Below are 138,531 nucleotides of genomic sequence, written 5' to 3'. Positions count from 1 at the left end.
TTCCCGAGGGGCAGGCAGGAGTCCCATTTCCGGAAAGCGTCCTTGTGGCCCCGCTGGCCCCAGCCAGGGTGGAGGGAAGGGTCGGCTGAGGCCTGTCTCGGGCAGCCCAACCTCATGCTAGGCAACCTCAGATAAGTTCTCCTGAGCTAGACCTGGTCTCTGGACCTTCTCAGACCCCCACCCAGCAGGCCAGGAGTCAGCGGGTGGACACGGAGCTTGCATAACCGGGCAGAAGTCCAATACCTTTCACTCAGTGATCAGGGCCATGTTTACCGAGAAGAGGTGTTCCCAGGTCACCTCCCTGTCCTCTTAGGTACCTCTTAGGAACACACACAGCCCTTTAACCCTTGCTGAACTCTACTTGTTTTCTGAATTCTTTTATTTATTTTTTTTTGGGGGGAGCTGAGGAAGATTGGCCCTGAGCTAACGTCTGTGCCAATCTTCCTGTATTTTGTATGTGGGACGCCACCACAGCATGGCTTGATGAGTGGTGCATAGGTCTGCATCCGGGATCTGAACCTGTGAACCCTGGGCTGCCGAAGTGGAGTGCACGAACTTAACCACTACACCACTGGCCAGCCCCTACTCTCTGGATTCTTGGTCGTAGTCCCTGGTGTTACTGTCAGCAACAGCTATTATTTTTAAATGTGACAATCATCAGTGGTGCCATTTAGTGGTGAGGCATGTGGGGGACATGGGCTGCAGCAGGGACTGGTGATCAGACTAGGGTATGAGACCCCGACTCCTCTGCCTGTTAGCTCTATGACCTGGAGCCAGTCGCTTGGAGTCTGAGCCTCAGTTTTTACAGCTGTAAAATGGGTTTAGCGGCCATACTTACCTCATGAGATTCTTTTGAGGATTTAACGAGGTAGTAATGTATATAAAGGGCTTTGCTTTGTAAATTACCTGGCACATGGGAAGCACCCGTCAAATGATAGCTGTTAACATCACACTGTGTTTTGTAACCTGTCCTTCCCACTCACCTGGTTATGAACCTCTTTCCAGTGACAGTAGGGAATTTAACACTTGGGGTTTTCGGACGCTTCCCAAACTCCTGACTGCCCGGGATCACAGGGCTGCGAGCTGGGAACCCTGAATTTTAATCTCCTGGGACCTTGGGGTCCCACCCTCCCAGTCCTTAGTCCCCACTTTGCACTTGTGGAACCCCAGGGGAGTAAGGGTAGAGTTGATGCTCGCTAAGGGCCCTGCTCTCTGATTCTCGTTTCAGACCTAGAGACCCCAGACCCTGCCCCTCACCGTTTCCTTCCTTCATTCCTTCCACAAACATCACCCAGGGTGCACATTCCAACTTGGCCACTTCTTGGCTGTGTGACCTTGGACAAGTCATGTAACACCTCTATGCCTCAGTTTCCTGATGTGTAAAATGGGAATATCTTACCTATTTCCCAGGGTTGTTATGAGTAGCGAATGAGTAGATATTTGTAAGTATCTGTGCCTGTTTGACTAAAGCAAAAACTGAGTGCCCACCGTGAGCCAGGTAGTGTCGTAAGCACGGGGATACACGTGTGAACAATCACTCGTGAACATCAGGCCTGAACTCAGTGAGGTTTAGAAATCCCCACCAGTGACGCAGCCCCAAGGCAGGGGAGTCAAGAAGGCCTTGATGCTGTCACTTCTCTATCTCTAAGCACCAACAGCTTCTGTGGACTGACCCTGCCCTGGGCCAGGCACTAGGCTGAGCACTGTGCCCCTAAGTTCTCCTCAAGTGCCGGCAGCGTGCAAGGGGTTCCATCATTGCTACAGACTGAATGTTTGTGTGCCCCCAAAATTCATATGTTGAAACCCTAACCCCCAATGTGATGGTCTTTAGAGGTAAGGCCTTTGGGAGGTGATTAGGTCATGAGGGTGCAGCCCCGATGAACGGGGTCAGTGCCCTGATAAAAGACGCCCCAGAGAGCTCCCTCCTCCCTTCCGCCATGTGAGGACGCAGCGAGAAGACAGCCGTCTGTGAACTGGGCAGCGGGCCCTCACCAGACACTGAATCCGCCGGCACCTTGGTCTTGGACTACCAGCCTCCAGAACCGTGAAAGATAAATTTCTGTTGTTTATAAACCACCCAGTGTGTGGTATTTTGTTATAGCAGCCCGAATGGACCAAGATAATCATTATCTTCATTTCATGGAAGAGTGTAAGTCTGTCCCCCTTGCACCGCCCCAGGGCCTAGCACATAACGGGGCCAGTGGGTGTGTTGAAGGAAGGAAGGAACAAATGAACAACAGACCACTACTAACACTAACCCTTCCACGAGGTAAGGGTCACACCAGGAGGCTGGAGCCCTTTTGCTCCTGGAGGGCAGGGAGCTCATTCGTACGTGCTTGTGGCTGCCACACTGGGCTCAGCGGAGACCTCCCCCAGACTGGGCATTTGCCGCTGTCCCATCCTTCTCCTCCTCCTCCTCCTCCTCCTCCTCCTCACCAGCACCACACCTGACACTTCACTGATGCTCACTGTGTGCCCCAGGCACTGATCTAAGGTTTTCTGAGTATGAACTCTTAATGCTCACGACAGTCCCACAAGGCGTGTCCCATTTTGCCGCTGAGGAAACAGGCACAGAGAGGTGATGTCGCGCCCAGGGTCACAGGGGCAGTCAGTGATGGAGCCGCCTTCAAATCTTAACCACCATGCTGTGGAGACAGCTCTGCTTTGGATCACTTCTTTTCTGATTTCAAATGTAGCACGTGCTCCACAATGGAATGAAACTGGAAATCAATAGCAGAAGGAAAACTGGAAAATTCACAAATATGTGGAATGTAAACAACTCATTCTTAAGTGACCAGTGGGTCAAAGAAGAAATCATAAGGGAGATTAGAAAATATCTTGAGAGGCTGGCCCAATGGTGTAGTGGTTAAGTTCACACACTCCGCTTTGGCAGCCCAAGGTTCGCGGGTTCAGATCCCGGGTGCAGACCTGCGCACCGCTTATCAGGCCATGCTGTGGCAGGCGTCCCACATATAAAGTAGAGGAAGATGGGCACGGATGTTAGCCCAGGGCCAATCTTCCTTAGGTAAAAGGGGAGGATTGGCAACAGATGTTAGCTCGAGGCTAATCTTCCTCACAAAAAAAAAAAAAAAATTTTGAGAACAAATGAAAACAAAAACACAGCATACCAAAACTTATGGGATGCAGTGACAGCAAGATAAGAGGGAAGTTTATGGTGGTAAATGCTTACATTTAAAAAGAAGAAAGATCTGGGGACCAGCCCAGTGGCATTGTGGTTAAGTTCACATGCTCTACTTCAGTGGCCTGGGGTTTGCGGGTTCAGATCCTGGGCACAGATGTATGCACCACTTATCAAGCCATGCTGTGGCAGGCGTCCCACATATAAAATAGAGGAACATGGGCACAGATGTTAGGTCAGGACCAATCTTCCTCAGCAAAAAGAGGAGAATTGGCAACAGATGTTAGCCCAGGACTAACCTTCCTCACCACCCCCCCAAAAAAAGAAAGAAAGATCTGGGACTCGCCCTAGTAGTTAAGTTCAGCACATTCTGCTTTGGTGGCTTGGGTTCGGTTCCCAGGCACAGACCTGCACCACATGTCAGTGGCCATGCTATGGCGGCAACTCATACAAAAAGGAGGAAGATTGGCACAGATGTTACCTCAAGGCAAATCTTCCTCAGAAAAAAAAAAGAAGAAAGATCTGAAAGCAAAAATAACACATGCTCAAGTTTAAAAATTCAAGCATTGCACAATTTTACGCTATAGAAAGTGAAAGTTTAAAAAGTGAAGGTCCCTCGTGATGCCCCTCCCCAGAGAGAACCTCCATTAACACTGTGGTATAGATGTTTTAGACGGTTTTGTCAAAGCTTGCAGTAATAGTATCTTTTTTAAGAAAAACAAAAATGGAATAATACAATACACATTGTGTTGTCACTTTATGTTGTTTTGTTTTGTTTTACTTCACAGTGACTCTTAGAGGCTGCTCCTTGCTGGAACATTCTCTTTGAGGGCTGCACAGTTGTCCATGGGGAGGGCATCCACACTGGATTTAGCCAGTTCCATTAGGATATGTTTGGGATATTTGCAGTTTTTAACTATTTCAAGCCACTCTGCAGTGAGCACCCTTGTATATGTGCCCCCTGTGTGCTGGTGGGAGGATCTCTGGGGGGTAATTTCCAGAAGTAGAATCTCTGGGCAAAAGGTCAAGAACATTTTTAACATTCCGCCCAGGAAGGCGAAACCACCTTTGCTAGAGAGTAGGCAAGTGTCGGTTCCCCTCTCCTCACCATCCTTGCTGTCATCTGTGCCCAGCTGGTCAGTATGAGGCCAAACTGTTGTCTTGTCCCGCTGAGCAGTGCCTGACCCTCGAGAGTGACCCAGCCTCCTGTGGTGACGTCCCTGCTACTGCCGTTGGGATCCAGAAATTGACCGTTCTTCTCAAGAATATCCGTCAGAGGGCTGAGGCCAAAGCACTTCTCAAAAACCCCAGCGTTTGCTTTTTAACTCATTTAGGAAAGCCAGCAGTGTCCAAAATAAGCCCTTGGAGAGAGGCCAGGGCTGCTCGGCATCAACCGCCAGGGCCCCACTTTCGAGGTGAGCCCTGCCCAGGCGGGCCTCTGATTAGCATCTCCACGCTTGGGTAGCTGGGCCGGCTGAATTCCCTTCCAGAATCCAGCGAGCAGCTTTTTCCCTGAATCATCATGACTCCCGCAAACCGGGCACTAAAGTGATTAGCGTCCTTCTGGGCCTCTTGGTAAGCAAACATCTCCCCGAACACATCCCAGGGTTTGTCCTGCTGCCACCTCGGAGAGTTCATACACAGACATTCAACTGTTATTGCCAGTGGGGAGGTGGGGCAGGGTCACAGAGAGAGCGGCCAGTCACCTGCAGACCGGGGTGAGGTCCTTATCATGCCCGGTCACCTTTGCCCAGAGTGACCTTTAGCAAAGCGCTTATCTGGGGCGAGCTGTACATGCTATTCCCTCCCACCTGGGCCTCTTCCTGCCACACACTCTGCCCTCACTGCTTTGCCTGGCTGACTCCTTGTCACTCTTCAGACCTCAGCATCAGTGCCACTTCTGCAGAGAAGCCCTCTCTGACTCCTCCAACAAGGACGGTCCCTTTCCAGACACTCTTGCAGTACCAAGATTGCAGCACCTAAAACAACAGTGACAGCGCATGATGTGGGTCATCGCTGTTTACATCTATCTCCCCCCAGGTGGCGAGGCCAATGAAGTAGGATGTGTGTCTTGGTCTGTATCGCAGTGCTTGGAACAGTGTCAGGCACATGCCCGTTCCCAGGGGGCAGTGGTTACGTGCATGACGTCAGAGCCAGGCTGCCCAGGTTTGAATTCTGCCTCTGTGAATGAGGGCAAGTTACTGAATCTCTTTGTGCCTTAGTTTTCCCATCTGTAAAATGGGATAATAGTACCTACCTCTCAGAGTTGTTAGGAGGGTTACATGAGTGGATATATATGAGGTGTTTGGAATGGGTGCCTGGCCTGTAGAAGGTGCTGGATCAGTGCTAATGTGAGCATGAAATGGTAGTGGTTAGACAAGGTTCTCCAAGGTTGCATCTGAAGCAGGCGCTGGTGTCTGCCTCCCCAGCATCCCGCTGCATGGAAATTGCGTAGCGTGTTGCAAACATGCTTTATTGGGGCTGGTTGTGGTTGTGGTTGTGTCAGTGTTGCAACCATGGCACTGTAGCTCAGGTAACGGTGATGAAAAGCCCCTCGGAATCACCATTATTCTGACTCCTCTGCTCGCTCTGTGTCTTTCCACCCCTGATCCTACTGACAAAGCCTGACCTTCCCCTCCATAACCTAGTTCACGTTCCTCAGAGGAATTTTGCTGTGGCCCTGTTGGCGCAGAGCTTTGCTGCCCTGGGGCAGGTGTCTGAGCAGCTGTCACCAGGGCCGTGCTATAGGGCAGACCTGGGCGGGGCGGGTGGGGGCCACTCCATGGGAGGGGCTTGGACCAAGGGCTTTCCAATGCTTGGGCCCCTCAGGACAGCTGCCACAGAGGGAGACAGCACACTGTCTGGGGGCTAAACCACCCAGTCAGATTTTTCCTGCTTGCAGACTGTAGCGGACAGGAGCAGCCCAGTCCAGCCTACCCCTCTCTGGGAACCCCCTGAGAACTCCTCAGAAGGCATCTTAGTATACTTGACCCCACCCCATTGGTTGACTGGGTGCCACATGACCCAAGATGGGCCAATCAGATTCTATCTTAGGAAAGTGGCTCAGAGCTAGTCTTCACCGGCACGTGAGCTACCCGCCAGGGGCAGTTACACGCACAGAGAAGTAGAAAATGAAGCAGGAAGTCCTGGGCACTGAGAACTCAGGAGGGTTCCGCTGGTTTTCCAGCTCCCTGTTCCGTCCCATGGGAGCTAGGCTGCACCGCCTCCTTTTTCTAAATTCCCCACCCCCTTAAAGCCAAGTGTGAGTGGGCGCCCCTTAGTTCATCCACCCATCATCCATTTCCCCCTCGCTGGCCCTGCCTCTGCAGAGGAAACCCTCCGGCGCCTTCCGCGGGTGAGTTACTGGTCTAGCCCAGCTGACCCCAGGCCTTCCGGGAAGCATCTGCACGGCTGCTCTCGTCACTGCCCTGGGGGCCGCTGTGCGTGGGGACCAGCTCGCAGGAAGCCCTTGAGTCGGGGTCAACTCCCACCTCCGCTGGAGAGGACGAGGCAGGGGGAGGAGCTGGGCCCTGCTTAGGGCATTTGTTTGGTTTTCCTATTGCAAAATGGAAATTGTTTTACGCAAATACAGAAAAATTTAAAGAAGAAAATCCACTTAACCTCTGATCTCATCACTCAGAATGTACACACACACACACGCAAACGCTTTTTTTCCCCTGAAAGGAAATCAGACTGTATATACTGTTGGAACTTGCCTTTTTTGGTTGTTGTTGAGCAATGTATCAAGAAGGCATCTTTTCAAAAAAAAACAAAAAAGCTTTATTGAGATATAATTGACATGCAACAAACTGCACATATTGAAAGTGTATAAGTTTCAACACGTGTACGCACCCATGAGTCCATCACCATATTCAAGGTGACGAAGGTATCCATCACCCCCAAAAGTTTCCTTATGCCACTTTGTAATCCCTCCTGCCAACCCCCCCCCACCCCCCCACCCTGCACACGCAGCAACCACTCATCCTACTTTTTGTTACTATAGATTAGTTTGCATTTCCTAGTATTTTATATAAGTGGAATCATACAGTATGTACTCTTTTATGTCTGGCTTCTTTAACTTAGCATAATTATTTTGAGATTCATCCATGTTGCGTGAATCGATAGTGCATTTCTTTGTATTGCTAAGTAGTATTCCGTTGTGTGGGTAGACCACACTTTGTTTATCCATTCACCTGTTGATGGACATTTGAGGTGTTGTCCGTTTATTTATTACAAATAAATCTGCTGTAAACATTTATATACAAGTTTTTGTATGGATCTATGCTATTATTTCTCTTGGGTAAATACCTCAGAGTGTAATGGCTGAATCATATGGTAAGTGTATGTTTAACTTTTAAGAAACTACCAAGGGCCGGCTCCGTGGCCTAGTGGTTAAGTTTGGCATACTCTGCTTCAGCGGCCTGGGTTCGGTTCCCAGGCACAGACCTATGCCACTTGTCAGCGGCCATGCTTTGGCGGGATCCCACATACAAACTAGAGGAAGATTGGCACAAATGTTAGCTCAGGGTGGATCTTCCTCAGCAAAAAAAATAAAATAAACCAAACTCAAAAAATAAAAATAAAAAAAGAAACTACCAACCTGTTTTCTAAAATGGTTATACCATTTTACACCCCCACCAGCAGTATATGCAATTGCCAGTGACTGTGTATCATTGCCAATGTTTGATAATCGTATCAAATTAAAATCATAGTTTTAATGTTAGCTTTTCTAATAGATGTGTAGTGGTATCTCACTGCGGCTTTATTTTGTGTTTCCCTGGTGACTACGGAGCAGAGCGTCCTTTCCTGTGCTTATTTGAAGCCATCTTTGTACATCACGAAATGGAGATCTATGTTATCATTTTTAATGACTACGTAGTACCACAACATTGGATCCATCCTTTCATTTCATCAAGACCCTATTGATGGACTTCTTCGTTGGCTGTGATATTTGCTGTGCTACATAATGCTGTGGTCCACAACCTTGTAGGTGCGTTTCTGCATATTTGTCTAACTATTTCCTTCATGTGGTATCAACGGGTAAAAGGGATGCACTTTTTTTTTTTTGAGGAAGATCAGCCCTGAGCTAACATCCATGCCAATCCTCCTCTTTTTGCTGAGGAAGACTGGCCCTGGGCTAACATCTGTGCCTATCTTCCTCCACTTTATATGGGACGGGGCCTCAGCATGGCCTGACAAGCAGTGCATCAGCGCGCACCCGGGATCCGAACCCAGACCTCCAGCAGCGGAGCGCGAGCACTTAACCGCTATGCCACTGGGCCAGCTCCAGGGGTGCACATTTTTAAGGCTTTCAAAACACACTGACAAATAGCTCCCCTGAAAACCTGCCCCTGTTACAGCCCCATTGGTAGAGTGTAGGAAACAGTCACTGCTGCTAATTCAGGCAGAAACCTCCAGAGTGATGATTGCAGGGTTTGAGGAAGTCTTTCAAGTGTGACCCCATGACTTTTGGCCACAAGCCAGAAATAAGGGCAAATTGGCCCCAGGACTCCCTTGGAGTGGCCTTGGAAAATCATTGTGATGGTCTGGGGGAGGGGAGGCCATAAAGGGAGGGCTGGGGAAAGAGAGGAGGAGCTGGGGTCAGGCCTGGGGGTGAGCCCAGCCAGACTCACTCGTGGCCTGTGACCTTGGGCCGGGCACTTGACCTTTCTAACCACAGTTTTCTCAGATGTGGAGTTGAACAAACAATACTGACCCCCAAGTATGTGGAAGCCCTTTACGAACTTGAAAACATTCCACAGAGGTGTGTTGTGAGGAGCCTCTGTCTCCTCTCCAGAATGTAAGCAGTACACATTTCCTCCCGGATTCCTACCTGGGGGCAGCTGCCTGAGGATGGGGAGGAGAGGCAGGACCTGGTGAGGGAGGGAGGGGAGGTGTGGTTGGCGGAAGGTGTCCACATCCGAATCCTGTGACTAGTATGAATATGTTAGGTTACATGGCGAAGGGGAATTAAGGTAGCAGGTGGAAATAAGGTTGCTAATCAGCTGACCTTACTAGGGAGAGATTGTCCTGGATTATCTGAGTGGCCCAGTGTCATCACAAGGGCTCTTCAATGTGAAAGGAAAAAACAGAGATGGCAGCGTGAGAAGGACTAAGCTGTTGGCTTTGAAGATGGACGAAGGGGCCACAAACCAAGAAATGCAGGAAGCTTCTAGAAGCTGGAAAAGACAAGGAAATGGATTCTCTCCTAGAGCCTCCAGAAGGAATGCAGCTCTGCCGACACCTTGATTTTAGCTCAGTGAGACTCATTTTGGATTTCTAACCTTTCTATCTTGGAACTGTAAGATAATAAATGTGTGTGGTTTGAAGTTACTAAGTTTGTGGTAATTTGTTACGGCAGCCATAGGAGACTCACACAGTAGGACGGGGGACCCCTGGGCTTCAGGAATGGCTGGGGAAGGGATGGGAGTGCCTCCACTCCCCAAACTCCTGGTGGGGGTAGCAGCACCAGCAAACGTGTAGCAGCAGACTTCCTGTGCCCTCTGGGCAACCTTGAACAGGTGTGGGTTCATGCCAGGGACAGAGAGAAATAACCCCAAGCAGGGGGTCTTGAATGCCAGGCTGTGGGCATTCTGGAGGCAGTGGGGACCCACTGAGGAGTTTAAGCTTTCAGCAGCAGGGATGGGGTGAAAGAGCACTGGGCTTGGAGTCAGAGAACTGAGTTCAAATCTCAGCATTGTCTTCCTGGGTGAACTTGGGGCAAGTTACCGACACTGTCTGGATTTGGACTCCATTTCCTGAAAACACTGGGGCTATTTCTGGGGTCCTTCCTGGTCAGAGAACACAGCTGACCCAGATTGGTCAGGGCCTTTTGGGATCAAAGGGAATTCTCTGGCTGGACACCCAGAGGGTAGAGAAAATAAAAAATAAATTAATTAGGGCCGGCCCCGTGGCTTAGTGGTTGGGTGCACGCGCTCCGCTACTGGCGGCCCGGGTTCGGATCCCGGGCGTGCACCGACGCAACGCTTCTCCGGCCATGCTGTGGCCGCGTCCCACATACAGCAACTAGAAGGATGTGCAACTATGACGTACAACTATCTACTGGGCTTTGGGGAAAAAAGAGGAGGATTGGCAATAGATGTTAGCTCAGAGCCAGTCTTCCTCAGCAAAGAAGAGGAGGATTAGCATGGATGTTAGCTCAGGGCTGATCTTCCTCACAAAATAAATAAATAAATAAATAAATAAATAATAAATTAAGTAATAATAATAGCAACATTTATTGAGCATTAATCGTGGGTTAAGAACTTTACATGATGTTCATTTAATCTTCTCACCATCCCGTCAATAGCTCCCCAGTGCTCTTAGTTTAAAGGTCAACAGTGTGGCCCGCAAGGCCTTGCATGGTGTGGTCCTGCTGACCCCTCAGGCCTCATCGCAGACCTCTCTCCCCTTTGCTTTCTCCACTCGGTTTCTTTCAGTCTCAGAAACGAATGTGACGTACTCCTCCCACCTCAGGGCCTTTGCACAAGCCATTCCACCCGCCAGGAATGCAGTTACCTTGCTCTCTACCCTTTCAGCATCTCCGTCCTCAAATCTCAACTCGATGGCTGTCTAGTTGCCCCACCCTCCAGCCAAATCAGATTCCTGGGTACTTGCACTCGATTTCAGATGACATATATAAGTACATAAAAATACGTTATCTGTGTAGTTACCTGATCTGTCTCTGCCTCCCACTAGACTGTAGGGGCCAAGATGCCAGGATGGTAAATGTTTGCAGAAGGAAGGAAGAAACAAAGAAAGGGAAAGAAGGAATAAATAACTGTTTGCTGAAGGAATGAACAACAGAGCCCCAAGTTTGGTATTGTTATCATCTACATTTTTTTCAAAAGCAGCTTTCGGCTTAGAGAAGAGCAGAGGTTTGTCCAAAGTCACAAGGCGAACCTGGAAGGCTCCTCACCTTGTAGGAGGCGGGGACTAAGCTGGGGCCCATGTGAGCCAGAGGGTCACTGACTGGGCAGTCAAGGCTGGAGGAACTTGGGCCTATCCATGAGGCAGGTCTGCTGGGGAAGTGCCTTCAAGGGCAGCACTGAAAGAGGATGTGCTGAGCACAGCTGCCCAGGCAGAAGAGGAAGGAACTGAGGGGGGGTGGGCTGGGGCCCCAGAACCTGCTCCCTGCAGCTGCAGCAAATCTTCCCTGCTGTCCGGGCTCTCACCCCACCCTTAGCCACTCTCTCTAACACTTTCACATGCTCACTCAGGCTTTTCTTTCTTTCTTTTTTTTTTTTTGTGAGAAAGATTGGCTCTGAGCTAACATCTGTGCCCATCTTCCCCTATTTTGTATGTGGGAGGCTGCTGCACGTGGCTCAATGAGCGATACGTAGGTCCGTGCCCGGGATTCGAACCTGCGAACCCGGGCTGTTGAAGCGGAGTGTGAGAACTTAACCACTATGCCACTGGACCGGCCCCTCATTCTGGCTTTTCAAGCTGCGTCACACAAGGTGTGGACAAGGGTTGGGGGCCTGGCTACTTACCTACTGCAGATAGGAACACAAATTAACATGACCATTTGAGGGTGATTTGGCAATATCTGTGAAAACTTTTAAAGTGCATACCCTTTGATCCAGCAATTCTGCTTCTGGGAATTTATCCAAAAGATACTCTAATGTCAGTTGGCAATGACATTCACACAAGGAGGCAGCACTGTTTGTCATGGCAAAGATTCGGAAGCCACCTAATGTCCATCAGTAGGAGACAAATAAGTAAATTACTTCCTTGATCCCGTGGAAAACTATGCAGTCATTAAAAAGAATGAGCTAATCTATTTGAACTGACATAGGAGGATGGTCATGATATGTGTATGTATTGTTAAGATTTTTTAAAAGTTGCAGAACAATCTACGTTTCTATTATCTATTGCTAAGCAACAAACCACCCTGAAACTGGCGAGTTCTTCAGCTCCGTGGGGCATCAGCAGGGCTCAGTCACGTGGTTGCATTCAACTGGGAGCTTGGCTGGAACTTCCAAGATGGCCTTTCATCCTCCATGGCCTCTCTCCCCGGGGCCTCTAATCATTCTGCAATCCAGCCTGAGTTTCTGTACAGCATGGCAGCCGGATTCCAAGAGTGCAGATTTTAAGAGGACGAGCCTCAAAGTACAAGCCCTTCTGGAGCCTCTGCTTGCATGGAGCTTGCCAGAGTCCCCTTGGCCAAGGCAAGTCACGTGGCCAGGCCCAACTTTAGCATGAGAGGGGCCTAGACCAGGGCATGGATGCTGAGTCAAGATGCATCAGGGACCATTACAGTAACAATCTGGGAGAATATATGTGATAAGATAATATTTTATTAAGAAATTATGCATGTTCTTAGTAAAATATCATATTACATACATGTATAATACATGTATGTATGTATTATATGTTTATATGTTTGAATATGCATTGATTTAAGTCTGAAAGATTATTTAATAAACTGCTAATGGTAGTTAACTTTCAAGAGTAGAAATAAAGGGGCCGGCCCGGTGGCGTAGTGGTTAAGTTCAGTGCACTCCTCTTTGGTGGCCCGGGTTCGCTAGGTTAGGATTCCAGGCGCGGACCTACACTACTCATCAGCCATGCTGTGGCAGCAACCCACGTACAGAAAAAAAAAAATAGAGGAAAATTGGCACAGATGTTAGCTCAGGGCTAATCTTCATCAAGCAAAAAAAAAAAAAGAGTGGACATAAGTAGGTAAAAGGGAACTTTCGGTTTTGACTTTATACTTTTCTTTAGGGTTGGAATATTTTAAAAGTAAGATGTACAGTCATGCGTAGCTTAACAACAGGGATGCATTCTAAGAAATGCATCGTTAGGTGATTTCGTCACTGTGTGAACATCATAGAGTGACTTAGACAAACCTAGATGGTACAGCCTACTACACACCTAGGCTATACGGTACTAATCTTATGGGACCACCGTCACATACGTGGACCATGTTTGACTGAAATGTCGTCATGCAGCACATGACTGTATTAAATTCGCAATAAACAATTTTTAATGTACTGTGAAAACCTCTGCATGTCATTAGGTAAAAATTTTCAGCACAACTTTTGGTAGTGCAGCCTTCATTCCCATAATGCTGGACATTCTGGATGTTTCCGACTCTTTCCATTGCAGGCCACATTCTGATGAGCCAGCTCTGAGACAAATCTTCTTGCAAATCCTAAATTACTGTCTCAGGATACGTGCTAAGCAAAGGAACTGCTGGGTTGAAGGTTAGGTAATTCATTCGGCCAGATTGTCCTGCCAAGCGGCAAACAGAGTCTCCCAGCCCACCGGCAGGCTAGGGGAGTGCACGCTGTGGTCCAGTCTGGTGTCCACTCTTGTAAGAACCCCGTGCCCACTTCACAGATGAAAAAACTGAGACCCGGAAAGAGGAAGCAACTTGCTCAAGGCCAACAGAGTAATATGCGGCCTGGGGGGCACCAGATTAGCGAGGGTTCCTTTGCTCCTGTCCAGCCTCTGATGCCCTGTCCCAGGCCCTGTCTCCTCTCCTGCTCAGGGCAAAGTCCGACCTCCTTCTGACAGTGAGTGATCTGGGCCCTGCTCACCTCCCGACCTCACCTTCCAGCTTCCACCCAGATTAGCCTGCTTTCAGTTCCCCGGAGGAATACAATGCTGTTTGGTCTCCAAACCTTTGTACACGATGCCCCCTGTGCCTAGAACACCGCCCTTGCCACAACCTCCTCTCACTTCCTCCTGAAAGCCCTCCCTGATCACCCGAGGGGAGGTTGAGTACCATGGTCACGTGTACACTGCTGGATTTTCCATTCATTCATGCTGGCTTGCATTCATTTATTCACCAAACGCTTACTGAACTCTCGTTTGTGCCAGGAACCAGGCTGGACAACAGGGATACCAGGGTGAACAGACCCTCCCTGCCCTGCAGAGCTCACATCTGGGTCTGGGTCAGGGGAGGGGAGGGAAGTGGGGGCAGGGGCAGGGGCAGGGCGGACAATGCCAGTCCTCTTATGAACAGTGCTGGGCTGGGCCTGGGCCATAAGCACATGGGAGACCAATGTTCCTCCAGCTTGAATAACATAAACACCCATTTAAAAGGAAAACATCTCTCAGAGCCCCAGAAGTGACATAGATTATTTCAGTTATTCTGTCCCCTAAAATTGTATAAACTTGATAACCATACTAGCTCACATTTATTGAGCGCCTGCTCTGTGCACCTGACATGTATTAACTCGCCAAATCCTTTCCATTACCTATGAGCTAGGGACGATTATTGTCCCCATTTTACAGAAGAGGAAACTGAGGCTCAGAGAGGTGAGTCGTTTGCCCATGGTACCCAGCTGGGAAGGCAGAGCTGGGATTTGGATACACATAGTCGGGCTCCTGAGTCCTGTATTCTTGGCCGTTACACCACATAGCTACAAATTAAGCACAAACTGAACTACAGGAACAGCATTCAAACTACCACACAAACTGAATGTGATGGACGATGATGTTTTTTGGGAATGAGGTTGTTCCCCCACCATGTTGAGTTCAGCCCATGAGTTCCTTGGGGTCCCTGGTCTGCCTACTACATTTCTTTTTCCAAACCACAGGGAGATTGTCAACTTTTGTCCTTTACCGGGCATAATGGCACCTTTTAAATTTTTTAATTTAGTTTTTGGAACAGATAATACTTTCACATTGTTCTAAAATTTTTAAAATTTTCTATGCATAGATAGACATAGATAGATAGACAGATGATAGATACAGTTCCCACCCTCTCCCAGAGAAGTCAGTCTTATTAGCGTCTTGTGTGTCTTTCCAGAGGTAGTTTATGCGAATACAAATATATATTCTGTTTTTTCTCTCATTAAAAAAAGAAAAGTCTTATACTACATCCGTGGCTCTGCTCCACGCTATTTCCACTTAACAGAGGATCTTGGAGATCGCTGCATACCAGGAGGGAAAGGGCTTCCTCATTCCTGTTTACTGTTGTGTCATGTTCCTGCCTATCCCCTGCCGATGCACGTGAGGGCCGTTCCTGACAACTGCCCTGTTTTGGTTTAAGTCACTGTGGTAAGCAGCCTTTAAGATGACCCCCAATGATCCCCACCTCCTGGTATTCGTGCCTCTGTGTGATCCCCTCTCCCTGAGAGTGGGGTGGGTCTAGGGACTGGCTTTTAATGAATAGACACAGAGAACGTCATGGGTGGCGGAGAGGGCCCAAGTGATACCCTAGTAGCAACGGGCTACTAAGACCCAGCACCCAGATCTTGGTTTCTAAATCCCATTCTCCAATAAAAGCAATGAGGGCTCCTTCGAGAAATGGCAGATTCTAAGGCTAAGGCAGGGAAAACATAAGATGAGCCTGGAGCAGCTTGTAGTGCCAGAAAGCAAGGAAATGCTCAAAAAACAAAAGGATGAGGCCGGCCCTGTGGCCTAGTGGTTAAGTTTGGCGTGCTCTGCTTCGGTGGCCTGGGTTCAGTTCCCAGGCGCGGACCTATACTGCTCGTCTGTTAGTGGCCATGCTGCGGCAGCGGCTCACGTACAAAATAGAGGAAGATTGGCACACATGTTAGCTTAGGGCGAATCTTCCTCAGCAAAAAAATTAAAAAAAAATAAAGCACACAAAAGGACAAGTGCCTATCAAAGGGACACAGGAGCCAACCTGAAAGAGCCCCCATCGCCACAGCCGGAACAATTGTAGGTAATGTAGCATTGGATAAAAACTCAAAGCATAAAATAAATATATGTGAGTCCATACCAATACAAGTGTATGATTGAATAAATAAGTAGTTGAGAGATTAGGGACAAATTGTCCTTACAGAAGAATTCCAAATAATTTACAACACTCCTCACAGGAGGTGGAGTTTAATCCCCTACTCCTTGAGTATGGGCTGGACTTGACTAGCTTCCAAATAATAGAGTGTGGAAAAGGGAAAAATCGTAACCTTACAGTGAGGAAACCTATCAGATACCACCTTAACCAAGAGATGAAGGTTAATCTCATAGGTGATGTCACATGGGTATCATGCGCCCCCTAAAATAACGTAATGAGGAAGGCAATTCTTCCACTTCTGTGGGGTCTGTGGAAATTAATGAAAGAAACCTTAACTAAATTGGAGTAGGTAAGGTCTGTGGGGGGAGCTCTCATGCCATATCACACATCGTTAACTACACCAAACAGGAAGAGATGGAGGCTCTCATCTCGGACAGGAAATAAAACTACTTTATTACTGAAGGAAGATTTCTCTCCCCACTTAGCAACAGCCCGGCCAATGAGAAATGCCACAGGTCAGCCAATGAGAAGCCATTGCCCCCCTGAACTGCTGCTTTCCCCCAACGGACTTTCCTTTAAAACAGCCCTCCCTACTCCCCCTTTTTCTCTATAAAGGGAGATCCCTTTCTTTGTTTTCTGGATTTGCCTATGGTTCCCATAGCATGCACATCCTGAATTGCAATTCTTTTGGCTATCCCGAATAAACTCATTTTGAGGTTTTTCAAGTTAACATGTCCTACCCCCAAATTCATAACCCCAATATAATCGTGAGGAAAACCAAGACAAACCCAAATCGAGGGAGATTCTACAAAATACGTGGCCAGTACTCCTCAAAACTCAAGGTCATGAAAAGCAAGAAAAAACTGAGAAGCTGTCAGAGACCAGAAGAAATCAAGGAGACATGACAAATGCAATGTGGTAGCCTTGATTGGATCCTGGAACAGATAAAGGACATTAGTGTAGCAACTGGAGGAATCCGAATAAAGATTGGAGTTTAGTTTGTGTATCCAAGTTTCTCTTGACATGTGTTCCATGGTAAATTAAGATGATACCATTAGGGGAAGCTGCGTGAGGGGTATACAGAAACTCTCTGTATTATCCTTGCAGTTTTTTGGTAAATCTAGCATTATTCCAAAATTTTAAAATTTCTTAAGGAGAAAAGTGATGAGATGTCACTTCTGAGATTAGGTTACAAAAAGACGCTGGCTTCCATCTTGCGTGCCCTTTCCTGCTCACTTGCTGGCTCTGATGAAGCCACCTGCCATGTTGTGAGCTTCCCTATGGAGAGGTCCACGCGGCAAGAGACTGAGGGAAGCCTGTGGCTGACAGCCACGGAGGAAGTGAGATCCTCCATCCAACGGGCCACGAGGAACTGAATGCTGCCAACAATCAGGTAAGTGAGCTTGGAAGCAAATCCTCCCCCATTTGAGCCTTGAGACGGGGCCCCTGCCAATACCTTGATTACAGTTTTGTGAGAGACCTTGAGCCAAAGACTCCTGAAAGTAAATGTCTGTTGTTTTAAGGAGCTGAGTTTTGGGGGGTATATGTTATGCAGCAATAGATAACTAATACAGTTCCTCACTCTTTTCTGTTAGTTTCTCATTGGCCGGGGCCCTTGACCTAGCCCTGCTTGGCTCAGACGCAAGCAGAAATGCTAACACAGGCCGGGCTCCAGCCTCCACATGGTCCAGTATGGAGGCTGGCAATTTTACTAGATTATTGAAATAAAAATTCAAAACTTGAAAATCCTCAGGGACCACAGTTTGAAAAATATCTCTTCCCTGCTTCAATCCTCCAATAGTTCTCACCATTCTTTAAGTAGAATCCAAAAATCCTTACTGAGGCCTGCAAGGCCCTCAGGGTGCCCCCCACCCACTCTCTGAGTTCACTTTCCCTGTTTCCCTTCCCTCTTGTTTTCTAGACCCCTGATCAAAACAGCCTCCCTGTCCCTGCCCATGCCTGCCTCAGGACATTTGCTTATGCTGTGTTCTCTGCCTGGTATGTCTTTCTTCACATCTTCCCATGGCTGCCAGCTCCTTATCATTCAGGCCTCAGTTCAAAGGTCACCCACTGGGAGAGACTGACCCTGATCGTCCATCCCCCTACCGCCTGCGTCCCCTGGTGCTCTCCACCACATCTCCCTACTTTTTTTTCCTCATAGCATTGATCACTACCTGAAATTATCTTATTTATATGCGTGCTTCTTTTGTTTTGTTTTGTTGGGTGGGGTGGTTAAGAGCCCTGGACTCTGGTTCGAATCTTGCCTTTACCATTTCCTAGCTCTGCCCTTGAACAGATTATCTAGCCTCTCTGGTCTCAGCCTCCTCCTCTGTGAGGAAGGCATAATAATGATATGCTGTGTCATAGGATTCTGGGGGAGATTTAAAGAATATATCAAGTACCTGGCCTATGCCTGGCATGATGTGAGTGCTCTGCATATATGTTTGCTGTTATTAGTATTATTATTATTCTCTGTCTCCCCCCACCCCTGAACATAAGCTCTAGGAGGGAAAGCACTTGGTCACTTTGGGGTTTTGCTCACTACTCTATCCTCAGCACAGAGCCTGGCACACAGTAGGGGGTCAATCAACACTTGCTGAACGAATGAATGAATGAATGAATGACGTGGAGTAAGGATTAGGAACACTGGCTTTGGAGTCAGGCAGACCTGCTTGCACTCTCTTCCCAGCCTTACCCCTTAGGAGCTGTGTGACTGTGGGTGAACCGTGTCACCTCTCTGAGCCTCAGTTTCCCCATCTGGGGCCTCCTCAGAGAGTAGCTGGGAGGGTCCACACATTCCTGCAGGGCAGGCCCTCAGCACGGTGCCTGGTGTGCGGCAGTGCACAGGGAGCAGCAGCCAGCACGCTCCTTGACCTTGGGGAGTCTGGCGTGCTGCCAGCCCGCAGATACACGTGGATGCTCGTGGCAGTGTGCAAACAATTCCTGGGGCTCCATGACCCGGGGTTCATCCTCAAACAGCCCCACCCTAGGTGATGGGCCCTGCCCCTGGGAGGAGAAGGGGGGAGGGAAGGCTATGTTCGTGACTGACAGACCACAGGGAGTAGGCTGGGCCTCCCTCCTCCGAGAATTAAGGCCTCTAGAATGTGCTGCATCAGGACTTCCTTCCTCTGGGTGGCCAGCAGCATCTGGGGACCACAAGAGGGCCTTCCCCTAATATTCCTGTGGCTGAGGTTCTGGGAGAGGAGAGCAGCAATGAAAGGGGACAATCAACCAGGGGGACCAAGGTCATTGAGCAAGAGCCGTGGCCAGAGGGTGACTGAGTTCTGGCCAAATAAAATATGGACAGAAGTGACTGGGCATCATTTCCAGACCTGACCCATGAAAATCTCCCGCTTCAGCCTCTGCGCCTCCGCTCCCCCCATCTGCCAGCTGGATGTCTATGCCTGGGAAGCCGCATGTGAAAAAGCAGAGTCCCCACCAGCCAGACCCCCGGACGGTCAGCTCCGTGGAGCAAAACTCTTCCCACCCCCGCTCCCTGCTGCTGATTGAACTTGACAAGACTGAGAAACTAACTCCTGATCTGTTACACACAAGATTTCAAGGCTTAGCAGTTGTTGAAGCCAATTTGTTATGTTTTTTCTAGCAGGCAAATCTTTTAAAAATTGTTGTATTTTGGGGCCGGCCCGGTGGCTTAGCAGTTGAGTGCGTGCACTCCGCTACTGGCGGCCCGGGTTCGGATCCCGGGCGCGCACCGACGCACCACTTCTCCGGCCATGCTGAGGCCGCGTCCCACATACAGCCACTAGAAGGATGTGCGACTATGACATATAACTATCTACTGGGGCTTTGGGGGAAAAAAAAAAAGGAGGAGGATTGGCAATGGATGTTAGCTCAGGGCTGATCTTCCTCACAAAAAAAAAAAATGTTGTATTTTTCTACCAGTTTACCAAATTAAGACACATACATCATAACAAGTTCAAACATCACAGAAATGAATGAAGGTCCCCTGTGCTCCTTCCTTGCTTCAGCAATGAGATAACCACTATTAATAGCTTATATTCTTATGTATTTTTTTCTATGCAATGACAGCATATTTTTATACAAAAAGCATCAGACAATACATATTGTCCTGCAACATTTCCTTTCACTGAGCAGCACTCCTTGGCTATCTTTCCATGTTTGGACACAGGGATCTACCTCATTCTTTTTAACATTGGTCTGGCATTCCAGCACACAGGTATGCTAATTGTATTTCACACGACCCTGTATTAGTCATTTACTGCTGTGTAATAAATTACTCCAAAACTTAGCAGCTAAGAATAACACACATTTATTCTTTTAGAGATTCTGAAGGTCAGGAACCTGGGAGTGGCTCAGCTGGGTGGTTCTGGCTCCGGGTCTCTCATGAGGTTGCCATCAAGGTGTTGGCTGGGGCTGCCGTCTTCTGAAGGGCTGGACAATGGGTTTCCAGCCTCACTCCTGTGATTGTCACAGGCCCCGGTTCCTTGCCGGCTGTGGCTGGAGACTCCAGTTCCATGGGCCTCTCCACAGGCTCTGAGCATCCCCATGACATGACAGCTGCTTCCTCCAGAGTGAGTAAGAGAGCCCAAGATGGAAGCTGCAGTCTTTTATAACCTAATCTCAGAAGTGACATACCACCACGGCAGGCCACTCTGCCACTGGTCACTCAGCCCAGCTCTGGTACTCGTGTGAGGGGCTCCCCAGGGCTGAATACCAGGCATCGAGGACCATCTGGGCTCTCTCGGAGGCTGCCACCACAGGTGCCTTTCTCTATTTCTCCATTCCAAATTCCGCTGCAGTGAACATCCTTGCTCGCCCCCCTTTGCACACCTGTGGAAAGCAGGCTTTCTGTCAGATAAATCCCCCCAGGGAAAGAACTCTCTGTGTTCTCACCACACTGCAGGGAGGCAGACATCATCATGGTGCCCACTTTGCAGATGATGGACTCAGTGATCACGGGGGCCCTCGGCTAGTCCCATCAGGATTCTTAGCACCCTCAGGAACAGGAGAGTTGGTATGAGTTTTCTAGATGGGCTCTTTCGATGGGAGAAGAGGGCCAATGAAGCTGAGCAGTGAAGCTGACCCAGAACCACAGTAACGTCAGACTGACCCCTGGACCTACTATAGGTAAATGAAAGGTGGGGCAGGGCCACCACCCCATCATACAGAGGAGGAAACTGAGGCTCAGAGAGGCAGAGATTTGCCTCAGGCTGCACAGCTAGTCAGTGACAGGACCAGGGGTCACACCCATGTTCCCTGACTCCTAGACCCTCCTCCCAGATTCCCACCTGTGCAGTGCCAGGCATGGAGCACGCATCGGCTCATTCAGTCTCTTAAGAACGCTATGAGGTCAGCTTTATTTTTCCTCCCATTTGACAGAAGAGGAAAGTGAGGCTCCAAGACACGAGGTGTGAAATGCTGCAAAAGCCCCAGGCAGCCATGGCCGTGTTCAGGTCAGGGCTGCGGGGGCTCTGCAACAGGACCAGAGGAGAGAGGAAGGCGAGAGGAGGCAGAGCCTCGTGTGAGAGATTAACTCCTGATGCCTTGTTACCGAGAATTCATATCTTTGAGGCAGAATCAGAAACAGGATGTGGGTTTCCCCCAACGGGGCTGGTGCCCCTGAGGGACGTGTACGATCAGATGCATATACACATCATGGGAGAGGCATGGTGCTAAGCGTCAGAGCCCGGGCTCTGGAGTCAGACAGGCTCCTGGCTGTGTGACTGCAGATGCACGGCTTGACCTCTCTGGGCTTCTGTTGGAGGGCTGGTGAAATGACCACTCAGTGAATGGTGACAAGGGCTCTTTGCAGGGTTGGGAGGTGGGAGCAATTCTTTTCCAGAAGAAGAGGCAAAGCCTATGGACCGGCTTGGCGAGATTGATCCCCCTCCCCACCATAATAACCACCTACAGCCCTGAGCCCCAGCCACCCCAAACAAACACACCATTACTTAAAAAAGTGAGCTTGCGGGCCGGCCCCGTGGCTTAGCGGTTAAGTGCGAGCGCTCCACTGCTGGTGGCCTGGGTTCGGATCCCGGGCGCGCACCGACGCACCGCTTCTCCGGCCATGGTGAGCCCGCGTCCCACATACAGCAACTAGAAGGATGTGCAGCTACGACATACAACTATCTACTGGGGCTTTGGGAAAAAAAAAAGGAGGAAGATTGGCAATAGATGTTAGCTCAGGGCCAGTCTTCCTCAGCAAAAAGAGGAGGATTAGCATGGATGTTAGCTCAGGGCTGATCTTTCTCAAAAAAAAAAAAAAGAAAAAGTGAACTTGCTGTGCAAGCACAGCTTCCAGACAAGCCCCTGATCTCCCCACAATTTCCCTCCACATTCGTGCCCCAGGCTCCTCCTGTGGGCCTGCCCTGTCCTGAGACCGGCCTGGCCTGGCTGCTGATCCAGGCACACGCAGCTGTGGTCGCATGACATGGGTTTGCTGATCCCCTCCCAGGTACTAGGCCCTGCCCTGCCCTCCCAGGGCTCTGCCTGGGCCCCCTAAGTGTCGCCTGCATTTAGGAGCTGCAATCCAAGCTCTCAGTGGTGTCCTGAGCATGGCAGTGACAGTAAGGAAGGGAGACACCAGGTTCAAGGGAAGGAAACTGGACTGCGTGTTAAAGGCTCAGGTCTAGGCCCACCTCAGCCTTAGTCTTGCTGTGTGATTTTGAGCAAACCCCTGTCTCTCTCTGGGCCTTACAACAGAAGGAACCATAGATGGAGCTCTTTCAAACTAGTTAAAACAGAGGTAACATACTCAGGAGTCAGACAGCCCCTAGTTTTTGACTCATGTCTATCACTTACTGGCTGGGTGACGCTAAGGACGTCACTTAACCTCTCTGAGCCCCGATTTCCTCAGCTCAAAAATTTAAATAATAATCCAAGTTTGTTTAGAATACTAAATAAGGACATAGGCAGGAAAGCCCAGTGCTTGACCCACAGTATGAGTTCAATAAACAGCAGCTGTTCCAATTAGCTCATTTTTTTCTTTAAAATAATTGTTATTTTATCAAAATAATGCCATACTTCAATGAAGCTAAGCCATCACCAACTGTAACATGCAACATTACTTGTGCACCATCAAGAAAAAACACTGCCAATCATAGTTGTCAGGTGCACCGCTGATTGTAAAAAGATGCATCTTGATTTTAAAGATGTTCAAATATGAATAAATGGGCATCTTCGAATTGATGAAACACGGTACGTGCATGGAGAGTAAAATCCATTTGTACTAAAAGGAAGATAACAACACACCGTGGTTTCCTGTCTGTCCCTCCCTAGTCTCCGCAAGCCACCTTCACAGAAGCAATCACTTGTGACTCTTTGAGCTGTTTTTTTTCTGGCTCTTAGACAACTCGTATTTCTAGGTAATAAGCACATACTGCTATCTTTTGATACATTAGTCTTAGCCATTATCTCCTACTTACCCTATCTGCCGTCTACCCTACGCTATCTACCCACCACCTGTTGTGATGGAGGAGGATTTGCTCTCTTGGATCACGCCCCGCCCTGCCCCCATTTCCTCTCCTCCATCATCCATGGTGGAAGCCATGTTGCAATTTGGGGTGAAATCGCTAATCACACTCAGCTTTACACACTTCTTTATGCAACTCCCTGAATATATTTAATACCTCAATTAAAAAAATCACTTCAGTGTCGACAGATTTTTCTTACGTAAATATCATTCATGGCTGAGTATTTCGTTTCCTTTCTTACTGTTGCTCCTAAAGTTAATAATTACTTTTTATTACAGCTTTATTGAGATGTAATTCATGAACAACAAAGGGCACGTATTTAAAATGTACACTTTGGTGAGTTTTGATGTATGTGAACATCCGTGAAACCATCGCGACAACCTAGATGGTGACAAGGTCCATTGCCCTCACGGTTCCTCATGTCCCTTTGTCATCCTGTCCTTCTGACCCTCCCCAACGCCGCACCCCATTAGGCAACCACCGATCTACTTTCTGTCACTATAGACTAGTTTGCATTTTCTGGGGTTTTAGATAAATAGAATCACACAGTATGAACTCTTTTTTGTCTGGCTTCTTTCACTCAGCGTCATTATTTTGAGATTCATCCATGTTGTTGCATGTGTCAATAATTCGTTCCTTTCTATTGCCGAGTAGTGTTCCATTGTGGTATGGACTCACCACAATTTGTTCAACAATTCTCTTCTTGATGGACAACTGAACTGTTTTTGCCCGTTATGAATAAAGCTGCTATGAACATTCCCGAACAAGTCTTTGGGCTGACATATGTTTTCATTCTTTTTGCATAAATACCCAAGAGTTGATTTGCTGCGTGTATGGTAAGTGTAGTTTTAACTTTATTAGAACTGCAAAATTGTTTTCTAAAGTCATCGTTCCACTTTACATTCCTACCAGCAGTGTATGAGAGTTCCAGTTGCTCTGCATCCTCACCAACACTTGGGGTTATCTGTGTTTTTAATCTTAGCCATTCCAGTGGGCATGTAATGATATCTCAATGTGGTTTTTATTTGTACTTCCCTTATCACTAACGATGTTGAGCATCTTTTTATGTGCTCATCGGCTATTCATAGATCTCCTTTTGTGAAGTAATTGTTCAAATATTTTGCCCATTTTTATTTTTTATTATTTTTTTAAATTTTATTTTATTTATTATTATTATTATTATTTTTTTGGTGAGGAAGATTAGCCCTGAGCTAACATCTGTTGCCTATCCTCCTCTGTTTGCTGACGAAGACTGGCCCTGGGCTAACAGCCGTGCCCATCTTCCTCCACTTTATATGTGGGATGCCTGCCACAGCATGGCTTGACAAGTGGTGTGTAGGTCCGTGCTCAGGATCTGAACCTGTGAACCCTGGGCCACCGAAGCAGAGTGCATGAACCTAACCACTAGGTCACCAGGCAAGCCCATGCCCATTTTTAAATTGAACTGTTTGTCTCATTATTGAATTGTAGACGTTGTTTGTATTTTCTGGATATAAGTCATTTGTCAGAGCTATGTATTGCAAATATTTGTCGCCCAGTCTGAGGCTTGCCTGTTCATTTTCTTAACAATGACTTTTGATGGCGCCAGCTCCATGGCGTAGTGGTTAAGTTCAGCACGTTCCACTTTGGTGGCCCAAGTTCATGAGTTCAGATCCCAGGCATGGACCTACACCACTCATCAGCCATGCTGTGGCAGCGACCCACATATAAAGTAGAGGAAGATTGGCACAGATGTTAGCTGAGGGCTGATCTTCCTCAGCAAAAGAAATAAATAAAATAAAATACAAAAACAACAATGGCTTTTGAAGAGCAAAAGTTTTAAGTTCTAGTAGAGTATAATTTATCAAGTTTTTCTTTCATGGTTTGTGCTTTTGGTGTCCTTTCTAAGAAATCAGTGGCTTAAAAAGAAAAACCTCTTTACTGTAGTTTTAGTAGGGAGACAAATTAGGCTTGTATGATGAATCCATCACCTTACCAAGGAACGTCTCTTAGCTCATTTTCTTGCGTGGGAAATTCTCTCCCACCCTGCTTTGCACCCCCTTCCATCACAGGAGGTCAGACGGACATGGTAGAAGGAGCAAGCAGATGTGGTTTTCACTCCCAGCTCCAACCACTCACAGTCCTGTAGCCTTGGGAGAGTCATTTAATCTTTTTGGGCCTCAGTTTCCCCATCCAGGGAGTAAGGGAAATGTCATGACCTCAGGGGAGGTGGCGGGGTCAGACAAGGAGAGGGCCATCCCAGGGCTTTGGGCTCCACAGGTAAAGCCAGTAGATGGGCCGCTGGTGGAGGCCTTTCAGCCACCTCAGATCTTTACTGTCAGGGCTCAGGTGTGGCAGGCTCTCACACTGCCTGGGAGGGAGACAGGCCAGAAAGGGAAGGGAGCCCAGAAGCACACAGCTTGCCCAGGCAGGGCAGGGCCCTCGACTTCTGTTCTTAAGCTCTCTCCACACCCGGAGCTGCCTCTGGGCTAGACAGGCTGGTAGAACTGGTCATGTCCTCTCCCTGGGACAGGACACCCCTGAGGCGTCCCTCCAGCCTCACCCCTCCCCACCCTGCAGCCTGCAAGTCTCTGGGCTGTGCCTAGGGCCGGGCCTGACTGCGGTTGTCTAGCGCCACCTACAGGACACATAGAGAACGACATGCCGCACAGCTTCGAGCCCAGATTCCTGAAACTCCGGGCTGGGAACTAGCCCGTGGACAGAGCGCCCCCTGTGGCCGTCCAGAGCTCTGTGCCCTATGCGGGCCTCTCACTGGAGCGGCCCCAGCTAAGGCAGCAACTTCTTACAATATTGAATCAAATCTAAGACACCTTCAGTTGAAAGATGCATCATTCCTCTTTGTGCCACTAAAAAAGAAAAAAAGCGCTACCAAGTAAAACATGACACAGCACTTCCTTATCACTTAGAAATTTTATTTTGTACTTATTGAAGGCACTCTCTAAACTGAGACAATTTTTGTCATATATCACTATTGGCCATACACAAAAATGAAACTATGATCAAAATAACCTAATGAAGATATTCCTTAACATTTTGCACATGCAGAGTCTGACTTTTTTGCATCACTTTTTCATTCAGAGTCCTTGAGTTCTGTGTTGTTCCTGAAAATATAGTCCTGTGTCATCCAAAGCGTGGATGATGCAGCTTTTCTTCAGAGTACTCCACTCTTGTCTCAGGGATGTCCTTCCGAGCTGCAAGTTTTGATGAATACATGCAGGTATCAACAAATATGTCACAGTTGCTGCCTGGTCACAAATTGATACCAAACCTCTTAATCTCAAGTTCGTATGCCGATGCACAGTAAGCCAATCATTGAGACATGGGGGTGCTTGGAGGTGGAGAAAGGTTTATTTGAATTAGCCACAAGAAGAAGTCAGGAGGATAGGTTCTCTCAAATAACCTTAACAAGAGAAGAAAGCAAGAGGTTTTATAGAGCTAAGGAGTGTGGCAGGAGGAGTTTCTGAGAAACAAAGGGGTAATCCACGTTTCTTTCATTCCTGATAAGCCCTTGGGCAATCTGACTTCTGGGTGTCAACGGCAGCTGGGGGCTGGTTATCCAGTGATCCTTGCAGGCATTCTCTTTCTTCTGTAAAACAAGCTCTTAAATCCTTGTGACCCTTGACTCACCCCTCAGGTTAAACAAGAAAAGAGCAAATTGACAAGATTGACTTCTTTTCATAACAAAGTTGAAAGGTGACCTTACTGAATATCTACAGTAACCCTCAGGTACCCCGCTTCACGGCAACTGAAAAATGCGTCCTGACTTCAGAGATGTTAAAATGTGGGCTGGAAACACATCACAGAATGGATGAAACATGGTGTTAGTGCTACTTGTTCAACAGAATTACTGGAGTGCCCAAGCCTGTGCAAGGGGCAGGAGACACAGCCTCAAGCAAGACTGTCTTGTCTCTGCTCTCAGAAAGCTCACAGTGCCACAGGGAGACAGACATCAAACAAATAATCACATAGACATAATTGTTTAATGACCATGGTTGTGCTATGAGAGGGGTCAGCAGCACCAGTGACTGTCTAGCGTCAGGGAGGGCTTCCCTGAGGAGGTGGCATCTGAGCTCTGATGAATGAACAGGAGCTCGCCAGGGAGAGAGGCTGAAGATAGGCAAGGCAGAGGCAAAAGCACATGTAAAGGCTCTGGGGCAGGGGGAAGAGCTTAGAGGCTCCACCAGTGGCTGGAGTATGACAAATGAGAGAGTGGCAGGCACTGGAACTGGAGAGGTGGGAAGGGGCAGATCATGAGGGCCTTTTTCCAAAGCACAATTGGAAGCCATTGCACAGCTTTAAGTTAAAATAGAAACTGAGGTACATAGGGGCTAAATAACACACCAAGTCACAGAAAGTGGTAGAGACAGAAATGGAACTCAGATCTGGCTGGTGCCGACACCCATACTTTCAGTCCTCGCTGGAGAGGCCAGAGGGCCCTGACTATCTGATCCACCTCCTCGATGTCCAGCTGAGGAGACTGGGGCCTAGGAATGGGAACAGGCTGGCCCTAAGTGGCACAGCAGGATAGAGGCTAATCTAGAACCCAGGTCTCCAGGCTTCCAGCTCTCCTCTCACACCCAGCTCCAGCAGTCCTGGCCCAGCCTCGGCCAAGGTCCCACCTCCCTGAGTCCCTGGGAAACTATTAGTGCTTGGAGAGCAAAGGGCTGTCCCTGCTTAGGTCCCAGGTAGCTAGGTCAGCCAAGCGCCCCTGTTTCCCAGTTTGCACTGGTTGTGGCTGGTTAGAACCTGAATCCTGCAGCCTTCCGAGGCCAGGCCAGGCTGAGAGTGGACCTAGACTCCTGATGCAATCGGATGAGACCTGCACTGCACTTTCTTCCTGCCACTCTGCCGAGGACGGGTCAAATTCCAGACCCACTGACCTCCTAGTCCCTCTGAGCCTTCCACCCAGGCTTGACGAGAAAAGGGCTCCAAGCACATAAGGACACAGTACTGAGATCCTGGGTTGGCCAGCCAGGCATGTCTGCAGCCCCCTTCTGTCAGCACGACCCCAGGACCAAAGATCCTGGGACAGACAACTTACTGCTCTTGGTTGTTTGTTTTTTCAGGAAAAATTTCCAGAACTGAACTTGCTGAGTCAAAGGAACCCTTATTTACAGATTTTTATGAACTATCAGCAAATAGTCCTAGGATTTTGCACCAATTTCCGCTCCTTCTAGCAGAGTATGAGGAGTGTCTCCCCCACTCTCCATCACCAATAACCTGGCCTGAGGGCCCTCTTTGTGTGTGTGTGTGTGATGGAGATCAGCCCTGAGCTAACACCCGATGCCAATCCTCCTCTTTTTGCAGAGGAAGACTGGCCCTGGGCTAACATCCCTGCCCACCTTCCTCTACTTTATATGGGACGCCACCACAGCATGGCTTCACAAGCGGTGCGTCGGTGCGCGCCCAGGATCCGAACCTGCCAACCTCGGGCCACTGAAGCAGAGCACGCGCACTTAACTGCTACGCCACCGGGCAGGCCCCAGGGCCCTCTTTTTTATTTGTGCCAGTCGGATAGGCCAGCACCTCTCGCTGCTGTTTGAATTTGCACTGTCCGTCATCAAAGAGAGGTTCTTACATTCAATGTGTATCAAAGTAATCCATGGTGTTTGTTACGAAAATGAAAAGGCATGCACAGGGCGGGCCCTGTGTCTTGGCAGTTGAGTGCACGCGCTCCGCTACTGGCGGCCCGGGTTCGGATCCCGGGCGCGCACCGACGCACCGCTTCTTCGGCCATGCTGAGGCCGCGTCCCACATACAGCAGCTGGAAGGATGTGCAACTATGACATACAACTATCTACTGGGGCTTTGGGGCAAACAAAAAAGGAGGAGGATTGGCAATAGATGTTAGCTCAGAGCCGGTCTTCCTCAGCAAAAAGAGGAGGATTAGCACGGATGTTAGCTCAGGGCTGATCTTCCTCACAAAAAAAAAAAGAAAGAAAGAAAAGAAAAGGCATGCACAGACTGGGAGAAAATATTTGCAAAAATATAGCTGGCAAAGGACTTGTCTCTAGATATATAAAGAACTCTAAACACTTATCAATAAAAAGACAATCTAAATAGAATAGACACCTTATCAAAGAAGATCTACAGATGGCAAATAACCACACCATTAGTCTTAGGAAAGTGCAAATTAAAACCAAATGAAATACCACTTCATACCTACTGGAATGGTTAAAATTAAAACCCCACCAAGTGTTGGCAAGAATGTGGAGCCACCAGAATTCTCATACACTGTTGGCGGAATGTAAAATGGTACAACCACTTTGAAAAACAGTTTGGCAGTTTCTCAAAACATTAAACATACACCAGCCATATGATCCAGCTATTCCGCTCCTAGGTATTTATCTAAGGGATTGAAAGCCTTTGTACCCACAAAGACTTGTACCCGAGGGTTCGCAGCAGCTTTTTTCATGATAGCTAAATGCTGGGAACAACTAAAATATCCATCAATACGTGACTGAATAGATAAACAAATTCTGGTTTGTTTATCTGTTCAAACCAGCGATACAAAATTGAACCATTGATAAACACATCAACGTGGATGCATCTCAGAATAATTAGGCTGAGGGAAAAAAGCCGGACAAAGGAAGAGAACAGGCTGCATGATTTCATTTAGGTAAAATTCTGGAAAATGCAAGCTAATCTGTAGTGACAGAAAGCAGACCAGCGGTGGCTTGGGGAGGAGCTGTGTCCAATGATCACAGCTTCCATTTGTAGGGCCCAGGAATCTGCATCTTAAACAGATTCTGGGTAATTTCAATGCACACCAAAGCTTGAGAAGCACTGTTTTAGCGAAATCCTTCTGCCACCTAACCCCCACGTCACCAAGTCCTCTCCTGATGGATGGAGAGGTTTAAGCGGGGGCTGCATATAGGGGAGGGTGTTGTGAATTACTATGCTGGTCATTTTACAGATAAGGAAACTGAGACCTTGAGAAATAGTAGAGGTCTCTTGGTTACAAGTAACAGAAATCACCCCGGTTAGTTACTGCAAAAAGGGGAAGGGGTTATAAAAATACGGGGGTCCCACAGGCAGTAGGGAAGGGGGACTCACGGAGTGGGGGTCAGGGCTGGGAAGCATATGGGACCATAGCCACTTAATTTCGGATTCTCTCAGCCCTGCCTTTCCCTCTGCTGAGCAACTTTTTCTACTTCTTGGTGTGTAAAGTGGGAGAAAGTTCCAACAGCCACTAAGACTGAGTGGTTCTCTGCATCCCAATTCTGAATTTGGGGGAAAAAACCGACTGGCCCAGTTTGGACCAGGTATCCCCTCCTGTCTAATGAGCTGTAGCCAGACAGGCAGAATCATGTGGTTCAAACATGAACAGAGGAGAGTGGAAGGGGAAGGGGCAGAAGTCAGCCAGCATTCTCAAACTTGAGATTTAGTCAGAATCACATGGGAGCTTGTTAAAAATCCACCACCCTCCCCGACACCACCAGTATCTGTTTCAGTTGGTCTGAGAGGAAGCTCAGAAACGTGCATTAATGACCCACATGATCCTAAAGCTAACACTCCTCAGGTTATAACTTGAGAAGCAGCTAGTCTAGGCAAACACTCTGAAGATATTTGGATCTGGAATCTGAATCGCAGAACTTTAGGGCGGAAAAAAGCATTAGGACTCTTTCAGCTGCTAATGACAAACATCTGCTTAAAATGACATAAGCAAAACCGGAGATTTGCAGGTTCTATAACTGGTAAACCTGGGAGGGTAGCACTAGCTTCAGGAACTGCTGGATTCGGGTACACCAACCCCAGCTGAAATCTTTCTCCATCCTCTGCTTAGGCTTTCCTGGATTGGCTTCATTATTAGGTGGGCTTCCTCCATGTGGTGGCCTCCCCAGAGCCTCAGGTTTTCATCCCACCAGCTTGGAAACGTCAATAGAATGAGTAAAAGTCCCAGGGCAGACTCTCATTGGTCTGATTGGGTCATGTGCTCACCCTTAACCAATCACTGTGGACAGAGAGATGCATTCCTCTCACGAACCAGTCCTGGACCACATCCTTACCACCGAAGCCGGAATTAATCCCTCCCTCAAACTGCATGGACTGAGTGGAGGAGGGATGGGTCCTCAAAACAAACCCAGTGCCACAGCCAAGAGGAGCCCTGGGTGCTGAGCAGCCACAATAAACAGCCAGAAAAGATCATGGACGCCTTTTGGCCCAAACTCCCACCTGGACAGGACTGTGTTGGAGGCCTGTCTGGAAACAGTGCTTCTGCCAGCCTCAGCCTTGGTGGGGTCCCCTGTGGTATCCAGTCCTGTTTGTGCTTGGTTCCAGATAGGCAGGTGGCATGTGAGTATCATTGCCATGTGTGTTCAGACTGACTCAGTTTCAAGCAAAGCAAAGAGCCCAGCCCAGGTCCTCCCAGTGAGTCAGGCCCAGCCTGGGCAAAGGAGGGGCATCCAGGAGAGGTGTGCTTACTAGGGACCATTCCAGCTAGGTTGACTAACCCACATCATGTGGATGGGGAGACTGAGGTGCAAGAGAAAGAGGGACCCAGCACTCAGGCCTCCTGCCTACCAAGCTCTGCCTCCAGCCACCTTCCTCTGGCTTCCTCCAAGGGGTACAAACTGGCCCCCAAAGGGTTAAGTACAGAACTTGCAAAATGACTTCCATGGGTTGATTCTAGGCCACAAGTATGTTTTGTTTGGCTTGCACAGGGTTTACAAATATTTGATAGTCAATATGTTTAAACTGGGAGATTTCACATGAAAGCCCTGATTTCCGGCTGCTTTCGTAAAAAGGGACTATCTGGCAGGATTGACCCATATTCCTGACTGTCAGGATTGCCTGAAGCCAAGTTCAGCCTCCATCTAGCCAACCTTGTGCAGATGCAAGTGGGGGACCTGTTATCAGAGCCAGGGGACTCTTAATCTGAGCAGCCGTAGGCATTTGAGTTTGTGACCTCGGGATCGGCAGAATCCTTGGAGAATGTGCTGTGAGGGGTCCTCAGATGGGCCCCTTCCTGCCTCTTCATTTCTTCATATCTATTACCTTCGACAGGCCAGGCCCTATGCGGAGCTCTGGGTCACCTCATCATCTGTGCACGGCCCCTCACATGGCTCATCCACTTAATTTATCTCATTTCATCCTCTCATCAGCCCTCAGAAGCAGGGGCTGCATGGGAGGGGACATCCCACAGCCCAGTGGGAGAGATGTGACCTGCCCAAGGTGACAGCGTTCAAGTGGGGCAGGGCCTCTCAGGGTGGGGATCCTGATGCACCTGTCACAGGTCCAGGGTCCAAGCTGCAGCTCTGGAAGGCTGATTTGTGCTCACACTCTCACGCGACATTGACTCATAAAGAGGAGTAGCCAGGCGCACCTGGGGAAGACTCCCAGCTCTGCCACTTACACATGATGTGCCATCAGGTGAGTCTCAGCTTTAGTCTCTTCAGCTATCAAATGGGGGAAATGCAAAACATCTTACAGGAATGCCGTCAGCGTTCAAGTCTATCAACACCGCAATAAAAAGTGTATTAAATATCTGGTCAGGGACTGTGCTATGCACTTGAAAAGTAACTATGAATAAGAGTGAAACCGGGGGCCAACTTGCTTTAACTATGCTCAGTTAGTTGTCTGTTTGCAAAAGTAGTTAGATAATGCATTATTAATACCCACCCTATAAGGCCAGCCCCAGTGGCCTAGTGGTTAAGTTCTGTGTGCCCCGCTTCAGCGGCCCAGGTTCAGTTCCCGGGCCCGGACCTATACCACTAGTCTGTCAGTGGCCACGCTGTGGTGGCAGCTCACATACAAAAAGAGGACGGCTGGCAATGGATGTTAGCTCAGGGCAAATCTTCCTCAGCAAAACAAAAAAACAAAAAACCGCCCTGTAGGTAACATCTCTGATGCCTGGGTCACCATGGTAACAGTGCTTGAGTTTTTCAGGAACTGACTGTTGGACTCCTTCTCCAGATCAGGCCAGTTAAGACCACTGACTCATCAACTGGGCCTGCACAGATGACCCGTAGGTGACCGTTTGACATCAAGGAGCTGGAAACTCCACCCTCAGATCATGGTAACACCGCCATTTTGTGAACATGCGTCCTGTGAAGAGCCATGAAGCCTCACTTCACTTTCAAAGATCATCAGTTCCTCTCTTCTCCCTATGTCCCGTCATTTATTCCCGCTTCAGACCACCCCGCCCCTTTGTCCCATAAATATCCCTAATTCCCATTTTCCATGCCAGTGGATTTGAGATTGGTTCTCCCATCTCCTCGCTTGGCTGCCTTGTGATTAAACCCTTTCTCTTTGCAAACTCGTCATGTCAGCGATTGGCATAATCATGTGACGGGCAAAACGAACCTGGCTCAGTAACAACAGATGTCATTGATCTAGGACAGTTGTTCTTAACTGGGGGCGATTTTGCCCCCTGGGGGACATTTGGCAATGTCTGGATACATTTCTGATTGTCACACTGGAGGGGGAAGTGCTACTGGCCTCTAGTGTGTGGAGGTCAGGATGCCACTAAACAGCCTATGGCACATAGGACAGCCCCCCACAACAAGGAATGATCTAGCCCCAAATGATAATTTTGCTGAGGCTGAGAAACCCTCCTATAGCAGGACTCAGATATTTAAATGTGCAATTACAGTACAGTGTGATAAAGGTATGAGAGAGGAAACACAGGGTGCAATCCAAGAAGGCTCCCTGGAGGAGATGGCGCCCAAGCTGGATGTGAATGTTGAATAGGAGTTAGGAAACTGACGAGGAAGAAAGTTGTTCTGAGCAAGAGGAACAGCAAGGGCAAAGGTTTGGAGGGTAGAAAGAGCCTGGCATTTTTAAGGAAGTAAACTGTTTTTTCCAGTTTTACTGAGATATAATTGACAAGGAAGTAAACTTTCAGTGTGGCTGGAATGGAGTACAAGGTGGGAAGCAGCAATAGGCTATGAAAGTCCTCTATAGATCACATTCAGGAGCTTGTACTTCACCTTGAGAGTTAAGGGGAGTCATTGAAGGGATGGAACAGGGGGCGGTCTGGTTAGGTTTGCTTCTGAAGACCCTCCTCAGAAGCTCCTGGAGGCAGGGAGGCCAGTGAGGGGGCTGCTATGGGTAACCCAGTTGAGAGAAGGCAGGATTGGACTAGGGGAAGGAGAGCGTGAGTGGACTTGAGGGCCGTCAGAAGGAGTCTTAACAACTAACGGATGGGAGGGGTGAGGCAGTGGGAGGAATCAAGGATGTCACCTCGGCTTCCAGCTTGAGTGACTAGGGAGGGGAGGTGCCACTCACAGAGCTGGCCTCTTGAGGAAGTGACATCCAAGCTGAGCCCTGAGCATTTCCCAGAAGTTGGCCAGGGAAGAGGTGGGACAGAGAAAGTGATGGCCCTGAGCTGGCAGAGAACCAGCACATTCTAGCACAGCCTCTAGGCCTCCGTCACTGAACAGGCCAATTTGAGAACCACATCCCCCTTTGCAAATATCCAGACCAAGTTTAGCTCATCAGCTCTAACCAAAAGAGTGGATTTGTCCCTGCCTGTGCCTCTCAGCAACCACCTTGCCATCCTCTACGGCCCCAACCAATGGTCTAGAATTTCTCCAGGGGTCGGGAAGTCTTTTCAGGGAGATTTCCAAGGAGGTCGGCACAGATGGGCCCCTCACAGGCTCTGGGTCCCTTTCTTTCTTTCTTTCTTTTTTTTTTTGTGAGGAAGATCAGCCCTGAGCTAACATCCATGACGATCCTCCTCTTTTTGCTGAGGAAGACTGGCCCTGAGCTAACATCCATGCCCATCTTCCTCTACTTTAGGTGGAACACCGCCAGAGCATGGCCTGACAAGCAGTGTGTCGGTGCGCTCCCAGGAACTGAACCCGGGCCACCAGCAGCGGAGCATGCGCACTTAACCACTACGCCACGGGGCTGGCCCCTGGGGTCCCTTTCTAATGTGAAAAGATTCTTGGAGTAAAAGGAGTCAAAATGGCCCCCATCCTGCGAAGGGTTTTCTCCTTCTAATCTCTTGACTCAAAGCTACAGGAAATGGAAAGTAGCTTCCATAGGTTCTCTGTCAAAATTTGGGGAGCTCCCTTGCCTCCTGATTGGTGGATGGCAGGGAGTCCTCAGCTCCCCCAGGAACATGGAGGAGAGGCTGTCTTTCATGGGACTGAAGTCCTGACTCCAATTTGTAATAAAGGCAGCATGTTAGCTTGTTTTCAAAGATGGCCACCATTAGTTCCTCCTCTCCCTGTATGCATGAGCCATGCCTCCATCAAGAGGTGGAATCTGTTCCTCCGTCCCCTCGAATCTAGGCTGGCCTGCAATTGCATGACCAAGAGAATATGACAGAGTGATGCTGTGCCAGATGGAAACCTAACCTTTAAGAGGAATGGCAGGGGCCAGCCCCATGGCTTAGCGGTTAAGTGCGCGCGCTCCGCTGCTGGCAGCCCGGGTTCGGATCCCGGGCATGCACCGACGCACCACTTCTCTGGCCATGCTGAGGCCGTGTCCCACATACAGCAACTAGAAGGATGTGCAGCTATGACATACAACTATCTACTGGGGCTTTGGGGGGAAAATAAATAAATAAATAAAATCTTAAAAAAAAAAGAGGACTGGCAGTTTCCACTTCCTCATTCCTGGAACCCGAGCCACCATGCTGTGAGGGAGCCCAAGCAGCTGCATGGAGAGGCTCCTGGAAAGGAGAACTGGGGTGCCCGCCCCAACTCCCAGCCCCAGATGACCGTCCCAGCAGAGTTCCCAGCCCAGATCCAGTGTCAACTTGCAAGACATATGAGTGAGCCGTCTTGGAAGTGGATCCCCCTGGCCTGGTAGAGCTGCTCCAGCTGACAAGGAGAAATAGAGACAAGCTATTCCCTCCAAGCCTTGTTCATATTGCAAAATCATGAGCAATGAATGATTGCTGTGTCAAGCCTCTAAGTTTGGGGTGGTTTGTTATACAGCCATAGCTCACTGAAACCAGCAGCTACTGTTATTGACCAGCTCTTCTGTGTCTTATTGAGGACACTGTGCTCGATAATGCTCTAAGCATTAACTTGTTAACTTCTCACGTCAACCTCGTTAGAGAAGGATTTTTAGACGAGGAAGCCAAGGCTTGGAGAAATTAAATGACCCCATGCCAGGGCATATGGCCAGTAAGTAAGAAGCAGGCTGACTCCAAAGATCTGGCACTTCTTTGCAAGGAGCCCAGCTCCCGGCCACAACCAACGTGTGATCTTTCAGGCCTGGCCACCAGCCATTATGAATGCTTTATGTGGCCAACTTCATGGGGGATGCTGCCCTCCCCACGGCAGACTCGGGGAACAGCCGGTGCACTGTAATCTCTGGAGGGAGTTGCAGTCAAGGAGGCAGGCCCCCTAGGCTGGCTATAGCCCAGCTGCCTCCGTTTGGAGGCCTCTTTATTGGGGTCTGTCAACCAAATCCTTCTCCAGGTGCCTTTGCCAAGACCTCCTCATGGATCGAGAGGAGTGGAGACTCAGTACTCAGTACTCTGACTCAGTACTCAGTACTTTTCCACTCCTTGCCCTTCCCCGTCTCGTTCTCCCAACACACACGCAAAAGTCTATAAAACGGCAGGAGCCTTTTGCTGGGGTTCCCTCAGCAGCAAAATGATCCCCATCTGCCACACATCTGACCCTGAGCTGGCCCTGTCCCGTGGGGAAAATGGAACCCTGGGGGAGATGACACTGTCTCCTCTTGCTTATACCATTGCAGTAAGTGATTAAAGGCTTGACTGCTGCTCTCATTTTGGCTTGTTGTCTTAATGGACTACCGTGACACGTGGCAGCTCAGCTGGTGACCACTTGCTCAAGCTGCCTCTTTCAGAGCACGTGTAACAAGAGCCTCCCGGCCTCCAGCTCTTCCCCGGACTGGCCTTGGTTCCCATGGCCCAGTCTACCTCAAATCCTTCCTACTCTCTGCTCCCTGTGCCCTGCAACCCTCTCTTCTGGGGTCACATCTTTTGTAATCTGGCTCAAACCACTTTTGACAAAGCTCCCATTGTGACCTCAAGAAAAGACGCACTCGTCACCCCTCGAGTAAGAGATGCTGTGATAGTGATGACAGCAGCCAGTATTTACTGAGCATATGCTATATCCTGGGCACATGCTAAGAGTGTACATACATGATCTCATGAACTGAGTTAACATACAGTCCTTAGAACAGTGTCTGCACATAGCGAGTCCTCAATAAATGGTAGCTATTTCTATCGAATAGCACTTCATCACACCCCTGTTAAGGAGGGACTATTGGGGCCGGCACCATGGCCTAGGGGTTAAGTTCAGCATGCTCCACTTCAGCGGCCCAGGTTCAGTTCCCAGGTGTGGACCTATACCACTTGTCAGTACCCATGCTGTGGCGGCGTCCCACATACAAAATAGAGGAAGACTGGCACAGTTGTTAGCTCAGGGTGAATCTTCCTCAGCAAAAAAAAAAGGAGGACTATTATTCATCAACTCCATTTTAGAACTGAGAAAACTAAGGCCTAGAAAAGCTAAGGACTCAGTGAATAAGTGGTCCAATCTCAAGCCCACACCTTCCCGAGCCTGGGGCTTTCTACGAGGCAGCACTGCCTCTTGGACGTGCTGTGCAACTCGATTGAATAGGAAACAGCTGGGTAAAATACAGTTAGCAAAGCATATGTTTTTGAAAGACTTCCACCAAAATGGTTTAAAATGTAAAAGGTTTCAATACTTGAAGTAGTAAGCTTCGGTAGCTTGGAGGATTTCCGTTATTTCAAACTCCACATTTCAGGAAAGACTCGGAAAAATCACCCCAATCTATGTGACAGTTCTCCACCGGCACTGTCAAGGTGCGGTGCATTTAATTCTGTTAAGGCACCCTTTTCCCTCTTACTATGAATGAGTCCAGAGCCCATAGCAAGTAGGAGAGGTCACTGTGTTCTCTTTCAAATGCCAAGAACAGTAACAAAAGTTGAGACCTAAGCCTCCTCCTTTGACTTAGAAATTCCTCAAGGTCAGGCACAAGTTATCTCTAGGCAAATTCACATCTCACTGGCAGCAAGGTCAGAGTAGTTAAGAGTTAAGAACAGTAATTAAGAGCATGGGCCACCCCAGGGAGTAAGGTAGATATATGACTTTAGGCAAATGGTTTAACCTCTCTGATCCTCAGTGTCCTCGTCTGCAAACTGAGAACAATATTAGTACCTAATTCATAGGGCTGTTGCAGGGAGTCAATGAGGTAATGCTTATAAGGCCTGGACAGAGCAGGGACTCATTACCTGTCAGTTTTCTTTTTTTTTTTTTTTTGTGAGGAAGATCAGCCCTGAGCTAACATCTGTCACCAATCCTCCTCTTTTCTCTGAGGAAGACTGGCCCTGGGCTAACATCCGTGCCCATCTTCCTCCACTTTATATGGGACGCCGCCACAGCATGGCTTGACAAGTGGTGCATCGGTGTGCCACCGGGATCCGAGCCCCGGGCCACTGCAGCGGAGTGCACACACTTAACCCCTATGCCACTGGGCCAGCCCCCTGTCAGTTTTTATTACTACTAAATACTGGCGAGTGATAACCATGTCCAGGAAGGCTGGGATCCGCCCAGAAGGCAGGCCAATCTTAAGTGAGAATCTCTGCTTGGCTGGACTTCTCAACTGTACAGCAGAAACTCCTGAGAACCAGTCCTCCCTGGGGCTTGATCCTGAATCTAGCTGAGTTTAAGTCTCCCAGTTTCTGAGCCAAAGTTCTTGACCTTCAAGAAATACCAGAATCACCCAGAGAGCTTGCTTACAACGCATATTCTTAGAGCTCTCCCTCCAAGAGTCTCCTCTAGGTTTCGGGTCAGGCCAGCGAATGAGTATGTTTAATAAACACTCCAGGTAATTCTCATTCTGAGTCTAAAATATTGCCCTAAACCTAGGCAGACTTTTTCTGTCAAGGGCCAGAAAGCAAATACTTTTGGCTTTGTGGGCCAAAAGTCTCTGTCACATCTACTCAACTCTGCTATTGTAGCACAAAAACAGCCAAAGACATTAAGTAAATGAAGGCGTGTGGCTGTGTTCCAATAAAACTTTATTTACAAAGACAGGTGGTGGGCCAGATTTGAGCTGGGGGCCATAGTGTGCCAGCCCCTGCTCTCTGCCAACCCAGAACTCTTCTATATGTAACCAAGAAAGACACAGACGTGTATAAAAAAGTGATATTTCTTTAATTTAAAATTATGACCTGGAAAGAATCAGTCAGTTTAAGTGACTCAGGCTTCCTCTTTATACCCCATGGGAACAGACACAATATTGGCTCAGTTTGCCAACCCCAGAGAAAAACCAAACCAAGTCACAAATCCTCAGGAAGCCCCTGCAGCAACCCTCTGGAGCCATCAGGCTCCATGGAACGGGGGTGTCCAGGCTGCCAGGGGCTGCTGCTTTCCAGCCGCCTTGAGACAGGCTTTCCTCCCACCACCCGACGCCCTCACCGGCCTGATTCCTCTCCATTGCTCCGTAGCTGGTACTGCACGCATCCCCCACAGAGAGGCTGGTGGTCCAGCAGTCACCTCCCAACCATCTTTGGGGGCATCTTCCCATGATTGCAACAGTGAAGCTGAGCAATTCTAAACATACGTGCCCAGAAAGGCAGCACCTTCATGTTTAGCCGAGATCCAGAGCCTCGAGTTGTAACCATCGGTCACGTGTGGCCAAGGCACCAGCAGCAAATGGCTAACGTGGGAAATGATCTGGGAAGATGCAATGATCTTGGTAATCGACGGCGATTCTGAAAATGAAACAGACACATGCCATCTGGGGTAAGCTCCCTGCAAACAAGGAGAGATAGTCCAAACGGAACAGGGAACACCACCTCCTTCAGCACTCCGAGGTGTGTCTACTCTTCCCAGAGCACAGAAGTCCAAGGTCCCACTTCTTAGGGCGGCTTCAACTCTCCACCTCAGATATTCAGGGCCAATCAGGCCTTCAGATTCCCCCAGCCAGTCAGTAGGGTCTCTCGAGAACACAAGGCGCTGAGGAACGTGTGAAGGGAGTCCAGGTGCGATGCTGAGCAAGAGTTTTTTGCACTGATTTTGGAAATGTGCAGTCGGTAGAGAGGAAAGGAGGAAGGGTGTGGCCAGAGCTGCCCTCGGATCTCCTGGAGGCCTTCCCAGGAGAGGTTCACTACCGAATAAATACAACTGGCTTGAAGCAAGCCTTCTGGAAGGAGCCAACAGGTCACCTCAGACCCACTGCAGTGGGCCAACAAGTCTCCACACTGGTTTGCTTTCTCAAAAATTGACAGCACCCAAAGCCTGATGCTTGACCTGAGTCAAAAGCTGTCGGGACAAACTGCCAAAAGGCTGCCCGGGGATGCAGTGGAAGACCAGATGGCGGCCGAGCTGTCCCCACCACACACAGCATTCCTGGGCCCGGTGGGCTGTGTCCTGGGTATATTGCAGGGGCAGCCCGGGGCACTAACAAGGGACCCTGCTGTGCCTGGGGCGTGGTGGGGTAGGGAGAGAGCTCGGCATAGTCCCCTGAGAACTGAGGCACAGTGAGAAGGAGAAGAAGGTGGGGTTCCTCCTCAGGCCCAGTCACTCTGCCTCCCAAGGGAGGAAGAAGATATTATTGTGCTACTGCCAGCACCGCTGACATTATCTTACTCAAGAGGATGGCACCTGCCAGGGGGGCACTGCAGCACACACTCCTGGCTGTGACACGACCCCAGTGAGAGCCTTCCTTACAGTTGTTCTAGACCGAGCCTGGGTCACGTCACAAGCCCTGGCTCATGACACCACATATCCCATCACGAGCACCTGACCCTCCACCCAACCAATCTTCGGGTTCTTAGCAAGGCAGCTCAAGCGGTGGGGGTAAGAGAGTGGGGTCCCAGGAGCTCCACAAGCTCTTCCCAGTCTTCTTCACTTCTCAGAAACAGTGGATCCCTAAATGTCTACCAAAGAGGGAGCTGTCCACATGGGTGGCCCTAGCCTAAGGCCAATCACAGAACCCACTTACAAGACCACTGCGGTGTCATCCAATCACAGGAGAAGGCTGGCCTGACCCCTGCCCTCACTGGATGATGCTGTCCGGCTGCCCATTCTGGGCCACCTGTCCAGGGTCAGAGGCAGGGGCGGGGCTGGGCGTGTTGCTCTGCAGGTAGCGGCGGAAATCTTTGATCATGGGCCGGAGGACCTGGATGAGGACGCTCAGGGCCGCCTGGGTGCCCTCCATGGCCTGAGCCTGGCGCTCCTGGGCGCAGGCCTGCACTTCCTGGGAGCGGCGGATCATCTGCAGCAGGTCGTTCTGCTGCTCCAGGTGCTGGGCGATCTCCTTCACATGCAGGTTGGTGACCCGCTGCTCCTGGATCAGCTTGGCCGAGTTGAGGGCGATGCGGCTCTTGAGTGCCTGTGGCTTGACGGAGGTGTCAGCGTGCTGGGCCATCATCTCCACGGGGGCCTCGGCCGGCAGGGGCGGGGGCGCCTCCGCCGTACAGTACTCTACCACCCCCTCCTCCAGCGTGTGATAGGTGGTCTCTGTGGGGACTGTGGGGAAGAAAGAGCAAAGGCAGCAACAGGTCACTTTCTAGAAAGAGTGAAGCTGGCCATGTGGGGTGAGGAGGAGGCCATTAAGCCCTATTCTGGGGAATTCAGGCCTCCCTTGGCTTTATAGCTACTCATGTATAAATCTAGAATCTGAGGGGTTTAGAATCTTAATCTACTTCGTAACCAAAGAGCCAGCCTAGATCTGCCAAAAGCAAAGATGCCAATAATAAGACCAGCAAAAAACTTAAGAGACCTACTATGTGCCAGGCACTGTGCTAAGCCCTCTGTACTCATTAGCTCCACAAATTTTTTTTTTTTTTAAGATTTTATTTATTATTTTATTTTTTCCCCCCAAAGCCCCAGTAGATAGTTGTATGTCATAGCTCCACATCCTTCTAGTTGCTGTATGTGGGACTCAGCCTCAGGATGGATGGAGAAGTGGTGCCTCGATGCGCACCCGGGATCCGAACCCGGGCCACCAGCATTGCAGCGCGCGCACTTAACCACCAAGCCACAGGGCCGGCCTCCACAAATTCTTAAAATGACCACAAGAGGTAGGTATTGTCATGTTCACTTTCAGAGACAAGGAAACAGATGCAGAAACACGGTCATGTTCACTTTCAGAGACAAGGAAACAGATGCAGAAACACGGAGTGACTTGCCTAAGGTCACATAGCTTCTTCAGCAGGTCTAGGAAGCAAACCCAGGTCTCCCTAACACCAAAGTCCGATGTGCTGGTAACCAGCCCCCTGGGCTGCTTCTGCCTAATAAAGGCAGGGTCACACGCTCCCTGTAATGCCAGCACACAGCAGGCCTCTTGGGTGTGACTCTACATGAGCTGTTCGCAGCCACACTAGTCCTACCTCCTCTGGTGCTTTCCTGACTTTCATGTCTGTTATGGCCAAGCAGGTGGGAGTGGCAGAGCTCAAGTGCCCAATAAATGCCTATCTCCTTGATCACCTGGGTCAATGGAATACCTAAAGGTCCTCCCTGTTCCAGAACAGTAACTGATATAGACTAGTGCTTGATCCCCTTTCCCACCTCAATACCCTTGAGAACTATGACACTGTGGGGAGATGGCCCTCACATACACCCAGTCCTCTCAAGCCCCATTGAGAATCACTGATTGATACAGTTCATAGCCTGTCCCAAGAGGCAGTTAACAGTCACTGGTGCAAACCCTTATCTGAACTAACAGTCCAACCAAAGCAAGTTCTGTTGTTATTCACAGCTGAGAACCTTTGAAGGGATTCTAGGTGGGCTGTTGGGGGCTCCACGCACGTGGGAAAGGTCAGTCTTCTCCACCCTTCAATGCCAACATCACTTGTGTGTCCCCACCCCCACCAGGAAGCCTCCCTTCCTCTTCTGAGCCCTTATGTTCTCCCAACTGACAGAGCAGTTATCCATATATGTGTCTTATCTGTCCTACTAGAATATAACTGGCCTATATTTTAGACACTTTGGTAATCCCAGGGCCAAGCACAGAGTTTGGCACAGAATAACTGCTATAATGTTTGAGGAATGAATGAATGAGTAGATTTAACACCAGGAACCCTGAGGTTCCTGAGCAGTGCCTGACGAATGTTCACTGCACTGAAAACTCAGAATGTTTTTGTTCAGAATCAATGTCTTACTTGGGCATTATTATTCCCATCTATCTATTCATTCAATAAGTATGTCCTGACTGCCTATGTGCCAGGCCCTGTGATAAGTCCTGTGGGGATACAGACACGGTCTCTATCTTCAAGGACCACACAGTTCAGTCATGGACATGAATGGTGGCAAATCTCAGTCGAGAGCAATCCAGTCTCAAGAAGTCCAGACTGTGTGCTGAGGAAGTCCCAGAGAGAACAAGATCACTTCTGACTGGGGAGCTCTTGGAAGGCCTGACGGTCTTCTAAGACTCCCATCTGACCTTTGACCCTTGGCAGCCAACCTTCCCCAGGCTGCCCCAGCTCCTGCTGGCCCTTCCCATTTATGCACGCCGAACTGGGCAGGAGAGGTCACTCACTCTGTGTCAGGGTGACCGTGGCTGCGGCTGCAGTGGCCGTGGGTCCGAGGGCCACAGGATGGATCTCTGTGGTACTGGGCAGGCTGATGATGGTGGCCTCGCCCAGCAGGTTGCAGATGCGCTGTTGCATGGGGGTGAGCAGTACAGGGGCTACAGCTGGGCCACCGCCACCACTGCCACCACCTGTCCCAGGCCCACCAGCTCCGTCCTCCTCAGTGGACCCTGGGGCCTCGCCACCCTCCACGGCCGCCCGGACCTGGGCAACCTTTCGGCGGACCTCTGTCTTGAGGTCAGACCACTTCTTCTTGACTTCAGGCAGCTCCCTGCGGCAGGTGGCCACAGCGTTGACCCTTCTCAGAATGCCGTGCCAGGCCGCGCTCTTGGCAGCTAGAGGGACCCCGGCGTTGAAGTGGTTCACCAGTAGGTGCTTCTTCAGTTCCAGCTCCTCCACGATGATCTCTACCTCTCGCTCAGAGAAGTTCATCTTCCTCTTCTTGGCTGGGACGGCCATGGCCTCTCCTGACCCCTCCTTGTAAAGAAATTATAATCCCCTCAACCGCCCCAATTCCCCTTCTCTTCTTCCTCAGCCTCACCCCTCACCCACCCCCCCTACAGGGGATAAGCCGGGCTTGCCGGAGGCCAAGCACCGGACCTTCGGTAACCCCCCTAGCTACGCAAAGTGCGTAGGGCCCATTCCCGACCGGCCCAGGCGCTGCCAGCCAGCTGCGTAATGGCTTCCTGAATCTGCCTCTTCCGCCGGGGTGTGCGGAGATCCGCCCACTTCCCCTCGTCCCGCCTCCCAGCGCTTCTCCAGGCGAGTCCGCCCTCCCAATTGGGCGCCGCTCAAATATCACGTCGATCACTGGTTCTTTTGATCTGTCGCTCAGCTAAAGATCTCGCCTGCTTGCTGGAATTGACCTGATCATTGGTCTAAAAGTGTGTCTATCGCTACAGAACGCTCCGCCCATCTAACCTTGATTCACTTTAATTGGAAAATCGTTCTGTCTTTCAATCATCAGTATTACGACTATTACGCTGTTAAATTCAGCTATTTTATTGGTGGTTTAGGGAGTTAGATTATCAAAATCCGGCCTCTTATGGATACCTGGTGCTTTCGACCTTGAGCTGTTGGCCAATTTTTAATTCCACGGGCGCAAACTCTGCTTTGCAGCCGCAGTTCACAACTGCTCCTCACACAAATCCTATTTCCCACCGGAGACTACGATCTCTCCGTAGGCGACCGCTCCTCCCATCCTTATGATTTCGGAGTCCAAACCGCGTTGCTGTATGGAAACAGGACACGGGGCCTTCTGCCTGCCAATCACATGACCTCTGCCTATCGCGGAGTGATTTCCTCTCCCCGACCGGCTCAGCCAATCCCCGCCTCCCTCAGTTTAAATCGGCCCCAGGCTGAGCCGGGATCGCCCCGCCCTCTCCATTGATCCGGGTAGTCCTGGGCGGTGTGGGCAGTCCTTGGGGAGGCTCCGCCCCTCCCGTGTCGCCGTCCGGACTTATGATTGGCTGGTGGCGCGCCTGAAGGCGTGGCCAGGGAGGCGGTGCGCGGCGGGGCGGGGCTCCCGGAAGCGGCCCCTCCTGCCAGCTTGCCGGCACCTCGGAGCCCGCGCTCGCTGTCTCGGGACACCGGCGTGTCTTCGCGCTCTCCCCGCCGGCCCGCAGCCCCCGTCCGCGCCCGGCGCCCCTGCTTCGCGCCCGATGGTGAGCAGTGTGTTGTGCCGCTGCGTGGCTTCCCCGCCGCCAGACGCCGCCGCCGCCGCCTCGTCGTCCGCCTCGTCGCCGGCGTCAGTGGACCCGTGCGGCGGTGCCGTCTGCGGGGGCCCGGACCACCGGCTGCGCTTGTGGAGCCTCTTCCAGACGCTCGACGTCAACCGCGACGGCGGCCTGTGTGTCAACGACCTCGCCGTGGGGCTGCGGCGCCTGGGACTGCATCGCACCGAGGGCGAGCTCCAGGTAGGGGACGCGCACCGTCCGCAGCTGCGGGGAGGGAGCCCCTTCACGCCCCGGCACCTCCGGGAAGTCCGGGTGACAGGTCTGAGCGGCCCGGCCTCTTGGGCAGCCCCTTGGAGCTTGGCAGGCCTGGTGGACGGCTTCTTGGGCTGGGTGGAACCCGCTGAGTGAGAGGTGGACACCCCATTTATGCCGTGGTGGGAGTGGAGCTCCTCCTTGATCTCCATGGGCGCTTGGGCCAGGGGGAAAGGCTCTTCCTTGGGCACCTACTGGGCTTTCTGATGGGCAGAAAAGCCCCTTCCTGCTCGGTCTTGCACCGGAGTAGAGGCCAGGTCTCAGGAGTCCGCTTTTCCTCACTGCCTGACCTCAAGGCTAAGCTTGATGCCCCCTGGCCCCCTACCCAGCATTGATGGGTTCATCCATCCTCCTCCAGCGGCACCCCTCCCTTCCTCTCTCATTTCCATGCCAACCGTGGGCCCCGATCTGGTTCCTGTCAGAAGCATGTGGGAGTTGAAAAAAATGGGAGAATGGCCATCTATGGGCCTGCCAGAAGGAGAAGCGCTGTCCTTTCAGTCTGAGAACCTCCAGCAGAGGCCGTTTCTTCCCATTCTGTCTCTCATGGTAGGTTTTTCCGTCTGACTTTGTGGCCATAGCTAGCCTTTCCCAGGTATTTCATTTATTGTGGCTTAGCCTGATTTACAACCTGGAGGAGGTCTCCCAGGTACTTTACCCAGTAACCTGTTTCTCTTCTAAGTTAGTTCCTTTGGTCCATTGGTGCGCACCACAATTAGAGAATCTCTCAGAGCCAAGTATGAAAAAAATCTGGTAAAACGCCAGTGAATTAAACCAATTTGTGGGTCAGGTGGGTGTACATAAGGTGTTTTTAACTCATGTCCAAGATATCTTGGACCAACATCCAAGGTATTTTTACCTACTTAGGATCAGCCTAGGAAGACCAAGGGTAACACCATACAAGATAGAATCATTGCATTAAGTCCAAGAGGTTTAGAGACAAGTTTGAAAAAAAGTTTTTAAGTGAGTTTTATATGAAATGGCATTGTGAGCTGGATATTTTCTCAAACGTATCTGATGAATAAGTCACTTGGAAAGATAGGGTGGCTGAACTCAGAGAGTCTGTGCCTTATGGGCTCAGGGAGGTGTGGGCCCAGGTGACCCTTTCTGCTTTCATAAACCTGCCCACTTGGCATATGCTGCCAGGCGCATCGAGGGCATCTGGCTGCAGGAGTGTATTTGATATTTGCACCTTGCTTTGTGCCTCAACTAGAGTCACAATGTTTTTACGATTCATGAACATCTGATATTGATCCTAATCCATTGTTTTGGCAGTAAATTTCTAAGGGCAAATAAGGAGAAAGTGATTTTTCTTTCTAGTGTTGAAAGAAAACCTTTTTTATTAACTAAAGGGACACTAGCCTCTTGGGGTCACATTGGCTCTAAAATCTTTGACTCTGTGACTGATCTAAGTCCTATGATATGGAACAATTATTTTTTATTCTTTTAATGTGTAGATTTAGTATGGACTCTTTCAGCTTTTGAATAAGTGAAATTGTTATACAGCTTTCCGAAAGATGGGAATGATTCATTTTATTCACTTATCACCTGTAGAGGAGCACAGTTAGTCCTGTGGTGAATGGTTTAAGCATTAGAGAGAGAATCTTCCTTTTTTTAAATAACTGGGCAACAGGAAGACACCCTGCCTCATAAGCCCCCATACCACATCCTGTTGAAATACTATCAGTATTAGCGGCACACAGAAAAAGTAGTGCTGCCGTTTTGTTTTGTAGAAGTAGCAAAGCCAAAAGAGAATGTGAGGGCCCTTCGGTTCCAAATGGGTTCTCTGCCATGGGGATAGGCATTGAAAAACACAACATCCAACTTCGACAGCTGCTTTGTATGACCTGTAGGACCAATCTGAGACACTAGGGTTTGCGCAGGAATCAGCTTTGGGTGTTTATCAGTGGGTGTTGGGTGAACTCAGGCCTTGTGACTCCACAAAGCCTCTTGCTAGCTTACAACAGCTCGGGTCAAGTTTTTTTAAGAAATGAACCAGCAATTTTCGGCATGTGCCTTGGTTTCGGAAGAAATTGGGACAGTCGAGGAAAAGTTACTTAAAATGGAAGTGGGCAGAGAAACCGATGGCAGCCAGCCAGGGAAATTTTCTTTGTAAGGGGCGTGTGAGCAAGAAGCCTGTCATGGAACAGAAAAAGGGAAGGGTGTTTAAAGAAAGCAAAAAGATGACGGCAACGGTAGTGACTTCGGGAGATGAGACTTCAGCTGGAGCTAATTATAGCACTGCCTATTTAAGGCATTTTCATGTGACCAAACAAAATCTTTGTCTTAAAACATAGGTTAGAACTCAGGCAGCCAGTTAGAGGAAGAACTCAAGCTGTGTTACATATAAACAGTTGTCGCTTTAGCAGAGCCTTGTGAGGCTCTCCTAAGGGGCTGGTGTTTAATGCAGGCGAGGATTCTAGAAGATGGTGTGGTTGAGTTTGCTGACTTAGAGACTTGCATACGCACCATCTAGTTTGAGCTTCACAGTAACTTGGTGAAGTAGGCAAGACAGTGATTTCACCCCATTTTACAGAGCAAGGAACAGAGGTTCAAAAAGACTGTAAAACAACCTCAAAACTCATTTGACCACTGAGGAATTAGACCAGAGAAGGAACCGGAACCATCTGCTGATTCCTGCTCCACTCCCCTTGAACTATACTGGTTGTTTCTGAGGGACATGAAGAGAGTTCCCACCTGGGCTTTTGGGAGAACTTGAGAAAGATGAGAGATCCATTTAAAACCACATCTGTTATTCCCAAAATAGGTTTCAAGATTATCCAGAGATTATCCTGTCCAAGATTGCAAGTCTGCCCTGCCCTAATTCTCTCCTTGACCTGAGCAGTGTACATGAGGCAATCTCTTTTGACTTGAAATAATTGAATGAAAGATCATTAATGTCAAGTTGGTATTGCTTAATCAGACAGTACTGTTGAACTCTATACCTTTCAATGTTTGGCCATTTGTGGGGAAGGTTTACCAAAATAGCTGGACTTAGATAAGATAATCTACAGAAAAAAGAGCCTTTTTCATAGAAAAGGGGTAGACATCATTGGGTATAATATAATAACCATTAGAAAAAGAAAAATGCTATATGCAGATTTGAGTTCGTATATTAAACTGATTGTGTTACATTGTTGCAAAATTGGTTCCTGGCTCGAAGTAATTATCATCAAGTCAACTAGAATATTTAAAAAAAAATTAATTGATATTTAGAAAGGTGAAGTCAGGTACCCTAATCTAAGACCAAGTAATAAATAAGAATATACCAGAGGGGGCCTGATCTAGAGCTTCAGTTGGGTGAATTCGTTTGATGTTCAAAGAGTCATCAATGGGCCGGCCCTGTGGCTTGGTGGTTAAGTGCGCGCGCTGCGATGCTGGCGGCCCGGGTTCGGATCCCGGGTGCGCATCGAGGCACCACTTCTCCATCCATCCTGAGGCCGAGTCCCACATACAGCAACTAGAAGGGTGTGCAGCTATGACATGCAACTATCTACTGGGGCTTTGGGGGGAAAAAATAAAATAAATAAAATCTTAAAAAAAAAAAAAAAAAAAAAAAACAAAGAGTCATCAATTGTTGAAGTCTTCGGAAACCACAGGGCAATGGAGAAACAAATATTTTGCTGGTATTCATTTCTAGTCCAGCTGAGTACAGCTACTAGATGAATCCAGTGAACAAAACTGTACTTACAAAGGACTAGTCTCATTACACTAAATCTGAGCAGACTTTTCGTTTTTAACCATTTCTTCTTATATTAATGTGAATTTGGAACCAAAGAATTTAGTCTTAGAAGGATCACCAGCCATCATAGGCCAGCCTCCCACCCGTGTGGGGAGTATTCCTCCTAGGGCATCCTTCATGGATGGCCATCCAGCCCATTCCATTGTGCACCTACTCAGGGTCATTGTGAGTTCTTTCTTATGTCAGACTGAAGTCCGTTTGCTTGTGTCTGCTACCCATTTGCCCCAAGTTTACCTTCAGGAGCAACACAGAGAAGAGATCCAAGGGCCCTTTAAGTATGTGAAAACAGCAGTCTTATCTTCCCATAATCTCTGCTGCTGCTGGAAACTGTAGGTTTCATCATGCACTTCTCACGTGATATGCTGTCCGAACCTTTCACGTACCCTCATCTGGGGCAGTGTACCATGAGAGTAAGAGTACAGCGTTTCCTTGGAAACATTACACTACATGAAAGAAGCCAGTCACAATAGGCCATATGTTATATGATCCATTTATATGAATCTCCAGAATAGGGAAAACTGTAGAGACAGAAAGTAGTTTAGTGGTTGCCTAGGCCTGGGAGGGAAGGGGAACAGAAAGATGGGAGGGTGATAACTAAGGGGTTTCTTTTTGAGGTGATGAAAATGTTCTAAAATTGACCATGGAGATGGTTGCACATATCTGTGAATATACTAAAAACCAGTGAATTGTACACTTCAATGGGTGATTTGTATGGTATGTAGATTTTATCTCAATACAACCGTTTTGTAAAACCCAGTCTAGGCTTTGTGGTATAAACCTGGGTTCAGGTATTATTTCTGCTGCTTGCTAGCTGTGTGACCTTAAGCAAGATATGCAATATCTCCAGGTCTTGGTTTCCTCGTCAGAAACATGGGGGGTGAATGCCTACTTCCTGAGGCTGTGCTAGGATTACATTAGATGTATATAAAGAGCCTAGTACAGTGTCTGTCACATCGGTGCTCAACACAAAGCAACTTTTACCCCCATTAAGTTTTTGGAAATAAGATGCCCAGAAGTGGTCATAATCATCTCCAGTTTTTCCCAGGCTGCTTAGGTGAACAGTGGAGTAGAAGGAAGGAGCAAGTCTGAGGACATCGGTAATAAAGGGTGTGCAGCACCCAGGGAAAGCACAGCCTCTGTCAGCTGAGAGGGCCTTCAACAGGCTGGGGAGGAGGAATATGGGTGCAGAAGGCCTGGGCCCTATAGACTTTAGGAAGATTAAAACAAACAAAGAAACCCTGGAGGCAGGAGATTTCTAAAAAGTTACTGAAGTGGTAGTCACTCTGCACATAACGATGTCTTTGGCCCAAATGTTTCGCTGGACGGAAACGGGCCCTTAGGAACACTGCCCACGCAAGCCCATTTCAGCAGCCATGGATGGTCTTTTCTCAAATGCGGAGTTCACTTTGAAGTTGTGAAAATGGAGCTTCAAGTAGAGCTTAGTTCAAACCTTTGGAGATTATCTCACTAACCACGTTATTTTGCAGAAGTGGGACAGGCTCAAGAGGCCGGGTTGGTTGAAGGCAAAGCCCGTAACAGAACCCAGGATTTTGCCTCTGCCCAATTTAGCTCGACATTCACTGCCTCCTTCTCTGGCTGTGGAGACTTAACTAGCCCCTAAAACTTTGCAGGCTTTGTATTCACAGTTCATGACATTGACATATCTGTGCACAACACCAGCTCAGCCTTCTGAGACCCCCCGATGGTGCTCAGGAAGCAGCGCCAGAAATGAGAGGTACACTCTTCCTAAACATGGGCTATAAAAGACTCAACATAGTATCTCAAAAAAAGAAGTTGTTGTCTTAGAGATGCACCTTTCTTTAAAGTAAATAAACGAATAACAAAGGTAGCTTCATGGGGAGCTTCATATCTGCTTTCAACTCTTGGCGGGGCTTTCCAGGAAGCTTGGAAAGGAGATGAATCATGCTCATTTTCCCAGGGTCAAAGGGAAAACTGGAGATGGTGGCTGTTCCTGTTCCTGCTGTTGCTTTGTGAAGCTTTACACATTGTTCCATCCCCCTCTGGCCTCATGCTTTCTTTCCTCCACTCCTCCCTCCCTTCATCTGGTGTCTGATGTGGCTCCAAAACACAAAGAAAACCATCTACATTGTGTGAGAAAATTCTCAAAAACCATTGAAATGCCAGTGGTGGGGAAAAAAAAAAAAAGTGGGCAGAGAGACTAGTTTAGATCCCCCGAGAATAAGCACAAACTGTGACATCTTTGTCTGGAGGTCTACACAGTTGAATAGTCCTGTTGGTTAAAACCAGCCACGGTGCCCACCTTCATCATCCTGGTCTTTTCCCCATCCCACATGTAAAATGCTGCTGTCACCTTTGGTTAGTCCCTTTAGATTGAGTTTGAATCCACAGGACATTAGAACTGGAAGGGCTTTCAAGGTTTTTCTAGTTCTGCTAGACTCTCTTCTTTAACCTATTATGAAAGGTAAAGATAGCATCAGTAAATAGTTCCATAGCTAAACAATGCCTTTTCTGAATTGTTTCTAAGAGCTGGCTTGGTATAAACCAGTTACTCTTACACGGAATTCTCCCAGCTGCCCTTCTCTCCTGAGCAGCTCTGATGTGTATTTGCTGCAGACAGCTGTTGGGTGGGTTTCACACTTCTGTCCAGCTCTCCTGGGCAATCCTCCCTGAGTACAGAGCAAGCAGCTGATGAGAGCTCATGCAGATGATCTCAGTTTCAGAGTGCAATCTGAAATCACTTTCCAGAAACTGAAAACAGTTAGTGTTGCTTTAATAATAAATCTGCTGGTTTGCCTTTTCATGTGGGAGAAGGGAAGGCATGAATAAGGATAAAGTGGCTTCAGCAAGCAGGGTGAACATGTGCCAATGGTTTGGCTCCCACTGATCAATTTTGAGTTGGTTGAGAAATTTTCAGTCATTTTAGGTGATTGTGTCTTTACACGCTGGCCTCAATACCATATTCTCCCCCTCCCCCTTACACTTGGCATATGTCTAATCTGAAGGAGAATCATGCTCTCATAAGAGCAGAAATAGAAGAGAAATTATGCTGTTCTGTGCAGTCTCTTGCTTCTGCAAAACTTTTTTTCTTTTTTTTTTTTTTTTTTACCATTTTTGTGTGTATGTGTGTGAGAAAGATTAGCCCTGAGCTGACGTCCGATGCCAATCCTCCTCTTTTTGCTGAGGAAGATTGGCCCTGGGCTAACATCCATGCCCTTCTTCCTCTACTTTATATGGGACGCCGCCACAGCATGGCCTGACAAGTGGTGTGCGGGTCTGTGTCCAAGATCCGAACCTGTGAACCCCGGGCCCCTGAAGAGGAGCACGCGAACTTAACTGGTACGCCACCAGGCAGGTCCCTGCTGAACTTTAATTTACATGTTACGACTCAAAATCCTACCCTTAAAATCGGATTAATTGTATACACTCCTCACTTTGTTTTAGGGAAAAGAAAGAGACATCTTTGTTAGTTGGCATTGACCTTAACTTGGGACCTCGATGGGGACTGGCTTTCACCAGGAGTAAACAGAAGCCATCCAAGAGACTGTTTTCTCTGTAGTGCACTTCTCTTTTTTTTCCACAGTCACAGGCATTTCCTTCAGGGAGTTTTTGCTAAAGCTAGATTTTCTGGTTTTACTTCCTAAAATGGAAATAAATTAATAATTAGGGGATTTCACCTTTCCATCTCTGCAGTTTGTTGTCTTCAGTGCCTTGGTTTCATTTGTGCCAAGTGAGGCGAGTGCCTGGCTCATCTTCACTGTGTAGTTGAGGGCTGAGTCACCAGCAAGAAGGTGTTTAATAGTCCTACCTTACGTCCTGAAACCCCGGCTGCCGTGGGGCGGCGCTGGGCACCACACAGGATCCAAGCATTTCATTTAAGTTCCCCAGTTGGTTCATTTCAGAGGAGACTGATAGTCACCTGCTACAGTTGTGCCTCTTAAATTGCAAATCGCTACCATATATCAATGTGTAAATGAGATCCTTCAAACTCTTTTGCTCCTGTACTATCCTAAAAGAATTTAAAAGACAGTGTACTCCCTTGCACATTTTTAAGTTGACATAAATATGTTTTTCATAAGTTTAATAGCTGCAGAGGATATAATTTCTGACATACTGTATATCTGCTTTATATGTTTTTGTTGGTTTGGGTTTTGTTCAAAACCTTAGTGTTTTGCAGTTTTGACTCATTCAGTTTATGGAAAATTCCCTCCATATAACTTAATTGGCCCAGCCAGTCTTCATTATTAAATCTGATCAGTCCGGCTTTCTGTCAGATAAATCTATCTTCATTTTTCAGTTAAAAAAATGTGTAAATAATATTGCCTCTGATAACATCTCTTCTGAATGTTAATAATTCTAAGATAGATAGGTAGTAGGTAGTTAAACTGGTAGACATGTGACATGGAGCATTGCCCTAGAGTCAGTTGTGGGAGCTCAAGTTTCTATTTTCTAGATTCTTGGAAGACTGGGTTAGTTCTGCAGATGATTAGCCTCATCTTAACTAGGTTCTGTTGTTGTTTATAAGCTACACTTGCAGGAGGGTTATACTTGCCAGCCCTGTCTCTGGATATGAGTGGTACCTCATACCCAAGAAAGCTACACACACACACACACACAAAAAAAAAAGCAGGGCCAGCCGCGTGTCACAAGCGGTTAGGTGCGCACGCTCTGCTGCAGCGGCCCGGGGTTCGCCGGTTCGGATCCCGGGCACGCACTGACGCACTGCTTGTTAAGCCATGCTGTGGTGGCGTCCCATATAAAGTAGAGGAAGATGGGCACGGATGTTAGCCCAGGGCCAGTCTTCCTCAGCAAAAAAGGGGAGGATTAGCGTTGGATGTTAGCTCAGGGCTGGTCCTCCTCACAAAAAAAAAAAAAAAGAAAGCTAAGTGTGGGGGCTGGCCCGGTGGCACAGCGGTTAAATGCTCACGCTCTGCTTCAGCGGCCAGGGGGTTCGCAGATTCGGATCCCAGGGATCCCAGGCGCACACCGATGCACCAGTTGTCATGCTGGGGCTACATCCCATATAAAGTCGAGTAAGATGGGCAGTTGTTAGCCCAGGGCCAGTCTTCCTCGGCAAAAAAAGAGGAGGATTGGCAGCAGATGGTAGCTCAGGGCTGATCTGCCTCACAAAAAAAAAAAAGAAAGACAGCTAAGTGTGGTAGAGTCGTATTATAGTAATTGCATGTAACCCAAAAGAAACTAATGGTCTACCAGATACTGCTGATTTAGATGATGCTGTGGTGTAAGGAAAGAGATGTACTGTATTAACCCACAAGGAAATCAAAGATACGAGAAAAAGTGCTTTACAATATGAATATTGGCAAAGTATGCAATTGAACAAATTTTCATTGATCTCTGTCTTAGGTGCTGGTTAAGGGAGATTTTAGGATAAATAAAGCATGGTCTCTTCCTCACCTAGTTTATTATTTCCTTTCTTCTGCTTACTTTGGGTTTAATTTGTTCTTTTCTGATTTCTGAGGTCGTTGATTTGAGATCTTTCTTTTCTATTATAGGCATACCCATCTATGTACTGCCCTGGTTGCAGTTCACAACTTTTGGTATGTTGTACTTTCATACCATTTAAAATACTTTCTAATTTCTCCTTTGACATGTGGATTATTTAGAATTGTGTTACTTAGTTTCCAAATATTTAGGTATTTTCCAGCTACCTTTCTGTTGTTCATTTCTAATTTAATTCCACTGCGGTCAAAAACCATATTTTATACAAGTTGAATCCTTTTAAATTTAGTGAGATTTGTTTTATGGGCCAGAATATGTTCTGTGTGTACTTGAAAAGAATGTATATTCTACCCTTGTTGGGTGGGGTGTTTTGTAAATGTCAATTAGGTCATGTTGGTTGATAGTGTTGTTCAGGTCTTGTGTCCTTACTGATTTTCTGTCTCTTTACTCTACCAGTTGAGAGAAGGGTGTTAAGATCTCTGACTATACTTGTGGATTGATCTCGTTTTCCCTGCAGTTCTTTTTTTTTTTTTTTTTATAAAGTATTTTTTTTTTTTTAAAGATTTTATTTTATTTATTTATTTTTTCCCCCCAAAGCCCCAGTAGATAGTTGTGTGTCATAGCTGCACATCCTTCTAGTTGCTGTATGTGGGACGCGGCCTCAGCATGGCCAGAGAAGCAGCGCGTCGGTGCGAGCCCGGGATCCAAACCCGGGTCGCCAGCAGTGGAGCGCGCTCACTTAACCACCAAGCCACGGGGCCGGCCCTTCCCTGCAGTTCTGTTGGGTTTTGTTTCATGTATTTTGAACCTCTGTGATTGGTGCAAAAATATTTAGGATTAGTATGCCCTCTTGATGAACTGACCCCTTTATCATTATGAAATGACCATGATAATATTCTTTGCTCTGAAATCTACTTTGTCTGATTAATATATACACTCCAGTTTTCTTTTGATTAATATGAACATGGTATATCTTTTTCCATCCTTTTACTTTTAACCTATTTGTATCTTTATATTTAAAGTGTTTCTTATAGGCAACACATAGCTAGATCTTGCTTTTTTATATACAATCTGACAACGTCTCCCTTTTAATTGGGGTGTTTAGACCATTTACATCTACTGTTGTTATTGATATGGTTAGGTTTAAATCTATCTTGTTATTTTATTTTATTTATTTATTTGGTGAGGAAGATTGGCCCTGAGCTAACATCTGTTGCCAATCTTCCTCTTTATGCTGAGGAAGACTGGCTCTGAGCTGACATCCGTGCCCATCTTCCTCTATTTCGTATGTGAGACGCTGCCACAGCATGGCTTGATGAGCGGTGTGTAGGTCCGTGCCTGGGATGCAAACCTGTGAACCCTGGGCTGCCGAAGTGGAGCACGTGAACTTAACCACTATGCCACTGGGCTGGCCCCTTTATTTTATTTTCTCCTGAGGAAGATTAGCCCTGAGCTAACATCTGTGCCAGTCTTCCTCCACTTTATATGTGGGTCGCTGCCACAGTGTGGCTGACGAGTGCTGTAGGTCTGTGCCCGTGATCCAAACCCACAAACCCAGGCTGCGAAAGCGGAGCGTGCCGAACTTAACCACTACACTGTGGGGCTGGCCCCAGTAGAGCAAATTTTTTGTGTTTTTTTTGCTGAGGGAGATTCGCCTGAGCTAACATCCACTGCCAATCTCCCTCTTTTTGTGTGTGAGCTGCCACCACAGCATGGCCACTGACAGACAAGTGGTATAGGTCTGTGCCCAGGAACTGAACCCAGGCTGCTGGAGCAGATTGAGCCAAACAACCACTAGGCCACCGGGGCTGGCCCTTGTTATTTGTTTTTTATGTGTCCCATCTGTTCTTTGTTCCCATTTTCTCAGAGTGTCCAAGAATCCTACTCAATTCTGACACTATCTACCTGGAGATCGAATCAGATTCCACAGGTAAAGGGCTCAGTCCCACAAGACCGCCCTCCACTTCAGGCACCAGTCGCAAGCCCGGGTTGTTGCCTGTGCTTCTGACCAACTGGCTACAAACTGGAGGTTCCAATGGCCCCTCCAGCTCTGGATGCCAATCCTAAGTCCCAGTCATTACCCATACTTCGGACCAACTGGCTCTAAATCAGAGGTTCCCACAACCCCGTCCTTGGGTCTGATTAATTTGCTAGAACAGCTAACACAACTCAAGAAAACCTATTTACTTGCTAGATTATTGATTTATTACGAGGGATATTAAAGGGTTTGAATCAGCCAGATGAAGAGACACACAGGGCGAGGTCCCAAACAAAGGAGCTTCCGTCTCTGTGGAGCTTGGTGCCCCGCACGGTGGCACGTGGAGCCATTCTGGTTCCCCAACGTGGAAGCGCTCCCAAAGGAAGGTCCAATGAGCTGTCTTTTGGGGATTCTATGGATGCTTCATTACTTAGCCATGAGTGATTAAGTCATTGGCCATTGGCAATTGATTCAACCTCAAGCCTCCATCTCCGGAAATCAGTGGGTGGGATTGAAGTTCCAATCTGATCACATGGCTGGTTCTCCTGGCAGCCAGCCTCCACCCTTGGGTGGGGTCCAAAAGTCATCTTCATTAACACAGACAAGTCACCCATTTCACCTTTATGGCCCTGAAGCGTTTTCAGGAATTGAGGACAAGAGACCAAATATAACAAAAGATGCTCCCATTTCTCTTTTTTTATTTTTTTATTTTTTTTTTTTTAAAGATTTTTTTTTTATTTATTTTATTTTTTCCCCCCAAAGCCCCAGTAGATAGTTGTATGTCATAGCTGCACTTCTTTCTAGTTGCTGTATGTGGGACTCGGCCTCAGGATGGACGGAGAAGTGGTGCCTCGATGCCTACCCGGGATCCGAACCCGGGCCACCAGCATCGCAGCGCGCGCACTTAACCACCAAGCCACAGGGCCGGCCCGCCATTTCTCTTATCACTCAGAAAATTCCAAGGGTTTTGGGAGCTGTAAATGAAGACCAGTATATCTGAGAAATATATTTCAGTCATCTAAACGACCAAATATATATTTCTTTTTTTTTTTTCTTTTTTTTTTTTTTTAAAGATTTTATTTATTTTATTTTTTTCCCCCCAAAGCCCCAGTGGAAAGTTGTATGTCGTAGCTGCACATCCTTCTAGTTGCTGTATGCGGGACTCGGCCTCAGGATGAACGGAGAAGTGGTGCCTGGATGCGCACCCGGGATCCGAACCCAGGCCACCAGCATCACAGCGCGCGCACTTAACCACCAAGCCACAGGGCCGGCCCCAAATATATATTTCTTATAAATCACAATATCACAACTTTCTTTTCTCTCCTCCCAGCCTTTGTGCTGTGGTTCTCATATATTTTTACTTCTATGTATGTTATAAACCTGATACCAAACCTCTTAATCTCAAATTCATGTGCCCGCTCACAATAAGCCAATCACTGAGACATCAGTACTTAGAGATGGAGAAAGGCTTATTTGTTTTTGTGTGTGTGTGTGAGGAAGACTAGCCCTGAGCTAACATCTGATGCCAATCCTCCTCCTTTTTGCTGAGGAAGATTGGCCCTGGGATAACATCCATGCCCACCTTCCTCTACTTTATATGGGACGCCGCCCCAGTATGACTTGACAAGCAGTGCGTCGGTGCGCACCCAGGATCCGAACCTGCAAACCCCGGGCCGCTGCAGCGGAGCACGAGCACTTAACCACTGCACCACTGGGGCAGCCCTGAGAAAGGTTTATTTGAATGGGCCAAAATGAGAAGGTAGGAGCATGGGCTCTCAAATCTACCTTAACAGGAGAAGAAAGCAGGGGGTCTTATAGAGCTAAGGAGTGTGGCAGGAGGAGTTTCGGAGAAACAAAGGGGTAAGCCTTGTTTCTCTCACTCCTGATAAGCCCCCAGGGAATCTGACTTCTGGGCATCAGTGGCAACTGGGGGCTGGTTATCTGGTGATCCTTGAAGGCTTTCTCTTTTTTCTATAAAACAAGCTCATAAATCCTTGTTACCCCTCAGGTTATACAGGAAAACAGCAAAGATCACTCCTGAGCTAACATCTGTGCCAATCTTCCTCTTTTTGCTGAGGAAGACTGGCCCTGGGCTAACATCTATGCCCATCTTCCTCCACTTTATATGGGACGCCGCCACAGCATGGCTTGACAAGCGGTGCGTAGGTGTGCACCCAGGATCCGAGCCGGGGCCACCAGCAGCGGAACGCACACACTTAACCGCTATGCCATGGGGCTAGCCCAAAGGTAATCTTATTGTATATTTACAGTAACCCTCAGGTACCTGGCTTCAAACTCACAATTTATCATTTTATTTTTGCTTTAAATAGTCACTTATCTTTTAAAGATGTTACCAAGGAATGGGCTTACTCTGCTTACAGTGATCCGAGCCAGTTAATCACAATGAGTTACGGATCGAGAAAGGAAGTTTTAATACAATTTAGCCAGCATAATCTGGAAGATGGCAGATTAATGTCTCAAAAACCCATCTTCAAAGATTACAGAATCTTGAGGCAGTTATATAGGGAAAATGGGCAGTGAGGAGGGCGTCCAGGGATGTTGGTCTCCAGGCATGACAGGCTCCAGGCATCACAGTGTTCCATTCTTCTGTCAGCTGTGATGGATACCTTGTAGGTGTGTTTCCCACCTGTGGTCAGCCTGTTCCTGGAGAGAAACTCATAGAACAAAGTTGTTAATTTATCAGGCTCTAGGGGAGTACTTATGTAAGCGGAGGCCATAAGTCAGGAGAGCATGTGAATTTTTTAGAGTACGTGCAGAGCAGCGAATAGTCACACAGAGGAGGGGCTGGGGCCATTTAGTGTAACAAGATGGCCTCACTTATGCTCACTTACAAAGAGACCTAAATAATAAGAAAAAAGTCCTTTATATTTACCCACACAGTTAGCATTTCTGGTGTTCTTCATTCCTTTGTTTAGATTCAGATCTTCCTCTGGTACCATTTTCCTTCTCCCTGAAGGATTCCTTTAACATTTCTTATAATGCAGATCTGCTGGTGATAAATTCTTTCAGCTCTTCTATGTCTGAAAAGTCTTTATTTTGCCTTCCTTTTGGAAGGTGTTTTTCTGGGTGTAGAATTCTGGGTTAGCAGTTTCTGACCAGAAATCCCCTGTCATTCTTATCTTTGTTCCTCTGTGTGTAATGGGTCTTTTTTTTCTATAGTTACTTTTAAGATTTTCCTCTTTATCGCTGGTTTTCAGAAATTTAATGTGATGTGCTTGAGTGTAGGGTTTTTTTTTTTTTTTTTTAATGTTTCTTATGCTTGGGGTTAGTTGAGCTTCTTGGATCTGTGGATTTGTAGTTTTCAATAAATTTGGGGAAAAATCTGCCATTATTTCTTTAAATATTTTTTCTGTCCCCACCTTCATGGACTCCAGTTATGTATATATTAGCCTATTAGCAGTTCTCTCACAGCTCTCTGATGCTCTGCTCATTTATTTGTTTTGTTTTTTCTCTGTGTTTCATTTTAGAAAGTTTCTATTGCTGTCTTCAAGTTCATTAATCTTTTCTTCTACATTGTCTAAACTGCTGTTAAAACCATCCAGTATATTTTTCATTCAGACATTGTAGTTTTCATCTAGAGGGTCTGTACTCTCTCTATTTAACATACTTGATCTTTCCGTTAGCTTCTTGAGCATCTGGAATACAATTATGACTTTTAATATCCTTGTATACTAATTCTATCATATATGTCTTTTCTGAGTCTGTTTCAATTGATTGATTTCTATCCTCATTATAGGTCTTTTCCTGCTTCTTTGCATTTCTGTTAATTTTTTATTGGATCTTATCTTGTTGGTTCCTGGATATTTTTGTTTTCCTATAAATGTTCTTGAGCTTTATTCTGGGATGCAGTTAAATTATTTGGAAACAGTTTGACCTTTTCAGGGCTTGCTTTTTAAAGCTTTGTTAAGCAGGGCGAGAACAGCATTTAGTCAAAGGCTAGTTTTGCCCCACTATTGAGGCAAAACCCTCTGAGTACCCTTCCTGAACCTCCCTCTATTATGAGGTTTTCCACTCTGGCTGGTGGAAACAGGAACTGGTCTTAGGGCTGTGGTGCCTCTGGATGGTTCTTTCCCCCCCTCAGGCCGTCTCCTCACACGCCTGTGCTGTGACTCTGTGCTGTGCAGCTCCCTCCTCTCTGGTGCTCTGTCCTGCAAACTCTAGCTGCCCGGACTTTCCTGGACTCCAAGCTCCATGTCTTCAACATGGGGAGACTGCTGGGCTCTGCCTGAGTACCCACCCTCTGCACCGTACCCTGGAAGCTCTAGCCGGGAAGCTGGGGCAGTCGTGGGGCTCGCGTCACTTGTCTAGCTCTCTCAAGAGTCACTCTCCTTTGTTGCCTGATGTCCAGTATCTTGAAAACCATCATTTCACATATTTTACCCGGATGTTTAATTGTTCTTGGCAGGAAGGTGAATTGGTCCCTGCTACTCCCATCTTGGCCGGAACCCCTGAGTTCATAACTCAGTTCTGTTGTATGTAGGAGTCCATTAAATTAAAAGCCAGTAACCAATTACATAAGAGATTTCTCTTATGTTTGTAGATGGGGGCCCAAAACATCACCATCTTCCCCATTTCACCAGACTTTCAGGGCCTAAAAGCCAGATTCATTTTCATGAAAGGATTACGTATTTACTTAGGGCTTACGGCTCTGGACTGGCTTTTCTGTAGTATTAAAACTACTTAGTTGCAGGGCCGGCCCGGTGGCGTAGTGGTTAAGTTCACTTCGGCACCTCGGGGTTTGCAGGTTCGGATCCAGGGTGTGGACCTACACACTGCTCATCAAGCCATGCTGTGGTGGCATCCCATATACAAAATAGAGAAAGATTGCCACAGAGGTTAGCTCAGGGACAATCTTCCTCACCAAAAAAAAAAAAGAGAGAGAGAGATTTTCAAGTCATTCCGTAATAGTATGTATAGAGCTGCCTTATTCTTTTTAACAACTGCACAGGGTCCATTGCATGGGTATGCCATACTTTATGAACCCACTCCCCTTTTAAAGGACTTTAAGTTGTTTCCAAACTTGTGCTATTTAAACAAGGCTGCAAGAAATATCCTTATATTTTATCACATATCGTATCACATACATATCGTAAGTATGTATCTGTGATCTCCCACGTGTGCAAATATATCTGCAGGATAAATTGCTGGAAGTGGCAGTGCCATGTCCAAGGGCTTGTGCTTTGGAAATGTCGGTGGCTGTGACTAAATTGCTCCTCAGAGAGGCTGTACTGATTTACACTTTCATGGCAGTGCATGAGGGTGTGTGTCTCCCCACACTCTCCCCAACACAGTTCATTAAACTTTTTTCATGCTTGTGTTTTTAAAATAACAGTATGAACACTGTATCAAAGAGTCACCTTTGGGGGAGATGACAGTAGTTGGTGACTACATTTGTCTGCTAGTAAATTGAGAAATAGAGGACCAAAGCGTAAGCCCCATTTGTTCATCATCATTACTCAGTTGAGTCTGCAGACTTCATCTGTGCTTCTCCTGGGTCCTAGGGCTGGAAAGACCTGTGACTTGGTCCCTGTCCTCAGGCAGCTCATCGTGTAGAGGGAGACACGAGAGGAGAAGCTATGATATGGCGTGCCTTGTGTTATGCACCGTTGGAGAGAATGGCATAATGGAACAAGGAAAAGTGTTGCTAGGTGTCTTAGGAAGTGTTTCCAGGGTCTCTTAATCATGTTAAACTTGATAGTGAATGTCAGCCCGGACACAAGACAAGTGGAGAGGAGGAAGTTGGGCTCCTGTGGACAAGCCAGCTCAGGGTGGGTTCTGTGAGACTGAAAGCTCATCTGGAGGCTGCGCCTCCCTGCAGAACTGCCGGGCTGCATGCAGGGAATCGGCCGCCTGTGATTGGAGGGATGTTGCCGGTTGGGATAATGAACTTGGTAGTGTCGGCAGAGGTGATTGGCCGCGCCCTGCTGCAGTGAGATTGCAGCCTGGATGCTCGGGTCCTCGCTGCTGTGATGACCATTAGTTGAGCGAGGACAGCTGAATAATTGGGAGCTCGAAGTTGCTTCTGCTTTCAGGAGAGGTCTGTCGGGCTATTGCTTTTTCGTTTTTTAAAAAAGCCAAGCATTTGGTCACCGTCCACCTGCAGAAGTGAGTTTGTGTTGAAGAAGCTCCAGCCTCTGTCTCATTGCCAGCAACGCGGTGGGGCTCTCTTAGCGTGAGCTACTTCTCAGGCCAGGCACGACAGCAGTGCTAGCCAATTTGAAAAAGCAAGAGACAGCCACTGCATGCAGAGTTCCAGCCTTACAACCCCCAGGCTAGTCTTCCAAGCAGCTGTGTAGCCAGCGACCCTTGGTATTGTGGTCACATCCCTCCTCCAAAGTCCCCGTCGCGACGTTCGGAGGAAGCCGTGATGTTGCAGATGCTGTGGCATTTTCTGCCTAGCTTTCTCCCCAGTGCTGGGTGCCAAGGCTCCAGAGAGGGCACCGATAAGGAAGTCAGAGGCACCCCAGCTCCTGCTCGGGGAGACCAGATGTCAAGCTTTTTGGGGAAACAGGACGGAAGGGCTGAGGCCACGGAAAAGAGACCCACCATTTTGCTGGTGGTCGGACCTGCAGAGCAGTTTCCTAAGGTAATGGCAACCTCAAGAGGAACACCTGGTTTAGGGGCTGGTCTGGGATCATTTTCCTGGAAAAAACTGGAGTGTGGGGAGGAAGAGAGGACTTATAAATCAATCATTTTGGTCTTGGGGGCCAAGGAGAAATGTTAGACAATGAAGAAGCCCAAATCTTCAGTCCACAATCTTTCTGTGGCCACTGTAAAAAGCTTTATTACCCTATTAGGACCACTTCAGTGTGGCCATTTGGGGCGGAAAGGTTGATGCAATAGAAGGTTTACCCTAGGATTTGTCAATTTGGCCCCAGAAAGCCATTTGAAAGGAGGGGATAAACGATTACAGTGTGTCTTATGTCTTAGTGTATCTGAACAATGCAGGGAGGACCAAGCTAAGTGGGCAACAGAGTGACCTTCCAGAGTTGAACCCAACTGCCTGGAGCTGGGAGGGCCAGCCTGTCCGGCAGCCCGAAGGTCAGGCCCCTTGCCCAGCTGCAGAGGACCCGCCTTGCCTTTGGGTCTGGGGGGAAGGGGGGGTGGTGAGAGGAGAGGTTGGAGCCCCTCTCAGGTCTGTGGGTCTGCTGAGTGCCAGGGCCTTCTGTCCATGTAATACCCCCATTTCGTAGATGAGGAAACTGAGGTACAGGAAGGCTAAGTGATTTGCCCAGCATTAAATCGTTGAGGGGTAGAGCTGAGGTGTCACCCCTAATCTGTCTGGAACTTTGCCCTGATTGCCTCGCTTTCCATTAAGAAGGCAGCTCTTAACAGGACCAGCTGAGTTCTCGGGATTAGAACAGAAAGTGCCGTGTGGCAGCGATTTCTGCTGCCTGCGTAGGAGTGACCTTGTTCACCTCCTGAGCTTCGGTTATTTTGAATCTTCTTTCTCAGGAGAAAAATCAACTGGAGAAGGGAAGGAGATTCTGCCCTGTGTCTGGCACATTGTAGAGTCCCAAAAAATGTTCGCTGAATTGAATTGCTACAGTTAAGAAATAAATGTTCATTATTCGTTTGCTAAATGGGGGGGACTTCTGATGCAACAACTTTTGCAGTCTTGTAAGTTGAAACGTTGAGGAGTTGAGAATCCTTAGTCTGTGCTGGGCTCCTCCCGGTCGGCAGGGGTCTCAGAGTCTGTATTATGCCTGAGATATGCCTCAAGAGGGGTCACTTTCTACTTTTAGATCATTTTAGACGAGCTCAGAAATGGTGGTTGTGCTATCTTTTGTGAGGAACTTTTATCTACAGACCTGCTTGCCTTATAGCCAAGGGATTAAGGGATTGGCTGGCTCCCTTTTAAATTCACCTACTTTTTGACTTTAATAATTAACTGCTCCATTTCCCAGACTCACAGCGACACCTCTCACCAGCCCTCCTCCCAGGATGGCCACGCAGCAGTTCCAAACGGCTTAGTTCTTGGCCTGCAGAATCAGGAGCGAGCGGTGGGGGCTGATCCTGAGACCCACCCTTCCAGGGGCACTTTTCCCCAAAAGAGAGACAGATCAGCTGGCTCAGGGAGAGGGGAGCCCCCAGAGGGAGCTGGATCAGCCGATTTGGTTTGAAACAAGAAAGAAAGCACATCTGGGCAGTGTGGACTCTTCAGAAGCAGATAAACTGAGAATTGGGATCGTTAGTGTCCTTTTCCAGGGCAGCTACTTTGAAGGTAGGGTTTGGGTTTGTGATCACTGGCCGATGGGGCCTGGCCTCTCCAGTTCTCTCAGGAAGAAGCTTCCAAAACGTTCTGGAAACCTAGAGAAGTTCACTTTGGTTCTCAGGCTTCTTGGTTTCCAATCAGCACGACTTTATTTTCTCTCACTTCCCCTGTTTAAATATGTCTGCTGGTGAGTCAGGTTCCTACAGCCTTTTATTCTAGAAACTGCTCCAGTTTTTCCCTTTATCTTTGTCTTAGAGTTGACCCGCAGTTGGAGAAGAAAGCCATTCCTCTGGAGTGGGAGGTGCCCTCAGCGGCATTCAAGCCTCAAATCCTGAGAGGCTGTCTCAGAAGCTCAGCGAATTTTGCTCATTGTGTGTCTAATTGCCAAGTGTAGGCAGGTTTCACTGGAAACCGGCTACACTGGGCTGTCATGGCAACCTGATCATCAAATGACACTGTGGCGACGGCAGCAAATGAGGTTCGAGAGCCTTACGGGTGGGTGGGGCTAGAACAGCCGGATGCTGGCGGGGCTCCTTCGCATATTAATCTTTTTGGCTTGATCTGAGTCACTGCAGAGGTGGGGGAAAATACTTTATGACCTAATGCTCTACTCCCAAAGGCACTGTACCTGCCCTGTTCTTACTCATGGTATTCCAGCACTTACAGGAGGCATCTGCTTTTTTGGCATGAAACAGAGCATAGAACAAGGAAAACTTGGAATGGCATTGGCAGATTTGAGGGTGAGAAGAACTTTACAGATGAAATGAACTCTGAAACCACTGAATTCCTCAGAATCTAGAGTTGCCGTCATTGTTCCTGAGTAGTAGTTGTTACAGGAATGGACATCAGAAGAGAGGAAACAAAAGTAGATCTGGGTCACAAAAGGAGAATAAGTAAAGAGAGCAGAGAAGAACCGGAGATAGGAGGAGGGGAGAGAGAGCATGTGACACTGGGATCTTGAAGAACTGGGCGCTGGTGCCAAACACTATCAATGGACTCCAGCCCTGCTTTAGTCTGCTTCCTTATTTGTATTTCTCATCTGTGGGTTCAGAAGCTGTAACAGATCGTGGTTTTTCTTGTTTTTTTTAGCTAAGGCTAAGCCTAAACTTGCTCAGGCTGCACCTTTCCAGTACACCTGCCGCCATCCAATATGAGGTATTGCTCACTGTAATTCTCAGTGTCAGGGCATAGGCATTCTTTGGAAACTGAGTTCTAAAATCTCTTTTTGGCAGTGTGGAGTCTGGGTGTTATTTTAAGTGGTTTGTAACAAGATCGGGGCCCTGAGTGAGGCTCAGCCCCGCCGCCACCAGGCTCTGGGGCCTGGGCACACCAGGTAACCTCTCCTGGCCTGTTTGACCATCTCGGAGATGAAGGGACCAGCCCAGAGCCCCGCTGGGCCCCGCTGCGGTAATTCCAGGGAGAGAGTATTTACCTTGGGCACTGGGTGCCTCGAGATTGGCTCAGCTGGGAAGAATTCCCGGTTTTTGTGTGAAAATGCAGTTCTGCGTGACCGTGAAACCAGGAGGACAATGGTTTAAATAAATAAGCAAACGTCAATTTAAGTTTGTCCAATGAAGACATTCTGTTGGACTCCGTCACAGTTGCAAAATAAAAATAAGTTAGAACCCTTTTTAAAATTAAGGTTGGAATAGAATTAACGTTGTTTTAAAATAACATTGTACCAAGCACATGCAGACCTTTTCAGAGAACATTTCCTGACCCCATGGTAACCTTGATCTGGAGAGTAGTGAGATTTGTTATAATCGAGGAGATTCCATTCTATCCTAGAATACAGTTGCTGTTATTGGATAATGCTTTAATAATCGTTCCTTAAAATACAGAATATAGGGGGGCCGGCCCGGTGGCGCAAGCGGTTAAGTCTGCGTGCTCCCCTGCGGCGGCCCGGGGTTCGCCAATTCAGATCCTGGGTGCGCACTGACACACTGCTTGTCAAGCCATGCTGTGGCGGCGTCCCATATAAAGTAGAGGAAGATGGGCACGGATGTTAGCCCAGGGCCAGTCTTCCTCAGCAAAAAGAGGAGGCTTGGCATTGGATGTTAGCTCAGGGCTGGTCCTCCTCACAAAAAAAAATACAGAATATAGGTTTCACTTTTATTTGGTCTTGTTTTCATATCTCTTCTCAGATTTGTTTTGTAAATACATCATAAAACTCAATAGTACAAAAAGAAAAAATTTCAATGGTGTAGTTATATTTACCAAAATTATTTGAAAAATGTAGTTTATTAGGAAATGAACATCTCTAGTCGAACAACTTATTTATTCAGTCAAGATATTTGCCATTTGGTATTGGACTGACTACAGTCGTCACTGAAATGAGATACTTCAACAGGTCTGTGTAGCTTATTTTCATTTCAGAAGCAAACGTGAACAATTTAACAAAGGAAGATCAGCATTTTAAAATTCAGCTCTTTATATATGTGAACCTCCTTTAAAATAGAAATAACAAAGGGCCGACCCGGTAGCGCAAGCGGTTAAGTGCTCGCGCTCTGCTGCGGCGGCCCGGGGTTCGCCGGTTCAGATCCCGGGCGCGAACCAACGCATGGCTTGGCAAGCCATACTATGGCGGCGTCCCATATAAAGTGGAGGAAGATGGGCACGGATGTTAGCCCAGGGCCAGTCTTCCTCAGCAAAAAAAAAGAGGAGGATTGGCAGATGTTAGTACAGGGCTGATCTCCTCACAAAAAAAAAAAAAAAGAAAAAAAAATAGAAATAACAATACATTATCTTGTTGAGGTGGGTAAATGCCCTGAAGACTGTTTGCAGACACTCAAAGAAACAAACCTGAGGTCTTCATCAGGAGGGGTCCTGTTTGCTTCTTGGGGTCTCAGAGGCCTGCCAAGCCGGATCCATGCATTCAGAAACTGCTTGTATCAGGCACCTTCCGTGATTAAGGCATCGGCTCCTTCCCGGCAAGGAGGTACAAAGGTTCAAAACAACAGCCTCCTGCTTTCAAGGACCCCAACAGTAGAGATAAGATATGTGTATAAAAATAGCCCCAAAGTGGAACATTCTGGATTGGGCAGTTTAAGAGACAGCTGACTATCATGGGTTTAGGTGGAGGCTGAGCAGGAATCTGCCTGGATAATCCTGAGCTGCCTCTGGACACCTCATTGGATCCACCCTAGTGAAGCCAAGACCCGTTTTTACAGACTCAGATAGATCTCTTTGAGAAGGGCCAAAATGTCATATAAGTTATTAAAATCTCTTTCATAGTGTTGTACATAACCATTAGCATCTTACTTTAAAATCCTTTTTTTGGGGCGGCCGGGTGGCGCAGCTTAAGTGTGTGCTCTCTGCTTTGGCGGCCTGGGGTTCGCCAGTTTGGATCCCTGGCACGCACCGACACATCACATGTCAGGCCGTGCTGTGGCGGCGTCCCATATAAAGTAGAGGAAGATGGGCACGGATGTTAGCCCAGGGCCAGTCTTCCCCAGCAAAAAGAGGAGTATTGGCAGATGTTAGCTCAGGGCCGATCTTCCTCACAAAAAAATAAATAAAGTTTTGAAAAAAAAATAATAAAATCCTTTTTTCAAGTTTTTAACAAAAGCTTTTTAGTGAATTAAGAAATTGCTTTTATTTTTGTGGCTCTCCAAATGATAACCATCCATTTTTATCCGTGCTGGTGGTGAGATTTTGTCTATATTAGGAAGTGGCGCACTGTAGAAGGAACAGGCGAGGCCGAATCCTTTTTCAGCTCTGTGACGTGGTCTCTTCCTCCGTAGCACGAATCTCTGACACTTTCCGTGGGGAAGGAATGAGGTGGAGATTGCAGGCTGGCTGGAGAGGGTCACCCTTAAACCAAGATCAGATCTGGACTTTGCAGCACCTGAGATTTCTCTCATCCTCACCTAAAAGGGACCTTCTAGAACAGTGTTGCCCAGTAGAGCTTTCTGTGGTGATGGAAATGCTCAGTGACAACGAGTGGCTATCAGGCACTTGAAGTGTGGTCATCTGGCTAAGGAACTGAATTTTTAATTTCATTTAATTTTAATTAATTTAAAATTTTAAAACTTCCATATTAAACAGTACAGTTCTCAGCCAAAAAGCTACAATTATACTGAACTTAAGTGTTCTGAGTGAGTGTGGGCTCTGAAGACCACGTCTGTGGGTATAAGTGAGGCCCTGGCTGACCCCAGATTGGCGCTGCAGGGGAGTCCCCCAGCACGACGACCTTTAGCCTCGAGTGTCCTCTTCCTGCCCCCAACACGTCAGCTCCTCAGTGCTGTGGGACCCCCAGGGGAAGGCTGCAGGGTCTTGGGTTGGTTCTGAGGTGCTCACATTGCACCTCAGGAGTGTCCTGGAAAAGGTCCCTGGAGCCAGCCAGAACTGTGCCTGGAAGGCCGTGTGGCCAGGGCTCAGCCAGCTTGGCGGGCCACTCTCCTGTGGATGAATGAGCCCACAGTGGGGCCACTTTCCAGGATGGCCGGGGACCGGCTCTCAGCCACCCCGGCCGACTTCCACCCTCTCAGCTAAACTGGGCCTGTTTTCAGGGAGCATTGATTCCATCTCTACGTCCACTTACTTTCTGTTGGGAATGATTTACGAAGGAGACAAAACGATTGTATCGTGTGACGCATTTGGGGACCTTGTGGGAAAACAGGCTGAAGGCTGTTTGCTCACTTGGAGGGGTTGGCAGTGGAGGGAGAGGATTTGTTTGGGCCCCATGCCAAGGCCAGGCAGAGTGCTCTGCTGTCTCCAAAGAGTTGACTCTGGGGAGCAGGTGACTTCAGGCCTAATTTTCACTCCTCTCCTCTAGAGAGATCCGCGGCCTCCAGGGCCCTGCGCTCATTGGCTGCTGGGGGACTCACGGTGGGCGGACTTTCTCAATTAAGTAAGAGGGCAGGGCTTCGGGAGCCAATGACAGCCGCGCCCCAGCAGGGCTTGTGCAAGTTTGCCGGGCCAGGCAGCATTCCCATCCTCGCCGCCGGAACTTGCTGAGCGCCTGGCTCCCCGTCACCATGCTCTGCCTGTGCCTGTATGTGCCGCTCATCGGGGAGGCCCAGACCGAGTTCCAGTACTTTGAGTCCAAGGGGCTTCCCGCCGAGCTGAAGTCCATCTTCAAACTCAGTGTCTTGATCCCCTCGCAGGAGTTCTCCACCTACCGCCAGTGGAAGCAGGTCTGTGCGGGGCCGCGTCAGGCTGTGAAGGGCAGGGCGCGCTGCAGCGGTGTGGCTGAGTGAATGGATGAGTGGTGGCAGAGGGTATGCTTGCATGGAATGTCCCCACCGTGCCACCCACCGAGGGGAAAGAATGTCTGAAATGTGCGAGTGCTTTCCCCATTGTCATGAGGCTACAGCCCATGAAAGGGTGACGTCACGGGAATGCTTGGCTTTCATGTGACTCCCAAGGAAGGCTAGAATTATAGGGAAGGCACTTGTGGGAGATGGAAAGGAATTCTCTTGCGGGGGTGGATTCCTCAGAAGTACAGGGCCGGGAAAGGAGGACAGTCCAGCTGCTGTGAGGCTGTTTCTCTGAGCTGGGGGCCAGAGGCCAGGAGGGCACGGGAAGGGAGATGCAGAGAGGCCCCATGCTGGGGGCCCAGGAGTGGGACCCTTAGCTGCAGAGGCTGGTGCAGAGGCTGGAGCTGGCAGCGCTGTGCCCTGGGTGAAACAAGCCAACATGCAGAGGTGGGGGGAGCCTTCCCCGACATCCCTTTGGAGCAGGGAGGCAGCAGAAACTGTTCCGGTTTTAAAGATGAGGAAACAGCTCCAGAGTCTGGGAGGGCCGTTTGCCTCCTAAAGGGGCCTCCCAACTTCTCTGTTAATCAGATCCCATGCTGTCCCCCAGCGCCCCTGGTGTCAGTGGTGGTCAGATGGTGATTTGCATAGCCTGTGAAGGAGACGAAGTGGGCCTGCTCATTCTGAGGTAGAAGCAAAGACTTGGAGAATATTTTGAAATCAGCCTCAATGAGCCCATCCTTGGGTGTCTGTAACACAGGGCACCCACCCCACTAAGGCGCATGGACTGTGTTGGTGGCAGAGCAGCCCAGATATCAAAGAGCTTCGTGCCTAACGTTTGCCTCCACCCTAAATGGCATGTAGATTCTATTTCCGCTCCTGCCATAAATCAGTGATAACCCTATACGTAATGTGCATCATTCTTGGCTGAAAGCACAAATGTCTGCAGGAAGTTAACATAACTCCAGACAGCAGATAAAATACGGACCAGCACCTGTCTCATGTTCCAGCCACACACCCCACATTGTTCTTTGGATCATGTTGGGTGACACAGTATCTGCCCAGGCCTCCTCCTACCACCCTTAGTGGCTGAGCAATCACAAAGAGCCATCAGGAGGTTCAGAGTGACCGTGATTGTAATCGTTGGAGAGTGCCAGCTGGCCAACGGTCCGTCCATTTCCAAACCCGCTGGCTCAGAAGACTTTGAAACCCATATTGGTGTGTGGATAGTGAATGTATTTCTTACTGAGAGAATTGGGCAACACAGGAAGACTATAATCATTTTCCTTAGGAAATTCTCGGTCCTAGTTTTGGGGTGTTGCTGGGTTGGAATGACTCATGTGTGTCCCTTACCTTCTTGAGATTATCCTTTCGGGTGGCAGCAGGATCTCTAGGGAGGTGGCTCTGGGGTCCAAGGCCTAGCTTGAATCCTGCCTACCACTTCCCTAGCTGTGTGACCTTAGGTAAATTACTTAACCTCTCTGAGCTTCTGTTTCCTTCTCTATAAAACTGGTGGGAGTGATGGTACCTACCCTCTAGAGCTGTTTGAGAAGATTCACCAGGTCATTAGAGGTAAAGCCTTTAGCAGGACCTGCGGCACAGGCCAAGTACTTGCCCTTTTGTGGAAAACTTCCAGTTGCTGAGCATCCAAAACTGACTGCAGCTACTGAACGAAGCTCACCTCTAAGGGCAGGCGTGGTTTTGGAACCTCACTGCCGAGGAGCAACATGGCTTCAAGTCGTCTGGAGTCACTAAACTGTTACTAAGCAGAGCTGTCCTGCTTGTCAGTGCGTGGTTGCAGGAGCTGAGGCTGGTTTTATCATCCTGCTCCCCGGAGAGCCGAGACTGGCAGTGCCGTCGAGCCCACGTCCTGTAGTTCCCGTGGCTCTTGCTGCTCCTCCAGCCTCCAGAGTTCTCTCTGGCAGTGTTTTGGCCAAGTAGGCATTGACAGAGGCCAGCGCTGCCCCATACCTTCACCCTGGCCACCCAGTTGTTCTTGGGCCAACGCCGCTTTTAGGGATAACAAGAGCAGGCTGCAGAGTTCCCGGTGGAATCTGGAGCTCCAAGGCCGTCCCCGCATTTGAGCAGAGGGCGTGTGAGGCTGAGGCCTGGTGCCGGGGCCAGCGCGCAGGGGAGCCAGGCGGCTGACCCTGGCGCTATAACAAGCTGGCTTCAGAACGCTTGAGATGAGAAAGCGCCAGGCCCCGCACTGTTGGCCTCCATCTGACGGGCTTCTCCTGGGGGATCCTTTGTCCTCTGCTGTGAGGGAAGCACAGTGGGCTCCTACTTGGGCTCCGGCCTGCCCTTGTGGGGGATCCAAGTGGTGCTTTGGGAGTAGAGCAGGGGAAGCATCTCGGGTCGTTGGGGCCACCTCGGCTCACGGGTTAGCACAGTTGTTTCCTGGGGACAAGGAGAAGCTGATGCCTGACCAACAGGACAAACCTTACTTGTTTTTTACAGAAAATCGTACAAGCTGGCGATAAAGACCTCGATGGGCAGCTAGACTTTGAAGAGTTTGTCCATTATCTCCAAGATCACGAGAAGAAACTGAGGCTGGTGTTCAAGAGTTTGGACAAAAAGAATGATGGTGAGTGTCGCCTCCAGAGCCAAGGCTGACGGGGTCTCGGTCCTCTCCAGGGGTCTGGCTCCTGGCTCACAGCCGTCGTCGTTGCAGGACGAATCGACGCTCAAGAGATCATGCAGTCGCTGCGGGACCTGGGAGTCAAGATATCTGAACAGCAGGCAGAAAAAATTCTCAAAAGGTGAGTGCTTAGCCAGCTTCTGTATTTGATTTAATGAACATGTGATGAAAGAAAAGTTCTTGGAGCAATTCTGCGGCGTCATTCACTGTATTGACCCCGTTTCTCCGAACTTTGGCCTCTGGTGGTTTGAAGGGATGAATAAGTAACTCCTCCCCGAGAGCAGCCGCTGCCCGGGTTCCAGGTCAGCTCTCATCTGAAGAATCACCCGGAAGTGTGCCCACTCCCGGTGACCCTTGAAGAGAATCACTAGCTGGGGGGTTTCCAGTAGGTGAAAGAGGAGCGAGGGGCACCCTTCTCTGCCTGGTCGTGAAGGGGAAGGGCTCACAGGGCGTAGCTCCACCCCGAGGATGGTAACTTGCTCTTAACCACGAGAGACAGCCCGTGGGCGAGCTGTGGTCCTGGGGGTAGCGTAGTTGTTGCTGTGCTGGGAAATCGCACAGGAGAGCCCTGGGAGCAGCTTCCTCTCCTGGCTTAGCCTTTCCGAATCCCTGGGGCCTGAAGCCGGCTGGTCAGGGCCAGCGGCTCTGACACTGCTGCCCGGGCGCTGTGGCGTGCGCATCCTCGTGCTGCGCTGTGCTGTGCTGTGCTGTGCTGTGCGCTCACCTCACTAACATCCGCTCAGAGCACTTACTGGTGTTGTTTCTCCTCTCTCCTCTGCGTCCTCCTTTGTCTGTCTGTCAGAATACGAACGGGCCACTTCTGGGGCCCTGTCACCTAGTAAGTATCCGTGTCACCCCGGTGACTGCATCCCTCCCTCCTTGACCTCTGTGCCTGATTAGAATGGGGTTCTTGTGGGCCATTATATCCCTTTTTTTGTGCAAAGTGGGGTGTGGAGCCACCTTGCCCTCTCTCCTCGGGCAGACGCACCTTCTGTGGTTTCCTTCATGGCCACGCACCTGCCCTTGGCTCTCCTGGAGGTGGGAAGTGTGGCTGACAGATGGGGCCTGTTTACATGTGGGCGACGGTGCATGTGTCTTGCAGCATGGATAAAAACGGCACGATGACCATTGACTGGAACGAGTGGAGAGACTATCACCTTCTGCATCCTGTGGAGAATATCCCCGAGATCATCCTGTACTGGAAGCATTCCACGGTGAGTCCCACACTCCCGGGGCCTGAAGGCAGTTTCACCCGGTCCGTTCACGGGTACCCTTTACCCAGCATCAGTCCCCATCCCGGGGTGGGGGTGGGGGTTCCCGGCGGGCCTCCTCTTCAACAGTGAGACTGTCCACTCCTCTGCCAACCCCACAGAGCCCTCCACATGCTCCCTGCATTTCCCACACGCCGGCCAACCTGAAGGGCCTGGCCATTCCCCAAACACAAGGTGGCCCTGCCGGAAATGATGCCCTCCTGTCCCCAGGTGCAGCCTGTTCCAGGTCCACCTCAAACACCCTCCTCCTGACCCTGCTTGTTCTCCCAAGGCCAGCGGGAGCCTTCGTCCTGGGAGCGGGGCAGCAGCCACTGTCTAGAGAGCAGATGGTGGAGCTGTTAGGATTCCCCCACCGCCCATTTTCTGGGTCGTTTCTCTTGGCACACATCCTGCTTTTTCACCCCTGTCAGAGCTGTCATTCAGAAATACAGAGCTGCGCCCTCACTGGTCGTGGCCACATTGGCCGCCGCCTACGAGCCCCCTTCATGTGGGGTGTGGCCCTCTCTGCTGGTCCTTGCTGAGTTCCCCCTTGGTTTGCAGTACTATCCACCCCAGACTTTCAGCTGAGGGAGGGAGGCCAGGGCTGTCCCCCTCATCTGTCTCCTGCAGTGCCCAGGCCAGGGCCTCACCCTCAGGGGACACCTGGTGTCTTTGCTGGGTGAAACTAAGTGGACCGCTTCAGGAGTAGGAGCAAGGTGACCCGTGGGTCTGGCCTGCAGCCCCGGGTCGGAGCAGAGCTAGCTCTGTCTGAGCAGTCAGGATGCTGCCCAGGAGAGAGGGTGTAGGCATCGCAATCTCTTGTATTTGCCGAGGCCTTGCACGATGTTCTGCCAGCCTGATCTGGTTACACATCAGATTTTAGAAGAATTTTTACCCCTGACTTGACCCTTTCAGTACAGCCAGCCTGGTGATCCTCAGCTGAGATGCCTCCGTAAGCTGTTGCAGGAGCTCCCTGGCAGTCACGGGAAGGGCTTCCTGGATGGTTTCTTCCGGCTGTGCTCTCCGATCCTGTATCTGGGCCTCGCCAAGGCCACCCACAGGATCAGAGCTTTGCCACCTTCACATAGGGAAGGGGAGGGGGCGCATCACTTCCCCACCCAGAGTCCTTGGCATTCTCCCGATCTGTGTGGTCCCCCGGGGTGTGGGCCGTTCTGGGTGGTGGAAGGCTGTGGCCCCGGCTGTCTGCCGGCAGCTTCACCATGTTGTCAGGGCCTGCTTGTTTTATCTCTGCTGATCTTCCTCACAGATCTTTGATGTGGGCGAGAATCTGACGGTCCCCGATGAGTTCACCGTGGAGGAGAGGCAGACGGGGATGTGGTGGAGACACCTCGTGGCCGGAGGCGGGGCAGGGGCTGTCTCCAGAACATGCACGGCCCCTCTGGACAGACTCAAGGTGCTCATGCAGGTAGGCAGGAAAATGGGCCCGGTGCCACCTGGTGTCCACCCTGGGGTTCCTTGGAGGGTTGCTTTCCCCTCCTTGTCTGGGGCTTGCTTTGGGCCCATACTTTCCTAGTCTAATAAATGAGACTGAAATTATTGCACAGATAAGGGTAACATTAGATCCAGGCCTAAGTGACCTTTTGCACACAGCTGATCTAATTTTATCCGAGGCCCTTACACCAAGGGTCACATTCCTGGGCCATAATGTGGACAGGTGAAGCCAGTGAGAAGTGGGGTGTGGCAGGAGCCTGTTCCCTTAGGAGCATCTTGTGTAGGGTGTCACACTGGGCAGTGTGAGCGGATCCTCATGGGGCCCCAGCACCATTACCTTGGCCAGGTGCCCGACTCCACATCTAGAGGACAGAGGTAAGCTAGACTGATGTCAGGGGCAGGGTTGTGAAATCAGCCTGCACGAGGACACACCACTGGACTTCAGTGTCGTCCGAACAGTGGCCAGTCACCCCCTTGTCCCCTTGCTTGTGTTCTGGCGTTTTTTGTGCCGGAGCCCTGCTCAGAAAGAAGTCATCCTTTCCCTTCCCCTTTACCCTCCTGGGCCTGCCTTGGTTTGAAGCTGTTGGTGGATAAGTGTGAGCCCCCTTCTTGTGCTGAAACAGGGGAGTGAGTGCTTCAGGGTGAAGAGCTCTCAGCATGGAATCTGACCCAGGTCCCTCCCTCACGGTCCTGTGACCTGGGGCAAGTCGCTTCACCCCCAGGACTTCATTCCTCTGAACCTAGGGGACTTGAACACATTGCCCCATCAGTTTGTTTTTCTTAACCCAATTCCCAGGAATGCTGTAGAGGTTAAAAGCAGTCTTTAGGTGAAATGACACACCTGGGATGTGATTCAAAGTATTCCAGCAGAGGTGGGGGCAGCACGGGGACTCATGGTTTGATGATTGTTGGAGCTGATTGTGCGTTCACGGAAGCTCATTTTATAATTCTCTGTACTTTTGTACCCGTTTGAAATTTTTCTGTAATAAAAAGCTCTTAATTTTTTATTTTAAAAAATAATTCTTGTGGAGGTGTTCAGCACGATATTGGCACACAGTAGGTGCACAGAGAAATCGAGTTGGACCTAGAGTAGCCATGTTTGAGTCTCAGGGCTGAGTTGAGTTCTCTCTGACCCTTGTCCTTCCCTCCTCAGGTCCATGCCTCCCGCAGCAACAACATGTGCATCGTGGGTGGGTTCACCCAGATGATTCGAGAGGGAGGGGCCAAATCCCTCTGGCGGGGCAACGGCATCAACGTCCTCAAAATTGCCCCCGAGTCGGCCATCAAATTCATGGCCTATGAGCAGGTGAGGACCCGGCTCCCCAGGGAGAGTCGCCAATTGGCAGCTGCTAACTGAGCTCCCCCTGGAAAGAGGTCCCTGCCCTGCTGATGCCCCGGAACCTGGAGCCAGTCATTGTACCCAAGGGAGAGCAGGGCGAGGCGGGAGGTGGGAGGCCTGGGTCAGACTCCAGCTCCACTGCTGGTTCCACTGTGGGCTGGTTCTTTCCATTTTTGGGCAGCGTCAGATGTGCCAGGACCACCAGGTCTCGGCTCACCCTGATTGGCTCCATGAGGGTGGGGGGCAGGAGCGGGCACACTGGTTTCCGGGGTCTATCAGTTCGTTTGCTCTCTGTTCTAGATCAAACGTCTTATTGGGAGTGACCAGGAGACTCTGAGGATTCACGAGAGGCTTGTGGCAGGGTCCCTGGCGGGGGCCATCGCCCAAAGCAGCATCTACCCAATGGAGGTGAGGGCCACGTTGGTCCTGGGGCGGGCAGTGCGCACACGTGTGAGGGTGGGGGGTGGGCTGTGCTCATGCTTCCCTCGTTCCTGTTGGGTTCTGCAGGTTCTGAAGACTCGGATGGCCCTACGCAAGACAGGCCAGTACTCGGGCATGCTGGACTGTGCCAGGAAGATCCTAGCCAGAGAGGGGGTGGCCGCCTTCTACAAAGGCTATGTTCCCAACATGCTGGGCATCATCCCCTACGCCGGCATAGACCTGGCCGTCTACGAGGTGAGGTCTTAGGGGGCTCAGGCCCCTTGAACAGCAAGAGAGGTTCAGAGAAAACCCCTGCTGGCCACGCCCGTGCATGTCGTCTCCCTGCCTGACAGACCATTGGGCATGATTGGGACAAGGAACATACCAAAGTGTCTCCTTCCAGGCTCATCTGTTTATTGCGAGGATCTCCTGTCACACTGCCTGCCCCTGGCAGCCCACAGGTTCTGCACCCCCAGGGGCTCGGCAGGCAGATCACTGGAGTCCAGTGCCATGGGGGATCCCTTAGCCCCCAGCAGACTGGAGACTGCAGAAGTCAGGCTCTTTGTTGGGAGAAGGGGGTGCCACCCCTGCCTCATCCTGTCCTATCCAGGAATCCCCGTTGACAGCAGAAAGAAAGGGCAGGCAGGCCACGAGCTCAGCAAGCCCCAGGTCAGCCGAGGCCCAGCGAGTCAGGTTACAGTGGCCTTGCGGATCCCATGTGATGATGAGGAAAGGCCTCCTGTGTGGATCCGATAACTGCCCCCCCCAGCCCCCCAGTCTCTCACTGCCTCACAAGCTCTTCCTGGGGCTCACAGGCCCTTTGGCTCATCCCAACCCCCCTTTCCCGTTCCAGACGCTGAAGAATGCCTGGCTGCAGCGCTATGCAGTGAACAGCGCGGACCCCGGTGTGTTTGTGCTCCTGGCCTGTGGCACCATGTCCAGCACCTGTGGCCAGCTGGCCAGCTACCCACTGGCCCTGGTCAGGACCCGGATGCAGGCCCAAGGTAAGGCTGGTCCCAGGCCAGTTCCCAGGGCCCCGTCTCCCCGGGTGGGTTGGGAATGAAGGAGGAGCTGGGGAAAGGCCTCTGATGGGCGGCCTTTCTCCCTGCAGCCTCCGTTGAGGGCGCTCCAGAGGTGACCATGAGCAGCCTCTTCAAACAGATCCTGCGGACTGAGGGGGCCTTTGGTCTGTACCGGGGGCTGGCCCCCAACTTCATGAAGGTGATCCCAGCCGTGAGCATCAGCTATGTGGTATACGAGAACCTGAAGATCACGCTGGGCGTGCAGTCGCGGTGACGGGGGCGAGGGCAGCCCCGCCCACGGACTTGCTGATCCTGGGCCTGCGGCCCCGGGATGTGTAGCCATCTCATTCTGTGAATGTGTCAACACTACGCTGACTGAAGCCAAGCTGTGAAACCCTGGATGCGGCTGCAAGGGAGGGGGAAGAGCTGGCAGGCCTGCCGGGTTTGTCCTGCTGACCCTGGTGTTCGTCCCAGGGAAGACCCATGGCTATTCCTCCAGGTCCGGGGGTCAGCAGGACACAGGCTGTCGTGCATGGGGACAGGACGTTTCCTGCAGTGCCTGCCGAATAGCAGGGCTCAGATGCCGGCTTAGTTCTTCCATCCCCTCTCAAAGCCAGGCCACCGGCCGCAGGCCTTGCCCCTTGGCCTGCTGGGGGTCTTCCCCAGGCCCTCTTTGCTTCCATCCTCGCTGCTGTTTTAACATGGTAGGAGGGGGGCTCCCAGCCCACTCCCACGCCCCTCCTCACTCCTCTCCCCTCTGTCCGTGGGGACAGGTCGTTCCACCCGACTTTACCAGCCCGACTTCCTGACCTACAGCGTTGCTGCTGGCTATGTGGTGCAGGGAGGAGGGAGGAGTCTGGCTTTTGTGCTCATCCTGGTCTGAGCCCACTGTTGGCTTCTGAGCTCACCAACAGAGGGGCCCTGGATGTGCGTGTGCATGCAGAGGGGCAAGGCCAGCCCCGCCCTTGGCTGCCTGGCGTCCTGGCGCATGGCTTCCCGGAAGGCGGGTGCTGGGTCCTGGGGCCCAGAGGGCCTGTGCTCCCTGCTGCTGGGAGCCTCGTGGTGCTCTGAGCTGGCCCCGGACTCTGTCAGGACTGGCACCAGCTCAGAACCAACTCCCTGCACCCCTCGGGCATGAGGGCAGTAGGGCATCGTGTTGTAGCGGGAGGGCAGTTCCTGCCCCTGTCTGCGAGCCCTGGTGAGGGAAGGAAAAGGTGTTAAAGGCCTTAATTATGTATTTTTGGGAAAAGGGTTTTGTTCAGAAAGACAAGCTGGGCACATGTGCAAGTTCTCTGCTTCCAGAGAGAAGACAAAGGAGTAGGCGGCTTGGCTGACCGACCGCATTCAAGTCTGTTTCTGACGCCCCTGGGGTTGTGTCCGATCCCGATGGGGTAGAGTGGGACCAGCCTCACATTCCACTGGTGCCGCGTATCACAGTGCTTGGAGCTTATTTATTTTGTATTTATTTGAACAGAGTTATGTCCTAACTATTTTTATAGATTTGTTTAATTAATAGCCTGTCATTTTCAAGTTCATTTTTTATTCATATTTATGTTCGTGGTTGACCGTACCTTCTCAGCACCGCGGTGTGGGGTGGGGAGAGGAAGGAGGCGCCGTGGGAGGGACCCTCTCACCACTGCCCACACCGACGTCACGTCTGTCCAAAGAAATTCCCCTTGGAACTGGCGACAGAGAAGAAGGGCAAGAAAGGGGCCCTGATCCTGGAGAGAGAGATGTCCTTTGGCAGGTCGGGGCAGGGCTGGCACCCCTGAAGCCTGAGGATCTGATGGGGGCGAGGAGAGGGGGAGAAACCTCCATTCCATTGAAAATGGAAATCCAAATCCTTTCTTGGACTGGAGGATTTCTTTATTTTACCCTTTTTGAATGACTAGGCAGTGAGGGGCCTATCACTGTGAGTTTGGGGTGGGGGCCTAGAGGAGAGGGCGGCCAGCCCCCCGCCCGCCCCTATGAAGTGGGCTCCGCCCCGTCGCAGGCCCCCGCTGCCCCTGCTCAATCATGCTGGTCACCTCGAAGCCCCACAGCTGCACTTCATTCTGCCAGAAGGGCTGATGAGGACAAGTGAAATAGGACGCAAAGATCAATGCAAACGTTACTGTTATATAGAAATAGAGTTATAACTGGAATTTGTGAAAAAGCAAATTACAAAAGAATTGGAAGTTGTCGTAAAAAACAGCCTTCTAATAAAGTTGTTTCAAAGCTGATGACAGAGCCATCACTTTTCTGACCTGGGCTGGGGTGGCATGGGGGCGTTTCATGTTAGAAAGTGAATCCAGTTTTCTGGTTAGAGAAGATGAGAAACCTACCTCTTCTCGGAGCGGCTGCCCCGTGGGCTTCCAGGGGGTACTCCCTCTTTAGAATGGATGTTGGTTGGATTTGGGGTGCTCTGACCAGGTCACCAGGGCCCTCTGAGTTGCTGAGCCTGGTGGTCCTGCCTCAGCCCTCATCCAGTCCAGCCCATCGTGGGCAGAGCTGGTCACTGCCTCCTGCCTGAAGCACCACCCTCCCGTGGCCTCCAGACACCCCTGTACTTCTCTCCACCTCACTGGCTGCTCCTGCCAGCCTCAGGTTTGTTCCTGCCCATCTTTCTGACGTGGAGATGTTGGGGGCCCCTCCTGACATTCCTTATGTGCTTTCTGCCTGTCTCCCCAGGAAAGTGTGAGGCCTCTGGGGACAGGGAAGGTGTTTGAAGTTGTTATGTCCAGAGCCTAAGACAGTGCCTGGTGCACAAAGTGCTCGATATAATGTTCGTTAGATAACTGTCCACACTTCAGTCCCCTGATGGCCCTGGCGCCACAGGTCCGGGCTGGCAGGCAATAGTATGAAGCAACTGGGGAGCCCTCTGCGGCTCTGCCATTCAGAGGCTGTACAGAGGCACGGAAGAGTGCCATGTGTGACACTGGCATATACCACTTGTACTGGGTTAACTAGTGTCCCCCCAAATTCGTGTCCACCCAGAACTTTAGAATGTCACCTGATTTGGAAATACAGTTTTTGCGGATGTAATCCAGTTAAGATGTCACACTGGATTAGGGTAGGCCCTAAGTCCAATGATGGGTGTGCTTATAGAAGAGGGAAATTTGGACACAGGGAGAATGCCATGTGACCACAGACGCAAAGGCTGGAGTGAGGCAGCTGCGAGTCAAGGACCACAGGCGGCCACCTGAAGCTAGGAGAGAGGCACAGAACAGTTTCTCCCTCATACCCTCCAGATTTCAGACTTCCTGGATTTCAGACTTGCAGCCTCCTGAACTGCTAGAGAATCAATTTCTGCTGCTTTAGGACATCCCACTTTGTGGTGACAGCAGCCCCAGGAAGCTAATATGCCACTCGCCTCAGTTGTTCATTACCGGGGTGACGGGCATAGACCCAACCATTGGGTCCTGGCAAATTGGCCCCCCCATCCCTAACCTGCCATCCCACCTTGTCCAGGCTTCCCCTTGGGGTGGTGGCCTGCGGACCCTTCCAGGTCCTCAGTTCCATCCGGCGGGAGAGGGGCTTCTCCAGCATGAAAGTTGACGGGGGCAGGTGCTCTGAGCAGGGTGGAGCGCGGAGCCTCACCTTACTACGCTTGTCTCCTTTGTTCCTTCACCCCTCCTTCTGGTCTTTGCTCACGTATCACCTTCACACGAGACCTTCTCTGACCACCCCATTAAAATGGCAGCCCGCTCTCCCCACCCAACCTAGCTGATTCCCCATCCCGTTTTTTGTCCCTAGTATTGTCGCCATCCACTATACTGCTTGCTGTCAGTCCTGGTTAACCGTCTATTTCCTCCCATGTGATTGTCAACTCCGGGAGGTTAGGGGGTACTTGGCTTTCTTCACTGCTGTTCCCAGTAAGTGCACGGCACCCACCAGGTGCCTAATGAATTGTTACTAGTTGCTTGAAACCCATCCACATCTTCCACGGTGTGGTTGGTGGAATTATGCCCTCTCAAAGATCGCCAGAACCTGTGAATTAGGTTACAGGGTAAAGGGGAATTAAGATTGCAGATGGAATTAAGGTTGCTAATCAGCTGACCTTAAAATAGGGAGGTCGTCCTGGATTATCCAGGTGAGCCCAGTGTAACCACAGATCCTTCAATGTGAGAGAGGGAGGCAGGCAGAGAGCCAGGGAGATGGCACGAGAAGTACTCAGCCCAGGTTGCTGGCTTTGAAGATGGAGGACAGGGCCACAAGCCAAGGAATGCGGGCGGCCTCCAGGAGCTGGAAAAGGCAAGGAACAGATTGTCCCCAGAGCCTCCCGAAGGACACCTTGATTTTCACCCCATAAACCGCGTTTCAGACTTCTGACCTCCAGACTGGCCTGGGAGGGCTGTTGGAAAGTTGAAACAGACAGGAAATGGTCCTTAATAAACAGCATTATCTCCCAGCTCCCCTCCCCTAACCAGGATTCCAAACATGCAGAGTAATTTCCCCCTGAAATGCTTCTCATTCCGGCCTCCCGGGCGAGGAGGTCATGTGGGCCTGGGATCGCTGGCATCTGAGACGAAATCTGAAGCCAACCCCTGGGGGCTGGGGAGCCACCAGTGCTGTGGGATCTGGCCAGGTCTCTGCGCCTCTTTCCTGAAGCTAGACCCTTTCGTCTCTTAATGCTGAGAGCGCCATTTATGGAGCGCCAGCTGTATACACATGACCTCACTTAGCCCTCAGCGGGTCTGTGAGGTGCTGCTGCCCCATGACCCCCTTTTACTGATGAGAAAACAAAGGCTCTGGGAGGGGAAGGGACTTGCCCAGGACCTCACCGTGCATAAGTGACAGGGCCTCGAATGTAGGCCAACAGCCCCCTGCAGTGCTGCAAGCACAGGGGTGAAGATAGGGCAGGCTCCACTGGAGGCCCAGCGGACGGGGAGCCCCTGCCCACGCCAGGCCCAGCAGGCTGGAACCAGGCCACGGTCCACCCATGGGGACCTTCATCAAGGGGCAGGCACTCCTCGCCTCACCTCAGGCGGGTGGCACCTGGTCCCTGGCTGCTCTCCAGGAGGTCACAGAGAACCTGGGGGACGTGGGGCAGGCCTGTGATTGACAGCTTCCTGCGGTGTGATCCTGGGCAAATCTCGTGCTTCTCTGAGCCACAGTTTCCTCACGAGCAGGAAGAGCACTATGCCTTCCTTAGAGCTCAGAGGGGAAGGACTCGCTGGGTCCTACAAAGGGTCAATGTCGAGCTGAGATTCATCCAGCTTTGCTGCCCCTGAAGCCATGTGCTCAACTGCCCACCTGGCCACCCCCGGTCCTGATCTCACTGGTCTGAGCGGGTTGGAATGCAGGGGAAGGGTGAGAGGAGGAGTGGACGAGGTGTGGGCCCCACTGCCCAGGGATGGACCTTGGTCCTTGCCCTCCAGGGCCGACGACGAGGGAGCTGGAGCAGACCAGCGAGGCCCGGTCATGGCGGCTGGAGAGGGTGGTCAGGGCTGGCTGGGAAGGGCCAGCAGGCGGGGAGTGAGCCAGCAGGGCAGAGGGGAACCAAGAATGAGGAGACTGACCAGAGAGGGCCAGAGGCATGCCCTAGGCCCCCAGGCGGCCCAACAAGCCTGCTCTGGGCTTCCCGTAACACAGGCCGCTGGAGAGTGGCCACAAAGAGGTGATCTCCTCTGGCCACTTGCTATCACCCATCAGCACAGCCCCTGAGGCCCAGGGGGAAGCACTATCTCCCCGGGGCAGTTATGGAGGCTGATGAGAAAGGGAGCTGGCTCCACCCACTCCCATCAGGGTGGGGCGCCCCTGGCTGCACCAACCCCCACCCCCTCATTTTACCAAGGAGGAAACTGACAGACGGGCCAGGGACTGGCCCAACATCACTGGACTCCTTGGAGCCGTTTCTCTCCCCTGACTGCACTGGCTTATACCATTTGTACTAGTGTCCTATGGCTGCTGCCACAAACTGCCACCAACGTGGTGTCTTAAAACAACACAGATTTATTCTCTCACAGTTCTAGAGGCCAGAAGTCCAAAATCAATTTCACTGGGCTGAAATCAATGTGTCCACAGGGCTGGTTCCTTCCGGAGCCCCGAGGAGAATCTGTTTCCTTGGCTTCTTGAGCCTGTCCGTCCACGTTCCTTGGTTTGAGACCTCTTCCTCGCATTCCTCCAGCCTCGTGCTTATGTAGTCACATCTTTTCTTTAGTCAAATCTCCCTCTACCTCCCTCTTATAAGGACACTAGTGATTAATTACATTTAGGGCCCACCCAGATGATCCAGGAAAATCTCTCCATCTCAAAAGCATTAATTTAATCACATCTACAAATTCCCTTTACCAGTCAGCTAACATTCACAGGTTCCAAGGATTAGGACCTGGATATATTTAGGGGCCATTATTCAGCATGCCACACCTTCCCCCACTACAAGCCCTGTTCCCTATTACACACTTTTGCCCATCAAAACCCTTCCCATCCAACCGGATAAAAAATTAGGGAACAGTCTTCCGTGGACCACGGCATACTGTGGAATACTACACAGTCATTAGCAACGGGGAGGGAGAACAGTTACTGATCTGGAATACGTTCACCATAGAGGAGCTACTGTGTGATCTGAATTTTTATTTAAAGAAAAGAAAAACATATCTAGAGAGAGAGGAGCAATATGACACTGTGATCAAGATCACAGACTGTGGGGCCGGCCCCGTGGCGTAGCGGTTAAGTGCGCGCACTCCACTGCCGGCAGCCAGGGTACGGATCCCGGGCGCGCACCGACGCACTGCTTGTCAGGCCATGCTGTGGCGGCGTCCCATATAAAGTAGAAGAAGATGGGCATGGATGTTAGCTCAGGGCCAGTCTTCTTCAGCAAAAAGAGGAGGATTGGCATGGATGTTAGCTCAGGGCTGATCTTCCTCACACACACACAAAAAATTAAAATAAATAAAATAAAGATCACAGACTGTGGAGTCCTCAGGAGATCTGGGTTCAAATCCTGCCTCTGCCACTTACTAGCTGTGTGACACAAGGGAGTTCACTTAACTTTCCTGATGCCTGTTTCTTTGTCTGTAAAATGAGAATATTTGTACCCACCTCATAGGGATATGGTAAGGATTAAATAAGGTAATATATGTAAAGAGCTTGAAACAGTGCTTGCCATGAAATAGGCCCTTTTTAACTGTTAGATATGTATATTTATTATACAAAAATATAAATTTTATATATATACACTATATGTAGGCTACATAAAAATAAACTAGAAGGCTGTACTCCAAAAAACTGTCACGTGGTTACACCTCTGGTTGGTGGGACTGTGAATAACTGGTATCATCTTTTTGCTTACCTGCAAGTTCTATTTATGCACAATAAACATTAATTATTTCCATAATCAAAGTGAAATTTTAAAATTTAACACTTTGACAACAGAAAAAAGCAAACCATAATCCCTGAAGCCCTAGCTGTGGCCGCCCCCCCTCCCAGAGGACCCCCCTGCCTCGCAGGGAGGAAGGATCTGGAGTTCTCATGACTCGCTTCCCTTCTTACTTCCTGGCACTCTTGACCGTGAGCTCTGGAAGCCCGGCTGGGAACAGAGGGAGTGTGTTCGGAGAACAGACAGCAGGCCCCCACCGGCTGCATGTAACGCCCTTCACATGTCAACTCAGCACATCGACTCTGTGCAACCTTCTCATTCTTTTTTTTTTTTTTAAGATTTTATTTATTTATTTTTCCCCCAAAGCCCCAGTACATAGTTGTCTGTCATAGCTGCACATCCTTCTAGTTGCTGTATGTGGGATGCGGCCTCAGCATGGCTGGAGGAGTGGTGCCTCGGTGCGCACCCGGGATCCGAACCCAGGCCGCCGGCAGCAGAGAGCACGCACTTAACCGCTAAGCCACGGGGCCGGCCCAACCTTCTCATTCTTGACGGCACCAACCCCATGGAGGGTAACTGACCCCCAAGGGTTTGCCCAAGGTCACCGCAGGCAGTGGCGGGGTTCCCACCTCAGGCCCTCTGCCACCATCAAAGCCACAGGGGGCATGCTGTGACCTGAGCATGACCAAGATGGGGCAGGGGTTCCTGGCTTGGGGCCCTTTCCCCTGAGAGGCGTGGCTTTTCCTACCTGCCCATCTTCAGACCCTTATGTGAATCCATTTTACAGATGGGCAAAGAGATCTTAGATAACGAAGACTGCCCAGAGAAGATGCAATCCCAGAACTGGCCACAAGGTGGCAGCACCAGGCCTTGTTTGGCCTTGTCACGAGCTTCCCGCACCAGCTCCTACAGGGCCTCGCATCCTCTACCGCCCTCTGGTGGTTATGGGAACACACGCCCAGGGCCCAGCCACCAACATTTGGGAAAACTGAGGCAGGGTTGTCATCTCTTGGCTGGGGATACTCAGTGAAAGAAGCAGGGATCAGTCAGTGCCCCATGGTAGCCTTGGGTTCACTGGCCATTCTCCAGTCCCAGTCCCAGGGAACCGGTCTAGCTAGCACAGTCCTTGGACTTTTCATCAAGGTGACCATTCAGCAGAGGAGCTCGAGGATGGTGCAGGTGGGCTCCTCTCTGCCTGTAGCAGCCCCAGGGAAAAAACCCTAGTCAGAAGTCAGGCCCCCTGGGCCGGCCCAGTGGCTTGGTGGTTAAGTGCGTGCGCACCGATGCTGGTGGCCCAGGTTCGGATCCCGGGCGCGCACCGAGGCACCACTTCTCTGTCCATCCTAAGGCCGAGTCCCACATACAGCAACTAGAAGGATATGCAGCTATGACATACAACTATCTACTGGGGCTTTGGGAGGAAAAAATAAATAAATAAAATCTTTAAAAAAAAAAAAAGAAGTCAGGCCCCTTTCCCCTGCATGGCTCAGCCACCAACCATATCCTCCTCTGCAAAATGTGGAGACAGAAGAAAACATCTCTGAGTCTGTGAAAACAGGGAGAGGGGAGATGGCTGATAGCTGGGGGCCTGGCCTGAACCCGGGGCCTCCTTAGTGGGACTGGGCCTCAAGGGGAAGCCAAGGCTGGGAGACAGACTCTCTGGGCTGAGCAGGAGCAGAGAGGGCAGGGAGCACAGAGTGGGTTGTGGGTGGTGAGACTCTCCCCCGGACCCGATGTCATGGACAGAAGGTGGACACCTTGTCCCAAGCCGGGCACATCAGATGCTCCCTTTGGGGAATTTGGGACTGAGACAGAGAGGCGAGTCAGCCTCCTTGTGCAGCTGGAAAGGTACCAAGTGACCCGGGCAGGTGGCAGGAAGACTGTGAAGGAAAGGAAATTGGGGTGCAGGCAGGGATGTGGGGAAGGCCCTTCCTCAGCACCCCATGGCGCTTCCGGCCTAGTTCCTGACCTGAAGGGGACTCTGGGGTCCACAGGCCACCCCAGGCCCCTGGAGCAAAGGCCCCTCGGGACTTATGACCTGACCAATGAAGCGAGAACAGCATTCTGGACACAGCGGTGGCTCTGGGGACCCTGACACCTGTGGGCCCCCCCAAGGCAGCCTCCACAGCTCCTCATACTGGACTGGCATGGCCTCAGGCCTCGGCTTCTCTCCTTCCTCCCACAGCCCCACACACTCAACACCCACAGGCGGACAGGAAGGGGGAGCCCCCTGGTGCCCCACAGCACAGGCCTGGCCAATGGGTGTGGTGCATCCATGCAGTGGGGCACTCTGCAGCCGTGAAGAACGAGCCAGCGTGACATGCCGACAAGGACAGATGTCCACAAGGGCCCAGGGGCTAGAGCTGGGCTCACTGGCCACCTCAGCAGGTCACTGTGCCCCTCAGCTGCTGAACCGGGGGAACGGGGACCCCCGACCCGGGCTGCTCTGCTCAGAAGGGGGCTCCACCCACAGTCCCCCCGTGCTCCCAGGGCCGGCTTCTCCCTATAGACCCCCATCCCCACGTCCACCCCCTGTGAAGTCCCAGGCCTGAGAGTGAAGCCCGGGGCTGGCCACCTGCTGCCAGGGGGGCCCTGGAAGGCACTGTGCTCTCTGAACCCGGGTCTCCTGTCTGTAGAGTGGGGCTGGAACAACTCCGGCCCCTGCTGAGCCGGCATCTTGCTACGCACTTGACCTCCGTCTTGTCATCGAACTCTCACAACTTCCCCTCGAGGTGGGGGCTATTGTTATGACCATTTGACAGATGAGGAAATGAAGGCACAGAGAGGGGTGTCACCACCCAGACCCACACCCTGGGCCGTCTTCGAGCCTCTCCACTGTGCATCCCATGTTGGGGTCCCAGGGATGACGTGACACAAGCCTGCGAAGCCTGTCACTCCAGTCCTGACATTTAGTAAACAGAGGACAAAATGTAGTTACCCCAGGGCTGGCCGTGGCCTCATCCTGAAGCCTTGCCTGACCGGCACCCCGCACTGCAGCAGGCCACAGACCCCCATTACAGCGCCCCCCAAGGGGAGCCACAAACCCTCTTTATTGCGAACATGACACAGCCCCAGGGCCACCGGTGAAGAGCAGGAACCAGGGGGAGCCAGGAATGAGCCCTCCCTAAACTGGACTGTCCCTGTTTCCCTTGTCCAGGGTGGGAGCCTGACCCAATTCCACCCAGGGTATAGACAAGGCGGCCACTGAGAGCCCTGGAGAACTGCTGAAGAGCAGGGAGGCCCAGGGCAGGGGGTAGTGTGTGTGACCCCTTTGTGCCCTCAGAGGGGCTGTGAACGGAAATCCTGGGCTTTGTCCCCCAACGTCCCAGGGCCCCAGCAGGCGTCCAGTGTCAGAAGGGAGAGGGCTGGGGGGGTGAGGGTGGGCAAGAGGCAGAAGGATCCTGTGCCCACTGCACAGGATTGCCAGGTGCTGGTCCAGCGGCCCTGGTCCCAGGCAGCCTGCGTCTTCCGCTGCCTCCCCATCCTCCCCGCCCTGGGACGCTCCGTTCACCGCGGGGCCTCAGCGATGGCCTTCTCCACCCGCAGGTACCAGGGCTGGATGCGGGTGTGACGCATGAGGTCGTCGAAGGCCTCCAGGCCCTCCATCACACGCAGCACGCCGTACACTGCCTGGGGGTGGAAACAGCACTGTCACCACGGCCTGGCCCAGAGCAGGCGTCTAGACATGCCCCATCCTCTGCCAGCTGTGTGTCCTGGGGCCGTCTCCTCCCTCTCTGAGAGCTCCGTGACCCAACGAAGGGCCAGATTTGCACACAGGGCTTTGAATGAAGTGGGTGGGATGACTGCAGGTCTCACCTTCCAGCACCCACACCTCCTTTCTAGGCAATAACCCACCAGGCGTTTCCTCTGGGAAAATGCCTTCCCCATGCTCAGGTCCTGAGATCTGGGGAGAAGGGACCCCACCAGCCAGCTCCAAGACCCAGACCTGGCAATCAACAAATTCCATCCCCGCTGTAGGACTGCTTCAAGGATTGGCACTGAAGCCAGGCCAATGAGACACTGTCCCAAGACTTCTGCTGGATGGAAGGCTGGAGCAGTGACCCAGGCCTGCCTCAGGCTAAAGCCAACTCCAAGGAGATGCTCATGGAGAGTCTGAGCCCTGGTAACACCACTCAGGCCCTGGATCCAGCTGGGCCTGAAGCCAAGCCCTCCCCTGAACTCGTCAGTTATGTGAACCAAAACAGTTCCTTGTAGTTGGTTTTCCTTAAGATGGGGCCAGGTGCCTCCGAGGGGTGGGAGAGCTGGGAGATGTAGGTATTGCCTACAACTGGGCATTCCTGCCTAGGCCCCGCTGACCCCAAGGGCAGGCCCCTCAGTCTGTACACACACCCCCACTACCACACTCACCAGATCAGCCAGGTTCGGCTTCTGGCCCCCCATGAAGGGCCGGTCTTTGCCCACAGCTGCCACCCACTTGTTGGCGGCCTCATAGAGGTCCTCACGCACATCGTCCTGGAGGTGGTGCCTGGGCGGGAACGGGGGAAGTCCATCAGGGGAACTCTGTCCCCGGGGTCCGGGGGGCGAAGCGGGAAGGTCTGGGGGCCAGGGCTGCTCTCGGGGTGGGGGTGGGGGGACACTGTACCTGCAGAGCCCTCAGTTCCCATCCGCCCCAGATGGGGAGGGCATGGACCAGGGAGGATGAGAGAGAGAAACAGAGGAAGGCACAGGCAGGGACCAGCTCTGGACGCCAAGGCCAGCCCTGCTTCCCGGGGGTGGGGAAGGTGATCAGGAGTTCTGGGTTCAAGTCCCGACTTGGCTAATGCCAGGGAGTTGGGGACAGCAGCCCCCCAGGCGCCTGCACACACACACACGTGAACACAGACATGCACACATACACACACGTGTGCCATCACCTCCTCTTGAGCCGCTTGCTGATGACGTACATGGCAGCTGCGCCCATGTACTTGGCCAGGGCGCCCTCCACGACCCCGAACTTGCCCTCCCTGACGATGTAGTCGAAGGAGGCCAGCGCCTCGGCGGGTGTGCGGTACACGTTGGGGGAGATCAGGTGCACCAGCCAGTCATCCGCCCACTGCCGCCACTTCATCTCCTCCCTGCGGGCCGGGGGGGACAGAGCGCTGGCCGGTGGGCTTCCTGAGCCGGGGCCTGGGAGGTGCTGGAGCAGACGCACTGTCTAGACCGCCCAGCGTATGGACGGGGGCCGAGGCCCCAGCAGCAGGTCCATACAGAGACTCAGCCCCGACGCTCATGGTCGCCCACACTGCTCCCTTTCACACCTTCCTGCTCAGCCTGGTCCCCCCTGGAAGACCCCGCCCTCGCCACGGCCCGGAGCCAGCCCCAGCCCCACTCACGTCCTCGCCTCCTTCCCTCCATACATCCGCTGCGCCTCCTTCTCATCCAGCATGAGCCAGTACTTGTTGCAGAACTCAGTCACCTCCTTGCCCTGGTCATTCATGGCCTTCATGGGCGGATAGTAGGTGATGATGTCTTCCAGGGACTGCCTTTGGGAGACAGCCAGAGTCTCATCCAACTCCTTCCTCCTCCGGGATACTGAGCCCTCATCTCCTTAGGGGGAGTGACTAACCCAGCCTGTCCCAGCCCCAGGTGGAGCCAGGACGGGTCCACAAAAGCTTTCCATCCTCTTGCGCGTGACACAGCAGGTCCTGCAGCAAGAGGGATTTGGGGCAGACACCAGGAGCACTTCCCTGACAAAGGGAGATGTGTGGAGAAGAGACGGGGGAGGCTCAGAGTAGCACGCCCACGGCCCATTCTGGAAATCTAAGCAGCAGCCCCATCCTGCTCTCATGGAGGAACTCAGGGGAGGCCCCCCTGGAGACAGGAGAAGGGATGAATGCAATGCCCGCCTGGGCCTCCGGGGGTGCTCTTACCCTGACACCAGGTGGGTCTTGAGGGCACTAATGATGACCGAGGAGTCATTCAGTTGTTGCTGGAGAAGAGTTGGTTTAGGTCAGGGGAGCTGCCTAGCCACCGGCAGGTCACTGGGGGCTCGAAACAACACCGACCCCAGGCACCCGTGAACACTGGGCAGGTGGACCATCGCTGGGGGCTCACCCCTAAAACTGATGCCCTCCTCCTAAGACCCAGTCCCTGCCCTCAGGACGGCCCATCACAAGGGAGACCCGAGTGTGGCTAACGGGGAGGAGGGTGTGGGGAGGACCCAGAGGCTGGGCCCTGGCCCACTCACCCGCTGGGCCTCCCGAGCACTGAGGGGCAGGATGGACTTCAGAAGCTACATAATAGGTGCCAAGCACTGTGCCAGGCATTTCATATCTGTTGTCCCTACAACCAGGAGAGTATAGTCCTCGATTAATGAAGAAGGAAGCCCAGAGAGGCTAAGTGACTGGCCCCAAGTCACACAGCCAGTGAGTGGCAGAGCCACACCTCGAACCCAGATCACCCAGATTTCAGAGCCCACCTTGTTAGGCTCTGTGGTGCTCTGCCTCCCTAAACCCGACTGGGGTTTGGTGTTGGTGGAGAAGAAGGGAGCCTACATTTATTGAGCATCTATTGTAATCCAGCTACTTTGCCCTCAGAATCCTCAGCTGAGGCCCAGGGAGCCCAAGTTCCTTCCAGGGCTGTAGAGCAGGGCCCCCTCTGGAGGATTCCGAGACAACCCAGGACAGGGCTCCCGGAGCTCACCAAGTTGTCTCCCTCCTGTGCCAGCAGGATGGGCACCTTCCTGTAGGAGGAGAACTTGATCTCGGCCTTGCGCACGGGGTTCACCTCCACCACCTGGTAGGGCAGGGCATGGAAGTCGAGGAAGGCGCGGACCTTGCTGCAGAAGGGACACGTTTTGTACTGGTACAGGGTCAGCTGCAAGCGGCCGGACAGGGAGAGCTGGGTGGTGAGCAGAGAGGGGGGGCTTCTGAGGCCTGGTGCCCAGGCCTGCTTCCAGACCCAGGCCCCGCCCCCAAGCCAACAGATTTCCCAGGGCGGTTTCCTAGGATGACCCTGAGAACATTGGGAGGAATGGGGGGTTGGTGGCAGGGAGAAAGGGAGACGCAGGGAGGTGGGGAGCAGGCTCGTGCAGTGGACAGACAGCCCAGGCTCAAGCACCCATCCAGCTACGGGGAATCTTCCAGTCTCTGGCCGACACTGGACAGACACTTCTCCTCTCCCTCCTGTCCCAAGGGAACACCAGACACCAACAGGTGTGCTCCCCCAGACGCAGAATTATTTCAACTGGGAGTGCCCATCCCCACTCCCTCAACCCCAGGGAGCTCTCGGTGAGGCGGCAGAGCCCAGTGTCAGCCAGAGTGGGGTCTACCTCAAATCTCCAGGAGGGAGGGCTGTAACCAGGCCAGGGCCCTGGACCCCGCACATTCAGCAGGAAAGCCCCAGGTGAGCCTGCAGTGTACCCGCGTTGGAAAGCCACAGCTCAGTCCACCTCCCTCCATGTTCAGACGGGAAACAGGCTGGCCCAAGGGGTGGGTAGGGAGATACAGAGAACACCACTCCCCTTCCACCCACCCCTATACCTCCTGCATCAGGAGAGGGACCGCTGTGGGTGGGTGGTGGGGTGGGGTGGGAGCAGAGAAAGGCTGTGTTGCGGCTGTGTGTAAAGCATCTCAAGGGCAGCTGGGCCACCATCGGCTGAGGGACACCTCCCTGTTCCTCCCTGTCTGGCGCCTGGAGTCTAAGAGTCATCGGTTCCATAAAGATACTAATAACAATACTAATAAATAAATACACAATCTTAGGATTTGGGGACAGTGGCAGGGGGACGACAAAATGTTTGGAAAGCGATTAAACTGTGAAAGAGGCTTTCTTTCCCTTTTCTACCATCACCAAATCTTTCCGTTAAAACACGTTAGAAAAACGACTTTAAGGCAAAGACAACAATTCGAGTTAGCAAGCATCAGCAGAGCCCCCATTTCACAGATGAGGACGCCGAGGGCTCGGAGGCTTAAAACCGAGTTACTCGCCCAAGGTCACAAGCGGACGGAGGAAGCGATTCCTGTCCCCGCCGGTTCCCAGAAGTCCCGAAGTGCAGCACTGACACCAAGGCCCCTACCCGCGGCTCGGCCCGGCCCGGGCTTACCTGCACGGCCGAGAGTTCGGCGCGGAGGTCCTGGGCGCGCAGGTGCCACCGCGCCGTGTGGTACAGCCCCAGGGCGCCCCCCAGGGCCAGCGCCGCCGCCCCCAGAAGCCGCGGGCTCCCCTTGCGGGCGGTGGCGGCGGGGCCCGGGCCTCCCGCCGCCCCAGCGAAGCTGGCCTGGCCCTGCACAAGAAGTCCGGGCGGGGGGCGACGGCCCAGCCCCCAGGCCAGAGCGCGCCCGCCGGGCCACAGCGCCCGCGCAGCCAGGGCCATGTTTTCTCACCGGCGCCGCGGGCGGGCGCGCGAAACCAAGACGGTCCGGGCTCAGACTCGTCTTAAAGGACCGGGTCTCCGACTCCCGGCGAGTTGTCAGGGCGACAGGGACGCCGACCGGGGAGGACAGGCCTCCCGGGACTAGGTGTGCATGCCGGACGCCCAGCTTCCACATACCGGTCAGAGCCACAGAAACACACCGGGGATGTCTGGGAGTCGCTAAATGCCCCGGTTTCTGAACATGTAGATGGTGGTGACCCGGGCCGAATGCAGGGAACTCGGCCATGTAGCTTGCTATGTGGCCTCTGAGTGTCAGCGTCGTCTGTAATATGTGGCTAGTAATTTCTATTTCATGCACCCAATCGAAAGAGACCGAACCCTTCAGAGTGTCAGGGAAAGGGTCACGGCTTTGGGACCATAAGGGTCACGGAAACGGCCCGCCCCGCCCCATTAGTGGCCGGGCGCCGGCGACTAGGGCTTTGTGCCCTCCCGCACTGCTGCGCTGTTTCTTCTGTGACTCGAACCATAAAAGTTTCCTTACACAGAGGGGGCCTTAGAAACCACGTGCTTCAGATTTCACCCACGCGGAGGCGCCGGCTCTCAGACCCGCAGGTCCCCAGCCGTAGGACGAGGCGGGGAGAGGGAGTCCTAGGTTGCCCGTCTCCCCACGCCGGGCTCGCTCGCCCTAGCTGAGGGTCGGAGCCTCAACCACGTAGGCTTCTCCGTGGGCAGCCCCTGGATAGCCCCGCCGGGCCGCTGGGGGAGGGGCGGTGCACAGGGAGTGGGCGGAGATCTGAAGGCAGGCCGGGCTGGGGGCGAGGCGGGGCGGGGGGCGGAGTCTGACGGCCGGCGGGGGCGGGGCTCTGGGAGTGGGGCGGGGACAGAGCTCTGCTCGCCCGGGTAGGCCGGAGAGCTGGGCGGGGCGGGGGCGGGGCTGTGGGTAGGGGCGGAGTCTGGCGGCGGACGGGGTGGGGGCGGAGTCTGGCGGCGGACGGGGTGGGGGCGGAGCTCGGGCTTCAGGGCTCCCGCCTTGAACGGGGGCGGGGCCCGCGTTCAGCCGCGCCCTTCCACTCTTGCAGCGCCAAGTTCAACCCACCGCCTCCCCTTTCCGCCGGGCCCGGTTCCATTGTCGCGCGGCCCTTGCGGCGCCCGAGCCCGCAATGTCGGGCTGCAACGGGGACCTGGGCGTGCCGGTGGAGGCGGGCGCGAAAGGTGAGGACGACGGCTTCGGGGAAGCCGGTGACCCGGGGGGGCTGCTGAAGCGACATTTGCTTTCTCAGGAGTGCCTTCTTGGAAAGGGGGATCAGAGCTGGTATGGGGGCTTGGAAGGGACCTCAGAGCCTTCCCCACCCTTGGGCGAGTCGCGAGCTGCAGGTGCCGTCTCGGGGTTCAGGGCGAGCACTTCGAGCGGGTACCCGGAAACCGCAGCGTTCGAGAATTGTGAGCAACTGGCCCCGTTTTACAGATGGGGAGACTGAGGCCGCTTCAGGGACACTCGCCCTTTTGGAATTTGCTCCAGTCACTTCCTTCAGCCCCTGTGGAGACGGAGGCTCCTGAGGGGGCGGGGCCAGTGGCCTGTCTTGGCTGAGCAGAAGGGGCTGTCTGGGTGGGCGCGCCTGCCCTGCTGAGTCAGCATCCGCAGCCCCTTTTGCTGGTGAGGCCTGGAGCCTTTGCGACTGTGACTTGCTTACAAAGCAGCCTGTTGCCTGCACAGCACTCGAGGGTTGGGGGGTGGAGAGAGAACCATCAGCTCCCTTCTCATCTTCTCAAGCCTCGGTTTCCCCATCTGTAAAATGAGAATAATGATCAGTGTGTCCTGTTGAGATGTGTCAGGATTAAATGGGAAAACGAATGGAAGAGGCTGGAGGCTGGAGAGGCTGGTTCCTTAGAGACCCCTGTTTTTTTACCCACCTGGCAGTTGCTCTGCCCTAACATGGGTGTTTCAGCCTTTGCCAAATATAACAAGGAAACCCAATGGGCAGCCCCTCCGCCAAAATACTCGGCACAGTTCTCCCTTTGTCCTCCTGGCCAAAATTGGGCGGAGCATTAGGGCAGGCCCACACCTCTTGGCTTGCCATTCAGTGCTCACTGCCCGTCGTCCCTACACTGCTTCTTCCTTACTTCATTCCAGCCAGGGGCCTCCTGTCTGTGGCCAGCATTGAGCACAGCCCTGCCTCATGCCCAGGGGACCTCAGGGCTGTGGCTGAGCTGGGCGGAGCCCTAGGCCCAAAATGAGCAAATCCCAGAGATGGCTGTGCTCTTCCCTGTTCCTGTGGGACATCTGGGGACAAGTGGCTGAGATCCAGGTTTCTCATACAGAGGGGAGGACGGAGCCTCTGTCCAAGTGTAGCCCAGATCCTATCTGCCCTAGAGCCCTGTTCTGGACTATCACTTCTATGACCTCCTGTTGGTATCTGACCCTGGTAGCCCGTCTCCTCCTGGACACATGCCCTTCCATGTGACCCTGCCTCTCTTTGTTTTCCTTCAGCCTTTCTGGAAACACTTCCCTGGATACCAAGGAAAGTCTGAGAAACTGTCACAGCCAATAGGAGCCTAGAGGCATGACAACTAAATGTAATGTGGTGTCCTGATGGGATCCTGGAACAGAAAAAGGACATTATGTGAAAACTAAAGAAATCTGAATAAAGTATGGACTTTAGTTTATAATAATAATTGATCAATAGTGGTTCATTAATGTAACAAATGTACCACACTAATGTAGGATGCTAATAATAGAAGAAACCGGGTTCAGGGCATATGGGGACTGTGTATACTATTTTCACAATTTTTCTGTAAATCTAAAACTATTTTAAAATTAAAAGTTTATTTTTAAAAACTTGTCATATTGTGCGCCTTGAATATGCGTACTTTATTGCATTGTCTGGTGTTCTCTTTCTGGCAAGATTTGTCCCTGATTTAATTTCTGTGATGGTTATGGAGCAACTTCCTTTTCCTTCTGGCATCCGTTTTGGTAAATTACAACTTGCTGCGACATTTCCCGTTTTATTACTTATAGCATTCTCTTATCCTTTAATGTCTATAGAATCTATAGGTATATCTCTTTTTTATTTATACTTCTTCTGTTATTTGTGCCTTATATCTTTCTGTCTTGAGAAATTTTTCCAAATTTCTATCTATGTTATTAGTCTTTTCCAAGAGTCGACTTTTGGCTTCGATATTCCTATGGTAGCTTTCTATTTTATTAGTTTCTGCTCTTAATTTCATTTTCTCCTTCTATTGTCTTTGGGTTTCTTCTGTGGTTTTCTTTCTAAATTCTTACTTTGGACACTTCCTTCATGACTTTGCAGTCTTTCTTACTCTGAAACACACACTTGAGGTTGTGCATGCCCCTTGTTTACTGTGAGCCCGGCAGTAAGAGTCAGTTTCATCCTAGATCCTGTGGTCTGGCTGGCGGGGCCTTCAACGGGTCCAGATTGCTGTTCAGCCAGGATTGCTTTCACAGGGCTCCTCCCCAAGGTCCACTGGGGCCCCAGGAAGACCAGGCCCCCGGCCTGCCCTTGCCAAGTAGCAGCCTTCCCGGCAGCCTACCACTCCGCTGTCCAGCAGGGGCTGATGCAGCCATCTCTTGCCTTTTGACTTTTCTTGGCAATAGTCTGACTGCAATCCACAAGCTCCAAGGTCAGAAGTCAGCTCCTCACCTTCCCAGTGATTCTCTAAAATGGCCCTGACTGGGCAGGAGGCGGGGGAAGCAGCTCCCTCCCTCCCCTGCTCCTCGTGGGGATAATTAGTAGATAGAAGGGGAGGCCTCTGGTCAGCAAAGAGAAGGATGCTGAGGCCCATGAATACCAGGCAAGCCCCTCTGGGGGTCTTCCTCTTCCCTCCGCTCCTAATACAGCACACACTTGGAGAGAGCACTTGGTGAGCACTTGGGAGCCTGTAGGAGCCCTTAGCCACACAGGTGGCAGGAAGAGGAGGAGACAGTGGCAGAAGGGCAGGGCTCCCATGCTTCAGCCACAGGACCTGCCAGGGCACCCAGGAACCCTGCCTGGGACAACTGAGCCCTGAAGCTCCTCAGCCCCGGGAGGCTAGGAGTTCTCTGAGCAGCCCGGCTGCAGCTGCTTGCATAGGCCGGCCCACGCAGGACCTGGGGCCGCTCCTGAGACGAACCCAAGTCCCTTTGTGAGCAGGCCTGGGGTGTGGGGAGAAGATCTGTGTGTCAAGTGGACTATGGTAGGCTAAAAAATGGCCCCCCAAAAGATATTCATGTCCTAATTCCTAGAACCTGTAAATATAACTTTATTTGAAAAAAGAGTCTTTGCATCTATGATTAAGTTCAGATTTTTTTCTTTATTACTACTCTTTTTTGTTTCATAACAGTTAATGTCCTAATGCCTGATTTTTAAGGTGGACAAATTAAATGTGTGCATTACTCTCTTCAAAAGCAAACAAAACAAGCTATTCTTTTTCTTGGTATGGCCCAGATTTTTTCTTTTCTTGAAGATTGACAATGTTCTCGTTCCTGATTTGTAATATGATACAGAGTGCATGCTGTTTTCAAATTTCTAAGAGAAGAATAAAATTATTTTCACAACTCACCAATATTTTAATAGTAGAAGACGGGTGTTCTAAACCAATGATGGGCCTTTCCCTTCTTTTCCTTCTCCTGTCTGTCTTTCCTTCCTTCTTTGCCTCCTTATTATTCCACCTTTTAAATAAGTTGGGATTTTGCCATGAGGAGATCATCCCGGGTTATCTGGGTGGGCGGGAAATGTCAACACAAGTGTGCTGGTAAGGGAGAGGCAGAGGGAGATCACACACAGAGGAGACATCATGTGAAGACAGGCAGAGACTGGAGTGGTGGGGCCACAAGCCAACAAACGCCAGAAGCTGGAAGAGGCAGGAAACAGTCCTCTAGGGCCTCCGGAGGAGTGTGGCCCTGCCCACACCTTGACTTCGGCACAGTGAATTTCTGATTTTGGACTTCTGGCCTGTGACATGTGTTGTCTTAAGCCAATAAATTTGTGGTAATTTGTTATAGTAATTTGAAGATTTGGGAAATTCTCAGCCTATCCAGATTGCAGAAGATGCCAAAAGTAAGAAATTCACTGTTAGGAAAGCATGCTCTGGAGAGAAGGCCCAGGTGTGGCTGGGTAGGGGACCTGTGATGTGGAGAAGAGGTGGCTCAGGACAGAGAGACTCAGAATACCGTAGACTAGGTGGCTTATAAACAACAGAAATTTAATTCTCATGGTTCTAGAGTCTGGGAAGTCCAAGATCAAGGTGCTGGCAGATTTGGTGTCTGGTGAGACCCATTTCCTGCTTCACAGATGGCTGTCTTCTCGCTGTGTCTGCACATGGCAGAAGGGGCTAGGGAGCTCTCTGGGGTGTCTTTGATAAGGGCACTAATCCCATTCATGAGGGCTGCACTCTCACAACCTAATCACCCGCAAAGGCCCCACCTAATGCCATTGCATTGGGGGTTAAGATCTCAACATAAGAATTTGGGGGGGACACAAACATTCAGCTCATAACAGTGTCCCAGGACGGGGACCCAGGGGTGTGGATAGAGACCAAGGAGCCACGGGTCACTCCAATCCTGGCAGATCCAGGCTGGCTCCTAGAGATGGGCACTTGTGGCTGCACTGACCCTGGGGGAGGCCAGTGCCCACCTGAGGGACTCTGCCTGAGGGACTGTGGGCCCAGAGGAAGCACCCAGACCTGTGCCCTGTGTCCTCTGCCTGTCCATCATGCCTCTGCAGAGGCTTCCCACCCGTAAGAGGTGATTCTGACAGTCATGAGAAGGGGTAAGGGGGTGGTCCTCCCTCCAACCCATGGTCTCCTAGGCCCCCAACCCAGTCCCCCTGAGAACTGGGCTACAGGGGGACAGTGGCCAGGCGAAGGCCTCAGTGGGTGTTCTCTGATCCCTGCACCACACTCCCTGGCCCCTCACCCCACTCTCCACTGGCCCAGGTCAGCCCCTTCTCCTTATGCAGGTGGATATGCTCTCTCCTTGGAGTCTGACCTCATCCTCACTGCCTGTCACAGTCTTGCTCATGACTCCCCCCACCCAGAGGCCAGGCTCAGCCACAGACCCGTCCCATCTGAAATAAACACTTGGTGAGGAGTTGAGCTGGCAGCCCATCCACTGGGATAAGTGGGGTGGGGCGGAAAGGCCATAGCTCGGTCAGTCCCCAGCCCCCCGCCCCCCACCCCCGCCCCGAGCACCCAGAGAGGACCCAGGAGGAGCCTGAGCACCTCTCAGACATTTGTTCTCATTTAACCCTTCCAGCACCCACTACCCTGCCCCTGGGCTGGGCATTCCCCTGGCATGTCCTGGGTCCTTAGGGTACAAAGGAGAACCAGCCTTTCCAGAGAGCCAGACCCATCTTCCTACACAAGCCACCTTTGACGTGTCCAGCAGAGGCCCAGCCCAGGGCCTGGGAGCAGGGCGTATGAGGGTGACCCAGGAGTGGTGGGGATGGAACAGCTCCTTTCCTGGGGTGCTGGAAGCTGCCACCCAGGCAGGAGGGGTGCAGAGCCTGGAGGAGCATGTCTTGTCCAGTGCCAAGGCCATGCCAGGCAGAGGCTTCTGGCAAAAGCACCCCTGCCCAACTCCATGGGATCCCAGCATCCACTGCAGACCCTGCTCAGAGCCGTGGCCTCCAGTCCCCTGCCCCCCTGTGGCCATCATGGGCCCTCTCAGCTGCATGGGAGTCCAGGCCCCAGAGTGGAAGGCAGGAGCACCCAGCTAAGGGGCATGCTCGGGCAACGCATCCGAGGACCAGAACCAGAAGGCAGCCCTGGGCCCAGACCTCATGCTGCCCCCTGCCTGGTGGACCCCATGGGAAGCTGCTTCTGGAAACTGGACACTCAAGCCAAGGCCCTGGGGGAACAGGAACCTCACGCCAAACAGTCCTTCTGTGACCAAGCAATGGGCTTGCTCTGCTTGCCGTGATCTGAGCCAATTAATCACAACGAGAGACCGAGAAAGGAAGGTTTTATTCAATCAGCCGGCAGAATTGGAAGATGGCAGACTAATGTCTCAAAAAACCATCTTCAAGAATTACAGAATCTTGAGGCGGTTATATAGGGAAAATGGGCAGTAAGGGGGGCGGTTTAGAAATGTCGGCCTTCAGGCATGATGGACTCCAGGGTCTCTCATTGTTTTTTTCTTCTGTCAGTGGTGATGAATATCCTACAGGTGTTCCTTCTTTGTGATGGCCTTCTTCTTCCTTGGGAAAATTCGTTAGGATTTGTTAGGAACAAAGCTACAACAGTACCTCAGCAGGGGTACGTGCACAGGAGCAGGGCCAGAAAATCATGAGTGTGTAGTAATTTATGATGATTACATTTTAACTAGGGAAAGGTCCTTTAGCGTAACAAGATGGCCTCACTTATGTTCACTTACACTCCCTCCTCCTGGGTGTTGGGACCCGCGGTGGTCAAGGAAGGCCCATCTGTGGACACCAAGAGTTCCTGCTGCTGTGATCGGCCTCCTGGGGGCATCATGCCTGTAGGCTCTTCCCAGGCGTGGCCCCTGGCTCTGAGGGGCCTAGTCACCCCCTCAGGGGGAGCTCCTGCCCAGCTCTTCAAGCAGGTGAGAGAGGATTGCTTTTGCCCTGGTCATCTGAGGCTGGGCTGAACACTGCTCACAGGCTTCCAGAAACCAGTCCAGGGTGTTAGACTGGATTCCTGAGGTGCAGGAACTGTCAGAGAACATTTTGCTGCCTTCTTGAGTGGATTAGACCAGGGGTGGAGCCTGGGCCCCTCTGTGGGACGACAGGCCACTGCAGTTCCTGGGAGCCTCTGCTCCTAGGCACACGGAGGGGCAAGTACCACCTGCCAGAGACACTGTTGGGGGTCTGGAGCAGCCAGAGTTCTCGTGGCTTCTTGCCACAGAGAAACCCAGGTGTGGATGGTTTTTAAGTTCCTGTCACTGCTAAAGAGACCCAGGACAGGGCTTGGAAGGCCCTGCTCTGGCTTCTCCCAAGAGGGGCTTGGCCTCAAGGCTTCTGTGTGGTTTATTGTGGCCTCACTCAGGACATCTGAGCTCCTGGAGAGAGAGCAGGGAGAGTTAGTAGGGGTGGCCTTGCGGAACCAGCCTAGAGGCCACAGTAGAAGCCAAGAGAGGGGCCAAGAAGAGGCGATCGAGTGCCTGGTGTGCCCCCACACGGTGCCACGTGTGTGATTCAGACCATTCTGAGAGCCCTGGGGCCCAAGGACTGCCCCCTGCTCTAGGCAGCATGAACCCGGGAGTCCCCTCCTTGGCCAGGGGCCCAGGCCCAGTGGGAAGGGGGTGGGCAACGAGTGGGGCCTCCAGGGTCCTGTCTACCCCGGAGCTATTGGAGTCGGCCTGAGTCTAAACAGGAGGTCTACACCACGGTCCTCACCCAACCCTCCCAGTGCTGAGTCTCACAGCTTGTGAGAGGTGGGTGTGCACGTTGAGCTGACCCTCCCCCAGAAGGCCTGCTGGGCTCTGAAGAGGGTGGGCAGAGCTTTTCACCTTTACCCCCAGCCCAGCCTGCAGGACCCTCCCTTCCAAAGGCAGAATACAGCGAGCACCGCCGGCTGGTCCCCTGCCCTCCAGCTCCAGCCAGCCCAACACCCACCTCTTGTTGGCTGGGATCGGCCACAGCGTGGCCTGACCTCTGCTCCAGCCATGCCGTGACCATCCTTGGCTGGGTGGGGCAGGAGAGAAGGCAGAAGGCAGCCAGGTGAGGAAGGGGTGATGAGATGGCTGTCACCAGGTGTTAGCTGAGGCCAAGATCACACAGAGATGAGGACAGAGAGAGAGACAAGGCCAGCAGGTCTGAGGCCTAGAGCCAGCACAGGGAGAAGAATGGGTCCCGCAGGGCTTTGGTCAGAAACTCAGCGGTGACTGCATGTAGAGACACCCCACGTGTGTGCACCGGGCGCTGTCTGTGCACCAGGCACTGTGTGTGCATGGCCTCAAAGAATCTGCAGCACAGCTCTCTTTGCAGAGGGGGAAGCTGACGGGAATGCGGGTGGGCAGGGATTCACAAGCACCTGGAGGGGCCAGGATTCCAAGTAGGGTCCCTGGGCCAAGCTGTCATCCCTCCAGCACCCAGCCCTGGTTTTCATTTGCTACAGACTCAGCCCTAATTCCCCACCCCAATTCATACCAGGGGAGCATTGGCTACTCTACCCCCTGACATTCAGAGTCTAGAATATTCCATCCAGCAGCTCTTTGGTGAACCAGAACACTGGCCATTCCCTACTTAAAATTCTTTGGGGCCCCATCCATCAGTCTCCCCACATCCAATAGTCACTGCAGACTTGAGGATACCTTTTTTTTTCCTTTTTTTTTTTGTGAGGAAGATCAGCCCCGAGCTAACATCCATGCCAATCCTCCTCTTTTTGCTGAGGAAGACCAGCCCTGAGCCAACATCTATTGCCAATCCTTCTCCTTTTTTTCCCTTTTTCTCCCCAAAGCCCCAGTATGTCATAGTTGCTCATCCTTCTAGTTGCTGTATGTGGGACGCCACCTCAGCATGGCCAGACAAGCAGTGTGTCGGTACGCGTCCAGGATCCGAACCCGGGCCACCAGTAGTGGAGCGCACGCACTTAAACACTAAGCCATGGGGCCGGCCCCTTGAGGATACCTTTTAAGGTCACAGAGAAGAGCAGGGGTGGAGCCCCTGGGGCTGCCAGTGGTGATGAGAGGCGTGGGATGTGGCCACTGGCACCTCCGGAGGGTGTGTGGGCTTTGGTGGCAGCATCGTTCCCCCAAAGAAGCTTTGCTCAACTCTACTTCCTGCCCTTTCATCACTCAGATGGGCAGGTAGGGCAGGGCCTGAGGGGACTGGGGTCCTGTGGGGGCCTCTCTGGCCTCAGGGATGCCGAGGCCGCGCCCTACCCATGAGCTCGGGACCCCCTCCAAAGCCCCTTCCCTCAGGGCCCGCTACCCTAGAGCCCAGGCTAGGGGAGCTGATCTCCCCACAGCAGGTGAGCAGAGCCACTGAGGTCCTGTCAGTCTCCTCCAAGGCCAGCGAACCCTCAGTTAAGCCTCAGGTCAGGTGTCCAGACTGCCGCTGCCCCCGTGGTGACATCTTGGAGACACTGCACAGGAGTGGGGACCCATTACTGCCTCCCAAGGATGACCAGGCCCCCAGTTAGGAAACTGCTTCCTTCCAGGACAAAGCTGGGACCAGCTGTGGCAGGAACACTTCTAGGTGCCCAGGCCTGAGTCACTGGGCTCTGCGGCCCAAGGCTGTGGCCGGCGACGGGGATGGTCTCAATGACCTCTCAAGGCCGAGGCCAAGTTCTTGTGTTCCCTGTGACCCAAAGCACCTGGTGTCCAGAGCAGGCTGGTGGAGAGCCCACCTTTGGGCCCCAGCCCGCCTTACCCAGCACAGGTGCACGCCCCTCTTTGTCCCCACTCAGGACAGAGCTGGGACTACAGCCTTGGCATTTTGCTTTGCAAAGCAGCCATGTGTGCTGCTCAAGTGTCCAGCTTGGGGTCTCTGTCCCAGACCCAGGCCCAGGACTGGGCCCACAGGACAGGCCAAGTCCCCTAGGGGTCAGCTGTAGTCTGTTCTTACAAATGGGGCGTGGAGGAGGGGAGGGGCTGACTCAAGGCAGGGAGCACTCCCAGGTCAGCCTCTCGGAGGGTCTCACCCTGTGCCAGGGCCAGGATCCGGGCTCCAAAAGCTCGGGGCACATACTCTGTCCTTCCCTCTTGGGCATGCCACTCTTAGCTGCCCCACTCTCCCCTATCCCTTCCGAGAACTGGGAAACAACACACGGTCTGTTGTGGTGAGGCATTCCCTGCTTACATCAGGTGCTGGAAGGGGGGGCCTCACTGCACAGACCCTACCCCGGGCTTGGGCTGAGCAGGGGCTCCTGGAGGTCAGAGGACAGCTAGTCCAGATCAAGGACCACTGACCCACATACAAGGCCAACCAGAGCGAAGGGAAGGGCTACAGAGCGTGTGCAGAGGGAGCCCTTGTCCCTGCCAAAGGCGCAGAGCTTGGGGAACGCCCCTCCCAACCCCCTTGGTGTTCCTGCCCACCCATCTTGCACAATCCTGACCAGCGGTGAAAGGGGCAGAAATCTTGCCAAGTGTTTCAGCAGGAGTTGCTGGCAATTGCCTCCCCTTCCTGGATGTGGCAAAGGATGAATCACTCCACCCTGGGGTGGGCCGACCATAAATAAGAAGCCCCAGGCCAGGCTCCTCACCCTCCTCCTCCTGCAGCAGCTCCTGGAGCGCCAGCTTCCTCAGCCCTGAAATCATGGCCCTAGGGCTCCTGTGGCTGGGCCTCACCCTGCTGGGGGTCCTGCAGACCCAGGCCCAGGACTCTGCCCAAAACCTGATCCGGTCCCCACCTTTGCTCAGAATCCCGCTGCAGCCCGACTTCCAGGATGACCAGGTGAGGGGCCTGGAAGGGTAGCTGGAAGGAGGGCCCGGCGGAGAGTGCAAGCAGAGTGGAAGAGAGGCAAAGAGTCTTAGGAAGCGTGTTAGGGCAGGACAGCCCCAAGCTTCAGCTCAGCCTGCCCTCAGATCACCTTCTGGAGGCCACGCCCCATGCCCCCATCTCACCCGGGACCCTGCTGACAAGAGGGTCACCTGAGCAGACCCTGCTGGGTCCACGCTCTCTCCCATAATCCCCATAGTCTTTGCAAGGCGGGAACATCTTCAGTCCCTCTGCATGACGAGGAACCTGCAGCTCAGGGAGGCCAGCTGGCCACTTGCCCAGGGTCCCCTCATACCTGCCAGACTCAGGGCCCCCACCTGGCCTGGCGGCCTCCAGCTCTGGCTTCATCAGTGCAGGCCCAGCCCAGGCCTGAGTGCCTCGTCCCGGGCCCTGCCGCCTAGTTAGAGGGGCTCCTGGTTCCGGTCTGGGCTGCTCAGAGGTGCCTGCAGGGGCGGAGCAGTGAGGGACCCTGGGGCCCGTTGCTGGGCTCTGCCTGTCATCACGCCCCTGCAGTTCCAGGGGAAGTGGTACGTTGTGGGCCTGGCTGGGAATGCAATCAGGAAAGAAAAGCAAGGCCAGGTTAAGATGTACGCCACCACCTACGAGCTGAAAAACGACGGCAGCTACAACGTCACCTCCACCCTGCTCCGGTGAGAGCTGCCGCCTCCTCGGGGAACCTGGGGGACCTGGCGGGCTGCCCAGGGGGCTGCGAGGCAGACTGATGTCACAGCCAAGGGGTGACCGAAGCTGAGAGAGAGTCATTCACCCTGCTGCTGAGTGCTGGATTCATATATTTGTTCATTCCTTCCTTCCTTGATTAGATCAGCATTTATTGGTCACTTCAGCACAGACACACAGTAATGGCGATGGACAGTCATTAGGAAACAAGATGGAGAGAGCAGGGGTGTCCTGGCATGGGAGGAGGGTCACTGCAGCCCCACCCAGGCTTCACTGAGGGCTTCCAGGGAGGTGGCCTCTGGGCTGGGCCTTGAAGGAGCCAACCTGCCTCAGGAGGGATGAAGGCGTTCACGCCTGGGCTGGTGGACTCCGAGTCAGAGAGCCGCTCCTTCAGGAAGCAGCAAGCCATCGCGGGGCTGCCCCAAGCGGGAGCCGCTGAGCAGCCTGGAGTGGGGTGGGCAGCCCTGGCAGGGGCCTCAGGCACCAGCCCAGAAGGGATTTGGTGAGGAGTGGGTCTGAGCAGGGCCCCTCTGGCTACAGTGGGGAGATGAATGGGGGAGTGCCAGGGATCACCCAGTGCCTATGGGATTCTGGCTCTGGCTCCTGGGGACATGGGCACTGGAGCATTTATGGAACAAGGGGCAGAAGGAGGGTGGGTTTGGGAGATCAGGGGACAGGGTGGGACTCAGGTGAGAGGTCAGCATTGGCCCAAGAGCTAGAGGTGTCCTTGGCATGGAATAGACTGGAACCTCACAGGATGAATCCTCCAGGGGAGGTTACAGAGAGGGAAGCAGCAGAGAGAAGAGAAGAGTAGCAGATAAATGCCTGGGGGACATGGGGGGGACAGTATGTAGGGAAGGCCACTAAGGGGAGACAGCCCTGAAGAGGAAAGGACAGTGGGTGCTGAAGGGCGGGTCTGAGCAGGGTCAGGTAGCCCAGGGCCAACCAGGCAGGGACAGCCAGGGATAGGCTCAGAGGGCAGGACCCAGGACCTCTGAGCTGGGTGGGGTGGGGCCTCCTGCTGTGGTGGGGGATGGGCTGTCCTGGGCTAGCTGGACCAGGGGCATCAGAATCTTAGCCCCTTCAGCTGCAGCCCTGGCCCCACCTCGTCCAGCCCAGGTGGTGCAAGCCTGTGTCCTCTCCCTCTCACCCGCCCATCTCTCACTCTCACAGGGACGAAGGCTGTGACCACTGGATCAGAACTTTTGTCCCAAGTTCCCTGCCTGGCCAGTTCAACCTGCGCGGCATTAAACGTGAGTCCCGAGTGAGGTGGGCCCTGAACTGGGGGTTCCAGGGGGTGGAGGCCTCCCACAAGGGGAACAGACACCCCTGCCCCTCCACACAGGTGCTGTCCTATGGGGGGAAGCCCATGCAGACAGGCTGTGGAGAAGGGATTGGCTCCCTCCTCCCGGCCAGGGCAGGCTGACCACTCGCCATCCACCCCACAGGTTATCCTGGAGTGCAGAGCTACACCGTGCGAGTGGTGGCCACCAACTACAACCAGTATGCCATAATGTTCTTCAAGAAGTTTTACAAAAACCAGGGTTACTTCAAGACCACCCTCTATGGTGGGTCGTCACCCATCTCCTTGGGGACCCGGCTCCTGGTCACTCGGGGGGAGAAGAGGCTCATCCCCACCCAGCCCCCAAGGTCCTCTCCAGTGCCAGCTCTGCTCTGAGCCCCTGGGAGGCCAGGGAGAGAGGTCCTTCTGCAGACCCCTCAGTGAGGAAGGCGTCTGAGGCCTCATTCACACATTCTACAATACTTATGGAATGTTTGCTGGCCACTCATCGGCCGTCTTGGCCACAGGGAGGACCAAGGAGCTGCCCCCTGAACGGAGGGAGGAATTCATCCACTTTGCGAAATCCATTGGCCTCACCGATGACCACATCATCTTCCCTATCCCTATCGGTAAGGCCCAGTTGGGGAGAGGAGAAGGGGACAAGCAGCTGTCTAGGCCTGATGCTGCCCCACCAAGGAAAGGGGGAGAGAAGAGACTCGGTCCCCTGGTCCACTCACTGGAGCCCCCTGGGAGCCACTTTGGGCTCAGGGAGACCCTTTCCCACCCAGGGGTCTGTGGGGCCCGCAGGGATCTGGGCTCCAAGTGTTCCTCCCTGACAGGCAGCTTGGGCCTGCCCAGATGAGAATTTCAGGCCCAGGTTCAAGTTTCCCCAGTCTCATTGCCACGGCCACCTCCCCCTATATCCCAGGTCCTGCTGTCCTGGGCCACGTCCTCCCTTGCCCTGGGGCTTGCCCACCACTGACTTGGGAGGTACCCTTGTCTGAAGGTGGTCTGGCCTGGGCAGAGGGCTCCAGCCAGGCCACTCAGAGAGCCACTGACCTCCCCAAGGCTAAGTGGCTGCCAGGGCTCAGCAGGTAAATGGGCAGGAGGCCTAGGTGCCCGAGCAAGTGGCTGGGCCTCACTTGCCTCCTCTGGAGGGTGTCCCCCAGGTCCGCTCATCCTCAGGCCTTTCTCCCAATCCCCCAGCCCCATCACTTGCCCCTCTGCTGCCGCATCCCTGAAGGGAACCCCTAGATCTGCTGCTGCTGGGCCAGGCTGGGGCCTGGGGCAGCCCAGGGGCAGTACAGGGCCTTGGTGGTCAGGGATCACACACACAAACACGCACACACGCACACACACACACACACACACACCTGCTCATTCTGATGGACTCTCTCCCCCACAGACCAGTGCATCGATGAACAGTGAGCGTGCAGTGAGTATGGCTGGGGAGGGGCTGATGGGAGCCAGGGTGCAGTGGGGTGGGGTCTCAGGCCTGCCCTTGCTCCCCCACCCAGCATGCTGCCATCTTTACTCCCTTGTCTCCCTCTCAGGTGCCTCCTGTCTCTCTCTGCCCCCAACGCCCTCAGGTCGGCCCCTGCCCAGGATGCTGCCCAGCTGCCCCCACCAACCCAGACACCAGTGAGAGACCCAGGAGACACTTTCCATGGCGCGCAGCCCACCAGTTGCTCCCCAGGCCACCCTACTGATGGCCCCTCCTTGTTTGCTAAATAAACACATGCCCACAGACCCCCAGTCTGTGCTCCTTGACTCCTGGGCCCTCTGGGAGGAGGATGGGCAAAGGGTGGGCTCACATTAGGGTCACTCCTAGGGACTGTGGTCCCAGCAAGGAATGGAGGCCACAGAACCAGAGTCCAGCATTTTTTTTTTAAGTTTTTTGTTTTGTTTTGTTTGTTTGTTTTTTGTTTTTGTGAGGAAGATCAGCCCTGAGCTAATATCCGTGCTAATCCTCCTCTTTTTGCTTGAGGAAGACTGGCTCTGAGCTAACATCTATTGCCAATCCTCCTCCTTTTTTTCCCCCAAAGCCCCAGTAGATAGTTGTATGTCATAGTTGCACATCCTTCTAGTTGCTGTGTGTGGGACGCGGCCTCAGCATGGCAGGAGAAGTGGTGCGTCGGTGCGCGCCCAGGATCCGAACCCGGGCCGCCAGTAGCGGAGCGTGAGCACTTAACCACTAAGCCACGGGGCCAGCCCCCAGAGTCCAGCTTTGACTGAACACTTCCTAGCTCCCAACTCTGGGCCCACCCCCATGTCCCTGCCTTTGAGGGGTGCCGACTTCAATGGAATCACTGATGGGACCACACATCATGCCCTCTGCTGCCTGCAACACTCCTACAGCAGAGGCCCAGCCAGAGCCAGGGAGCTGGAGGAGACTGGGAGGGCTGAGGTGCTGTCACCCCTGACTCACCAGGATCCCTATGGATGCTGGAAGATGGCAGCCAGTGCGGGAGTGGTGCACAGTGGGTGGGGTGGAGGCATGCTCAGCTTGAGGCTGTGCCAGGTAGAAATGGTCCCCAGGAGTGGTCCCCTGCACCTTTGCCAGCCCCTGTGGGCCCAGTGCTCACCCTCCTGGCCACACTGGTGGGTGGCAGTGTCCATGCTGACCCCATTCAGAGTGCTCTCCCTCACCCACATCTCCTCTCTATCATGACCTCCCGACCACCAGGGGCAGGGCCAGGAGGCAAAGAGGGGAATATGCTACCAGAAATCCAGATTCTAGAAGACTCGTGGGCTCCAGGCCTGCACGAGTCTGTGTGGGCCTGTGTCTGGGGCTGCTTGGCTGGGCCTGTGTCTGGGGCCTGAAAAGCCCCTGTCCACCCACAGGCCACAGCTGCAGCCCCTCCATGTCTGCATCACACACAGGACTCCCTCCCCGGCCTCTTCTCCCCTTGCAAGGTCAGAGGTCAGAGGAGGTGGGGTTCTGAAGAAACCCAGGCTTCTCTGTCCCACAGGCTTGCACATCTACCCCCTGGCTGGGGGAGTGGGGAGACACTGGAGCTGTGAGCAGTCCCAGCCTCCGCCCACAGGGAACAGGACAGGCCTGAGACCCAGGCCCACCAGATGCTCTCACAGCCTCGGAAGTCTGGGCCAGACTCCAGGAAGAGACCAGCTTGCTGCAGCCTGGGCTGAGCAAGGATGGAGGCCACGCATGAGCCCAGAAAGGCCCACACTGAGAAGGGCACCGAGGGGGCCACTAGCCAGAGCCCCATATCTGGCTGAGAGTGGGGGAAGCTGAACCCAGCACACTGGCCCTTAGGTTCCACTTCAGGCCACAGATCCAGGTTCTCTGCCTTGGCCCGTGCAGCGCAGCTTCCCATCACCACCTGGGCCTCCCGGGCCTTCCAGGGTCAAACTCTTAGGGCACAAATGGGGCTCTGTGTTTCCTCCCAGGGTCACTGGGTTTATTAGTTTCCTATGACTGCTATAACAAATTACTGCAAACCAGCAGCTTAAAACAACACACATTTATTGTCTTACAGTCCTGGAGACCAGAAATCTGAAATCAATTTCCCTGGGCTGAAATCAAAGTGTCAGCAGGGCTGCACTTCCCCCCGAGGCTCTAGGAGACAGTCTGTTTCTCAGCCTTTTCCAGCTTCTAGAGTTGCCTTCCTCGCATTCCTTAGCTTGTGGTCCTTTCCACCTTCTTCAAAGACAGCAGCATGGCATCTCCAAATCTCTCTCTCTGCTGAGGTCCTCACGTGGCCTTCTCTCTTATGTCTGTGGTCAAATCTCCCTCTTCCCCCTCCTTATAACTTGTGATTACATTTAGGCCCCACCTGGATAATCCAGGATAATCTTTCCAGCTCAAATCTTAATGCAATCACATCTGAAAAGACGCTTTTCCCAAATAAGGTACCATTCACAGATTCCAAGAGTTAGGACCCAGATACCTCTGGGGGCGATTATTCAGCCCACCACACTGGGCTCAGAGAGGGAATGATGGCAGAATTTGTGAGGCGAGGAATGAGAGGTGAACAGGGACCCCAGAGGCAGGACAGCACCATGGCACGCCCCCGCTCCCATCGGGGCTGGCTGGGGTAGGTGGCTCTTTCGTCCTGTGGTCTGGTGTGTGGGCCTTGACCACAGGAGTGGGGTGGGCAGGGTCCAGGTTAGCTCCGGCCTCTGGGAGTGCAGAAGGGGCCAGCTAGGTAAGGTGCCTCTGCCACCTCCCCTGCTCCTCCCCTCCCCCCCCAGTTCCCCCCCTTCCCATCCTCACTCAGCCACATGGGGGATGAGGCTTTGGCTGGGCTGTACTCTCCTCTCCTCCCGCCTGCCTCCCTCTGCTCACACGGCTAGCCCCAGGCCTCAGGCCCCTGCTCAGGCTCCAGGAGAATAGCTACTCCTTGAATGCTATAGGTGGGGCTAGTCCTGCTGGGGGCCTTGCAGGGTCCTGCAGACCCTGCCCAGTTCTCCATGGAATCTGACTTCCCACAGGACAAGGTGAGGGACTCCCCTGCCTGGTCCCCACGATGGGACAGGAGCCCCTGATGGGGGAGGGGGCACTCTCTGAGGCTGGGCTGTCTCCCTGGGAAAGAGTGGGGCTGAGCAAGGGCAGCGCCTGGCAGAGGTGTGAGCAGGGCTGAAAGAGAAGGAGAGCTGGGTACTCGCCTTTGGCTGGTGGGTGAGAGGCCCTCCCTGGGACCATGGCATTTCACCAACCAAGACAGCAGAGCCCTGTGTCCCCTGATGGGCACAGAAACACCTGTGTCTGTGTGTAGCACACCAGTGTGCAGAGACACATCACAAACACAGGTCACATACGTGGATGTGCCAACACAATCCAAACACGTTTATCCCTATAAGCATAGGGCACCGCAAAAAAACCCCACAGGCACACGTTTTGCTCCCAGACGTGAAATCACATCTGGGATCACAGGACTCCACTCTGTGCGTCAGCCCACAGACAAAGGGAGAAACACGCAGACTCCCGGGCACACGGGGATAGGCAACAAACTCTTAGAGAGACATGCAGGTTCCCAGAAGCATGCCGAGGCGCGCACAGACACACACATCACACAGACACCGCAGGTGGATGCGAACGCTCATGCATGGAGGCTGCACAGGGATGCCTGACGCACACGTCCACCCATCTGAGCGCCCAGCTGCCCCTAGGCGCACTCCCAGCACCCTCCTTCTCCGAGCTGCTAAAAGGGGTGGAGGATGATGGCAGCTGGGCCCACCTTATCCTGAAGCCTGCCTTGACTCACAGCCACACGCAGCCACAGACCGTGACACTCAAGGAAGCTGTGAACGGAAATTTTCCCTGCACACAAGGAATATTAGAAACCACGGCGCTCAGATTTCGCCCATGCGGAGGCGCCAGCTCTAGGGCCCTCAGGTCCCCAGCTGAAGGAGGAGCAGAGTGGGAGGTCCCAGGCTGCCCCTCTAGGCCAGGCTTGCTCGCCCCAGCTGAGAGCCGGAGCCTCCGCACCTAGGCTTCTCCGCGGGCAGCCCCGGGATGGCCCTGCCCGGCGGCCGGGAGAGGGGCGGGGCTCGGGGGGGGGCGGGGGCCGGCGGGAGTGGGCGGAGTTCGACTGTGAGGCAGGGCGTGGGCGGGGCTCTGGGTGTGGGGGCGGAGTCTGCAGGCGGGGCGGGGCGGGGGCGGAGTCTGCAGGCGGGGCGGGGTGGGGGCGGGGCTCGGGCCGTGGGTCCCGCCCTTGGGGGCGTGGCCCCGCCGCGTTCCGCCGCGCTGTTCCACTCTTCCGGCCCTGCGCTCCATCCTCCGCCTGCACCTTCCGACCGGCACCGGCTCTCCGCCGGGCACCGTTCCACCGTCGCCCGGCCCTGGCGGCGCCCGAGCCCGCAATGTCGGGCCCCAACGGGGACCTGGGCGTGCCGGTGGAGGCGGGCGCGGAAGGCGAGGACGACGGCTTCGGGGAAGCAGGTGACCCGGGGGGGCTGCTGAAGCGACATTTGCTTTCTCAGGGGTGCCTTCTTGGAAAGGGGGATGGGGCCGGGATGGGGGCTTGGAAGCGACCTCAGAGCCTTCCCCACCCCTGCCCCTGCATGGGTCCCGAGCTGCAGGTGCCGTCTCGGCGTTCAGGGCGAGCACCTGCGAGCGGGTCCCCGGAAACCGCAGCATTCGAGAACTGTAGGCACCCGGCCCCGTTTTACAGATGGGGAAACTGAGGCCGCTTCAGGGACACTCGCCCTTTTGGAATTTGCTCCAGTCACTTCCTTCAGCCCCTGTGGAGACGGAGGCTCCTGAGGGGGCGGGGCCGGTGGCCCGTCTTTGCTGAGCAGAAGGGGCTGTCTGGGTGGGCGCGCCTGCCCTGCTGAGTCAGCATCCCCAGCCCCCTTTGCTGGTGAGGCCTGGAGCCTCCGCGACTGTGACTTGCTTACAAAGCAGCCTGTTGCCTGCACAGCACTGCCCGGGGGGGTGGGGGGGTGGAGAGAGAACCATCAGCCCCCTTCTCATCTTCTCAAGCCTCAGTTTCCCCATTTGTAAAATAAGAATAATGATTAGTGTCTCCTATTGCAGTGTGTCAGGATTAAATAGGAAAACGAATGGAAAATACTTTGTAGGTTCCAAGCATGCAAGTGTGCAGTAGGTGGTTATTATTATTCTCTTTAGTGTAATGAAGATTGGTTTATTAAGTTAGAGGGCAGGACTTAGTAAATGTGGGGTAAGTATTGAGTCTGCTTTTTGTTTTGTTTTAGGTAACAGCTTTATTGAGTTATAATTCACATACTACACAATTAACCCATTTAAATTATACAATCCAAGGGGTTTTAGGATAGTCACAGAGTTGTGCACCCGTCACCAAAGTAGCTTTAGAACACTTTCATCACCCAGGGTCTGCATTTAATAAAGGTAGAGGACCTCCCGTGGTGGGGTAAGCAGCGGGCTGGCTGGTTTGCCCTGGACACTGCTGGTGAACAGCGGCCAGATGTGTGTAATCACACCGGCAGCTGTGGTGGGAACATCAGGGAGGGCCTCCCAGCAGTCACATGAGTGGACGTTGACAGATTCACGGGACTTAGTGCAGTGGGGAGGAGGGTGTCCCAAGTGGAAGGCAAAGGCTTGGACCTGGGAAGTGCCCTTGACACAGATAACGCCTGCCCCAGTGGTGTGGAAACACCCACCTCCCCCATCCTTCTCCCGGCTTGTGTCTCATGACATGGAATGGGAAATGTTGATGGTAATGACCATCTATTAAGTACTTGCTGTGGCCAGACTCTGTCTGAGTTCTTGATATATATGAATCCTCACAACAACCCAGTTCTTACCCCCTGTTCCAGAAAGGTGCAGTGACTTGCTGGGATGGGGCAGAGCTGGGACTGAAACCCAAGTGCCCCTGCTCCCCAAGTCTGAATCTTGGCTCTGCCACCAACCAGCGAGAGGGCCCTGGGCAGGTGTCTTCCTTCTTGGCCCTTGATTTCCCCTTTTGTACCACAAAGGGGTTGGACTCTAAGATCCAGCAGGGACATTCCAAGACTCAGGTCTCTGTGAGGTGTGCCAACTCTGGGCGATGGGTGCTCTCCCTCCAGAATTCAGACACATTCACACCCATATCCCAGACTGCACTCCTCCAGCCCAGGCCTTTTCCAGACACCGCCAGCCGCTTCCCCTTTGTCCCAAGCTGGCAGCTGAGTGTATCTGAGTCATGGGCTGGCTCAGAACTGGGTCCCGCAGTGGGCACAGGCCCAGACCTTGGGTCCTGAGGGATATTGTGTTGCTGAGAGAAGCAGGTCAGGAGTGGCTGTGGAGGAGGGAGTGATAGTTTCTGGTGGACCAGGGAAGGCTTCTTGGAAGAGGAGGCATTTTGAGCTGGTCCCTGAATGGCTGTTATGGTTGAGGCATTCTGGCTGGCAAGGACAGTTGAGCAAAGGCAGAAAGTCTGGGAAGTCAGAGGCTTCATTCATTCACCCATTCATTCATTCAGGGACTCATTCATTCATTCAACAAATGCTTATTGTGTGCAGTGAGGGCACCAGGGACACAGCAGGGAACACAGGACCATGCCACCTCTCATGGAGCTCTATAGTCTGGTGGGGGAGACAGACCAGCACACAAATAATCACGGCAGTCAATCTGGAGGTGAGGGCCATAGAGGTGTGAGGAGGGCAGGGGGATCAGGAATAAAGGCGTGATCTGCCTGGGGCATTGGGAGGGCTCCCTGTGTGACATCCACGCTGAGACTTGAAGGACGAGTGGGACTGATCCAGGAGGAGAGGAGGGAAAGAAGACAGGAGGAGAACACAGCGCATTCCAGGCAGAGGCAACAGCATGTTCAAGGGGCCTGAGGTGGGCAAAGGCAGGTGTGAGAGAGGAAAGGACAAGACCTGGGAGACGGGCCTAGAGGGGGGGCAGGGGCGGGGTTTGAGAGGGGCGGGGCTAAATGGGTGGGGTAGGGCTAGAGGGGAGTGGGTCTTGGAGTCTGTGGAGTGCTTTATCCAGAGGGCAGAGAGCCGCAGAAGGGCTGGAGAGTAGGGCCTCCCTCAGGACAGAGGCCTTGATTTCCTGGGCTCTGGCCTCTAGGCAGCTAATGAAGGAAGTAGAGAGGAGACTTGGCACCTGACAGGACTTCCCAGGCCTCCCCGTGACCACCCTAACCCTAGAAAAAAGGATGATACACTAGGTATTATTTCTCCAAAGGCTTTCCTCTTTTGGTATCCACCCATTTTCCAGATGGTGACACTGAGGCTCAGGAAGGCGTAGAGACTTGCCCAGAGCCCTTCTGGAAGCAGGCTGGGGGAGAGTGTGGGAGGAGGGTGTCTGTGAGCCCTGAGGAGACGCGAGACCTTGGCTGTCTTTCCCCTTCCTCCCAGAATACGCTGCCATCAACTCCATGTTGGACCAGATCAACTCCTGTCTGGACCACCTGGAGGAGAAGAATGACCACCTCCACGCCCGCCTCCAGGAGTTACTTGAGTCCAACCGGCAGACGCGCCTTGAGTTCCAGCAGCAGCTTGGGGAGGCCCCCAGCGATGCCAGCCCCTAGGCTCCGGGAGCCCCGAACCAGACCTCAACCCTGCCTCCCTGGCCAGGCTCTGGCCTGGGCACTCACCACCTGGCTGAGATGCCGTCTCAAGGGCTGGCCTGCGGGTCCCCTGGTGGGTCTGCCTGCCTGGGCGACCCTTCTGGTACCACCCTTGGGATGCCTGGGCCAGCCCACACTGCCCGGTATCCCCTCCTGGGGCCAGGTGTGTGCCTGCGACCCACCCACCTTGTCTGCCTGCCCAATTCCTGGGCACTCCCAACTCTGCCCAGGCCCTGAGTGTCCACATTAAACGGGTCTCCCACACCACGGTGCCTCTCTCCTTTGTTTCCCAGGATGCGGATCCCAGGGGCCGCCAGAGGTGAACAGGGCAGTGGAGGCCTTCCATGATCACACTGGCAGCCCACACTGGTGGGGCTGGGGTTCCTGGCCTTCTTGTATTTCTGGACACAGAGGGTACAGGTGAGGGCTTCCTCCGCCCCTGGGGTGCTCCTGGCCAGCAGCTGCCTCCCCAGCCTGGCTGAAACAGCACCAGACAGGCTGTGCGACCCTGTGTGATGCGCTCAGCTTCTCTGGGTACTAGGGCCTTTCACTAAGACAACTAACACCAAGACATGCTGTGAAACCTTGGGCACCGCCCGCCTGTTCTTGGCCTCAGTCTCCGCAGCTGGCCAGTAACAGCGTTGGTCTGGTTGCCCATCTCTAAGGGTCTTTCCAAATGGGGAAATAGCAGAACTAAAGAGCCAACTCAGCCTGGGCCCCATTTACTGATGAGTCATCATAGGCTTGCCTGACGAGAAGGGCGGGGCCCCCACGGGTGAACCACAAACTCAGAACCAGTGGAGCAGCGAGGGCCCCGCCCCTGCACCTAAACTTCCACAGGTCCAGCTGGAGAGACAGGCCAGCACAGGGGTCCAGAGCTCAGGCTCAGGCTCAAATCCTGGCCACTCACCAGATGCATGACCTTCAGCAAGTCATTTGACCTTGCTAGGCCTCAGTTTCTTCATCTGTAACTTGGAGATAACAAGACCTACCTCCTGGGGTCATTGTGAAGATTAAATGAGATCTTACTTGAAGGTGCTTTCCTAGCCCTGACACATTATTAAGAGGGAAACTGAGGCTCAGAGAGGTGAAGTGCCTTGCGATCCCAGAGTCCCTGGTTAGGAAGCCTGTCTTTGGCCTTGTGGTTCTGCCACCACACTGTGCCTGGAGAGGCTGGGCACTGGCTGAGAGCTGGGTGGGGTGCCCCCCTTCCCCTGTACTCCCGGACAGAAGTGCTGTGGGAACTGTACAGCCAAACTACCTTGTTTTATTGGATTTTGAGTAAAAACACCAACCATGTCAAAGTTTCCACACAGACTCCTAAAAAGCTAAGCAGATCTGGAGCCGGACAGGGTGGGCTGGGGAGCTCCCGCTGTCAGGTTTTGAGGCGGGTCGAGCGCCGCGGTGGTGGGGGCTGAGGTAGAGGGGGTCGGGCCGTCACCTTGCTGGGGGTCTTGGCTGTGTCCTGGGCACTGGGCTGGATGGGTGGGCGGCCGCCAGAGGTGAACAGCGCAGTCAGGGCGTTCCGGGCGTTGATGGCACACCGGCGGCTCAGGGGCCTGGTGGTGGGGCTGGGGTTCTTGGCCTTCTTGTATTTCTGGACACAGAGGGTGCAGGTGAGGCAGGGCTTCCTCCCTAGGCTGTGGGGCCCTGTGTGATTCGCTCCACCTCCCTGGGCAGAGCTCCCAAGCTAACAGCCTGGCCGTCAGCACCCCCCAGAACACCAGCTTGACCCCTCCGCGGCTCTGATTCCCTTTGTGCCTGCCCGGGGGCTGAGGCCAAGCGCAGGAGGGAGGTGGCCACTGGCCATCCCCACTGGCTTGGACAGAGTCTGAGTCCCCAGGCAGGGTGGGGTGGGGCAGGAGGTCCAGCTCACCTGTAGGTTCTCGAAGTGGGCCAGGGTCTTGCAGTGGGAGAGCTGCGCCCCCGAGTTGCTGTGGTAGAACTTGTGGCAGATGCGACAGATGTAGCCCATCACAGGCACCAGGAAGTCCACCCCTGGGGGACAGCAGGGTCTGTGCACTCACATCCCCAACGCCTGCCAGGTGTTCCGCCCTCTCCAGGGGCCCATTTGCTCCCCTCCCCTCCAGCTGGGAGAAGAGAAGAGGACGAGGGGGGATAGGCTGCCAGGCCAGGATGCTGTGGCTGGGATCTGGGGGGTCGCTTGGGGGCTGGGCCCGGGGGCTGCAGCTCCTGTAGGTGGGGTCAGGCCTGCGGTCTTACCGTATGCGGTGTTGGGGCTGTAGGTCTCCGAGCCTTTCCACTCCTCTATGGATATATCTCTGGACCTCACCTGGAAACATGCAAGTGTTCTAAGCAGAGGGAACTAAGACTCAGAGACGCCAAGGGGCTTGCCCAGTGTCACGCCACTGCTGACTGCTGAGTGGCAAAGCCGGCCTCACCCCTAACCTGCAATCCGCCATCCACAGCCCCTCTGTGACCCCGCTTCGGCTGCCCCCTCACCACCCTGGACTGTCACGGGCAAGCTCTGTGAGGGCAGGGGCCAGGCCTTGGTCCCCACATATCCCTGGTGTCCAGCACCAGGGCCTGGCCCAGAACAGGCGCTCAAGAAACATTTGTTAAACTGAAAAGAATCCAAGCTCCTCCAGCTCCCCCAGCTCCTCGCACATGGGGGCGGCGGAGCTGGGGCGTTAGGAGGACGGACTCTTGAGTCTCACTGCCTGGCATCCAAGTTGGTGAGATTCTGCCGGGAAAAGGCTTGGTCCACGCCTGGCATATAGTGAGTGCTTAAAAATGCTGACTGCTGTCCCTACCATCATCATCATCTTACACAGACTTGTCCCGTATACACCGCATAGTCCCCTCTCTGTGCCTCTGTTGATGCTGTTCCCTCATGCCCTTTCCCTTCCTCAACACAGGTCAAAATTTCAGCCAGGCATTGAGGCCCCTGCATATTTCACTTGTCACCCTACAGTCATCATGATGTATACTTACGTACAGTCATATAGAATACGGTTCCTATTTACACTAAACTGTGGCATGCCTTAGTGCCTACAAATGCCACACAGTGCCTCCTGGCCCCTAGGAGGTGGGGTGAGGTCCCTCCCAGGCTGGGAGTCCAGCCTGCCTCCCACGCCCCCTCCCCCCCAGCACCTGCTTGCAGAATTCCTCCTCAACCTCGATTTCTTCTTCTTCATCATCATCGTCCTCCTCCTCTTCTTCATCACCCTCAAAGCAGCCCACAGCATCCACTGTGATGAAGTGGTCCTCATCTTGGCCGGCTATCTCCTTCTCAAGCATCTTCAGCTGCCCAGGGGAGTGGGCCAGGGCTCAGGTCAGCTCTGGGCAGCCAAGGTGCCACACCCGGTCCACCCTGCACCCCAGAGAGCTCCAATTCCTCTGGCCTACGAGTTCAGGCTGGGATAAACCTTAACTTGCTGTGTGGCCTGGGCCAAGGCTCTGTACCTCTCTGGGCCTGTGTCCTCCTCTGAGGGAGCTGGGGTTACCTCCTTAGCTTTATCCTTGTGCCCCTGGGACTTCACGTGCTCCACAAACTTGCGGGGGGTCTTGAAGTAGCGGTTGCAAACAGTGCAGAAAGGTCGCAGGGATTGTTTGGCGATCTGAGGAAAGGTGGGCAGACGAAGTGGGCAGCCGGCAGTGTCCCCAGGTGCAGCCAGGCAGTGCCCAGAGAGACCTCACCTCCCACCTGCAGGCTACCACATCTGTAATCAGCTGGCTGCGCTCTGCCCCTGGACCAGAACATGGGCAAACATACCCCTTCCCTGTGCCATGGCTATGAGATACGATGGCAGACGGCAACAGAGAGACAGGACAGAGAGAAGACAGGGAGAGAGGGTAGCTGCCAAGAGGACCCCCATGAACCCCATGGCTGAATGGGAGGGTGAGACTTGCCCACGCTGGACAGATGGGGAAACCAAAGCCCAAAGAAGAAACACGACTGAATCACTGAGAAGCCACACTTATGAATTATGGCCACGCAGAGACAAAGACTGACATTTACTTTCCACCCCCACCCTGGGCTCCCTCCTGCACAGCCCTCGGCTTGGCGCCAGCTCGTGTGGGTGCCTTCGCAGCACATGGCCCTCCTACCTTGTGGTCCTGTGTCCTGCGGTGCTGGATCAGGTCCCCCACGTAATAGACCTGGCAGGTGTTGCACCAGCGCCTCGGCGGAGGCTCTCTGAATGATGACAATCAAAACAAGCAGAGTGTGACACTATGTTCTCATTGGAGAGACAGCAGCTCTCCCAGATGCTCCATAATGTAACGCAATTCCAACAGGATCTTTTTTGGAAACTTAACAAAACAGTTCTGCGATTCATCTGGAGGAATACTTAAATAAGAATAACCGAGGAAACTTGGGGAGAAAATGAGATTTAGAAGCATTTGGGATGCCAGGAGGCCACCAGGACAGTGACACAACTGAGGATATCTGGCCTTGAAAATTCCTCTCCGTCCTTCAGTTTAAATGTCCCGCTGTTCCCAGAGCTGTTCTTGCCCCTCCCCCCATCCCCAGCAAGCCAGCACCCCCCCTCCCCGCCCCGCCCAAAGTGCCACCGCCACAGCATGTTCCATGATGGATTAGGAGGGCCTGATCCCTTCTCTGCCCCTAAGGGACTGTGGTGAGCTCCGGGAGGCCAGGACTCCATCCCAGGGTCCCCCACGCCTGAAGGAGATCAGCCCTGAGTTTTTGACTGTGTTGGATGAAGGAAGGAGAGGCAGCCTCTCTGAAGGACTGACCGCCACGTTCTGTGTGGCCTCAGGAGGGTCAGGTCGGAGACTCAAGGGGAGACCTCATCAGGAAACAGTTCAGTGAATCCCCTCCCCCTGGAGATTAACATCTTGAGCTCCTTCCTGGTTTCCGTGAGTCACAAAATGTATTTTTACATAATCAAGCTCATTCTGCAAATGCAATTTTCTATCTTGTTCTAGCCTGGCATTACATCATACATATGTTTCCACATGATCATAAATTCCCTGCCACTGTCCTACTTATCAGTTGTTCCACCAAATGGACAAGGCTTAACTGATCTAATCCCCTAGTTTTGGATATTTTAGATCATTTCCAATTAAATTTTTGCACCATTACATTTACTCTGCAAGGAACATCTTAGTTAGTCACCTTCCTCCTGTGTTTGTGATTATTTCACCTGAGTATCAATCCTAGGTCAGTGGGAGGAGGAGGCTTAAAGCTCGAGAATATACTAGAAAACCATGCAGGGAAGCTCTTCTCAAAGTGAGAACTGTTAACAGAGACAGAGCTAGCTGCCTTTGGAGCCAGGGCTCCCTGTCCCTCGGGGCATGCAAGCAGAGGCCACTCAAGAGCCCGTCCTGTCCCCTCACCCCACTTGGGGAGCTTCAAGCTGTGACCCTGTGTAAACGCTCATGGCAGAGTCCGTGACCACTGACTCAGCCTGTCCAGCTGTGAAAGGGTTTGATTTGGCCTCCACAGGGTTTGTTTTGTTTTAATTCTGAATTAGCTATTGACGTTATGAAATTGGGAGATTTCACATACAAATCTGGGTTTCTGGATTCTCCTGAAAAACTAGGAGATCTGGAGCTGAGGGGCAGCTGTCAAGCATGAATTCCTCACCAGGCCATTTTACAGATGAGGAAAACTGAGTCTCAAGGCCACAAGATAATGGTGTGAAGAGGGCTCTCCAAGAGAGCAATGCTTAACCCAAAGGCAGACCTTGCACATGGTAGATTCAGGGCCCCTCGCAGCCTTCCCTGGCCTGCAAGACAGCCCACCCCCAGTACGGAGTCCCCAAGATCCCCCACTCACTCGTCTTCCCTCTCTAGGACATCCCGGGGCACAGGCAGCAGGGACAGGAGGCAGGCCTGGCTCATGTGCTGGATCTCCCCGAGCCGCTGCTGATGCTGGGCCCCCGACATGTGGTCCTGGAACTCCTGCAGCGGGTGAGAGGGAGGGATGGGCATAGGAGTGAGCCCCGAAATAGCAGGCAAGGGTGGGGCCTAGGGAGGAGGCCTCCAACCTCAGCCTCATGGCCACCCCACCATGGCTATGAGGCCATTTCTCTTACAAGCCTGTGGGGGCCAGAGAAGGATGGTAAACTGAGGCACAGAGGGAGCACAGAGCAGCCAGAGCTTCTGCTCCTTGCAGAAACTGTGTGAGCACCTCAAAGATGAGGAGCAGTCTGATTAACATCCAGGTGCCCGTGGCTCTGCTCAGGTGAGCACAGAGTGACGGAGGCAATGATAGCAAGAGTAGCAGTAATACGAGTATATGCTGTTATTAACGCTGTGCTCACTCTGGGCTGGGCCTGGGGCTCATGACTTCAACGTCAAGTCGCTGAATCCTCAGAACCACCCAGTGAGGTGGGTTCTAAATGTCTCTTCATCTGACGCATTAGGAAACGGAGGCACAAAGGGTAGAATTCACCTTCCGAGGTCTACACCTCGGGGTCAGGTGAATTCCTGACTCGGCCCTGACCAACTGATTCCAATTCAGATGGTCAGGGCCGAGTCAAACCAGCTCTGCCTGACTCTAAATCCTGCCCTCCTGGCTGGTCAGGAAATGTTTTCTGAGCAAATGCCCCAAGTGCCCACTCAGGCAGCCGTCGAAAGGGCAGGCTGAGCATCCCCTACAGACCCCAAACCCTCTGCTCCGCCCACTCGACCTATCCACCCACCAGGCCCGGTGGCAGTACCTGCTGGCTGCTGCAGCTAGCCTTGCAGATGTAGCAGAAGAACTGGAGGGCCTGCTTAGAGGGCACGCTGCTGGTGGCAGGGGTGGCGGAGGTGGACTCGCCGGAACGGGGCCCGGGTGTGAGGGAGACAGTGCTGAAGGCCCGGCTGTCACTGCTCTGCAGGATGGTGACCTTCAGGGAGCCCCCGGCACCCCACATCTGCACCGGGAACAGGAGCAGAGCTACCATCAGCTGGGTGCTTATGGCGGGCCAGCCCCAGTGCTCAATATCCATGAGCATTGCCTCATCAGGGCCTTCTCACGGACCCACTTTACAGATGGGGAAACTGAGGCTCTGAGCTGTTAGGTGACTGCCCAAGCTCACACAGCCAGGAAGGACTACAGACAGGAGCCAGACCCAGGTATACCTAACTCTAAAGTCCACCCCACCCCACCCCCCACATGACAGATGGAGAAACTGAGATGCAAAGAAGAGAATGGGTTTGGCCACAATTACACTATGAGGCAGAGCTGGGACCCAAGCCCCAGGCACAAGCTCCTCTCCATTCTCTCTCCGCTAGAGCAATGGTACCCGTGGGAGGGGACTGGGGGCTCCATTTGGGGATGAGCCGGCTAGAAGAGACTCATCACCAAAAGTACTTCCGGGTCTTCAGAGCAAGGACATGTAAGGCAGCAAACAGCATGAGAGTTTGAGGAACCATCTGGTCTGCCCACGAGCCCTGGCAGGGGGCTACCGTCACATTTCACAGGTGGAGAAACATGCAGGGGCTGGACAGGGGCTGGGGCAGAAAGAGGCCATCCCATCGCTGGCCACTGTGGCCCTCATGCTGCCACATTAGCATCTCTACCCACCCCTAGCATCTCTCTTGCTCTTTTTTCACATTCTCCCACATCCAGGCCACTGGTCAAGTCCTCCTGGCTCTCCTCCATGCTGACCTGGGCACCCACGGGCTCTGGCGAGGCCTCCTCCAGGCCTGAAATGACAGATGTGCTCTGTTTCCCAGGGTCTGTCTCCCACCTGGGCCCAGAGGGACCCAGGCCTAAGAGCCACCTTCTCTGCCCACAGCCAGGACCCAAAGTCTCCAGGGTGGACGGCTCTGAACCCTGGTTCCAGGCCCAATCCTCAGGCCCAGGCAACACCCAGTCAGGGTTAGACAGTGCCAGGAGAGGAACGAAGGGTCCAGGCAGAGCTGTTCCATCACCAGGCAGCTGGGAGCCAGCACTCACTTACCTGCTCCAGCTTCTACTGTGTCAGGAGGCATCTCCAGCACTGTGGAATGAGCCGGTGCTTGCTCTAATGCTGGCACCAACACCTGTGACTGGGTCTGAGGCTGCCCCTGGGTCTGGTCCCGTGGCTGCACTGGCAACCGCACTGGAGGTTGCTCTGGTGGCTGCTCCAGTAGCTGGACCCTTGGCTGTGCTTCTGCCTGGGCCTGTGGATACGTCTGCGTCTGTGTCTGCTTCTGCAGCTGTGGCCGTGCCTGCCTTGGGGGCTGTGAATGTGCCTGTGGCTGCACCTGCTTCTGTGGCTCTGCCTCCTTCTGCAGCTGCAGCTGCACCTGCTGCAGCACTAAGTGCTCTGGAGAGGTCTGTGTCTGTGCCTGCTTCTGCAGCTTTGGCTGCACCTGGACATCCGTTGGTGGCGTGTGTAGCTGAGTCTGTGGCTGCACCTGGGCCTGGATCTGCAGAACCCGTGGCTGGAATCGTGGCAGCACTCGGGCTTCCAGTGGCTCAGGCAGCAGATCGGGTGTCTGTGTCTGCTTCGGTACTGTCATCCTGGCCCGTGGCTGGACCTTCGCCTGCAGCTGCCCTGGGGGCTCCTTCTCTGTGGGCCCCTCTGAGCTAGGAAGGATCAAAAGAAGATCAAATTCATGTCTTTATTTATTTTTTTTTTTTAAAGATTTTATTTATTTATTTTTCCCCCAACGCCCCAGTAGATAGTTGTCTGTCATAGCTGCACATCCTTCCAGTTGCTGTACGTGGGACGCGGCCTCAGCATGGCCGGAGAAGTGGTGCGTCGGTGTGATCCCGGGATCCGAACCCGGGCCGCCAGCAGCGGAGCGCACACACTTAACCGCCAAGCCACGGGGCCGGCCCACAAATTCATGTCTTTCAACTGGCCCCAGGGGCTCCCTAGACAAGCCAAGACCCAGGTTCCAATCCTAGCCCTACCACATACAAACTCGGCATTTGGGAAGCCCCTTCGGCTCTCTGGGCCCCAGATTCACCAAAATAAATTGAGAAGATCACTTGCTCCCACCTCCCACAACTTACTAATATGTATCCAAGGCCCTTAAAGTTGCCCACCCTGTGCCCACTCTGAGGTCCCAGATGCACATCTTCACCCCTCCAATCTGGCCACCTAGCCCGCCTCCAGGTGGCTCAGTCACAGTGAAGACAGCAGAGTCTGTCTGGCCTGGGGCCTTCCCAGGTAAGGTGCAGAATTAGGTTTGACCGTCCTCTAAGCCAGAGGCCAAGGTCTTTTCCTTGCTCCAGGTCCTCTGAAGGGTCCTGCCCCCAGCTACACCCCCTGCCTTTGCAGGAAGGAGAATACAAGGCACCTGAGCCCCGAGCAGCTTTTCAGCATCACTTACCCCTTTGACTTCTTGGCTGGTGGCTCAGACAACTCACAGGACTTGGGCTCAGGTGCTGGAGTGCATTTTTCCTTGGCGATGCCATCTGGGCTGGGAGAGGTATGTTGGTCTGGAATAGAGGGCAGATGAGTGACCGCTGATGCTGGATAGAGCACGAATGAGCTTCAGGAGATGGGGCCTGGGCTCACTGCCCACCAAGACCCCTGCCTCCCAGATCTGCCTCCATTACCAAATGTGTGTCCACATGCCCCAACCTGTATCCCCTCCGAAGGGCCAGCAGCCTCCCTCCTTTACCTTCTGGTGTGTCTGTTCGGGGCTCTGCGGCTTCCTCAGACCCCTCTGGGGGGTCTTCCTTGTCTTCCACAGGCATCGTCTGAGAATAAGAATCCTGCTTCCTTTCAGAAACCATTTTTGACATCTGCCACCCACCGTTCTAAATGCTCCCTTCCCCAAGAGCAGCTCCAATGGTCCCCCAGGGGATGCAGGGGCCTGGCCCCAGAGCTGCCAAGAGATGACCCTAAACACCCCAGGAACTGTGTCTAGGGGGTTCCATCTAGCCATCTGACTGTTAAGTAAACCCCGGTTTGGGGACACAAAGCCCTCCCCTGGCCCATGGTGCTGCCTCCTGACTTCCTCACCCCCTTCTCCACGAAGCAGCCAGAGGGGTGCCTCTAAAACACAAACCTGATGATGTCTTGTCTCTTTCAGGCTGAAACCCTCCTGTGTCTTTGGTAGCCCTGGAATGCTCCTTCCTTACCCCAAGCCTGAAACCACCTCCACCACCCCCTACACAATCTGACCTCTGGCCCCATCCCCACCCCTCCAGCCTCAGCTCTCCCCACTCTCCCCCTCGCCCTCGCTATGTCCACATTGGCCTTCTCTCTGGTTCCCCAAAGCCTCAGACCTCTTCCTGCCCCAGGCCTTCACCCAGAGCCTCAAAAGTGCTTCTTGCAGGAGCCCTCCTGACCCCAGAGTAGGTCCAGACCCAAAGGGCCCTGGGCTTCCTTTCTGTAGCATTGTCCACAGTCTTAATTAATTGGTGGGAGCATTATTTGCATTAGTGTCTCATCACCAGCACGCTCCGCCTCCCCAGCCCAAGATCTCCACCAGGGCCAGGCCAGATGCATCTGTGCCATTGAGTCCCCTGCTTACACTTACAGATGATTGCTAAATAAATGCACGGCTCCGGCTGGTTCCAGGGCACCCAGGAAGCCCCAGGAGGACGCCTGCAGCCTCCCTCCCTCCTACTAAGCCTGAGGAACCAGTGCTGAGTGGAAACATGCACCACGCCAAGACTCCATGCCCTTCAGAAACTGCCCAGCTCTCACCCTGCACCATGGGGCACTGGCCTATGAGTGCAGCCCAGGGCAACCCCACTCAGCCTCAGTTTTCCCATATGGAAAATGGGGGGCAGGGGAATGGACCCTAGACAAGACCATGTTAGGACAGTCTCAACTGGAAGGTTGGAGGCCGGGACCCCCCTCTGGAGGGAAATGCCTCATCTCCGGATGTGGGTTAGCCCCAGAGCAGCCAGAAAAGGGGGGGTGCTGCTCCTGCCCCGGAATGTTCTCAGGAGCGTGGTATGTGTGAGCAGCTGCCGGGACATTCAGGGACAGGACAGTTATTTCCCCTGCAAGCTCTTCGAGTCTTTCTGCTTATCTCAGGGAGGCCTCCTTGACGCCTTGAACACCTCTCAAACACACCGGAGCCAGCGGAGCCGGCGGTGCAGGCTCAGGATGCTCGGATGGCAACAGCGTAGCGTTCAGGATTTTATAACACTGTTTTACTCCCACTTTCTTTCTTTTACTTCTATGTATGGCAATTAATTTAGACTGTTTTTAACATTTCAAGTAGTGATATAATGTTTCCTTTTTAAATAAATGTAACTGAGAAGAAGCCAGTTCATTTAAAGCTGTGCTGCCCCAGATAGTAGCCACTAGCCACACATGCGTGGCTTTTGAGCACTTGAAATGCAGCAAGCCGAACTGAGATGTAAGTATAAAATACATGCCAGATTTTAAAGACTTAATATAAAAAACAAAAGGAATGCAAACTGCCGCGTTCATTTTTTTATATTGATTACATGTTGCAATAATATATATATATTTTTTGAGGAAGGTTGGCCCTGCACTAACGTCTGTTGCCCATCTTGCTCTTTTTTTCCTTTTTCTCCTCAAAGCCCCAGTACATAGTTGTGTAGCATAGTTGTAGAATTGTAGCTCTTCTACGTGGGACGCTGCCTCAGCATGGCCTGATGAGTGGTGAGTAGGTCCACGCCCAGGATCCGAACAGGCGAACCCCAGGCCGCCGAAGCAGAATGCACAAACTTAACCACTGCACCACTGGGCCGGCCCCAAAATAATATTTTTTATATATTGGGTTAAATAAAATATATGAGTAAGATTAATTTCACCTGTTTCTTTTTACTTTGTTAATGTGATTACTAGAAAAATTTAAATGACATATATGGCTCGCATTGTATTTCCACCAGGCAGCGCTGATTCAAAGAGAAATATTAGGGTATAACTAAAACTAATACAATGTGATATGTCAATTATATCTCAATTTTTTTTAAAAAAAGGGAAATATTAGGTAAATCATAGTACTGGCGGTATTTGGGCATGGGAAAAATCACATCAGGGGTTCAGGAATATCTGAAGTTTGAGAAACAGACAGGTCCAACTTATCCCCGCCCCCACCCCCAGCTCATTTTACAGATGAGGAAACTGAGGCACAAAGAGGGGTGTGACCTGCCCAAAGGCCCAGTGTGAGCCAGAGTGGGTGGAGCTGGGCTATACCCAGGTATGCCCTCTCCCACTCCTACCCCCACCTGCTCCAACCCAGCCACCACTCACCTTGCGATTAGGGGTAGTAGAGGAGGGGGTCCGGGCCTGTTTCTGGGGGGTCCGCCCTGAAAGGTTGAGCTGGGAGGGGTTTATGGGGACCCCGACAGGAGGGGGGCCCAGCAGGGACTGCCGAGTGGCCTGGGGAAAGAACTGCTGTAGATTTGGGGTGGCCAGCGGAGGGGGTGGGAGGCTGGGGGCTGTCAGGTTTGGAGTCGCCAGGCTGTAGCCGCGGAGGTTACCTGTGGGCGAGAAGAGGAGAGAAGAGGGATCACAACCGTGGTTGGGTGGTAGAGGCTAGGGTCAGGGATCAGTCCCCCAAAACATCATGGGAACATCATGGATAACTTCAAAGGGGCCCCTTTCCACCCAACGGCAGCCAGAGGGGAGAAATGAGAGCCCAAGCCCAGGCCCACCTTGGACACTGGTGGGGAGGGGGCTCTAGGGCTGGTTTTCTGCGCCAGCTGGGGAGGGGAGGGGCTCCGCCTTTTCTGGTCAGTGGCTTCAGCACCCCCAGCAACCCCACTCACCCTCAGGCATGCTTTAGGGTACGCCTTAAGGTATGTGAAAGATCTAGCACAGGACCCACAGGGAGAACAGCAAGAGGACTGGGCCCTGGAATAACAAGACACTCCCTCCCCCCACCAGCTATCCTCCATCAGAAGTCTACTGGGATCCAGGCCCTTGCTAAGCACTTCTCATGCATGGCCGCAGTCACTGGTCCCAGCCATCATCAGGAGGTATTATCGTCTCTACTGATGACAAAATAGAGACACAAAATAGAGGAGCAGCTTGTCCAGGGTCTCTGGGACCCACTGTGCACCCACTGGCCCCAGGCAGGATTCTCCTGACTCTCCCTCTCTTTACCCCCTCATCCAAGCCATCACCAACTCCTATCAACCCCGTATCCCACCCCTCTTCCTGGTCCAGCCTGACTTGCCTTTCCATCTCCACTTCCCCACTCCTTCCAAAGCCACTTCATCCCCTGCCGGAATTTCAGCCACAGCTTTTGCACCAGATAGCAGCAAACAGTGATCCTTCTAAAACCACATTCTGACTTCCCCCTTCCCCTGACCTAAACCCTTCCACAGCTTCCTGCTGCTCAGGAACAGAGCCCATTCCTCACCGAGCAAGGTCTGGCATTGCCCACCTCCTCGACTTCCTTTCTTGCCATTCTCCCCACAGATGCCCCCACTATACTCCAGCCACATGCTCCCATGCATCCCTCAAACAAGCCTCCTGTGCATCTTCCTGCCTCAGGGCCTTTGCACATGCTGTCCTTCTGCCTAGGCCATTCTGCCTCCACTACCTCCCAGTCATCCCTCATTCCTCTCTTTAGATGTTTCTCCTCTGGGAGGCTTTCCCAGACCCCCTCTGTGTCCCCAAAGGTCTTGGCTTCCCTGTTCTATGAGCAGCTGCTTTCCAACCACACTGGGAACTTCTTAAGGGCAGATACCATCTGATTCAGAGGCCCAGTGCTTGGGAAATGTTTGAGTCATAAAAGACAGTCCAAATCCTTGCCCTGATGCTGGGACAGGAAGCACAGGGGTTAAGGGCATGGATCAGATGTGCTGTGAGAGCCTGTTCAAATACAGACTCTATAGGACAAGCTCTGTGACCTTGAGCAAGTCAGTTCCCCCTTCTTAGCCTCAGTTCCCTCATCTGTAAAATGGGGCTAATAACAGTGCCTGACTCCCAATGTTTTATGAGGATTGATGAGATATACAAGTGTGCCTGGTATACAGCACGTGCTCAATTAACTTTTTTTTTTTTTTTTTTTTTAAAGATTTTATTTATTCAGTTTTTTCCCCCCAAAGCCCCAGTAGATAGTTGTATGTCATAGGTTCGCATCCTTCTAGTTGCTGTACGTGGGACTCGGCCTCGGGTTGGACGGAGAAGTGGTGCCTTGGGGCGCGCCCGGGATCTGAACCCGGGCCGCCAGCATCAGAGCGCGCGCACTTAACCGCTAAGCCACGGAGCCGGCCCTTAATTAACTTTAACTTAACCACATACACACATATGTGCAGAGACAGAATGCCAACCAGCTCTTAGAAACAGGAAGATAAAAGACGGCAGACTCAAAAGAAGAATGGACAAAGGACACGGACAAGTCACAAAAAGAAATACGAACGTTTAACAGACAAACGTGAAATGTACAACTGCACTAGCACGCTAAGAAACACAAATGAAAACATTAATGATAGAGCTTTAGTGCCAACCAAATCAAAAATTTATACATATGTATATAAAAAAGCACATAATACCCAATGTTGCCGTGGGCATGGTGAGACCGGCACTGTCATACGTGGCTGGCGGCATTGCAAACTGGTCCAATCCTTTGGGAAAGCAATTTGGCAATACTTATCAACAGCCATAAAACACACATCCCCCCTCACCCAGTTATCCTACTTTTGGGAATCCATTCTAAGAAAACAGTCTCAAGCATGATATTCATCCCAGTGTTACTTAAAACAGCAAAAAGAAAAAGAAAAAAAACAAAACAGCTGAGAAAGTTTATGTAAGCAAGAGTATGTCCCTCCAGTGGAATATTAAACAGCTGTTAGAAAATAATCTTTACGGAGATTGTCAAATTATATGGTAAATGATCATGCCATTCTATTCAGTGAAAAAGAAACATGACACAGCCTTTCACATATATCAATAACCACAATCATAAACAAATCCCCAAGTTTGTGCCTTGAAAAAAATGGGAGGAAATACACCAAAACCTTGACATGTGGTTTTTGTCGTCAGGAGATGAGTAAGTCTACATATGACCATTTGGGTTTTCTTATCCTCTTTTTAAAATATTTTTTTCACATTTCTTTGAAGAGTGTGGCCTTTAAAATGGGAAAGAAAAAGGCGGAAACATATACGTATTCATTGTGGGTCCCTGTGTGTGGTTTTATCTCTGCACCATCCATCTACCATTTGTAAATCAGCTCCCAGGACCATCCACACCCGTGTGGCCCTGGCGGAGATGGAGAGTGATGACCATCACATCTTGTGACCTGGCTGCACATGCTGCTGGGACGCAGGATAGCCTGGTGTCTAAGAACACAGCTCTGTCGTAAGACCTGGGCTCTAATTCTCCCTCTAATCAATATCTACCTGCTGTGTGACCTTGGGCACATGACCCCTCTCTGGGCTTCAGTTTCTTCATCTGTAAAATGCGATCACGAGTGTATCTCCCCTTAGGGGTGTCAGCAGAGTCAAGGAACTGGGTGTGTAAAGGCCTCAGCACAGTGCCCAGCCAGGAAGGACCACCCAGCAAGCCATGCCCACCCTGTGGGAGGGGCTGGGTCTGAACATGAGCTTGCCCCAGGTCACTGGACCCCTGGATCACTCCCACAGTGGCTGAGATATCAGGAGCAGCATCTTGGAAGGAAGAACTGAGACTGCTCTCCACATGGGGAAACTGAGGCAAGGGCACAGGCTTAATGCACAGGGCTAGAGACACCCACCCAGAATCCAGGGGGTCAGGAGGCCCAGGCCCTGGTCCAGGTCAGCCACTGCTGGTGCTGTGTGACCTAGGGACTTCCCTTCTCTGGACCTTAGCTTCCTCATCTGTCAAACAGGATGCAGAGAAGAGCTGTCAAAATAGATCTTTCCATCCATCATCTCATCTAATCTGAATGTCAGTGAAGTGTGCTGAGTACTGCCCACTAAGCCAGCACCACGGCCAAGGGCACACCTCCATGATCAGAGACCTGCATCCAGCTGAGCAACTTAGGGACTTCCACCTCCTGGAGCCTCAGTGTCCTCATCTGTAAGCTAGGACACTGCCAGTAGCTCCCTCTCAGGGTTACTGTGTGGATTTGATGAGACTTCCTGCAGTGGGGCTGCTGGGGAGCTACCATTAAGATGGAGTGAGAAAGGGCCGGTAGCCATACCTTGCAACTGCTGCAGAAGCAAAGCTCTCTGGAGCACAGAGCCGTTCAAGAGGGAGGCCGAGTTGGCGCCCTGGAGATTCAGAAGCTGCTGCTGTGGCTGCTGCTGGGGGAGCCCCCTGTGTGTTGAGACGAAGCGTCAGGGGGTGAGTGGGAGAGTCAGACCCTCTCTCTCTCCTGAGACCCCTCATCTACATTCTTTGCCCCCTCTACAGCAGAGAGAGGATCCCCTTGGGGTGGGAATGGCTGACCTCCAGGATTCAAACCGGGATGCCCCTGGGAGAAAGGGCTGGGGTGGGGGGTCTTCAAGGAGGGTCTGAGGGGCAGGCCTAGAGCCGCCCACCCCTCCAGGGGGGAACTCACCGGCTGACCGCCATGGGCAGCGGGGCCTGTGGCGGGGACTGCTGGAGCAGCTGCTGGAGCTGCAGCAACTGCTGCTGTTGCATCTGCTGCTGCTGCAGTTGTTGGAGCTGCTGCTGCTGGTTGAACATGGCGGCTGGGGGAGGGAGGGGAGGAAGGCCGGGACCCCCATCACAGTCAGTCCAGCTCCCCTCCCACCCACGGCCGCCCACCCCAGCCCACGGCCCTCAAACACTGCCTGCTGAGCTTCACGGCTACACTCCCAGTCCAGCCAAGAGCATGCCACATGTGCCCCCATCCTTTCAACATACCCCCAATTCCGCCAGCAGCAGCGGCATTCGGCCAGCCTCCCTCCAATTTCCCCCAAATCCTGCCAACAGTCCCTCCTGCAAATGCCCAACCCCGCCCTCTATCTCTCCAATTCCCACGGCTCCATCCTTGCAGGAGGAGCGTCCGACCCAATACACCTCCCCACCCCAGCCCCCAGCCTTTCCGCGCGCCAATCACGTCCGGATGCCAGCCCCTTCCCACTCACACCCCCTCGATACGTACTCCCACCCTCTCCTTCCTTCCTGCCTATTTTGTGTCGATAACAACGGCACCCCCAACGACCAAGTAGAAGGAAGGCTTCCCTCTGCCCGAATCCCCGCCCCCATCCCGCTCCCCGCTTCCACTGCAGGTACCGCCAGCGTTACACATCAGATCCGGAACCCCACCTGCCCGCGGAGCCCGCAGCCTCCATTCAAGCGGCCCCCAAGCCTTCCGTCCGGCCCCGCGTCCCCGGCGCGCGCACCTCGCCTCCCCGCGCGGCTCGGCCGCGGGAGCCGCACAGCCTCCGCCCCGCGCCCCCTCCGCGTCGCGCCGCCCCCACGCACGGGCCGGGCGGCTGCGGCTCGCGGGCTCCGGGCTCCCCGCGCCTCCGCCGGGGCCTGTCCGCTCCGAGGGCCAGTCCGCGGGCCAGGCCGGGCAGCGCCCCCTGGCGGCCCGGAGGTCCCGCTGCTGCCGGCCGCGCCGTGAGCGCCTGCCCCACGCACCGTCCACGCTGCCGGGCGGCGCCCGCTCACCCGGCGCCCGCGCCGCCGGCTCGGCTGCGGGCTGCGAGGGGGCCCGGGGCGGCGCAGACCCTCTGTCGCGCGTCCTCCGCATCGGGCAGGGGCAGCCCTGAGCCCGAGATCCGTGTGCTGTCCAGAGGGGTCTGTCGTCTGGCGGGGACATCGCGGGCCACTTCGAGGAGGACCGTCCCTAACCGACCTCCCCGCGGCCGCCACTGTCCCGCGATCCCGGTGCCCGCGCGGGGTTGGGGTGGGAGGGGGCGTGCAGCCGGCCGCTGTCCATTCGGGGACCGAGACCCGGCTGGGAGGGCGACCGGCACAGCCGGGCAGAAGAACTGCCCTAGACGGGGGCGGGGACGTCCGTTTGAAAGTGTTTTTCCCCCGATTTGACTCAGGAGGGTCGCGAGGAGGGCTGAATTCAATGATAAAAAACGGCGTTCGTCCTGCCCCTGAGACGGTCCTGCCCGGAGGACCCTTCAATTACGACTCTGTCGCGCGTCCCGGCGCCCCCTCCTCGGTCCGCACACGGAGTCAGTGAGCCGAACAATCCGTGGTTACTAAGGAGCAGTCCCTTTCCCTTTTCTGTTACTCAAAGCCGTCCGTAACTGTAACAGCCCTGGGCAATTCGAGCCCTTTGCATTAAGCGCCGACTGTGTGCGGGCAGGGCGTGCGGTGGCGCTAGGGACGCGCGGACCCGAGGCTGGCCCAGCGCGACGGAGACCGGAGTGTCCACCAGTCACTGCAGTCGTGTGACGAGCGCTGCCCCAAAGCGCTGGGCCGGCTCTACTGCAGCCCCGGGCGGCGGCACAGGTGCCTAACTCCGCCTGCACTCAGAGGCGCGCAAGTGGCCCAGCGTGGCCGGGGCGCGGGGCGGGGCTGGGGTCAGCGGGACGTCGCGCCTTTGGGTGGAAGGGCAGCCTGGAGGATGAGAGCTTTGAAGGCCGGCCTAAGGAGTTGGGCTTTATCCCCGAAGGGCAGGGAGCGCCAGGGGAGGTTGTGACAGCATCACATCCACCCAGATTAGAAAACTCAGTCTGGTGAGAACCAAGACAGAGGCGGTGGGGAAGGAGAGAAGAGGCCGAAGTAGAATCTCCCAGGCTTCCAACCAGATTGATCTGGGTTAGCCGTGGAGAGGTCCGGGGTTGAATCGGGGGTCCACTGCCTTCCGGGTAGGCGACCCTGGCCGACGCAGGAGTCCTCTCTGAGCCCCATTCCTCGTCTCTAAAATGGGTGTCCCTCCCAGCGGGGTGTGAGGATGATATTACATAATGTTTAGCAGCGGCACCTGGCACAGAGCGCGCTTAGCAAATTGCCAAAGTGAAAAAAAACTAAAAATAATGCTCATTCTGGTGAAGGTAGGGAAGCCAGCACTGGCTTCCTGTGTGGGTTCATCTTTCTGAAAAGCAATCTGCAAATTCTCTATCAAGACTCCTGAATATGTTCTGCCCTTTGACCTGGTAACCCCACTTGTAGGAATCTAGCCCAAGAAAATAATCAGAAACGAGTCTTTTAAAAGCCAAGCAGGTCATTCACAGAAACATTATTTATAATAGCTGGAAAGTTGGAAAATAATCAACTTAAGGGAAACAGCTAAATAAATCATGGTGTCTCTCTCTTAAGGAATAGCACACAGCCATGAGAAATTATGTTTTCAGGGCCGGCCCGTGGCTTAGCAGTTAAGTGCGCGCGCTCCGCTGCTGGTGGCCCGGGTTCGCATCCCGGGCGCGCACTGACGCACCGCTGCTCCGGCCATGCTGAGGCCGCGTCCCACATACAGCAACTAGAAGGATGTGCAACTATAACACGCAACTATCTACTGGGGCTTTGGAGGGGGTGGGAAGAGGAGGATTGGCAATAGATGTTAGCTCAGAGCAGGTCTTCCTCAGCAGAAAGAGGAGGATTAGCACGGGTATTAGCTCAGGGCTGATCTTCCTCACAAAAAAAAAAAAAATTATGTTTTCAAAGGATATTTAAACACAATATGATGTGAGATGTGAAGTGAACTCAGCAGGTTACAAAACTGCATACGCATTATGATCTTGATTTTGGAAAGAATAAATGTGTGTACTGGGCTCATAGGGGGGTTTTCACTTTCTCTTCTTTTTTTCTAGTTTGGATGATTTTATCGAGGAGAGAGAGAGAATATTATTTTGAATGTATATGACCTTGTGCTGCCTCCTTGAAGACCAGACAAGAGTGGATGGGAACGCTTTGGGGACACTGTTTGGGGCTAGACTCATGTGTTTTGTTTTGTTTTGTTTTTTGTGAGGGAGATCAGCCCTGGGCTAACATCCCTGCCCATCTTCCTCCACGTTATGTGGGACGCTGCCACAGCATGGCCTGACAAGCGGTACATCGGCGCACACCGGGGATCTGAACCCGAGCCACCAGCAGTGGAGCGCGCACACTTAACAGCTACGCCGTGGGGCCGGCCCAAGGCCTAGACTCATGTTAATTGCTTTTAATCAGTTCCTTGCAGGCAAAGCCTCCTAATGGAATATGTTGGGAAGGAGAGAGAGGCCCCGCCTCTTCGAATTCCAAATGAAGTCTGAGGCTGCAGCGTCTCCTGGGGGCCTCTTTCTTGCCTCTAATTTGAAGTGCACTTTTTTTTTTTTATAATTTTATTTATTTATTTTTTTCCCCCAAAGCCCCAGTAGACAGTTGTATGTCATAGTTGCACATCCTTCTAGTTGCTGTATGTGGGACGCGGCCTCAGCATGGCCGGAGAAGCGGTGTGTCGGTGAGCGCCCGGGATCCGAACCCGGGCCGCCAGCAGCAGAGCGCTGCGCACTTAACCACTAAGCCACGGGGCCGGCCCAGAAGTGCACTTTTATCGCGAAATAAACTCATACTCAGTGGATCTGTGCCCAGACCTATTCTGCTCCAGGAATCTGTCTTTTCTCATGGTGATATCCCATAGTGTGGTTATTATAGTTTTGGAATATATTTTAATGCCTGATAGCACAAGCCCCTGACATTGTTATGCTTTATAAAAAATTTCTTGCCATTTCCTAATCATGTAAATTTTTTCAGGTAAATTATAAAATGATTTTGTCAAACTCCCCGCCCCCCCAAATCCCATCAGGATTTTGGTTGGTGTTGTATGAGATGTGTTTACATTGGAGAAGAGTTGATATCTTTATCCCAAGGTTTTCAGTTTAAAAATGAAGTAACGGGCCGGCCCCATGGCTTAGCGGTTAAGTGCGCGCGCTCTGCTACTGGCGGCCCAGGTTCGGATCCCGGGCGCGCACCGACGCACCGCTTCTCTGGCCGTGCTGAGGCCGCGTCCCACATACAGCAACTAGAAGGATGTGCAACTATGACATACAACTATCTACTGGGGCTTTGGGGGAAAAAAAGGAGGAGGATTGGCAAGAGATGTTAGCTCAGGGCCAGTCTTCCTCAGCAAAAAGAGGAGGATTAGCATGGCTGTTAGCTCAGGGCTGATCTTCCTCACACACACAAAAAAAGAAGTAAATGTCTCCATTTATTCAAGCCTTGTGTTGTGACATGACTTTGCAGGACTCTTGTTTTTTAAAGATTTTATTTATTTATATTTCCCCCAAAGCCCCAGTAGATAGTTGTGTGTCATAGCTGCACATCCTTCTAGTTGCTGTATGTGGGACGCGGCCTCAGCATGGCTGGAGAAGCAGCGCGTCGGTGCGCGCCCGGGATCCGAACCCGGGCCGCCAGCGGTGGAGCGCACGCACTTAACTGCTAAGCCACGGGGCCGGCCCTGCAGGACTCTTGATCAAGCACCTGCACAGTGTCCGTGGTGGCTGTTGTCACTGTTTTCCCAGTACACTTTTGAGCCAGCTATCGATTATGGTGTCTTTATCTTGTAACCTGCCACTTTCTCACCTGGCACTATTTCTGCCCCCAGTAATGTCATGTGCCCCTTGATGGCAGAAAGCAGCTGCTCAGTTGCCCCCGTGTCCTTGGGACACCAGCTGAGTCCTGCACATCATGATTGCCTGGGGAAGGTTGAGTGAATGAGTGAATGAATGAATGAATGTAGGGTGCAGTTTCCTCCCTCCATCCTCGGGTTGGTGTTCGTCCTAGCCCCTCTTCCCTCCATGACATCTGTGCCCATCGCCCCACAGAGGCAAACCCCATCAAGGCACCCAGCACACCAACACAGGTAGTAGAGTAAGCCCACAACCAGACACTCAGCTCAGAAAGCACAGGAACAGGCTGTGCTCAGCAACAGCTCCGGATCAGACAAGAGGCAGAGAAAAAATGTAAGACCATATGCTTGTCATGCAGCCTCCCCAGTAGCTGTCATCCACCTGTGCCTTTACCTATAAATAAACCGGTGAGGGAGACAGAACAGAGGCAGGGAGTGGCAGGATGGGACAGCCTTGTTGCTGCCCCCACCTTGCAGAGTGACCCGGGGCAGGACCCCTCCTGACTTAGGACCTTAGTTTGGTCATCTCTGCTGGTCAGAACTGATTTGTGGGTAACAAGTTCTCCCTGCCCCTACCCTTACCACGTCCAGCCACAGTGGCTGCCTTTTGTCCCCAAGGAACCACACTTCCCTCCCAATGCTTCCCCTCACGGCACTCCTCACCAGGCCAATTGCTGTGCAGTCTTCCCAGCTCATTTCAAACATCACCTCCTCAGGAGGCCTTCCCTGATTGCTGATCACACCCTCAAAGCCCCCT

The 138,531-nt window shown here is 52.5% G+C and overlaps 6 protein-coding genes and 1 long non-coding RNA gene across 17 annotated transcripts; 4 read left to right on the top strand and 3 right to left on the bottom strand.

The window, feature by feature from the left end:
* Positions 1-39,397: 39,397 nt before the first annotated feature.
* On the bottom strand, positions 39,398-45,003 carry NAIF1 (nuclear apoptosis inducing factor 1). The gene is made up of 2 exons (XM_004423501.3): positions 43,751-45,003; positions 39,398-41,739 (listed from the first exon to the last, which is right to left on the bottom strand). Exons 1-2 carry the CDS (start codon positions 44,259-44,261, stop codon positions 41,267-41,269), a joined length of 984 nt encoding a protein of 327 aa, XP_004423558.1. The 5' UTR covers positions 44,262-45,003; the 3' UTR covers positions 39,398-41,266.
* Positions 45,004-45,407: 404 nt separating this feature from the next.
* On the top strand, positions 45,408-80,726 carry SLC25A25 (solute carrier family 25 member 25). Of its 7 annotated transcripts, none has more exons than XM_087419014.1 (11): positions 45,408-45,718; positions 72,841-72,967; positions 73,055-73,142; positions 73,824-73,859; positions 74,124-74,235; positions 75,539-75,697; positions 76,877-77,029; positions 77,363-77,470; positions 77,570-77,737; positions 78,336-78,486; positions 78,594-80,726. In XM_087419014.1, the coding sequence occupies exons 1-11, from the start codon at positions 45,464-45,466 to the stop codon at positions 78,776-78,778; spliced, it is 1,542 nt and encodes a 513-aa protein (XP_087275140.1). In that variant the 5' UTR covers positions 45,408-45,463; the 3' UTR covers positions 78,779-80,726. The 7 variants fall into 7 exon arrangements, with proteins under 7 accessions (XP_087275140.1, XP_004423559.1, XP_087275142.1 ...); XM_087419016.1 differs by lacking the exon at positions 45,408-45,718 and adding an exon at positions 46,257-46,336; XM_087419015.1 differs by lacking the exon at positions 45,408-45,718 and adding an exon at positions 62,977-63,553.
* Positions 80,727-88,818: 8,092 nt separating this feature from the next.
* On the bottom strand, positions 88,819-94,141 carry PTGES2 (prostaglandin E synthase 2). 2 transcript variants are annotated; one of them, XM_004423506.3, is made up of 7 exons: positions 93,849-94,141; positions 92,447-92,644; positions 91,675-91,733; positions 91,138-91,287; positions 90,679-90,879; positions 90,173-90,290; positions 88,819-89,434 (listed from the first exon to the last, which is right to left on the bottom strand). In XM_004423506.3, the coding sequence occupies exons 1-7, from the start codon at positions 94,116-94,118 to the stop codon at positions 89,312-89,314; spliced, it is 1,119 nt and encodes a 372-aa protein (XP_004423563.1). In that variant the 5' UTR covers positions 94,119-94,141; the 3' UTR covers positions 88,819-89,311. The 2 variants fall into 2 exon arrangements, with proteins under 2 accessions (XP_004423563.1, XP_087275144.1); XM_087419018.1 differs by having other exon boundaries at positions 90,709-90,879; positions 93,849-94,133.
* A 549-nt stretch (positions 94,142-94,690) lies between these two features.
* Positions 94,691-96,959, top strand: LOC147913189 (uncharacterized). Its single transcript, XR_015548912.1, has 3 exons — positions 94,691-94,830; positions 95,198-95,330; positions 96,607-96,959. It is a non-coding gene; the product is annotated as an uncharacterized LOC147913189 (long non-coding RNA).
* An 8,247-nt stretch (positions 96,960-105,206) lies between these two features.
* Positions 105,207-109,223, top strand: LCN2 (lipocalin 2). Of its 2 annotated transcripts, none has more exons than XM_087419019.1 (7): positions 105,207-105,469; positions 106,028-106,164; positions 107,366-107,445; positions 107,641-107,760; positions 108,002-108,103; positions 108,880-108,909; positions 109,064-109,223. In XM_087419019.1, exons 1-6 carry the CDS (start codon positions 105,332-105,334, stop codon positions 108,900-108,902), a joined length of 600 nt encoding a protein of 199 aa, XP_087275145.1. In that variant the 5' UTR covers positions 105,207-105,331; the 3' UTR covers positions 108,903-108,909; positions 109,064-109,223. The 2 variants fall into 2 exon arrangements, with proteins under 2 accessions (XP_087275145.1, XP_014637443.2); XM_014781957.2 differs by having other exon boundaries at positions 109,028-109,223.
* A 3,983-nt stretch (positions 109,224-113,206) lies between these two features.
* BBLN (bublin coiled coil protein) lies at positions 113,207-116,595 on the top strand. Its single transcript, XM_004423508.3, has 2 exons — positions 113,207-113,379; positions 116,268-116,595. The coding sequence occupies exons 1-2, from the start codon at positions 113,301-113,303 to the stop codon at positions 116,438-116,440; spliced, it is 252 nt and encodes an 83-aa protein (XP_004423565.1). The 5' UTR covers positions 113,207-113,300; the 3' UTR covers positions 116,441-116,595.
* A 1,131-nt stretch (positions 116,596-117,726) lies between these two features.
* Positions 117,727-133,695, bottom strand: CIZ1 (CDKN1A interacting zinc finger protein 1). 3 transcript variants are annotated; one of them, XM_087419012.1, is made up of 17 exons: positions 133,532-133,695; positions 132,819-132,951; positions 132,459-132,574; positions 130,830-130,901; positions 128,578-128,807; positions 126,017-126,110; positions 125,723-125,831; positions 124,360-124,970; positions 123,981-124,102; positions 123,130-123,327; positions 122,244-122,368; positions 120,551-120,638; positions 119,947-120,060; positions 119,594-119,746; positions 118,703-118,772; positions 118,356-118,477; positions 117,727-118,076 (listed from the first exon to the last, which is right to left on the bottom strand). In XM_087419012.1, exons 2-17 carry the CDS (start codon positions 132,944-132,946, stop codon positions 117,855-117,857), a joined length of 2,574 nt encoding a protein of 857 aa, XP_087275138.1. In that variant the 5' UTR covers positions 132,947-132,951; positions 133,532-133,695; the 3' UTR covers positions 117,727-117,854. The 3 variants fall into 3 exon arrangements, with proteins under 3 accessions (XP_087275138.1, XP_087275139.1, XP_087275137.1); XM_087419013.1 differs by having other exon boundaries at positions 133,609-133,688; XM_087419011.1 differs by having other exon boundaries at positions 126,017-126,095; positions 133,532-133,671.
* Positions 133,696-138,531: the final 4,836 nt, after the last annotated feature.

Source organism: Ceratotherium simum, chromosome 29, assembly GCF_057802395.1.
Source record: "Ceratotherium simum simum isolate JZ-2026a chromosome 29, ASM5780239v1, whole genome shotgun sequence".
Taxonomy (NCBI): domain Eukaryota; kingdom Metazoa; phylum Chordata; class Mammalia; order Perissodactyla; family Rhinocerotidae; genus Ceratotherium; species Ceratotherium simum.
The sequence above is the reverse complement of the archived record's forward strand: the minus strand, read 5'-3'. Positions and strand labels throughout refer to the sequence as shown.

What these genes read in the sequence shown, in the direction of transcription:
- NAIF1 (XM_004423501.3), bottom strand. Translation starts at nt 44,261, where the DNA reads ATGGCCGTCCCAGCCAAGAAGAGGAAGATGAACTTCTCTGAGCGAGAG. An exon ending in CACGGTCACCCTGACACAGA is followed by an intron (nt 41,740 to 43,750) that starts GTGAGTGACCTC and finishes TCTTCCCCACAG; the next exon opens with TCCCCACAGAGACCACCTAT.
- SLC25A25 (XM_087419014.1), top strand. Translation starts at nt 45,464, where the DNA reads ATGGTGAGCAGTGTGTTGTGCCGCTGCGTGGCTTCCCCGCCGCCAGAC. An exon ending in TTCTGGGGCCCTGTCACCTA is followed by an intron (nt 73,860 to 74,123) that starts GTAAGTATCCGT and finishes TGTGTCTTGCAG; the next exon opens with CATGGATAAAAACGGCACGA. An exon ending in TGTACTGGAAGCATTCCACG is followed by an intron (nt 74,236 to 75,538) that starts GTGAGTCCCACA and finishes TCTTCCTCACAG; the next exon opens with ATCTTTGATGTGGGCGAGAA.
- PTGES2 (XM_004423506.3), bottom strand. Translation starts at nt 94,118, where the DNA reads ATGGCCCTGGCTGCGCGGGCGCTGTGGCCCGGCGGGCGCGCTCTGGCC. An exon ending in CCGAACTCTCGGCCGTGCAG is followed by an intron (nt 92,645 to 93,848) that starts GTAAGCCCGGGC and finishes CTCACCACCCAG; the next exon opens with CTCTCCCTGTCCGGCCGCTT. An exon ending in CACAGGAGGGAGACAACTTG is followed by an intron (nt 91,734 to 92,446) that starts GTGAGCTCCGGG and finishes ACTCTTCTCCAG; the next exon opens with CAACAACTGAATGACTCCTC.
- LCN2 (XM_087419019.1), top strand. Translation starts at nt 105,332, where the DNA reads ATGGCCCTAGGGCTCCTGTGGCTGGGCCTCACCCTGCTGGGGGTCCTG. An exon ending in CTTCAAGACCACCCTCTATG is followed by an intron (nt 107,761 to 108,001) that starts GTGGGTCGTCAC and finishes TCTTGGCCACAG; the next exon opens with GGAGGACCAAGGAGCTGCCC. An exon ending in CATCTTCCCTATCCCTATCG is followed by an intron (nt 108,104 to 108,879) that starts GTAAGGCCCAGT and finishes TCTCCCCCACAG; the next exon opens with ACCAGTGCATCGATGAACAG.
- BBLN (XM_004423508.3), top strand. Translation starts at nt 113,301, where the DNA reads ATGTCGGGCCCCAACGGGGACCTGGGCGTGCCGGTGGAGGCGGGCGCG. An exon ending in CGACGGCTTCGGGGAAGCAG is followed by an intron (nt 113,380 to 116,267) that starts GTGACCCGGGGG and finishes CCTTCCTCCCAG; the next exon opens with AATACGCTGCCATCAACTCC.
- CIZ1 (XM_087419012.1), bottom strand. Translation starts at nt 132,946, where the DNA reads ATGTTCAACCAGCAGCAGCAGCTCCAACAACTGCAGCAGCAGCAGATG. An exon ending in CCAGCCAAGAAGTCAAAGGG is followed by an intron (nt 124,971 to 125,722) that starts GTAAGTGATGCT and finishes GATCCTTCCTAG; the next exon opens with CTCAGAGGGGCCCACAGAGA. An exon ending in CTAGCTGCAGCAGCCAGCAG is followed by an intron (nt 122,369 to 123,129) that starts GTACTGCCACCG and finishes CACCCGCTGCAG; the next exon opens with GAGTTCCAGGACCACATGTC.